The following is a 144,179-nucleotide window of genomic DNA, read 5'->3' on the forward strand; positions in this document are numbered from 1 at the left end:
TTAATGGTTCCAAGGACCCTGAAACATAAATAGGAACTATTCTCACTTTACAGATGAGGGACTCAGACACAGAATGGTTCTGTGACTCTGAGGTCACAGTGCAGCAAAGCTGTCTATCTCATCTGTCAATCTCTGCTGCCCTTTCCCACAGTATATGATCTTCTCTCACTAATTAATAACCGATATTACAACAGGCCACTATTCTAAATTTGCTCTTTCCTTTCCCCAGATGGGGTTTACCTGACTTATTTCCTCTTCTCACTCTCCATTCTGACCTTTTCTGCTTTCCTCTTTTCTTCATTGATGCTTTAAGCTGAGTACATTGTGGGGCGAGCAGAGCTAAAGGAACACTTTATACTTTACCCTGAAGGCTTTGAATGTTGTGATCATTCTTCTCTGTTTCTGCAAGGGCCTCAGAAGTCTTCTGCTGTCACGAGACTTACCCTTGAATTTAGGAGGAACACTGTTCACAATGTAAAGTAGATGGCAGGAGGGATTATTGTCTGAAAATAAGCTGTTCCAGGGAGTGACTAGGAAACAAAGCTTTTAAATTGAATAATGATATTCTGAAACTGACCCAAATTCTGTGGAGGGCCAGTCTACAGAGGGAAGCAAACCTCTTAGATTCCAGGCAGCAGGGTAAGTATTAGTGAGCAGGTACACCTAAAGACAGGATAGAAATCTCCCCTTTCTAATGCTTGGCAGAAAAGAGCTATTTATTTTTTAGTTGGAAGCTCTGTCATATGAGGAAATGTTTCTAACTTGAGCACACTTCTGAACAAAATAAAAGTTTGCTTCTTGAGATATGATCCTGGCAATCTCTCAGCTCCTTTGCCAGGTGCTGAAGTATTCTGTAGCAAAGGTGGACAGGCATCACCCCAAATTAGAAGTAGTTCTTTTGTACATTTCTAGGGAGTGCCTTTACCCAGAAATCTGTCCACTTTGAAATATATTAAGTCCTGTGACTGCTGCATGGTTACGGCCCACCAAAGAAGGCTGACCTATCCTGCTAAGTACCCTCCTCCTGTAGGGAGACCTGCTCAGGTCTCCCTACAGTACAGTCCTTTCACTTTCACTGCAAGTTCTCCCACTCATTTCTCATTTTTGTTTTTTTTACAGGGGGCAGAACCAGAGATTATCACTTGCCAGTCCTGAGCCTCAGGCACAAAAGCACTTCCTATTCTGCTGGATATTGCTTGTATGAACCATGCCTTTTGATAGTTCAGAATGACCCCATCAATAGCACAGTAACTGCTAAGAAATAAAGCAAAGAAAAGTAGTTGTGTTGCACTTTTAAAACTCTTTTTCCATTTACATGTTTACTTGTTGTGTAGAATTTTGTGAAAGATAAATTTGTGAATGTAAAGACTGAGTTCACTGCTTCCTTGGTACAAGTAACCAATGAAAAATAATATGTAATTAAAATAGTTTTGTTTGTTTCAGGATTTCTTCATTGAAAGAGCTATCAAACAAGTGTTTCAGCCAGGGCTATATTAGCACCATAATACTTCAATGTGAAGATTGAGAAATATAAGCAAATAGAAAAAAATCTATTTTTTCTGGAGACTTAAAATGAACATTGCAAAATTATTAAATGGATATGCTGATACTTCTGATTAACTGAACCATTTGGGTTCTATATCTCCTTCGTCTTTGATTTGATACTCAGACAATAAAGTACCACAGGAATACACCAGGTAACTATATATTGGATATTAGGAGATAAAATATGTAAGGCATTGATGTGAGTTACTAGCTTTTCTCAAAACAACCTGGCCATCTGTTTATATGGTGGCATTTAAATACTTAACTTTAACCTGTGTTCCAGTTCAACACTAAATTAGATTAATTTGATTGACCAAGATGTTCACTCTTAAAATTTCCACCAGTAGGATTAATACAGTCTACTAGGAAGAACATTACTATTTAAAATCACGATCAGCCTGACAGCAAAGGCCAGAAGTTCATTCTCACACATGGCTGAAAGGGAGACAAAAATAAGCAGACCTCAGGAATAATGATCACCATTTAGCTAATTAATTAAAACAACGTAAGGTAACTTAGGAATAAGAACACCCCTGAGAGATTTTTTGGTGGCTTTCAAGATCATGGATACATTACAAAGTAAAGTCATCTTTTGATGTTAGATGAGTGGAAGCAGCTTCACTGGCATATTTTTTTCTGCTGTTTTGAAGTTATCACCATGTTCTTATTTGTTCTGTCATAGCACAGTATTCTCTATTTTTATTTAACCCAAAAGCACTCATAAAACCACAGTATGTTAATATTCATGTTAAATATTAGTGAAAACATAACAAATGGTAGTAAATGATAACTGTTAGAAATTCCAGTATAAATAGGCAATACCATAGGTAGTCTGATCCAAGCAAAGCTGACATGAATTAAGCTTGCCTTTCCTACACTTTCTCACCAGTGTTGCACAGAACACAGGAGCATCATTTCAGCTCAACTCCAGTTGGAGACATTAAAATACTTTACATTTAGGCTTTAATTGACACTTTCATTGTGCTAATTATATTTTAAACTTCCATCTCAAGTTCCTGCCCCACTGTACCATCTTCATAAATAGCATATTCTGTGATACACAAGTGCAGTCATACAAGTCTCCTACTTGAAGAGATAGAGCAGGTTAATTTACATATTTATTAAACATTGTAAGTAAAAGCACAAACTGCAGTGTCACACCGCATTGTGAAGGAGGACTCCAGAAGCAGTTGGGATTACTGCCCTGGAAAACACACAGCAGTCAGTCTGCTGACAAACATGTGAATAAAGGTAGGGAAACGACACAATGGCTATTGAAGACCAAAAAAAAATTTGAGAAATACCTTCATTCAGCAGTGCAGCTGTGCTCCACAGGGGCACAGAGAACATCCTTGGTCTCTCATTCTCTGCTGGGAGCACAGGAGAAACAGCACAGTGGCTGGCCAGGAAGGACACTCATCTATCAGCTGTCACCCAGCCAGATAAGCAGTAGTGAAGGACTCCAGAGAGCACCTGGTTCAGTTCTCACTTGGAAAGAGGGTGCTGGTCTAAATTATAAAACAGAAATTCTCATTACAAAAAGGAACAAAAGCTCAAATAAGACTTTGTTGTTGAAACCATGGGACGAGACTAAAATCAGACTGGTCTCACACCTGCTAATCACAACTTCTTTCCTGTGCAAAGATTTCTGGCTGGTGATACTAAATGAGCTACTTGAAGACAGTCACATCTTGACATCACACAGACGGAGTGATAAAAATTACTGTAACATTAAAGTAGCTCAATTCTAAGTTTGCACCACTTCACCACTCAAATACTTCAGAGAAACATTTCAACATGCTGAATGACAAACAGAGGGCCTCCACTTGCCCTGAGGATCCAATCCTTTCTTGCTCTTGAGTTTTGCCAGCATATTTCTAGGGCCAGACAATCCATCTTAGATGGCTTTAACTGCAATTACTTGAGACCTCACCACTCAGGCTCTCTGCTTGTATGCGACTGCTCCAGCACAGGAGGTAGATCAAATATGTGGGAACACTTTAGCTGAGGCTGCACTCCCCTCTCAGCCCTCACCACCACCGTGGGTGGAGATCTGTTCTCCTGCTGCAACGGGAAATGCTGGACACAAGTCCCCGCTATGGGAACAAGTCCCACTGACCATGGCACAAAAGAAACTGCTGGGAGTTGCAACACCTTCTGCTATTGCAGAGACTGTCCAGCATGCTTGAGTCAGGGCTGTGGAAGACCAGCCTTGCCCAGTTATTTGCAGGGGTGATTTATCATGATAGGGCCCTGACTTGACTTTCCTGAGCCTTTGTGGGAGACCAGGGCTCCTGTATGTGAAGGGAGTGCACAAATGCAGATAGTTTTTTGTCCCTAGTCAGAAAGCAAGATGCCACAAAGCTACTCCACAGGGGTCTTTGGCAATCCTGATCTTCATAAGCTAAAAAAGGTAGTGCTTTTCTTTATTGCAAAACAGCATCAGTCAAGCTGGTCTTTACACAGTGCAGACATGATAATGGGAAATATGTAGAGGCCTTACCCTATAATTAGGGTGCTTTCAGAAGTGTCCCTGGCTTTCCAGACAGGCAAATGTAAAGCACCATGACTCATCACTAGAAGGTGTGATGGCTTTCAGAAAATTTGTAAGATTTTCTTTAAATGCTGATAGGTTCCTTCCTCCATGGGATGTCAGAATTTGAAGAGCCTGATGGGGACTGCAGTGTCAAAATGCTGAGAAGCCAGATAAAGCTATTTGTGCAATTGTCACCAGCCCTAAAGGCTATGAAGGAAATCTTTTACTCACCTAACCCCAGGGAAATAAATAGGTTAGTCAGACTGAGGCAGTAAGGAGCTGTCCAGGATCCTTTTTCTTAATAACACACTCAGGATGGGCCAATTTAGTCATGTACTTTTTAATTATTACTTTTCTATAAAAACATCCATCAGCTTATGAATAGTGTCTGCCTCATGTGTATGTTTCTTTCTGACCTCAACTTGGTCAGATGAATTTGACTTTATAATTATCTTGCCTTCCCTTGGCTGGCACGAATGAGGATATCAGCTTGATTACTACCAGCCAATTCACTTTCTGCTTTCACACAAACTTTGGTCTTTTGGAGCCAGAGCTTTTATGGAGCCAAAGGTTTCCAATCGAAGCAGTCTGTAGATAGCACTAAGACATATACTTGTGTGTAGACTTACACATAATTCAATCTGAGATATTTTAGGAGTGGAATGTCTCTATTTGTAACAAGGAAATGTAATTTTCACTAGGCCTTCAATATTATTCACTATTACAGCTTTCATAGCAGATTATCACACACCAAGAATGACAACACAATTTTACTACACCCTGTGAGCAGAAAAGGGGCAGATTTCATACTGAAAGTTGTCCGGAAATGCTGGTCTGCCAGGGTTGTATCTGTAGAGCCATGCTCTCCATAGCTTATGATTTACACACTATACTGCTGAATATACCCCATAAAATAATTTTATGGAATTTATGACATTACTTATAGACCTAGATCTCACACTTTGGTACAAGTAGAGTCTGAATTTACATTTTACTCTACTGTAGTCAAATATTCAAGACACTTCACTAAAAATTAAATGCATAAAAGCAACTGTAACTACACATATTTATACATCAAGGAGAAATTTACAATTAAAATTTCAAGGGAAAAAATCCTCTTGCTTACAGATGAAATAATGCTTAGTTATTGAGGGAAATATCCTTACGAAAGTCAAATTACTTTTGTCCAGTCGCCAAGAACAACTCCACCTAAATTTTCTCTAATTTTCTTGTTTTTCCTAAAGCTTTCTAAGTAAAATGAAAACTACAGCAATTAAAAGCTGGTGAATTCAAGCTGCTTTCAACAAAAAATAAAGTATGGATTTTTTTAAAGCACTGATACTCATTTGACACACACTGCACTGAATTCATATGAATGACCACAGGAACTCCAAAGGGGCCAGTGTGCTTTTCCTTGCATCAATAATCCACACACAAGGAAAGACTTTACAAAACAGAACACAAGAACTCCATGGGAACACTGTAATACAAACATAACCACATGACTTTGTGCTTTGAAAACATGCATTTATCTGTTATGTTTTTAAGTGCCTAATGCTAATCTGCCCATTAAAAACCAGTAGCCAACTGACCATTTATTCTTCCAGTGTGTAAAACACAACTGTCAAATACAATGTATGCTGAACAGTAGGACTTACGGTTTACTTTTTAGGATTATGATGAAGATTAATCAATATATGTAGTGCTTTAGTGCATACTAAGTATTTTTCTATGGATTTAGATACCGCAGTATTCAATGTTATAAAGAATCCTAGCTAAACAGATAACTCCTGTGTTAAAAAAAAAGTTGGCAAAATTCTCGTCTTGATTCTATTCAAGCATACAAGGATCCAGAGAAGAAAAGATATCCTGAAAGTCCTGTAAGAATGCCAAGTTCCAGGCCTCATGACTGGCTGCATTAGAGCAGTCTCAGGATTATTGCTGAGCTACAGCAGCCTCCAGAAAGTCATTCTTCAAACAAGAACAATTGAAGCACAGCAGTGTTCTGGCTCTTGCTTTCATCTCTTCCACCCAGCCCCCTTCCCATCCTTCCTCCACAATATTCCCATGCCAAACTTTGTAAGGTGGCAACACAAAACCAACAGATGTGCGGAGCACCAGCTGACAAAGGGACCAGGACATGGCTCACTCCTGTCCACTGCCACATTGACTTTAGTTCTCAAAAACTTACCTCTGCTGTTCTTGTAAATTCTTGAGAACGCAAATGAAGTAGGGACATTGTTCTTTAGGGGCTTATTTTTTTCCTTCATAAACCCCAAAGAATCCACAACATCACAATGTAAGAAAAATTGAAGTTATGGTGAAGGCACAACAGGATGAGCTGCAGCTTCTGTGGGCTTCCTGTACTCCCTTCTGTAAGTCACTACATCCCTTCTTGGCCCAAGATTTTTGCATCATCTGCTTTTCTAGAACTCTCTGTTAAAACTGTTAATTATCTTGGGACAAGATACACTGCATATTTGAAAAAGAGCTACCTTACAAGGAGCACTAATTGCCACTGTGACATTACCTACAAACAAAAACACAATCTAAATTTTACCCCATCCACTTTAAAAAAAAAATAAATTGTTCATTTCCTGGTTCTCCAGCCTGTCCATATCTATCTGTAGCACTGCAGTAGGGTGCCGTAGTAGGGGTCCAACAGGGGCTTTAACACAACCTGAAATGGGAATACACTTAGGACAGAGAGGTGCATTTCTAGGTGATGAATTTACTGTCAGGAAACTATGTAATAAAAAAGATGAAGTACACAGCTGTAAACATTAAGTAGTATTTTCAGTTGAACTGCTCTTAATCATGAAAAATGTGTGCTGGCTTTATTTTACCACCTGCATGCCCTTAAAATGATCAGGGCCAGGAGATCAAAATGCTTTTCACCTAGTTTTGGTCTCATTGTTTGCTATCTAAGAACTTCATGTCAGATGGAGAAGACTCAACTGTGAATTCCTAAACCTAGAAAAATATATTCAGATGTCTGTGCAGTCCAAGGCAGCTGTTCAACCTCTGTGTGCTAACAGAAACTTCATATCTGTGCTCTGACAGAACAGGAAGGAAGACAGAGCCAAAAAGACATTGGACTTCTGAAAAAACATCTACCAGTCTATCACCTTTGCAAACAGGGCTTCTAAAAAAATAACCCAAAGAACATAAAAGCAACAAAACATAAACAAGAAAGGCAACTGATTGGGAAAAAAAATGTAGGCCTCAGCCTGAGTGCCCAGGACTTCCTTGGGAAGGCCCTGCAATGCCAGCTGCACTTCCACAATTTGAGCACACAATAAACTGACAGAGAAAACACATTCATGATTCTGTACATCAGTTAAAATTACACTGAAGTCAAATTACGAGGGATATGAAAAGTCACAGAGATGTAGATTTGTAACAATGGCTACTAAAATTGGCATTTTTCCCTCTCCTTCAAACTGTACCTTTCAGTGCAGCCCTCTTTATGTGGATGACAACACAGAAAGAAAGAACACTTTCTTTCTGTGAATAACGAACACATCCGAGGAAAATACAACCTCATAAGAACAAAGTGTCATCCTTTCAGACCTGATGTCGAATGAATATTCAAGCAAATAAATACCTGTTATGTCCACACATTGCTGTAGTAAACTCATTTTAATATAGAAAAAACGCTGGGAAAAAAAAATCTAGACTAATTTTTCTACTAGTCTCCATTAAATGGGCTTTCTTAATTTTCACTTTGTATCCTGAAAGCCACAAAAGCCACACATGTTGTAGCTGATGTGGTGTGCAACTCTTGGCCAATCTACTTACCTTCATTCTGTAGATGTACATTCTTCTACTCCTTTTTTTTGGGATGACTGCATATTTTCACCTGAAATAATTTTAAAGACTTAATCCTGACTTTCAAAGTTCCAGCAAGGTTCATCTTGAGCATCATCAACAGAATGGGAGGAGGGGAGGGGGAAAGGCTCTCAGTGCTGACTGATAGATTTTTGATACTGCCATGCTTTCCTTTTACTAATTATGCCCAGATTGCTCATCATGCCAGATACTGTTTATGCTAGGAATTTTCTACAGCATACCTCAGGGGCAAATTGCCTGTAGTGGTGAGCTGGGAATTCTCCATAGCCTACTTTAACAAACAAACCTCCAGTATTCCTCCGCATCATATCATTCAACTTTTCTGCCAAATCTTCAGCATGAGCTAACTTCAACTAACCCCAGTGAATGGTGTTCCTTGACACACCAATTGCTCATTCCCTCTAGAGCATGGTATATGCTCTTTCTTCGAGCCCTTGATCTTGCACAAACTAAGAAAACACAGTAGTTTTAAGTCATTAGGCTGTTGATGATGAAAGCTATCTAGGCAAAAGCCTTTGTGCTGGACAGCAGCTGTTAGTCTTGAGATTTCATGTAAATTTCACAAACATTTATAGTAATTGTTAATTTCTTCTCTGCAGAAGCCAGTTATCCACCACCTCAACCTCATCTACTTCTCACAGATAGATAAGATCTTTATAAAGAAACTGGATTTTAATGCCAGCGTAATCAGGCTCTAAGACCGAAGTATTTACATTCTCTAAATTGGTGGATTGCTTTGGGCAGACAGCGTGAGAAGCTGTTCCAGTGCACACCGGCACCGTGCATTTGGGACGGGCCAGAAAATAAACTGCATCTCCATACCATACCACCTTTCTGTGACAGCACAACTGCTATCAATCATCCCCCTTCCTCTCTAAAACATTTGTGACTTGGTCTGCTGGCTGCTTGCGGAACAACTAACTCTGGTTTTGATGCTGAATACTTCTATTCAAAGTGCTGAGGCTGCAGGGTGGCCGGTGTTTTTCCAGCTCCCATGCGTGACGAAGTGCCAAGGGCAGGCGTTTGTGGTGCTGGGGTCCCATTCCTGTGTGTCCCTGCCCTGACACGGGGCGCAAGGCACGAGCCGAGGCGTGTGAGGCGTGAGGCTGGCGAGGCCGAGGGCTGTGTACACCGCAGGACCCCGGGCATCGCCGTTGCTGGGCACCGGCCCGGCGAGTCCCGCGGCGGGCCGGAGGCTGGAGCCCCTCGGGAGCCGGGCTGAGCTGACGGCGGCGGGTGCCGCCCGGCCGGGTCGAGCGGCCATCGAGGGGCGACCTCCCTCCCCCCCCCCCATTCCCGGGCCGCCGCTTTGTCCTTGCCCGGCCCGGAGCAGGCGCGCCCCCGGCCGCGGCGGGAGCGCGCCTGCGCGCACCCCGGCGGCCGGCAGACGGGAGCGAGCGCCCCCTCTCCCCTCCCCCGCTCGCCGGGAGCTCCGCCGGCGGCCGCGGGCGGGCGGGGGAGCCCGGGCGGGGCGGGGAGAGCCCGGGGGCGGCCGGGCCCCCTCCCCGCCTCCGCTCCGCTCCGCGGCGCGCGCCCGCCGCCCCCCGCCCCGGCCCCCCGGCCCGCCGCGGGAGCCCGCGCCGCAGAGCGGGGCCCGCCAGCGCCACCCGCCGGCCGCGGGGCCGCACCGCGCCTCCCCCCGTCCCCCCCTGCTCCGGCTCTCAATGTTCCACACTGCCCGGCCACAGAGCCGCCGCCGCCGCCGTAGAGCCCCCCGGCCGCCTCCGTCCCCTCCTCGGGCGCCGCGGGCCCGGCCCGGCCCCCCGCCATCCCGCCCCTCCGACCCAGCATTGGGACAGGACGCCGGCGAAGGTAAGGGAGCGGCGGGCGAGGCGGCCGCCGCGGCGGCTGGGCGAGCGCGGTGGGGGGAGGCGGGGAGGAGGCGGGGGGGCTGGTAGAGGAGCTTTGTTCTTGTTTTCGGCGCTCGCTGCCTGGCGGCGGCCGGGGACGCGGGGCCGGCCCGAGTTCACGCCTCACTTGGTGCACACGCACGGTGCGGAGCGGGGCCGGGCGAGCCGCCGCCGCCGCCCGCCGAGCCGAGGCGAGCCGAGGCGGGCTGGCGCTCCCCACAAAGCGCGGCCGGGCGGCCGCCTGGATCCAGCCCTGCCGCAGCTCCCGCCGCTCCTCCTCGGGCCCCCCCGGCCGCCGGGGCAGCCCCCTCCTTCTTTCCCCCCCCCGCCCCCCGCCTTTCCCGATCGGCGGAAAAATGTCGGTCTGCCTGGCGGAGCTGCGCGGGGAGCGGCGGCGGGGAGAGCTGTGCAGAAGGTGCAGTTTGAATTATGCTTCTTCCCCCTCCGGCAGCTCTGTGGTGGCCAAATGCAGTTCTCGCTGCTGGCCATGTAAATAACCGGGGCTGCTGCTACCCCAGTGGCTTTAAATGCATCGCGGGGCTTTTCCCCTTACCAAAAAAAGCCCTACCACCAATAAAAAAACAGACCTCCTTGCCCCCCGTGCCAGCCCTTTAAATGCTCAGAGCAAGTGTACATTTCCATCTGAAATCAACCCAAGTGTAACTGGCAGTGTATTTTCTCGGAGAGAGGGGAAGAAGGGGGAATCTGGCGTTTGGACCCAATAAAATGCTCTGCTCCAGTGTAAATATTTACAGGTTATTAGTGACTTTTTAAAAAATATTTTCAGTGAGGTCTGTTATTTACAGTGTGTCATAAGTTATTAATGTTCATTGCCTAAGTACTCTGCTAAATCTGTCTCATGCCTTAAACAAAGTCGACAATTGGCATATTGTTTAAAGTATGAAAAAAATGTGAGTGGGTTTAAAAATTGGAAATATCTATATTTTCAGAAGTGTAAATATTGCTTTGTAGCTGTCAAACTTCAGCCCTTGGGTATGAGACAAAGAAGTATGTTTTGATTAATTTCTCACTGAAACTGACTTGTCACCTATTCAAAGTTTTCTGGAACTTGGAGAACGCCAAGAGAGAGTCCTGCCTGTTGTATGAACTCTGCCTCCTTTCTTCCCCAAAAAAGTTCCGCGTGATGTCCAGTGGTAGGCAGAGGTCAGTGGAACTTGGGGAATGACAAGAGAGAGTCCTTCCTTGTGTATTAACTCTGCCTCTTTTCTTTCTCCAAAAAGTTCCCCACGATGTCCAGTGATAGGCAGAGGTCAGACGATGAAAGTCCAAGTACCAGCAGTGGTAGTTCAGATGCCGATCAGAGGGATCCGCCTGCACCTGAACCTGAAGAGCAAGAAGAGCGAAAACCCTCTGCCACCCAGCAGAAGAAGAACACCAAACTATCCAGCAAAACTACTGCTAAGCTATCTACTAGTGCAAAAAGGTAAAGGAGGGAGTGAAACATCCTGCAGTATTTTTGCACAGTAGTTGGAGTCACGGTACTTGCACTGCACTTGTCAGGGCAGAGGCTTTCTTCTTGTAAAGCTGCGTGGAAGGGAGTGAACTATCAACTTCGGTAGTTGACAGGAGCCTGCTAAGCAGTGTTTTAATTAATCCAAGTCTTGTTGGAGTAACAGTTACACAGAATGGTCCTATGTCTTTTGAAGAGTTGGTACAGAACTTGATGACTTACAGGCTGACTGGGAGGGGAGCACCTAGGTACGTTTTGTATTTGCAAAAATGTGTGAGAGAGCTTTGGTGCTTTTTTCTGAGTTAGGTTTCCATGCCTGATTGGTATAGGGTGAGTCCTCCTGGAGTATTTTATTGTGGTTGGTAGACTGATGACAGGCAATGCTGTCTAATTAAAGAAGTCATAAAACCCCAGTGGCTTCTCTGGGCCTTATGAGAGCTTTTCATGATTATGCACAGGAGAGCCTTACGCACCTTGAAGGAATGGGTTCATTCTGCCATTCTCCTGGGAGAAACTCACCTGAGTTTTCTCCCTTAGGAGCTGTGGATTTAAACCTGTGACATTCCACAGGGAGCCTCTACCTTTAATATGAGAATCTTCAGAAACCTTGTTTAGTTATATTGGTTGCACTTTCATTTGTGTATAAGTTTATTGGCAGTCTGGCTCTTAAGAATTACTCTGGTAATTAATTTTCTCAAAGATCAGCTGTGTGAAATACTCCAACTTTAAATTCTTTAATTCTAGCTGTCTTTGGAGATGAAACATAACTTTCCAGTCCATTCCCTGGAGCTGCTTTTCTTTGAAAACATTTACAAGTATCCAGTAGCAAGAAAAGTTGTAAAATAGCTGTAGTAGCTTCAAATTTTGCTTATTCAGCGTGACTATTGTAGTTCTGACTTTTATGAACACTTTAGTAATTTTGTATTGGACTTAAACTTAGTAAATTCTTTTTGAAATATGTTAAAATTGTTGCAGAGGATGGCTGCATGGTTTTGATGACTTTTGAGCTTGTTGAAACCCTTTGAAATAGGACTGGCTAAAGAGAAAAAAATTTTGCAACTACTATGTAGCACTTATAATTTTTTGTTACTTGTCTTTATTTGACAAGCCTAAGATACAGGTTTCTGACACTGAGTTTTCCCATGTTGTCTTAATTTCATTTAATCGTTGCAAGTCTAATTCCCTGCATCTCAGATAGTTCAGTAGGCTTACTGAACTTATTTGTATTAATGTAAGGACATCCAGAGCAGTTTCTGTTAGCTCACCTTTTAAGGCCTGCTATTTGCATGAAATTCACAGTATTGCTCTTATGTGTCCTTTTGTGAAGAGAACTCTTGATCTTTTTAAGGGGAGTTAACCATGTTTATTTTGAAATTGCACCTCTTATGTACCTAAATAAACTTAAATTCATGGGAAGTTTTCAGTACTCATTTTTCAGCTCTTAACTCCTTGTGAATGTTTGTAATAGAGTAAAGTTATGCACAGATTATTTCAAGTTATTGTATCATTTTTTATCACATAAATACAGCTACTGTATGAGGTTGCAGGAGGCAAGGCAGCAGAAGGTATGGAGAGAAGCAAAGTTGATCCAGAGAGATTATTCCAGTAACAGAGACAGCCTGGCAGATCTGCAAATCCACTTTTTAAACACACTGCAAAGTAATAGGTAAAATATTGTGAAAAGAGTGTGTCTGCTGCCAGCACGGTTAACTTGAGCCTCAGTCACAGGTCCTGTAGCTCTGGTTTAAAGTCATTGTCAAATCTGCCTGTGCAGGCTCCCCCCCCACCCCCGCCTCATTTGCATATTAGCTTGAAAAGAAAATCTCCCTGGTAAAAAGTGCTCGGATGTGAAAAAGAGTTACTTTTCTGAATAGTTGTGGGAAATTTCTACCCAGCTCAGCTGTAAGTGTTCTGTTTACATGCAGCGTGGAGCAGGAAAAAAGCTGCAAAGTTTCTCAGCTGTGGGATTTGGGTTATGCCTCTGAGAACAAAGAGGAAGCAGCCATGTTAGCATTACTGAAGGCAAAGCCAATCTTGCATTTAACTGCATGGTGGTAGAGGGCAGTGTAATTCCCTGATTTATTCTATAGACTATCTCAAATGCTTTGTGTCTGTTCTCATTTCACCAACAGAATCCAGAAGGAGCTAGCTGAAATAACCCTTGATCCTCCTCCTAACTGCAGGTATGTAATGGCTTCTTAAATTGTGGTCGGTGGTAGGAAATTAATGTGCTCAGGTTAACAAAAGGCAAACTTAGTGTTTACAACGGGTGACTGTTAGACAGAAATTGCATACAGCGAATTAAACAAGCATACGAAATATTTGAAACTGGAGTTTGATATTTTGTCTGCATGTTGGAGGTGTAGTCATTAGTGATTGATGTACACAGTGAAATCTATTCAGTTTGTTGTTCATAGCTGGTCAGTGCCTTTGTGAAACATTAATTATATGAATGTCAAAATATGCTGAAGCTTTCAACTTAATGTCTGCATGTAGTTTGAACTGGGTTTTTGAGTGCTGAGTTTCTGGAGTGATCTTTTCATTCTGAAGTAAAGAACTGTATGTGATTTTTATATGCTTTCTCTTAGTATGTTGTTTAACAGATAAACTGAAGTATTGCCTCTAAATTTATGTGTCTGTTGATCAAAGTTGTAGTCTCTTGATAAAGAATATTTTTAAGGAAGTTCCCAACTTGGGAGGCAACTCTGTTTGTTTTTAGAAAATGAAATTTTAAGCATGGGAGACCGAGTGATTTAGTTTTAAAGCGATGGTTTGGAATTGAAGTACTTGATCTGTAGGAAAGTTAGATAGTAGCACAGTTAGCTGATTTCTTTAAATCTTTTGGCATGTTTTACTTTTGTTTAAAGGATGCATAAAAATTCTTATTAGCTGTGAGCATCCAGTGTTCAGATTTGCAGTAAAGCTAGCTTTAAATAATGTTGCTTTCATTTGAGGCATCTCCATAAGATTTCTGACTGGAAGGTATCTTAATAACTTGTGTAACAGTGAGCCATGTACATGTTCTAAAAAAAAATGCTGGAAATGCTTTCTGATTGTGTGTTGGAATTGTTTGGCTTTTGAATGAGTTGGTGGGTGTTTTGTGAATTTGATAAAATATGAGCTGATCCTCTGTCTCACTAATCCATGAGTGCAGGGGCTAAACCAGAGCAGTGTTTTATTGAATTTGTGGTGAAGGCATCTTGTCCTGAGGACTGTGCTGTAGATTGCCTGTGGCAGTCCGATGTATTTGCATGTAGGGTCAGTGGCTCTGTTTGTTTAAGGTTTGGGGTTTGTGTTTTTGTTTTGGTTTTTTGGGTTTTTTGTTTGTTTGTTTGTTTGTTTGGGTTTTTTGTGGGAAGATGGATTTGGTTTGTTTTAAATAACTGCTTTGGATAACTTTAAATACTGGGCTCTAGTTCTGTGTTGGTCCTGCACTTTATATTTAGACCATCAAAGGGGCATGGCAGAAGAGAAAGTATTTAAATGAAATAGAACCCTGACGCTTTGCTTACAGTTGCCAGAAAGACAATTGTAGCAGTTTCGGGTACAGCAATTTACAGCTTTTAGAAAGAGAAGCTTTCACACTCTGCAGCACTATCTGATACTTGGCTCCCTGGCAAAGCTTGTTCCTTTCATATTAGCACAAGAGTATTGCAGAGCATTTTGCTTGTGAGCTGGTACAGCCAGATGCCCAGCAATGATGTTGAGTATGATGAAAACCCCCAATGTGTCTAAAATTATTCAAGTTTCTTTCCTACAGAGAGTAGGAAAAAACTGGGGTTTTTTTGCCAGTGAGGAAGTCAATGCTTCTGTTCCCAGAGGTATTTTTAGGAGGAATTTAGTGGATTTACTCAGTAACAACTTTATGATGAGTTCATTTTTACCTTTTGCAAAATTAAAAAAAAAAAATCTACAAAATAAACAAGCTTCTGTAACAGGAAATCTGGGTTTTCATGATAAACAGTTTGAACAGTTTCAGTGCCCAAAGTATTTACTGTTCCATTGAAACTGACTTGTAAGGAGGAGCCTAACAAGGAGCCTTGTTAGAAGTAAATGCAGCTGTGTGTTATGTGCAGAAACAGTTGACACTTTTACTTTCTTATAAGGTGTAGTAGCACAGATTAGGCTACAGACAAACACAGCAAGCTGATGAGACCTCTTCACTGCTCATCATGCAACAAGCAGCAGAATGCTACTTACTGCATTTCTTGTGAAAGAAAAAGAATTTGTGAAAAAAAAAACCCAAAACATTTAAAAGCCTGTGTAATTTGGGCATATTCACATGTGCTTTAAACATAAAAACCTAGTGTCTAAGTTCTCCCAAAACCAGTTTTTCATGCACAGTGTTTCTCTTCCATTCTAGAGCACAATCATCTCATTTGCAGTCCACATATTGCAAACTTCACAAGAATACAACTGGCAACTAATGCTCTTGGATGCTGATAGTCCTTCTGCTTACTCAGTTACATAAGTAATGAAAAATTAGCAATTTTTAAAATGCAGTAATGGCACATATGAAATGGTAAATGCTGCTTTAACAGGATACAGTACAAATACTAAAGTACAGATATGTTGAGCTCTCTCATATCATGTTAAACACTGATATCTGCTGCCACTTCTCACCTGCCAATGTAACTTCCCAGAGTCACCCCATGGGAGTGACCCAAGGCTGATTTATCTACTTTAAAATGACACCGACTGGCTGCACTGTGATTCTCATGCAAAAGAGATGTAGATTTCCCCAGCAGTTGTTTTTTCCTGCAGTCACATCTATTGCTGTAACATCTGCTTTATAAAAATGCCAGAGCCCCAAGAAAGCCCCGTTCCTGGGTATGCTGAGCAGTCCTGGGCTGCACACTGACTTCTGTTTTAGGCACTGGGACAGCAGAATGACAGGCACAGTAAAACTGACTAAACAGTAGTTTTTTGCTTGCTTATCTCAACAGAAAGGATTGATTTCTGATTCTGTTAATTGGACAATGAACTGATGAAAAAATCATGTTGTCATGTATCATGCTGTCATGTTTGTGAGCAGTGTATATGAGCTGCATCTCAGGGGTTCCAACTATAAAACTTAATATCTTCATGCTGATAGCTTTACTCCTTTACATGCAGTAGTACTAAATTCCGGTGATTTTGGTGTGATTTTCAAGAAAGATAAAGCATCAAAAGCAATAAAATTAAGTTTGGTCTTAGGCCACTAAAGACGTTGGAGAAAAATTAAGTGCTGCTTTCCACTCATGTTTTCTCCTGTTCAACAGAAAAGCCTGAAACAAGTCAATTACTGTCCAATGTACACCATAGCACTAGGACACATAGGTAAACCTAGGACAGGTATCTGATTCCAGTTTTTCTTGCTTTTGCCATCTTAACTCAAAGCTGTGCTACTTGATGCAGTGTGCTGTATTTAATTTCTTTTGTGCTTTTAATAGCGTAAAGCAAAGCTAAAAAGATCTTGGCCCTATTGCTCCTAGGCAGCTCAGTTTCAAACCATGGCCAAGCACTTATACATACTTCAAGGTGTGGAAGTGTGCCAGACCCCACTGTTACAAACTCTCAGGTAGATGCTGCAAAGATTTTGCATGTAGTGCATGGTAAATCTGGGCTGCAGAGATGCTCTTAAATAAGTTTGACATATCTGGAATAACTATTTTCAGCTCATAGCATAAAACTGTTTAGATAAAGGTCACTGCTCTGTAGTTAGGGTTTTGTCTGAGGCTGCTGTGGAGACCTGCCCAACTTGGAGGCTGCAGCTCAGGTGGAGCAGGGCACTGCTGTCTTCAGCTCTCATTGTATTTCCTGAATTTTAGGGCTGGCACAAGTGGGGCTGTTCCCAGGGGTACTGTGATTTATAGCAGCTTCCTTTAGCTGTTCCTGGCTGCCCTGCTGATCTACAATAACAAAAATGTGTATTCCCAGTTTTCTTTGCTCACTCTTCCTCATTTCCATTCCTAAATTAAATATTGTTCTTCTTTGTGGAAATGTTTTTGAAGTTCTATTTAATAACACTCATGTCAGCTTAGTTTATAGTTTACAGCCCATTTTACAACAAATCCACTGTAGTGTAAACTTTGCAGGAAATGAATGCAAACACCAAATTCAGTGTATCCACTCAGAGCTTAATTCATGTGGTTTAAAAAGTGGTGAGTTGAAATAGTGCATCTTTCCCAGGCAAGTGGGAGAATATAAGTCTTTTATATCCTGTGCTGTAAATTGGCTTTAATCTCTTCTCTTTACTAAAGTTAAAATCAAGATATTTGAAAGCAGGTGGTTAAAAAGAAAAAAGTAAAGTGGAAAGGCCAGGCAAAACACATGCTTTGGAGCACTGGTCAGAGAAACAACTTGCTTTCTTTGTAGCTGCTGGGAAATGGGACTTTTTGCTAAGAGAGGGCTGCTTGGATCACCCCAAAGGCTCCCTGCTCTGTCTCATCCTCTAGCCAGTGAGTGCCTGACCTTATAGGTCTTTTGGAAAGATTTTCCTTAATAGGGATTACAATATTGATTCCTATTTATTTTCAGGCCTTGTATGCTAATACATACTAATGTGATTTCTTGAGCAGTACTACAAAAGGGGGCAGTTGATGATTTTGCTGTTTGTAGCCTCTCCTAGACTTGTAAATAGGTTGATGGTTTATGAGTAGTTAATTTTGAAATTATGTATTTTAAAATAACACTCCAAAGTGTGTGGACTAAGAACAAATGGAAGGAAGATGTGTAAGGGTTTTGTTTTAATACAGGATTTTTCTGCTTGCTAAGAACTGCATTTATCCCTTTAATTACTGCCACATCTTGGGCTAATTCTATCCTGCAGAGTGTTGCCAACGCCAGGGTCTGGAGTTTGACACAAAGAAGAATGCCTGCAAAACCCTGGCAGGCGAACACTATTACTGCATTGGTTATGGACCCATGCTTCCAGATGTTTGTAACTGTTGGACTGTGCTTGTTATTCCATCAGTGTGGGAGCACTGCAGTATGTGTTTAAAGCAATGTTGTGAAGGTATTCCTCAGACCAGCAATTTAGGCTCTTTCAGTTGAGCTGTCTAAAACAATGAGAAGCAATGAAAAATTGTGCTGGTGGTGCAGGCTCATCCACGTGCAGAGGTAGTGCTGGATTTGAGCTAATGCAGCCTCGTGTTTGTGAGGAAGGTGCTGCAGCTAAGCTTGTAGAAGCATTCCTTTTGTTAACATACTCTGCAGTAAGGTTATAGGCAAATGTTTACTCTGCAAACAGTTGTGCCTGTTGAAGATGTTACTGCACAGCTGTGGTTTGCTCCAGTTCTGCCACGGACATGACTGACTACTCCAGTCAGAAAGTGAAGCAGATTCATGTGATTACTCTGTAATGCTCCCCAGGGACGGGAAAAAATAAAAAAGGAAAAAAAAATCATCCGAATTTGCTTAAATGGCTTAAATAGGTGATTCAAATGAACTCTGCTGGGTTTTTCCTGCCTCCTCTCAGAGTAAGCATTGTTCACACAAAGCTTTTTGCCACACACACCGGGATATGAATAAGCCAATCCATTCCTTTGTCTCTCAAATGCAGTAAGTTTCCGTCTCCCCTTTGTCAAAGCCAGGCATTCTGTTGCCTTTATGAAATCAGGAGGAGAAAATATATTGCATGCAGTCAAATAGCAGGCCTTTATACAGTAGCAAAAGTGTGTGCCCATCTTCACGTGTATGTTTTTTTCTTCCACTCAAGCTGTTGACTTTTGAGATCGGTGTATGTCCTCCAGTTTTGTGTTTATTGTCTTAATTTCTTTTTGGGCAAATGTCTTCATAGTATTAAATAATGAATCCCAGTGAGCAAAAAAAAATTGTCAATTTTTCTGGCTTCCACCTCTGCGGTGAAAACCCAATTGTGAGCACTAAATGGTTCCCTATAGGAGAGCAGTTGATCAAGGTGTGTAAGAGATAGTTATGTTTAAGAGTATGTCCCCAAATGCTTGTGCTGAAGCTGAACAAGCAAAATTTTTAAAAATCACCCAAACTCTACTTGATAATGTATCTTGTGGCACATTATGCTTTTTATTGTCTCTCCCTGCCCAGCACTTTGTCACCACTGAGCGCAATAAATGCATTCTACATGAAAAGAAAGCTGAAGTTTGCAGAGTGGTTTCGAGAATACAACCCACAAGATTATTTCTAATACTTCCTTCCCTATACAGAAGTTTACAGTTAAAAAAATACAATGAAGAGGGTTCATGGCTCCTCTACAAACATGCTTGAAGTAATTCTCAAATGAATATTGAAGTTCGACTTGTTAGTATTGCCCATATCTGATTTATCTAGAATTATTTCTCCTAAGCATTTTCTTCCCTTCTCCTTCTTTCTTCCTTTTTTCTAACCAGAAGGCTATAGTCCAGGTCAGAGTAGGAAAGAGTGGTGTAATTTAGCACAGCAATCAGAAGTCTGTTATTTTTGTATTTCTGTCCAGCTGTAGAAGCAACCTTTATGTTACAGAGTGGCTTTTACCTTATTTGCTGGTAAGTGACACTGCTTAAGGAAGAGGGATCATGCAAATTTAGAAAGGCATTTCAGTAAAATATTTAAGTGTTAAGTAGAGCCAGACTGCACTGTTATTTAATATACTTTCATTTAAAAAATGCACTAGTGAAAGATTGTGTAACTCCTGAACATTTTGAATTGTGAGAATATTTAAATTTTTTTTTTCAGTTGAGACTAGATGACAGATCCACTAACTGAAAATGCCTCAAGTTTTTTCCCCCTCTGCTAGTATTGACCTCCAGCAAGCTATAAACCAAGGTTTTTTATCAGCCCCCACACAGTGAATTTCTCATGCAAGTATTCTCAGTGGCATAATTAAGAGAGGGTTATGCAACACAAATCAACATATCTACTCATGGGAGTAAGTTTTCATGCCTGCAGATTTGCAGGTTTGACGCTTCTGTGGGCAGTGTCCGCAGTACTGCCCTACCTGCTCTGAAATCTGTGTGGTAGTCCAAAGATTATATAGATACTTCTCTAGTTTTCAGTAGCACTACTGTCAAAATGAAAAGAAAAATAAAATTAATGTTTGTCCATCTACTTTAAAGTTGCAGAAATAGTTCAAACACATTTTCATTCAGCTACTGGTGTTAAAAACACTGATGTCCATTATGTCCTAAGTTTTATCTGGAAACAGTAGAAAAGCCTGACCGTTTTTTAAACAATTCTTTAGGTATTGTGCAAAAATTTGTGAAAAATGCCAAGTAATGGGTCTTAGAGTTAAGGACAAATCTGCTTTTTGGATTTTTATAATGTTACAAAGGCGCTTCAGGCTCGTTGATAAAACTGACTAAAATATGCCATGTATATGTATTTCATTTTTCTTTTTACACTCAAACTGCATTTCTCACCCCTGCCAGCCTGTCATAGTTAGTTTGTGATCAATAGTATGTGTGGCAAGGTCCTAGCACTGAATGCTTCCCCTCAGACTGACTTGTCTCTGTGTAGCAGTTTCTTTACTATTATAGACTTGGGACACCGACTTGCCCCAAAAGTGCAAATAGAAGAGAATCAGCTAATCAGCATCAAACCCTTTATGTAAAATTACCTAATTCCTTTAAAACTGATGTGTGGAGGTTTCCTGGAGCTGGTGTAATTCAGGTTTGCATAGATGTGAAACATTTTGCGACAGGTAATACACAGATCATGAAAAATACCTTGAGCATATTTTCTGAGTTCAGGGCTGGGTAGGCAGGAGCAGGAATATCCAGCTGCATCTCAGACAGGGGCATGTATACCATTAAGCTATCCAGGAACTGTGCTGTTCCTTTACATTGATGCCTTACTTTGAGCCAGTAACTGCTGGTGATAAATGAATCCTAGCCTGCTTGCATTAATTTGGATAAATTTTCCTTCTGCAGAGAGTGCACTATACTGTTACCTAGTTCAGAACTGTGGCTGGAGCAGTTGTTAATTTTATAGCGCTTACAGTAAAACAGACTGGCCAGACCTTTTAGGAACTCAGATACAAGTTTAGTTGACAATGATTAAACTACCATTGTAAGCATCACTTTCAGGAACAAAGTAGGGGTAAGATTTTTTTTTTTATGAAACAGCAAAGTGACCTGTAGTTAGCAGTGAGTCACTTTAAGGTTGGAAGAATCTGTAGAGGACCATCTGACAGTCCCTAGTAATTGATGTTTTCCTTGTTGTTGGGGATACGGGCCTACAGCATATAAATACTGCATTTGGAGTTAACAGTGGGGACCAAAAGGTTGTAGCACATTGGAGGACAGGACTAGAATGCTGAGTGATGGGGACAAATGTAGGAAGTGACCTTAAAAATATTGTGTAATTTAATAATGAGAACTGCAAGGTACAGCACTTTAGTAGGCATAATTAGCTGCACAAATCTGTGGGGGGAAAAAAGGTTGGATGAGGAGCAGTTCTTCACAATAGGTGTAGCCACTTTGAGGATCATGTGCTTTGAAGGAAGACGGAAAAAAAGGAAAAGATCTTCAGATATAGAAGGAAGTTGCTGCAAAGGAAATAAGGCAATTGTTGCTATTCCAGAGCTGGTAGTTACGAAAAGCAACTTCAATTACCCTAATAAAGACCTAATATCAATGTAGGAGTAACTGGACATGAAGCCAGCCTGCAAAAGGTGGTGCATTGCCAGAGGTCTTTAAGAAGCAAAGGACTGACAGGAGCAGTTTAGATACAGTTGTTTCTACTTCAAGCAGGAAATAGACTAAGTGACCTCTTAAAGACCAGTTTGACCAAACTAGCATTTATACTGGATTTAAATTATAATGCTAAAGGAAAGCTTGTGGGGAAGTGATTTTTGCTTCATTTAAAAACTGTAATTTAGTCAGGGTTTTGTAGTATAATCATCCTGGAAGATATACAGGTTCTATGATTCCAAGCAACAGCAAGAATTATTTAAAAAGTCACTAGACGTGCACAGATTTTGTGCTGTTGTCAGTCAAAAAAAGCAAATGTCCTGTGATTTTTTTTCTGCTGATTTATTATTCTACTCAGTCCTTCTCCCCTCTCCCCCCCAAATTTGGCTTTGTTTTAATTGTTACCTAATCCTACTTTAATTGCACAAAGTTGTCACCTTCTGCTAACTAGAAATAAACTAGGCACATGTCCTCAGTTCTCCAGAAGTGTGTGGCACCTTTGTGAGAAACAAATAGCACAGTAGATCTGCAGTAGATCTTGATTTTTGATACTTCATACGCTGTGCTTGGGTTCTCTGTGTTTGTTCCACAGGCACATGAGTATCTCTAACACTGAGCTAAACAAAAGCAAGAGGCATTTTTGTCCTTACATAGGGGCAGTTTGCAGTAGCTATGCAAGCACTGATGCATCTTTCCCAGCACCCCAAATGGATCCAGCACATCAGAAGGCAGTTGTCTGTGACCATGGATCCTGTCTCAAAGCACCCTCTGGAATCAGAGCTCAGACGATTGTAGTGAAAATGTAAGCAGCCTGGCAGGTTTCCAGCTGATGAGTTAATGCTGCTATAAACTTGAGTAGTTCCTCTCTGAGGCATGCAGAAGGGTGCAGGAGCTGGGAAGGTAGCCAGCAAAGTCAGAGAACAGACGGCAAAGCTAAAGGCCAGCCTCAGGGATTCACAATGAATTGTCTTGGAGGTGAGTTCCTCCCTTGCCAGAAACCCTTCCTGTAGCTTCTGTGGCAGGGCTGGAAATCAGTAAGAAAATGAAGGCTCTTATTCAGTGCAGAGCCAGCCTGCCTTTTGGGAGCTTGTTTAACATAGCTTGAGCAAAGGTTGCTGTGCCCAGCGCTCAGGCCACCCTGTGACTGGCTTAGCAGTACAGGTGCTGCAGAAAGCCAAGGGTTCAGTCAATGCTGGCTCAGTTCGTAGAGCTTGAAGCTGCAGTGAGGTGGTTTAGTTTTGAACTCAGATTATCACTTCACTCTGAAGCCTAGACATGGAAATCGCCAAAATGGGATAGAGAGAATCAGTAGAGCATCGGCTGGTCAGATTTCACTGGACAAATTGAAACATGGGTGCTCTCCTTTCTGTAAGGGAAGGTTAGCAGCAGAAAGCTATTTTTGTTTGCTATTTGCAATTTCAGTAAAGCATTTATGCTGTAAATGCTTTGAGCAGAGTGGATTTTAGAGAGTGTGGAAAGTGTTTCAATAGATCAGTAGCTATGCAATAGGAAAGATGTTCAGCTGATGGTGGTTCTTGCTGTGAAGACTGCTATTGTGGCAGACTGGGCAGGTTCCTCCCCAAATAAACCTTTTCTGACTAGGGGTTTGCTAATACTTTAGCTGCTGTTTGTCTTTCTTCCTGGTATCCTAACATCAAAGACTTCATCCAGGTTGAAGGATTCGAGGGATGAGTGAAGTGGTGCAGGGATGGTTAGCTGACACAGAGCTCTGTGTTGTCATTGTGCATCAGTGCCTGTCCTAACTTGTTCATAGAAACCTAGGGCATATCTGTATCTACTTCATTAATATCAGTGGCAAATGCTGTAGTTGGACACTACAGATTTAGCAACATCTCCCTCTACAGACACCCCGAGGGCCCAAAGAACCAACATCCTTATGCAAATACCTGGTTTTCTGTTCAGAGCTTTGGATTTAGAAGGAAAATAATGAGTTTTGGTTCGATTTCTATAAAGCTAATGCAAAGAGAGGTCTTGAGACTAAAATCAAGTTGCACTGAATACTCTAAATCTATATCACATAGAAGTAAATCTAAGTGATCTAAGTTACACAGCACAGCCTACTGCACATTAAGCATTGCTCATGTGATATACATTCTTATGCAAAAGGTAGAAATACTATAGAACCTAAAATTCTAAAAGCATGATTAAACATTTATCTGGGAGGGTGGTCTTTACATGATAAACTATTTGAAGCACAGTCTGTGGCTGAAAAAGTGTTTCTTGTGTGGAGTAGAAATTTTGTATGATATCCATACAAGTTTTATACAGCCAGGTAGTGCCTAGCTCCACCTTTCCCTTCTTCCAGAGAGTCATGGATAGCTGGAGTAGTATGAAGAGTTGCAGTAGCAACCTGACTGCTGTGTATTTTGAGTGTGGTTTGCTTCTCCCTTTTTGTTTATAGGCCAGAATTCCAGGTGGTGTACTTAGTTATACCAGAGCAAACACACAACTTAGGTTTTTTTTTAAAAAGAAACAAGTTCCTGAAGTGAAAGGGACATCATCAGAACAAAGTGGTGATTTGTTTGATAATACAGAGTAGCACACCTTAAATAGATCCATATGTGGAGAAGTCGGTTACTTTCAAGGTTCTCTGAAAACAAATGCAGTGAAAGCATTTTACTTTCAAGTGTTTTGTTTTGTTTGTTTTTCATGGTAATACTGCAGACTAGCGTTATTTAAAGTCTTTGTTTTCTGTTAAACCTGCTTGGGGTTTTTTGTTTTAGGAATAGAAGAAGCAAAGTAATTTCTTATCAGTTAGAAGGCAAACTAACAATAGTGGCTCTCGATACAAAACAGCTATTGTAGGCTCAGCACCATGTGGTTGTCCCAGATATAAAGGTCATTCTAGCAAAATTCCTATACAGTGACCAGTGTGCCTTACTAGAAATTAGAGAAGGTGGGGTCGGGGATGGAGAAAATGGAGACAGATATGAGCTGTTCTACCCTGAGAAATGACTTTTCATCCTTCTGGATGCTGTTTATGCTGTTTGCATTGCCTCTGAATTTCTCTGCAAGCCATGCTTGATATTTTTGCTGTAGATGGCTACTGCATACTTTTCATTCAAGCAGGACTGTGAGAGAGATTTTGATAACTCTGGGTTTTTTTTTCTGATGAATGCAAGTTGATGTGCTTAAGTTTTCTTAACTCCCAGATTCTGACCTTGGAAAAATAAATATAAATAAAATCTCTTATCTGGATTGTCAGACTCAGCTGTGCTTGTATTCTCTTTTTGTTTTCAAACATGCGAGTAAGGAGACAGGAATAACTGTGAACACACCCCTCCCCACACCTGAGATAAGCTGGATACCTCCCTGTTAAAATCATCCATCTTGGCTGGGCAGCTTTCCAGTAAAGATGACACGTGCCCACCAGTGTGATAGCAGCTGGTTTCAGGAGGTGGGAAGATAAGAGTGCTGTTTGAAAAAAAATGCACCAATAGAAATATCAGTTGGGTTTTCTGCTTCTTGAAAGTGTGTGAAGAACAGGTAATTATGAGAGACTGTATTGCCCAAGGTCTTAGTCCAAGTCCATTTATGCCCAGAAGAATTCCATGTTTGTCAACTTTGAAAGAGCCATTGGCTTTTGAAGCCTGAATGGAAAAAAAAAAAGGCAACACTAAATTGTGCAGTAAGCAGTCCATGCAGTGCACTGAATGTTATTTCTGAAGGTAATTCTGTTGATCTTTTTCTGAAGTTGGTCGTTGATCACAGACCGAGGGGTCAGTTCTGGTTAGCTTTGCAGTAGATGCCATAACCAATGAATGCTTGATGAGTGTCTGAGAGATGCTGTGCTGCATCTGCTTGTGCTTTCCATATGCAGCTCTGTGTTTCCTTCAAAGTCATCTGGCAGAGTGCAAAGCACCATGAGTCATCCTGGCACTGCTGGAGTGTGTAACTACAGTCTCTTAGCTAGGTGCAAGCCAGAGCCTGGCTTTTATCCAGTTTGGATGCAGAGCAGGACGCAGGAACCCCCCATTGCGCTGTTCTGTCTTAGGTGGGTGGATAAACTGCAGTATGAAATTGCACCAGCTGCATGTGTTCCTGAGAGGCTGCAACCTCCTCCTTACTCAGGAGTAAGCATGTTCCTGGGGCACCCCAGCTCTGCTCCAGAGCCAGCAGTGCAGCACTGAGCCAGGGCACCTCTTTCTCCTGCTGAGGAGCAGTGCTGGGCTCAGTGTGCTGGTGGTGCAGCCGTGTTCTGCTTGTAGCGTGGCTCCAGTGCCTGTGCTAATGGGCACTGTGCCTCTCAGTCTGTCAGTTGTTTCTCTGAGTTTTTTCCTAGCCTCTAAACTTTTAATGGCGGAGTCTGGATCACCACTGGAATAGAAATTTGGGGAAAAAGATTTTCCTGAGGGAAGTTTGAAAGAAGCTTTACTATAAAACCTTTCTATTCTCATTTTTGGAATCTGCAGTAAGTTGTTCCTGATATTATTAATTCTTCTGGCAGATAGAGTTAATTTATGTATTAGTCTTCATGCTGCTGTATGAATTATAGATTTAATTATGGTCCAGGTGCTCAGAGCTTTGCCATTCTTCTATATGTTAAATATAAAGAGAAAATAAGTCTGAGTAATTTTTTGGCTTACTGAATAAATGTAAACACTTGGAAACTATGCCAGAGTATAAATAAATAGAGGATTTCCTTCATGGAGAATGTTATTATCTACTCCAGGGTATTCTGCTTTATGGGGAGGATTAGTGTTTTGTATTATACTGGGACACACGTTTTTACAGCTACTACTCTCTGCAGCAGAAGATTAAAAAGTTTTCCTGTAATTCCTTCTATTTCCAAATTTTCTTTTGCAATTACAGCTCATTACTAGGGGCCAAAGGTTGATTTGAGTTAACATAGCCATAACGAGAAACACTCTCTGATTCCCTGGTAGGTGTAAATAAACTGCCTACTTGTAGGCAGTTCTGAGTTACTTCCTCTTCTTCTGAGTTACTCAGTCTTTTCTGCCTGACACAGTTTTATTCACAGTCCTTGAAGGTTCTCATACTTCAAAGCTACTTAAGTGTGTTTGTTTCTTGTCCTAAACCAGTTTACCATCCTACTCTCTACTAACCTATAAGAAAATTCAATTTTTGACTGCATTTTAATTCCATGAAACTCTTTCCATAACTGTCTGTTCACAATCAGGCTGGATACGAGATCTATGAAGAAAACCTTTTTAACTGAGATTTCACAGGATATTTGAGCAAGGGGCAAGTATATGAAGTATGTTAAATAACTGGGACTAATTTCTCTTCATTCCCCTTTTGTGTCTACATTTTTAATTGCTGCCTTTCTGCTTTGTGGCCCTGAGTCAGAGAAAGCTCACCTTTCTTGCCTTTTCCAGGAAACTGTGTGTTTGTTTAAATGCTTTTCCAAAGGGAATGTGAATTGGCCTTGTTTCAGCTGCCACTGAACATCACTTGACAGAGCCTGTGGGATAATATGTCTGTGTGTCTGCTGCTGTACTGGGGACAAAAAATTAAGACTATACTTCTTTAATATATTTCACTATTAGAATATGCCATTTATGGATGCAATAGTATGAAATTTTCAGATGAGTGTCAACTAATTTATTCTTGCAGTTGTCCCCTTATGCTTCTTCTAATTTGTGGGTCAGAAAAATGCATGTCATAATTTCATTTTTCTTCTGGGCACTGCAGCTATCCTCAAGAGTCTGCTCTGCCTTAGACACAAATAACATATTTGATGCATCTCCTGAGGAAGCAGCCAAAAGTGCATGTTCTGACCTCATCTTTAAGCCTTTCCATTTCCTTTACTCATACTTAATGAAGTTACTATCACAGCCATTAAAGATAATTGTGTAAAAGTAGATTATGTAATTATTGTAGTTGTACTGGTTTTAGTATAAAGTCAGGTATTGATTCTGATTCTTTATTTTGGCTCAGTATGGCAATGCCAGTTTGCTCTGATTGTTGGATTTGGAAGTCTGTGTTGTTATTTGAGGTGGCTAGAGAGTTTTTTTTTTCTGAGGAAATCTGAAAGGTTTAGAGCACTTTGATACTTTTGTTTGAGAAAAGAAATTAATTTACATTGAAGAGATCCTGTTTTAATGTCTCAAAAGTTTTTCCTCTGTTTCTTTGATGCTTAGTACAGGGGATCATTTACAAAAGTTTCGCCAGTATCGCTCAGGTCAGTTGTGGTTCACTGGTATTGATGCTATGGAGAGCTGTGCAATTGTCTTCTAGATATCACTGGTGTGAATTGATCTACAAATGGGTTCTTACACTTTCTGTAAGCTCTCTTGATGCACTGCACCTTTTGATTGGGGAAGCTACACATGCAATTTCTTTATTTTAATACACCTCTAATGTGGTTAAGTTTAGACTAAGATCTGGAAGTAAACTCTTCATAGGGATTTTCCTGTAACAGAGCCTAAATTTAGCCTTCTTTTATATGAGCATAATTTTAGATCTTGAAGAACCTACACTTTGTGGGAGGTTAGTGAATGAATGGGCTGGGGGCTGCCTGTGTATAGGCTTTCAAGTCCTTTACTCAAGAAGGAAATGCAATTGATGTCAGCATGTTAATTTGATGGAGTACATTTATAGGAAGCTTTATATAGCTGTTGGATGTTAACTTAAAACCATGTCTTCATTTGCTACATTTGTTTGTTTGTTGTGTCCTTAGGTTATTTAATAAAACATGCAGTGAAACACTAGAAAAGCTCCTGGACTTTGTCTTCCAAACAGCTATCATTGTCAATGTTAAGGTTCTTCATGTCTTAAACAAAACAGTCATTTTTCCTTATAGCAAAAGTATGATTTTGAAGAGTTACTTACTCTTCATGCATTACCATGTATTTTTATTTTAAAACTGAATTATATCAGTTGGGCCTTTTCTGGATGTTGAAGTCAAATCAAGTCACTGTGACTTCTGGAAATAGAACTGCTACTGTACAAAATCCTTATTAGTATAAAATCCTTATTAGTATAAAAATGTTTCTCTATTAGTATAGAGAAACATTGCAAGTCAGTGCCCACACTCTTCAGATTCCCTTTGTTTCTGAAGGTCACTATGGGCTTGACTGCTGTATTTCTGTGTCTGTGGTAGATCAGTGCATACAGTGGTGCCGTGCATGAGACAAGGTTGGCTTGGCATCGCTGAATTGTCATCAGTCTGGTCTTGTTATTACTCATAAACTGTGCTTGGCTGTAAGCATACTATAGATGCTCCCTGTTTAGTGCTCAGGAACTCTTTCCTTGGAAATTGTGTGCCTTTTTAATGTGTCATGGCTCAATTATCACATTCATTTTGGCTGCCAAAATAGCCATATATATTGTCTAGCAAGTGACAGCCTGGGCCTTTATCTCTTTCTGGCTGTTTGCCAGCTGTTTAATTGCAGCCCTGTGTTTGCTGTGTGGCACATCTTATGGTGGTCTATTATACCCAGCTAAAACAATATTTTGAAAATGTTTCAAATGTAAACTAATTCTGTGAGACTGTACATCCTGTTATTTACATGATCTGCTAGGAATGTAATGTAGGTAATTTTTCCCCCTACAAATATGAACATTTGTACCTCTGATCATCTTACGAATTTCCAGGGCAGAGAGAAGGCAAGATGGGGATGGAGAAATGCTATCTCATCCCCTTGAGAGATGTAATTAAAGCTGTACTCTTGTCATGCAATTTTTCATTTGTAGTTTCCAAGACGTTTTTAAAGCCAAATATTCTCTTTGTTCTGCCTTTAGAAAAGAGCAAGCATACAGAAACTGAGCTGAGATCTTAAAAGGAACAGCAATGCCTGTGAGCCATATTTCTGACCAAATGGGTACTTTGAGTGAAGATGATGTTGGGGTTTGTGTGAATGGTGTCTCATAGAGGCAGAGAATGGTGCAGGTGCTATTTGCACACAGCACATTTGGTTTGGCAGCCACCTGCTTTCCATCGGGAAACACCTAAGGCAGGGCTGGCTCTGTGTCCTGCCACCCTACCTGAGGGATGGAGCCACTCAGTGTGAAACCAGGACATTGGAGGGCTAAGCACTCCACAGCACTTAGCTGTGCAGGGAATCCTTAGGCTGAGTTCAGTTTTGCCCGCCTCTCTTTGTACAGATATTAGTATCTTGCTCATTTTTTGCTTGAAGAGCTGTTATCTTGAGAGTTTCAGCTCCTGGATGGATTCCTATGTGGTGCAAAATGCTTTAGCCTTAAGAGCAATGAAGGTACATTAGCTAACAGTCTTGGCTGTGTAGATTTTTTGGCAGAAACTTTGCTTTTCCACTGCTTTAAGTAGAAATCAGGAATTGTTCTATTGCTTGTTTAATAGGAAGAATAACTGTTTAACAAGAAAGACATGATAAAAGTCTTGGTAGACAGCTTTTCAGTTCAGAGGAAGACAGAACAGAAGAGCACCTAAGATCCCATTTTTGTACAAAACACTAGATTTATAATTAAGTAGTAATGATTAGCTTTAAAAAAAAGAAGAAAGAACAAGTTATCCTGTAGGCAGGATTAGATCTACAGGATTTTTTTCTTAATTGGAGGGGAAAGGATCCCATCTAGCTAAAGCCATCTAGCATACTGGAAGAGGTTTGATTATTAAAATGGACTTTTTTAAAAGGATATAAAATTACTAAGAGTTCTCTTAAACCTTGTGAAAAATCCAATACTGTGTGAAGATAATATACTCAATCAAGCATGTGCATGTATGTTTTTTCTGGTTAATCTGCTAGAAAAATTGTGGGAAATAGCCCCATTTTAAAATACCTTTTTGAGAAGCTGACCTGTTACAAAGTGAGCATTCAAAGGTATTTAGGAGAGAGTTGTACATATATTGGGCAGCTGGAGTGAGAATGGTTGCGGCAGTTCTGCTGTGCTGTCACTGCATGTCTCCTCAGGAAATGCATCAAAACAGTCACTAGTATCTTTTTTTTTTTTTTTTTGTGGCAACATCTGTATAATTCCTGCAGTTTACAATGTGACCAGTCTATCCAGAATCAAAGAATGCCACTTTGCTTGAGTTTCCTTGACAAAACTCCTCATTGCTCTATTAAGCTTTTGTTTAAATACTGTATTTAGTATGTTTTGCATGTGAGTATATTATGTATCCCAAATCACTTTACTTTGTGGTGAGTCTGAAAACATCATCAGCTAAGTTTTACGGTGTACAGTTAAAGTGGGTGCTGAAAGGCAGCCTACAGAAGCCCTTCTTCTCTTCATGCTGCCTGGTTTGATAAGGCACGTGTGCCTGTGTGCCATTGACACGGAGGTGTAGATTTTTACTTGATTTGTTAAGAAGTTTTTATTTCTGAAGAGAAGTTCCAGCACTCTGCGAATAGATACCCTCTCATTGAAAAATGCTTACGTGTTAGATGTGGTCATTGCAATTAACAGTTGCTCTGGGGAAATGAAGTTTCTCTACTGTTTGAGGTCTTCAAATATTCCTGGGAGTTAGATAATTAAATCCCAGCAAGACTTGTACAAAGCCCAGCTGGCAAAAGAGTGATACCAGTTGCTCATCATGGCTGAACATTCACTATCTATTCGACAACAGATACGAAGGACATGATCAGGACAGGTCACAAGAATGCACAGCCCATACACCACTACAGGCTGATCAAGCCTGAATGTTGAACTAATGAAATATTAATCAAATGCAGAAAACTGGTGACAAGCAGGGTGAGAGCAAATACCCATGCTGTATTTGCTGTGGAATATTGAAAGGTGCGTGCAGAACTGTCACAGGCCGATGGTTCAGACTCAGTGTGTACCAGCTGCAATACTGGTGCTTCAGGGCTTTGCTTGGCTTTTCATGTCCCTAAGCTTGCTGTGCTTCCTGTTCCAAGTCCTGTTTCACATGCTGCCTTCGTTCACCATTGCTGACTTTTTGCATCCTCTTCCTCTCCCATCTCCACAGCTGTGATTTCAGTAATTGGGACTAAACACTGGCCTTTCTTCAGAAGAATATTTCTTGTATAATCATAGCTACTTTCTTTGGGGATTAAAAAAAAAAAAACAAAGCCAACAAAAGAACAGAAAAAAAATTATACATCCTTGGCAGGAACATGCAGCATGTTCAGGGTTAAAGCAGACCAGGAAAAGGGACACTTCCCTTTCTTGTCAAATTAGCTTTGGTTTCTAAGATCCATCATGCTGGAATGCAGCCCTGAAATGCCAATTTTCTTGTAAGGAGGAAGCAGAGCCAATTGACTTAAACTTTTAGTTGCATCTGCTGGCAATTTCCACCAGAAGCTAATTACAGCTCACAGCTATCACCAGCAGATGACTGACTGGTTCCACCTCACAAAAAAGAAAGTTTAAACCCACACAGGGGTTTCTTTTCATTTTTCAAGCAGATATTTTACACATACAAACAGAAATCTTCAAAATTTAGGTAAATTACTTTATCATACAAATAAAATCTCTAGGTCTTTCCAAATCTGGAGTTCATTTATTGGGCTTTGCACTGTATCCCAGTATCATATCAACACCACATGTTGCGTGCATTTTGAAATTGTGATGTGATTAACCCAGTTCACTTTCTGTGTTGTCAGTTCTGGAAATTACTTCAAGAGAACTAAAATAGCTCAGACCTTTTTGCTATGTTAATGCTGCAGGTTTGAAAATGCTCATGGGTACTGAAATATTTTCTCCTTTTGATACTGTGGTTCCACAAAAACGAATTTTGCAAGAGTGAACCTTTTCAAGAGTGATTCTTTTCAACAAAGAATGAGCATGACTTTTTCCAGCTAGCATCACTAGATGGCGTTGCCTAGTAGTCTAACAGCTGAGAGTCTGAAAATAGATGAAATTAATGTAAATCTGTAGAGTAATTAAAACATTTAGATCTTTCAGTGTGTATGTCTTAGGTATTTTTTTCCCTTTTCAATCATGCTTCTAATTGTTCAAGAGAGGGCGTTGAGCTGAAGTGTTACTTCTGCCTGTTGTAGCTCTTAAGCAAGTAGTGAGTGTGCTGTAGTTTCTGCTGTGGTTCTGCTCTTCCTTGGCTTGCTTGAACACTGCTTGAAGTCATGTGCTGAGGGGCTGAGGCTCAGTCAGAGCTTGTGCTGCTGTATCATGCACAGTTCTCTCTGTACACAATCAGCCTCTTTTAATGGTATGCTGAAATATTAGCAGAAGGACTGCTTGGAGGATGCCAGAGCAGACAAGCAACAAAAACTCTGTCAGTATTACTTTATAGAAAGCTCCTGGTATATGTTTTTCTAAAGTATGATGTGCACAGACAACATGAAAAAAACCAAAAGTGTTGTTTAGGGCTTTTATTCTGTTGGTTATTTTGTGGTTTAGACACCATGCCACATTTTTTTCTTCCTGGCTGGTTTCCTCTGTTTTGTCAGTGGTCAGTCATGCTCTGGCAGCAGCACTGACATGACACTGCTGTGCCTGCATGTGGGGCATGACCATGCCTGCACACTGTTCTCCGGTGTGCTTTTTTTTCCCAGGCATGGCTGGGGGAAACCTGCCTTTCATATGAGTAGTGTATTTAGCTGCAAGCAAAAAGATGTCAGGTAGGTGGATTTATTCAGGGAGGATGGTAAGGAGAAATGATGAATCAAGCAGCTTTGATTCGGTGCTTTCAGTTCAGCTCCATCACCTGTCTCTTTTAAACTGTAAGTGAGAATTTGGCATAACCTACTCCCTTTTCTTAGTTCACTAGCACGTTTAATTTAAAAGATCTCCTGCTTGACATTATAGTTATTTTAAAATTCTTTCTTAACCCATTGCAGATGTCTTTACTAGTCTACTAAAAATTAAAGATTTGTTGTTGACAGGAATTGGTATAACTCACTTGTTTAGTTTCTTAGTTTAAATAATATTTCTAGATAATTTCAATCAGTTTGCCTGTAATTATACATTTAGATCTAGGGAGTGTGCACACCTCTGGTTATTTTAACACTTGTATTTACAAAATAATATTTTTAAAGACTTTATGGTAGAATCTTAGTTGTAGGATAATGTTGAGGGTTTACAGTTTGGACACCTATAAAGCAGTATCACATTTCACAAAAGAATGAGGAATAAAAAAGCCAAGTTAAAGAAGCCAACAAACAGTAAGCGTGTACCAGATGCTTTTGATGAAAGTTGGTCACCAAAGCTTCTGTTTATAAGAGATTTAAAATTAGGTGCTAGACCTTATTTGAACAACTTTCTGGAAACCAGTGCAGTGTATTCCTGTACACGAAGGTAGCTCTTTGCAAAGCCTCACTTTGCAAAGCCTCACTGACAGAAATGTCAAATAAGATCTGGGAAGAGAGCGAGGTTGTTTGAGAACTTCAGCACAATGCTTAACAGCTCCTCACGCGTGCTGGGGAAGTGGTGTAAGAATACCAGGACAGGAAAACCCTTAATCTTCTTTTATCCATGTTTTTAAATCAGAATAATATGAGTAGCTATAAAGTGATCAAGTCACTTACGAGCTTATTTTTCATGGTTTTATACCAGGTAATTGACAATAAAGGTACAAAATTTGGTACAAGAGAGCACTGGTGGGAAAGGTATATATTTGAACACCCCAGTCAGTAATGTACTGAAGCATGTGCTTGTCTCCCATTGAAGGCACTGGGTTTTGAGCACATGCAGAAACACTTTCCTGAGCTGGGTCTGAGGGAGGGGAGTCAGTTAAGCAGGGCCAAACACAGAAAGAGGAGGGGAAACCAGCATGGTGACTGCAAGTGGGAAATAGCTATTGAGTTCATTATTTTACAAGGGAAAAGCTCTACCTGTAGCTCTGCCATGCACTGCTAAAATTTGTACCAGACCTCAAAACCTCATCTTCAAATACATCTGATCCCCCAGTGCCTCCACAGAGGGTGTAGCCCAGTGCCAGGTCAGTGCATTTGGAAAGCATAGGCTTTGGTGCCTGAGCAGGGTGAGGAGAGAGAAAGCAGGGGAACTAGGGCCTGCCTGCTGTCCCCTCTCTTTGCCAGCTTTCTTGTTGCAGTTTCAGAAATACGCCATTCAGGGGGATAATATTTCTGCCACACCTCCATCCCAGTCTGCAAGCAGGGAGAGGCAGAAATGTGGAGCCAGTAATTTTTTGCCCGCTTTCTTGTTGCAGTTTCAGAAATACACCATTCAGGGGGATAATATTTCTGCCACACCTCCATCCCAGTCTGCAAGCAGGGAGAGGCAGAAATGTGGAGCCAGTAATTTTGAGGAACTGCTCAGAGCATTGCTGTTTGGAAGGACTCTGTTTCATGAGCATAAAATCAAACTACACATTCAGTGCCAGTCTTTTCACCTAAATTTTACATGAGGGCTGAATGCTCATTTAATCCTGTTTATTTGGGGGCATTCAGCACATAATACTAAATGTGCTTGATTTTTTTTTTTATTTGCAGGTCACCTTTTAATGGAGCTGTAAAAGTAAGTGTAAACTGCACCTTCTTTTGTCATCAGTAAGTGCTGAAGGGTGTAATGCTCAGGGCAGGAGTGGCTCTGGGCTCACATGTGGGAGAAGGATGGGCAAGCCCTAGCACTACCCAGTAAGTAAGAGGGTTGAAAGGCATCATGGGCTCTTGTTCATTTGCACTGTCTGTTTGTACAGGCCTCCTCAACGCTACAGATCCTTCTTTTTGGTTTCTTACTTGGGATACTTCTCAGAGGCCCTGTTGTGCTAATCCTAACAAAGACGTGTCCAGAAGGACGGTTTTTGCGCTGAAGAGTTTATCTGCAATGGTTGTCCTGCTTGGTTGAAAAAGGGATCTGGATAGCTTATCTTGATGTCCTCTAGGTCAGCTATAATTGAGAAACAGAGCTCAGGCTGCTGCTCTGTTCAGGGAGGTAGCACATACCCCTTTCAGAGTGTCTTACAGAGGAACTTTGTCCTTGGTAGAAGTCAATTAAGTACACTTTGCACATATGCCAAAAATGCAGGTGTAGGCCAGATGAAGCAGTCATAGATCTCAAACCCCCTTTTCCCCTCCCTGATTTGCAGCTGTTGAATTCATTAGCAGTGCACATAAACGGGAAATGACCCAAAGGGGACTCAAATTCACAGTACATTGTGAATGCTTTGGGCTGTAATCTGGATGGGTGGTGGAATAAAAAGTCAGATCAGGAGTCAGTTCTTTCTGAGCTGCCCTCTTCTGTCACAGGAACAGGTTATAACCCTGCTGTTGCAGATCCTCCTCATTCACTCCCTTCCTTGGCAGCTCCTGTGTTTGAATAGGAAATGTCTGCCTATCTATGGTGGTGGGAGGAGATGAGAATTAGGATGTCTCACCCCAGAAGATCATCAGTCCCTTTCAGGCACCAGGCAGGAATGGGCAGTGTCTGGAGGTGGCTGCCCAGCTGCCACTGTTCTGTGTGTCTGTCTGCCGAGCCTGGGTGCTGCGTGCTGTTTCTCTAGCAGTTGTGTGATCACTGAAATCAGGATTAAGTTCTCATTTCTTAAAGAAACTGTGTGTGTTTACTTTAAATCATAACTTTTTGGAAGAAAACCCAACTGTTTAACCATAGCATTTCCAGGAAGGTGGGAAAAATGCCAAATGGAAGCAAATGTAGTTTTTACTAGTTGAGATAAGCAGACTTGAGGATCTGTGTTACACATGGCTGCCATCATTGCAGAAGTTGTCTTCCTCTGCACAGGGCTGAGCTTCCCCGTGTAAAGTCAGCAATGTAGGAAATCATATAAAGTAGATCTGATGTCTTACCTCAGTGCCAGACATGGGAATTTCTCTGTTGGCTTTTAATCAGTTGCAATAAAAAAAAAAAAAACCACTTTGACTTGTCCTCAGCACCTGAAACACATCTTTATGATTGTCAGTGATTTCATCCCAGTTGTTTTTTTTCAAATCCAAACAGTTTGGATGACTTTTGTTGAGTCTGTTCTGTGAACATGGAAGAAAGTCATGTTAAGTGCCAGAAGCTGGGAGCTGAGAAGGGCCTCAGCCCTTGTGCAGGGTGAGGTCACTGTGGTGTCAGTGAGCTCTTCCATGGAGTCATGTGCATATTTGAAAAGTATAGACCAGACTTGCAGGCAGTGGGCATCTACCAAGGGTGTGTCTTGATTTCCTACCTGCTCTGGGAGCTGCTCTCCCTGTATGAACTGGGGGGTGTGGCTGGCAGCATTAGGAGCAGGGCTGAGGCAGTGCTGCAGTGAGCTGCCCTTCCTGTGCTGCTGGCAGGAAGGCAAGGAGCACGAGGCACAGGTGAGCTGCCAGGCCTGACAGAGTGCCAAAAGGCAGATCTCCACAGAGGCATGAATACTGTAAGGGAACACCAGCTGGCCTAACTTCATCTTGGAGGCTGCCCGTCAGTACAGAGCTGTCACTGGATCCTGTGAGGAGCTGTGTTAATGCAGCAGAGTCTAACACAGCAAAGGCAAGGTGGCCAGTGCCCCTGAGAGGGACTTCCTCCACATCCTGCACTTGTGTGGAGAAGACAACAGGTTCATCCTGGAGCAGGGAGACTGGCAGAGTGTTTTCTCAGAAGGAGCTCTTCCATTGCCTTGTGTCTTCCAGTGTAAAATATATATATATATTTTTTAATTGAAAAAAAGCATTACTTAAAACAGAAAGTTCAGCTGGAGTTTGTCAGGAGGAAACACTCCAGTCTCATGCAGGTATAGAGAGGTTGGTGCAGGACATTTTACATAAGATGCTCTGCCTGTCTCCCAGTTCGGACCCACCGTGTTGTGGCTTTATTTTTTTCAGGCGCTGTGTGAATCAACTCAGGAGCAGGAGGTTGAAGCAGCAAGACAGCTGCTATCCTCTCCTTGGAGACAGGGAAGTATCAGCATGCCACCAGACCTGCTTATATTACATGGGCAAAACATGCTCAGTTCCCTACTTCTGTGTGTTTCTCATCTAAAGGTTAGAGCACAGGCTGAAAGAAGAGGGACTTTGAAGGGCAGAGCCCTCTGCCTAATTATGCATTAGGCCCCTTACAGTAGGTGGCTGTCTCCTAAGTGGTCTAACTCCTATTGTACAAACCACAAAGGAGTTAATGGTGCTCAGTTCCTGCTTTCCCTTGATGTTCACAGAGCTTGCTCCCAAGCACTGTCTGTCTCTGCCTGGAAGCCTGCTCTGTGGCCAGGGAGACACTCGCCCTGTTAGGTGTGAGACAAGGAGGGGCAGGATCATTGTTTCCAGGGAAAGTACTTTCACCAGTTTTACCTGTGAGAGCCAGGAACAAGCTTGGGTGCCTGCCAGTCCATTCTGAACCTGTGATTTGGCAAATGTGAGGTAGTAGGAGGGAGAGCGCCCAACAAAAAGAAGAGAGAAGCATACCTAAAAGATCAGTTTGTCCAGCCGTGTCCTCTGTATCCATGGGTAGTGGAGGGTCTAGCACTTCTTTTCACATGCTGGCCATGCTGCAAGGAGCAGCAGTCTACTGCAGAGGGGAAAAACAGATTGGCAGCCTTCTCCCTATTTGGCCCTTGGCAAGATGTGTACCCTCATGAGTGAGCTTGGAGAAACACTTCCCTAGCAGAAGGCTTGACAGCAATTTAAATGGCTGATCAGGACCAGAGGAACCTGCTTTTGCTTCCAGCACTGTGTGTTGAAAGGCAGCCCACCTCTCCAACAGTCTCATCCTCTTCGTGTTCTTTCTGGCAGCTTCCACCGTGGTGCCTCTGCCTTGAAACACATCTCATGATCCTGCTTTAGACCAGACAGTGGTAAAAGGCTGGTGTGGGTGGCGTGGCTTTGCTTTGCAGTTAGCTGCAGTTACTGGCCATATGTGAGAATGGCGCCTGTTTCAGCTCTTTCCTGACCCATTCTCCAGACAACTTGCTTTTCTGCATCATCCCAGGATTTCTTGAATCTCTCTTATAACCCCTGGCTTTTAGTTGGAGGCTTCAGGATTATTTTGGTTTTTACAGCTTTTCAAATTTTCCAGAAGTCCTGCTGGAATTCTTAGTTGGCTTCCAGGTCTGGCATAAAAATGAGATGAAATATCCATATTCTCCACTGTCTTCTTTTTGTTGCTGGACAGGCAGATTGTTGCTTGCCTGAGCTCTTACTTCCCTGCAGAGACCTTGGAGATGCAGGAAAAGGGCTCAGCAAGGACCTCTGTGTAGGTAGAACAGGGGGCAGAAGTGTCCACCCAGCTGCTAACAGTGACAAATGTGGGGAGAAGCACTGTCTGTATTTGTTTGCATTAGGAGGACAAGGAAACATTTACAGAGAGAGGAAGGAAAGCACAGTTCAAGTATATTTAATATTCATTTGAGTTTAAAAACCCATAAATGTTCATAATCAGATAGATAATTCAAATTTATTGAAGTATACCTTCAACAAGGAAATATTGCAAGCTAAGGGCTTTGTGATTGCTTTGTTGATGGAGGATGGACTTTGCTGAGGTTATTACAGTATCGACTTGAAGAGGATGGATTTACTAACACGGCGGGTGATCTTGTCTGGCCTCAGCCAAGAGAAAAAATGAGGGAAGTTAAGAAACTAGTGCCAGCTTGTGGCATTGGCTGAGTAATCTCAAACAGCTGTAAATTTATTGTAGCTTTAAAATTATAGAAATATATGGTAAGGAAAAGGAAGATTTCATTCAGTAGACAGGATAGTGGCAGTCAAGAGAATTAGTTTACATTTTTATTAGGCATTCTCATTAAGGGAATGGGAGAGCAGGATTTATTTGCTTCCTGACTCATAAGGCTTATTGGGGATGTTTCACTACGGAGATCCTTAAGCATCTCAAACTAATGAAAAGATCATTTCAGGGCTCTTGAACTGCTTTATAGCTTGTGATAACAGAAAGGATGTGTTTATTTCGGGAAAGATTGTTTAACTGGTAAAGAAATGTTCTTAAGCACTGGCAGAGCAATATGCCAGCAGTTGTCACATGCATATGTAACACCATAACTGAATATGGATCTAATCTGTTTACCAAGAAAGTAAATAGTAAGATTGTGGGGTTTGCCCTTGCTCAGAACAACAGTGAATTAACCTGAAGAGATTTTGTTTCTTATGCCAAAAGATTCTATTTTATATTAAGAGACTTTGGAGAGATTGTGGAGGTTCTTACAGATTTTTCTGTAAAACAAATATTAAATCTGAAGAAATTATAAATAGGTTTTTATGTAAAGCATTGGATGTCTAATTTATTTTTAGTTTTATTGCCTCTTTTTACATTGTTTATTAATTCATTGACTAAACTAATTCATTAGTTATACATTATCAATGTTAATAATTTAGTTGTTAGTTTTTAAATGTTAATTATTGTTAATTCATTAGCTACACATTAAAGTATACCTTATGGCTTAGATAAAAGCATAAATTGCCATCTTTTAATGAATTTTGAATTAAGTAAATTAATTCTTACTAGCATTTCCTAGTGTCCAAAGTGTAATACACTGTGTTGGTTTAAAGCAACTCCACTGACACCAGTGACATTAGTTGAGCCTCAAACAAGACTGAGAACAGAATTTGGTCAAAAGGACTGAATACACTTGTTAATTTTAATAATTCTCTGCATAGCCTATGCCAACAAAATATTTCCATACCAACTAAATATACCAACCATTATATACCCTGCATGCACCCTGTGAAATGCTACAGATTAAAATAGCTCTGCTGAAAGCTTTTCAACCTCCTCCATTAAACTTGGGAGGCGTATCTACCCAGAAAGCCTTTAAATAGGAAAATGTCCTCAGTTTTGGATCTTCATTGGCCTTCATTGCCTCCCTCTCTCCTGCCCTGTTTCATGTTTCTTGAATTTGCCACTAAAAGCCATTAAGAGCTCAAGAGCTAAACCTGCTCATCACATTGACATAGGTAGTGAGGAGTCCAGCTTCAGGCTGAGAAATCACCTCCTCTACCTAGATCCCTCTGGTTCCCTGAGGCTAGTCAATGTCTTTGGTAAATCTTTAGAAAAGGGGACAATAGGATTTCCTCCTGTAATGTGCTCTGCATGGAATGTTTCTAAAATTGTTCCAGTCAACATAAACTCTTAATTCTCTAGGAACAGAAGGTAATACTGTGTATTTTGCTGATCTGATTTATCATTTTAAGGCTCTATTTAGTTGACCTCCTGCTGCTGGCATTTGTTACATATCCCAGATAGTAAAACTGAGCCTGTCTGACTTTTCCATAACCACTGGAAAAAGGGTCCTCTCTGCTCCACTCCTCTCCACAAGTTCCCACTGACCCTCTGCTGACAGCTCCTCTGCACTCATGTGAATTCTCCCCACAAGTCTGGACCTGAGCACACAGCTTTTGTTTCATTTTTGGACATGCCTTTGTATGCTGCTCTTCTAAGTAAGAATCAAGATTGCATCCAGCTGCTCCAGGCTATTTAAATTTTTCTGAAAGCATGTTTGTCCTGGAACAGCCCCACTGAAAGGAACGGAGGAGTGGGACATGCCAAGTGTCTCCTTGGCAGCTCTGAACAAATCCTGCCTGATAACATGTTTCTGTTTGTTGTTCAACAGTGGAGTAAGTTTATTGAAATCTCAATGATCATAATTAGGCTTCAAAAGTTAATGTTGTGTCAGCACACAGAAAAGACATTGGATGTTGCCTTGGAGTCAAATTTCAGACTTGGTGTCGCTAGTTCCTGTGTGCGTGGTGCATCTGCCGGACAATGACATCTTTAACCTCTTCTTCAGCAGGTGTTCCCACCTAAGACTAGTAACAGCTCTAGTATAGGGCATCTTGTCCATCCTTTTGGTGCAGAACATACAGAGGCAGGCCCTCAGGTGCTGAGGGAACAATACTGACCCCTTTCCAGCCAGGCTTTACTTTCTTTAAAATCCTGCATGAGTAGCTTCATTTGATGAACAGCTCCTTGGAATGCAGTGAGTCAACTGGTAGAGTCCACTTCAGTCCACTGATAGAGTTTACTTCATCAAATAGCAAATTAGTCTCTACCTCAGCAGAGTTTATTTTTGATGTTTCTGTAATTAAAAAAAAAAACAAAAAACAAAAAAAACAAAAAACAAAAAAACAAAACAACCAACCACAGAGTTTGAGGGTTTAGTTTTTGGGCTTTGGGTCTTTCTGGCTTGTTGTTACATCACCCATGGGACCTGTTGAAGTCTGGAGATGGCATTTGACCTGGAAAATGCCTCTCAGTTACTTGAGTAGGGCACAGCCCAGAGGCCAATAACCACTGTACAGAAAGCCTTAACTTCTCAGCATCACTTGTCTTATGCCAGGCAGGGAAACAGATTGATGCAGCACTCAGCTGGCTTGTTTCCAGACTTCATTCATGCAGTCACCATGAACAAGGCCTGCTCCTGCCTCCTTCAGCTCTGGTGTGTCATACCCAGAGCAGAGTGTGGCACTCTGTGCTTGGGAATAGCAACTTTAATATTTTTCCATATTATTTGTGTGCACCACACGCTGGTGGAGTTTTCCTGCTGCTCTTTCCTCCTTACTCTGGTTGCTGGTTTCTGAAGATGGCTGCTGGAGCCTGATCATTCTTGAAGGATCCGGTCATAATTCAGTAGCTGTGCAGAAATCTCTGAGAATGTTTCTGTAGGTTTTAACTGTGTTGTGTGTGTGTGCTTTTGCCAATATGTCTTCTGTGGTTGTGTCTGTGCTTCAAGACTGGGATATCCAGCCTCAGGCATGTGAAGAACTTTATTTGTCTTTCAGGGAGAGTTGGTTTAGTTCAGATGTGCTGCTGCTGGGATAGTTTTTTGTCTTCTTCAGTAATGCAGCTATGTTTTGAATCTAAGTCCTCAGCTAAAGTAAAAGTAAAGTATTTGAGAAAACTAAATCAAAAGAAATCAAATGTTTCTGTTATGTATTTAAAAAATAGTCTGTTTACAGTTTTATTTATTGAGGTAGAGGGTGGGTGAGATAATGTCTTTACAGATGAAAACCATTCTCGCAGCTGGGGATCTGCAGAATAAATTATTAAATCTTTTGTATTTTTTTGTGAATATGTGAGTATTACCATGTATCATCTCAAGCTCTGATTTAGATACACATTGCAGAAAAGTAACTTCAGTGTCATGCATCTGAAAGAAAGCACGAGTCAGGGAAGCAGCCCTGTGCAGGGCAAGCATCATGGTCAGGGAACTGAGAGAAAGCAAGGAAACTCTCAGCATATTTGGCTGAGAACTGACTGTGAAGAAATCAGAGGATTTTTTATGTCTTGCCATTTTTAGGCTTTCTTACAAAAAATGAGGATTTGGAGTAGTAAGCTACGAAGGAATGCAGCTGTTGCTGCTGCTGCTTGGATAACTTTACAAATACCCAAGTGTAAAACAGTTGCAAATCTGAATGTATTTTTATGGCAAACAGGCTAATTGCAGTATCTCTAAAATTGTACATACTACTGTCCCCTACTGTACAGCTGCTTTAAATTTCTGGGGTTTTTTCCAGTTGAGGATGCTGGTTTTGCCTGTTTTCACATGCATTTGCTACATCCTGTAATATTTCATTCCCTGTATATTTGCCTCATTCTTCTGTTATGACACTGGCATTAGTTTGAAGTCTTTCCTAGCAAAAAGACCCTGCTATTCTCCAAAACTTTTTCTTCCTTATCAAAGTTAATGGTTGTATAACATGTAGTTCCTATTAGCAGTGAAACTATTACCATCATAATTCTCTCAAGGGATGTTAGTGGCGAACTCAGCTTGGCATATGAGCCATAGCTGTTCTCTGGTATTTTGGTATTTTGACTTGCAGGGTATAGACAGTTTGCTGTATAGGTTATAGGTACAAAATATTTGTCTTACTAACAGGTGATATCTCTGAAATTGTGAAACATTATATTAGACAGAGTGTACAGTCAGGTAGTTAAAGGGAATGTCAGGAACTTATAGGAGAGTTTAGAATTAAAGTTGTCATGTGTAACTTTGAATTTAGCATTACCAAGTTTATGAATCATATCCTCTAATATTTCCTTGTCATTTTCCTTTTTCTTTTTTATTCCTTACTATTGAAATATTTCTAAATTTAAAAGAAAGACTTTTGAGGAGAAATAAATGTTGACAGGAGGAATATAAGCACTGTTAATGGATCAAAGTATTTCAGGTAACTGCAACAGATTTGCATTGATATAGTTTTGAGATTAAGATGCAAACAGCTAGAGGCTATTTAGACTCATCATCCTCTTTAGACTTAATTTACAGTAAAAACATTATTATTTTGATATTACGCAACAGATGTAAACCAGCTAAGAAGTATTTTGCCAGTGTGGGGAGGGAAGGGTTGAAAGTGAAAGAATGGCAAGGAGGATGGTAGATTCCATCAAGTGACCTTGCAGCGGGGAATGCCAAGGCCTGGAGAATAACAGTGTGGGAAACCATATATTATGCCTACTGCTGTTTATCCTTTGTTTGAGAAGAAGAATTTCTGTGTAGAGATAACACAGGTGTTTACAGAAACTTGGAGGCCCTCTCCCAGACATGCTTGAGCTCCCTGTCTTGGGAGAGAGATCAAAACAGAGATCATAAAAAGCAGAGAGGAAAGTCACAGCATGGTGTTAACCCATGCGTGTGTGGCCCTTTGATAAATGGGTGCAAACAGCAGCCCTGATGCCCTGCCTGGGACTGGGCTGAGCCTGACGGTGCTTGTGCCCTCATTTTGGGTGTCTGCAGCCCAGTGTGGCTTTGGGATCCTCTATCCAAGTGAGGTAACAGAATATACTCTCTGCATTTCAGCTGTGTTTTTTTGGTTGTCCTCAATCAGCTGATTGTTGATTCATACAACCATATAAAAAGAGGGTCATTTGACTGGAAATTCAGGAAGAAAAAATGCTCTAGTTCTCAGTAGTTGCTGTTAGTTGTATGGCATGCTCAGAAGTAAAGTTTTGTAAATAAAACTCCTCCAGTTTGAATATGAGTCTAAGGTGAGTAATTCAAGCAAGTTGAATTCAGTGATGGTGAATGACACTTCGGTGTTGCTGTGTGTCTGATGTGTATTTTCAACAGATAGGAAGCATGTAACTGTGTCTTTTATAATTAATGTTTCTTCCTTGAATCTGAGAGATTGTCTAGGAAAAAGAATTTTGTCTTCATGGGATGAGGATTGCCTTCATTGTAAGAAGAGTAGCAGTTAGAAGGATTACTAGTGGCATATTCAAGGAAAGGGCAGAAGATCTTTTTGGAAGAGATGGGAGGCATTCAGCTGAGCCAGATGGAGAAAGAGAGGTAGAGAAAACATATGCACATTCTGGGAGAACTGCAGTCAGTCTCTGCTGGCTGAGTTTTTAGTGAAGACATCCCTTTTTTCTTGCATTCCTGAAGGGAGATTGAGAAGGCTGTGAACAGAGTGGGAAGGTGTAAAGAGCTTGAAAAATTGAAGTATAAGGAGGCTGGAAACATACAGTCTGCAGAAGTGGTACATTAATTTTGTGGACCAAACTTGTCAAAATTAGTCAAACAACAAGTAGATAAAGCTGGATGCAAGTCAGTGTTTAAAAGCTGGGATTTATTTTTCTGTTGGCTGCTTTCTGATGCCAGATAGACAGCTATGTTTAGATTATTTGTGCTTGGCATATCAAATGTACCATGTTGTTTAGATACAACCCTTAGCCATTCCTGCTTCACCTTTTTCTTTGACTCTATGATCTGCTGCTTGGAGCTGTGCCCAGAGACCATTCAGAAGCTAAAATCCAGCCTGTTTGTTAGGCAGCACTTTATTGGAAGTGCCAGCAAAATTGCCTCCTGGCTCTTATTTGGGTTTGAGAGTGGAGCCTGACCTTCAGAGCATTAGGGATTTTGAAGGCTGGGATATTTGCAAGGTGGGTCCTTGCTGCTCCATTCCTGCTGCCTGAGGAGGGTCTCCAAGAGGCATCCCAATGCCACTCTTTTTCCAGAACCTGGCAAGTTTCACCCTTTTCAGTGCTCCACAAAGTTCTCACCACATCACACTGCAGGTCTGGTCAGGATCTGTAGCTCCAGTATAATTGAGCTGAGTGGATTAGTTTATGACTGTGTAGGCAGTTGATTTTTAAGTGACTAATGTAATTCTTGTTCGTAGGAAGGCTTGGCATAAGCACTTAGTTGATCCAAGAAGCACAGAAATGCCAATCTGCAGAGTATATATAAAGGTTTCAAAAGGGAAAGAAGAACACAAAGAGGCATCATCAAAAATATATCACCATGACATGTTCCACTTCATACTGCTAATTGCTGTCTTTATACCTTGAGTGATTTAGCGCCTTGTGTAAGGCATGGATTGCTGCATCTTCCATGGCTCAGATGAGTCAGTGGTTATTGAGGTCATGCCAGGTGCTGGAGGTCTCTCCAGGGCAGATATTGAAAGGGAGGTGCAAGTTCTGAAGTGTTTGAGAGGCATGTGAAAGTGTTATAGATTGACTGATTCAGAGCATGCTAGGTGATCTATCTTTTCAAAAAGCCACACTTGTAAAATTACTGTTATAACAAATTAAATTTGTTAACATTAAAAAAAGAAGAAGACTCATGAAAGTGTTTGAGGCATTCAGGATACCTTGGAGAGCCAAGTGCCCTGAAGGAAAATGGTGTAAATCTTTTCTTTGGTTTTAAATATGCAGAAACTTAGGATGGGCTCCTGAGAGCTGCCAAGGATTGCCAAGATTGACAAGGAAAGCTTATGGAAAAAGTCAGAAATGACTGATAGATCAGTTTAGCATTGACTGTCAGCAGGAGAATAGTACCACATTTTGCAATACTTCTCTTCATAGAATATATTCTAAACAGTTTTTTACTTTTGAAAAAAAAACAGTGTTGCTGCTTTAGCATTACACTTTTGACTCCCATGTGGAAGCCCACGCGGGCCTCGAGTTCACCGCAGTCATGTAGTTTAGGAGCAGCACTGCCTTGAATGAATGGGGCTTCTTACTTCCTTTCTCCCGAAGGCACAGAGGATGTAGCATGTAGTAGAAGGGGCCAGTCATTTCCAAGTTTTGCTGCTTGGGCCATGCCAGCAACAGAGGTATTATGTCATTCTGTGCCTGCTAAAAGGGCAGCTTCATGTCACCACAGTCTTCCTGGATGGTCATCCACATGTGAACACAGCTAATTCAATGTTTGCCACTTCCTTTTTGCCACGGAGGTTTTTAGGGAACACTAGTATTTGCTTGAAAAAGTAGCTCAAATTAAGATTGTGATTTATGTGTCACATGGTTTGGGATGTTACTTCTGTAGTGTTGGTTCTTAGAAACTTGATGTTTCGAATGCTTTTGAATATCATCTACTAAGAACCTTATTTTAAGTTAGTATTTTGGAGAAGGGAGGTAAGATTATGCTTATAACAGATGACCTTCAGCCCTCAAGGAGTACAGTGTAGTGCAGGCTTATTACCTAAAATGTGTGCATCTAAATACATTTAAAACTGAGTGCTGATAAAGGTTACTTATTTTTATAGTATGTAATTGAAAATATCCTCAGGGTAGAATTTGTACAAAATGAAAGTGAAGGTATTGCTTCCAATTTTAGTCGTGACAGTCTTTCTGCAGGTGGCATTCAGCAGTCTTGGTGTTTTGCCCAAGGTGAAAACTCTTTTGTCCAAAGAAGTTTAAATAAAGCAATGCTGACATTAAACAGGACATTCCCACTGTACAGCTACCAAAAATCTGTATGTCACCCATTCCTATTGGCTCTGGGCATAGGATCTTCGGTAGTTCAGGGTCCTCTTCCCTTCCATAGCACAGTGAGAGCATGGTCAGACATTTGCTTTGCAATTAGCTGCACATACAGAGATGCTGCCAGCTGCTTTCTGTGGTGTTTCAAAGCCCTCCCAACTCTGCCAGCTGGAGGATTCGTGTGAATGGGGTCTATATTGGGGTCTATAGTCCCACTTTGTACTGAATCCATCCAGTTACTTGGTAAGTCTCCCTGTGAAATAGGTTGTATCAAATTGACAGTCTCCTGTGTCAGAAGTACTGCAGGATCAGAAATACTCAACCAATTCTTCATCTTTTTCACTACATCCTCCAAGAGGAGACATTTTAAAATCATTTCCATCCTTGTAAATAGTAGACTGGAACGCTTAATGCTCTGCAGAGTATATCTCTGCATTGCCACTAGCATTTATTTGGAGTAAAATGTTGTGGACAAAGCTGTTGCATCTAAGTAAATGTCTGACTTGGTCCACTTCTCTTTTCATCCCCCTATAAGATTTTATTTTAGGTTATCCTCAATAAGTGCAGCACTTGAGTGGCCATGTGCTTGGCAAAACACGGATAATTTACAACTGTTGTTTGTATTAATTTTTTGTCATTCTGAAGTTATTTTAAAAACACAGCCTAAAGGACTTCTTCCAGAATTCATATGTTTTCACATAAATCTGGAAATGCCCGTACATCTGCTCAGATCTCCAGAAAAGTGCATTTAGTACATCAGTTTCATGCTGAAGTGTTAACATTTTAGGTTGTTTTATTAGGAGAGAATAAAGAACTCCTGCCTTGTTGAAAATTTGTTACACAAAATAAGGATGAAGAGGTTCCAAAAGAGCTAATGCTAAGCATTGGAAACTGGATGAAGCTGTGCAGATTGGAAAGATTTCCAAGATATCTGGTAATTAGCTTCCAGTTCTTATGGAGTCCTGGCCTGTGAAAGCTGCTGCTGCTTGGTGAAGGGAGAACAGGAGTGAGATGAAGCCTAACTCTGAAAAGCTGGATCTTTGTGTTCACAAATTATCAGTGGGCTATTGAAAACTCTATGACTACCCCTTTGGAAAACTAACTCCTACCAAAAAAAAAGTCCAGTATTTCTCCCATTGCAGGATTGTCTTCTGTTCTGGCATTTGCTTGGCATGATGGGGATGTTATTTTCCACTGGGGTTTTTTTGTTCTGTTAAGGAAGATTTAAGCAAGAAAGAAAACTTGCTATTTGAGTTAGTTTTGTAAGTTGTCTCTTGGGAGCATTTGTCTACACCTGGTTATAGGATAAGGGGTGTTTGTGGGGTTTCTGAAGTTCAGATGTATAAACCTTCAAACACTGAATGGAAATTGCTGAGACCTATAGTGCTTTGGTTACTTGTCAGAGACTTGAGAGACCACTTCTGTACCCTGTTCTGCCCCTTACCTGTGCAGGTACTTTTATCAAGTCATTGCCCTGTCAAGTTTATTATTCTTTGTATAAAAGAAAATATGGATCTTGTCTTAGATATCTGCAGTAAAAGTGGTTAAGAACAAAATGATATATTTATTACTTCTTTTTTTTTTACAAATATTTTACCATCTAAACATCAGCAGTCCCAGCACACTCACTTCTAGTAAAAATGTTTATCTTTTCAGCTCTGAGTCTATTAAGTGCAATGAGCAGACAGCTTGTCTTTAAGTTAATTTTATAGCAGTGCACTACTTAAAAATTAGGCATTTGCAGCAGAGAAAAAGCTTTGTTGAGATTTGTTATCAGAAAGAAAATTATTTTCCTAGATTGCAAATGTAAGCCAATGTGTGGTTAAAGTGTTCACTAAATTATACTGACTGAAAATATGAAGGAAGTAGAGTTACATATGAATATATAATATTAGGACATGTTGGAAGAGATTATACTTAATTTGTATATAATCTGATGAATTTTGCTGCAGTAGACATTACTTCCACTGATAAATCATGCTTATATCTTCAAATAAAAACCATACACAGTGTGAGCCTTTTCTTCTTAAGATCACAGCCATTCCATGTCTGTGTTGTAGCAGTATCTAATTCCTGAATGTGGTGCAACTGGTGCAGCTGCCTGAGCTATTGGAAAGAAGGATTTAGCAGCCATTGTCTGTGCTGTCCACGTGCTTTTGATTTGCCCATGGTCTGAGCTTCTGTATCCTGCTGCAGGCAGTAAAATGCCACTTCCCAACAGCTGCCTCCAGTCTGGGCTGTGAGAGAAAATGACTTTTCTTACAATGGAGTTCCAGCGTATCTTAGTCTAGTGGTACCAGTGGTCCAAGCTCAACAGCAGAATTCCATGGGGGTCCCAAATCCCTTGTCCTAAGCAAATTCACTGCTTGTCCTAAGCAGTGGCAGCTCCCTTAGAGAGGGGTACAAAGCCCTACTCCCAGGGCTAACCCAAACAGTCTCTGCACCTTACACTACCAACTATATCCACAGAGAACATTTGCTTTGAATATTCAATTATTATTGGTAGAGGAAGCAATAGTTGGGCTGGATCTGGCTTTTCAATAAACAGATTTTACTAGGTGAGACTTGTTTCACTCACATGTTTATGACTTCACTTTCCCTTGAAAAGATTATTATTTTCACATTTTTCTTTAGCGTAGTACACTTTTGTGGAGTAAAATAAACTCATATCAGACATTGATTTATGTGTATTTGTATGCATGATGATATCTCTATTCCTTTGAATTGCTCTGCTTTTGGAACTAAAGTTGGTATTCCCAGAGTGTTTTAATGCTTTTTATCCACAAATTACATTTATATATTCTCTGTACCAAGTGTTGCTTCATCTGTCTTCAGTTCTGCATTACACAAAGCAGATTCTTGTCCTCAACTGATTTGTTTTGAGACTCTCCAAACACTCATATTTAACTGGTGTGGTGGACATTGTTGGGCTAATGTTTCAGAACCCAAATGGAGCCTGCCCTGTCCTCGTACAGGACAGGTAATGCTCATAATTTTGGGTCACTCTACAACTCACATACTAAATGAACATTGGGGAACAGTGTCAGAGAGAGGATCCTGAGCCCCAACTTTATCCCTGCTGTAGCTCTGGAGCTGCACATACAGAATATAATTCCAGCATGTGTTAAGCCAGTTCAGGTTGAGCTGCTGCAGCCCCCTCTTTTGCCCTCCTCCCCACTGCAGCAGTTCTTGTGCTGGTGCTGGCATCTGAGCCAGTCTGCAGCCAGCTGCTGCTTCCAGGAGTCTTGGCAGCAATCACTGGTTACTTCTCAACTTGATCAGCACCACAAAGCAATTAATAGCAAATAATAAATTAGATATGTAAAAATTGTCAGCAATGATAAACTTGTTCCCTGCACAGAATGCGAAGCTTGTCATAATTTTGCTCTAAGGAGGATTTAAAGCTCATAGCCAGAGTTCAGGTGTTAATTTCAGTGGAAAAAGGAAAAAAAAAGCGAGAAGCTCATTTAATCAACCTCAGTGTAGGAAATTTTGTTGGCCAGTGTGGAGACATAACTAAAGACAAACCTTCTGAACACTGACCTGTTGTGCTGAACAAGGTTCTTGAGTTTTGCCTAATCAGATTCACGCCCCTTCAAAACAGGTAACTACTTTCAATTCAGCTCGTCCGCATGGTGACCCCAAGCGTGTTTGGAAAGGAGCTGGACTGGAGAAGGTGTCTATATTGCATGCAAGGTGGAGAAAGTCTTGGTGTATGAACTGGGAAAGAACAATTATTTTTTCAGAAATACAGCCTTTTTCTAGTTACAGAGATTTGCATCAGACTTTTATGACTTCAAGGTAGGCACCTGACACAGGGAGTTGTGGCACAGCATTTTCTGGTTTGTTATGCTGTACGGTCTGATGTGGAAATGGATAGAGGCAAGAAGAAGAAAATATTTAAAGGTAATAATAAAATTACATTTGGGAGAAAGCCTGTGCTAGAAGGTTAGGAAGACTGGACCAAGAATTGACTTAGATGCTGAAAATACAGACTTCTTTTGAATGAAAATATTCAGTGCTTGCTACAGGTTAACTTTCAGGAAGTTAGTATGAAACAGGTCCAAGTACAGAACTGATATGCCTGTATTAGAGGTCATAAATCCCCAAGAAGGTGCTTCTTATTCATAGTGTTAATGTGTGGTAATGGAGGCAAGGTTATCTGACTGACTGGTTTTGTCTTTACTTCTGCGTGAGCAAGCTGGAACTTCTTTGCTGAAGTTGAAAGCTGATTTTTTTAAGAGTGGGGAGGAATGCATCTTTTAGCTCTGTTGTTCTGAAGTGGTAGAAAAGCCCAATCCTGGACATCCTGGAGATGGAGGAGGAGGTTCCACTGTGGGAGCACCAGGCATGTTGGGTGTTCATCTTCTTGACAGGTGGATACACACACATTTCAGTGAAGGTGACTTTTCAGCAATTCTCTTTCTTGGTCCTTCATGAAGTACCTGAATAAATCATGTTCTATAAATTGCACTTTATCCTTTTATGGTATTAGAATCAAATTTTTCCACAACATTAACGCCGTTCACAAGTTTAATCACAGAGTCTGCCTTTAGGCTTGAATTATCGGATGGTGGTGATTCTCTAATTCACCAGTGTGCTTTCTGTCTTGAAAAACACTGTTCGTAGATGTTCCTTTCAATTTGTGGATGAAGGTACCTTCATTAGAAAGCAAAACATAATCTGCAGAGAGGTAGAAGATTTTTTTAATACCTTGGTCACATTTTTTAATGCATTTGGAATTGCCTAGCAATTAGGTATTGGGCGTAGCTTGATAGCTGGGGATTTCATTTGAATAGCTTAGTTAACTTGCAGGCTTAGTCTGTTGAAAATTGCCCACTTCTTGTTCTTAGGCATGAGTATTTATAAGTTTACTAAATTTTTAAGGTTGTATTTTTAATTTAATTAGGTCTTTTAGTGAAATCCTTTTAACTTCTTTCTTCCTCCATCTGAAGGGTGTGCATAAGGGATGTTGGGAACAATAGGTTTTTCTCTTTGTTGACATTAAAAGTGTTATAGAAAATATTGGTAGGAAATCCTAAACTGTATTTCTCAGTGTCACTTAACTTTGTGACATGAAGATTTTGCATTGAAGAGTGGAGGTGGCTGATACCTGAATCACATGGATGCCTCAGAACAAATGAATGACTTATTAAAAATGTAATCTCCAGAGGGTAAGGTGGTGGTCTGGGATTTGGGAGTTGCATGTTGCAGTCATACTCCCCAGCACACATTTTCTGGATATATTTGTGGGCAGACACGTTAAACTAAGGCTGCACAATTTCTCAGGTACCGTGAGATTCTTTCAGTGTGAATTGCTAGAATCAGTATGGAGATTAAACATACTGAAGAACAAAATATGTGTGTATCCCAAATGAGTTTTGTTTGTGTTAGGAAGTTGAGAAGGATTCTCTCTCACAGAAGAAAAGCAAAATTTTCCATGTTTATTAAACTGAGGTTCATCAGTAATTTTGAGTGGAAGAAAAATGTGACCCTGCTAGATAAATTTCTTCAACAAAGTGATTTGGCCCTACTAGAAATTGAGTTTTATATAAACAGCAAGAAATTAGTGTTTTGACACTAGCACTACAGGTCTTTCAACACTGATGAAAGGGATCTGGTCTTTTATTTTGTGCTAAATTAAAGCTTTGTTATTATGAACACATGGCAGAGTAGCAGGAAATGTTTCCTTTTACTGACTGTCCTGCTCTGTGTTTTATTATGTAGTATGAATAATTTCTCCTTTGTAGGCATACAAGAGGGACTTCTCTGCATATTTCAAGTTAGTTCCTGCTGAACATTTGTTTTATTTTTAATTTCTTTATGCCTATGAGATTCAACTCACATTTGGTAAACGTTTTTGTGTATTGCCTGGGTACACTCCTCTGTCAAGAGCATAGACATAGAAAATCTGATGTGTTTTTTTACATGGTTTAAGTTAAGTATTTCTGTTGTAATTTAGCAAACTGTGTTCTGGTATTTAGTTACTTTTTCAAAAGAAAAATTACAGGAATTCTTTCCCCATAATTGGCTTACGTTGTCCTGGAAGATGGAAAGGACCTGCACAGACTTCTAACTGCAGCAAGAAAGGTCCTAGGAACTAGCAGGAATACAAGGAGGAAGATAATCTAAAGCTATTGTAGCAATGAACCAATTTAATGGGGCTTTAGGCAGTGGAAAAACTGTCAGCTTTCCAAAATACATTGCTTGGGTTTTCTACACATTACAGCTTTGATGGAATTAACAAATGATTTGTTACTTAGCTTCCTTTGGTAACAACAGCATATATTCTTCTACTAATGGCAAGTTTAGCACTGGAGGGTCTAGTGGTGTAAAACACATCTTGCCCTTCAGGGTGATTAAGAGCAGACCTGCACTGGCTGAGGTCCCCTGATGGTACAGTGTGACCTGAACCAAACACAGCCACGTGGTTACATTTCTAAGCTAGAGCAAGCAGCTAAAGTTCCTGCCCTACTCTGGCTGCAGGAGGGGAAATGACATCTGATTAAGGATAAAGCTAATAATCCATTGATGGTTTTTGAATATGTATGGTTTAGCCAAATTAGTTTAGGCTGGGTCAGCACTTTGCTTGGAGTAGCCACGCTGGTCTTGAGGAGCTCTCAAATTGCACTTGCTTTTCATTGAACCATGTCCTTGGGTACAAGTCTTGCACTGTTTTATAAGCAGTTGAATTATCAGGGGATCCATGAGGTAAAAATAGTTTTTTTGGTTTTTTTTTTTTTAATGCTAATTTCTAGGTTTCAATCATAAGGACATGATAGACTTTAGGGAAGTGACACAAGGAAAGATTTGTACACTGAACTAGAGCCTTATATCCTCAATTCCACAGAGCCTCTGTGGATCTGCTAGAAGCAGTAAATAACCTTTTCCAGCAAACAAATGTAGCAGGTAGTACAGTGGCAGGTAAAATAAAAACAGTTATAGCTATATAAAGAACAGAATAGACTGAAACTTTTTCTTTGTAAAAAATTGTACATAACATCTAAACCTTAGTAATAGTAAGTACCTTATCAAAATGTATTTTCTGCACAGTTTTTATACATTGCTGTAGACAGCCCTCATGTGTCCAACCTTAGAAAAATGCTGTAATCCTAAAATTAGGGCTATATTTGTAGCTCCTGCCAGTGAAACTAGAATACTTTCTGTGTGTATAGGATGGGGAAACATTTTCTGTGTAGTACCCAGATTCTTTAAGTTGAAGTGCTTAGGCACTGGTACTGATAATATGAATGCTGAGAATAAGCACTCCAGAGAGCTTTGTAAATAAGGCATTGAAAAATAAATAAAATAGAAATTGTTATCCATGCTTGTCATAGGTCACAGAACTGAAAGCCACACACAAACATATGCCTTTTAATTAATGTTCATTTCCTTTCTTGCAAAACCACAAGAGTGCCTCCACACTTGGAAAAGAGAATTAAGAAAACAAAAAGGATAATGGACAAATTTTCTTCAAAATATTGAAAATATCAAAGCAAGAAAATATTTTGAGCATTTTCTATTCCCATGCTTAACATTAAAACATAACTACTAGTAAGTGATTTGTGCTCTCTCCAGGCCTCACTGAGCAACTCAGACAGCTTGCACCAGATAGAGATCCTTTGGTTGCTTGTGAGATTATTTTTTGTTCTTTAATTACCAACAGCATGACAGTGTGTATCTGTAGCTAGATAAAAAGGTAGTGTGCTACTAGATAGGGTTGTCTATCTCTATTTTCACTCACTTTCTCACTGCATGGAGGAGTGTGGAGGATTTTCTCAAGTGCTGAGCTTAGTGGCTTGAGTTAGGAGCCAGGCTCCCCATGCTATTGGGGAAAGGTAGGTGTCACCAGAGGGAGATGGAACACGTTGGTGTTAGGGAGTATTTTGATACTCCAGATGCTGCAGTCGCTCTTCTCTCTACCCTGGTTGTCTGGGTAGCCTGAGGGGCAAACATCAGCATCCACACTAGATATCCTCTATGGTAAATATGAATCTCCACCTCTGTGATAAGTTGAAGTTACCTGAGCCGGGGGCATTTTTCTTCTACTGGAAATGAGTTCATCAGGCTCAGAAGTTGAGATGGTGAAGCAGGCAGACTCCCTACAGATTGGATCTGCATATTTACCTGAATTGTATATGCTGGTGGGATCTGTCACAGCCCCTTTAGTATCTCGTGGTGTTGCACTGAACTAGCTAATTCAACAGCTTTAGCTGAGACAGTGGTGTCCAAAACACAGACTTTTGTGCTGGTAACATCCTCAGTGCCTTTCCTCCAGCAGGATTTGTAAAAGTCAATTTCCAAAGCTATGTTGAAGATTTTGCAGAACTTCACTATACTGTAGCATTATGAAGTGGATTTCTCAAGCACAAGGTTATGGAACATGCTTGAGGGCATTTTTCTTTCTTTACTTAGTACCTTCAGTTGAAATAAGAAAAATCAAAAGAGATCTCTTATCCCTCTCTTAAAGCACTGTCTTCACTTACACTGCTGTAAAAATTACACAGTGACAGAGTTGTGGCTGAGCAGTCTTCCAAGAGTTTTACTTTGGCTGAATCTCATTTTGAAATAAATGTTTGGGAAGGATGGAGGGAGGTTTTTCCTTACCTTCCTTTCCTAATTCTCACCCTAGGTGCCCCATTTGGTTTGTTAGCTGCTGTCTTTGTAATAATGAGTAGAGGTCTTTTCCAGCCTTTACAGTTCTATGATTCTGCCTGCTTGGGTATCACACCTAAGGGTGGAGCCTTTGAAAGGAGAATGTGAGAAAATATTCCACACTTAAACCTGTGCCATGTAGGCACCCCCAGTGGTTGTTGTGGTTTTTTTGAGGTGTAGACCAGTACCTTTAGTTCTATGATACCAATGACATTTCTTATAAGACTTCTAGAGTCTTGACAGACTTCACTGTTTGAAGCTTCCCAAAAACAAGGACACCCACCCCTCAGTTGTATGCCATTGCAGACCCATATTCTGTATAATAATAAAGCCTAACACAGAGTTAACATCAAATTTAGCCAAATTACATTTTCCTTCATCCTTTTTCTTCTCTGTTAGCACAGTCTCAGTACTATAAAGTTGCATTCTGTCACCAAATTTAGAACCTTGTGTTTTAGAGGAGGGCTGGTGACAGCAGTGCATTAAGTAAATGCAGAAAGCAAAATGCTACCAGCATCATGTGGGTCGGAAATTTCTTGTCCTAGTTTCTTGTCCTGTATTTAGTTCCATATGGGCAGCTTCAATGCATTTTGATTTAACGAATTGTAACAAAAGCTGAACTTGGATTTCTGTAACCACTGCATTGGGATTGGTTACAGAACTTCTTGCTTCAGAACTTCTTGCTTAGAGGTTACAGAACTAACAGGCTTTTTGCTGGTGTGGATGCCACTGCAGCCACATGAATGTGCTTAGCACTGTTCTGGAAAAGCTCTCCTTCATCTTCAGGAAACTTGGGAGCCAGGGTTCAGCAGAGTTAGGTTTGACAGACCTGGTGTGATCCCGTTGGCCCCTCAAATTTAACCTCATGTCTTTTCAAATTCACCATCTGAAGTCACACTTCTAAATTAAATCTGTTCTGTGCACTAACTTGGCTACAGCATGGTCATAAATCTTTTGTCTTATCTGAATCAGGTATATATCCCTCAGTGAAGTGGCGTAATGAATATTTGCCTAGGAAGCAGATGCAGCCAGTTAACTCTAATTTATTTTTTAAAAGTAATCCATCTTTAATGTATGAAGTAAACCCCCCTAATTTTGCAAATAATATTTTGTCATTTCAATTAAATTGCTTTGTTATTTTGTCTGAGATTTTTTTAGCCCATATTGTAAAAAAGAATAATCAAGTGGATTTTTTATTGAGCATGAAGTATTGGTGCCTTTACTGAATTTGTGATGTTCTGAAGTAATTCAGGAGGACAGCAGGCTGTTAGCAATGGGCTGCACTTGTATGCTCTGTAGCCAAAACACTGAAGTTGTCCTTCAGACCTGTTGCTCCATCAAGATTTTGTGTTTTGTGGCTACCAGCTCATGGATGCCCTAGCTCTGACTTGGTAAGTGATTACCAGATAGTTTGACCCTGGACTGGTGCTGCACTTAATCATGACTGATTCATTGTGCTGAAACATGTCACTGATTTGATAAATCCATTTCATTAATTTGATTGAATTTCATCCAGCTGTTGGAGGTGTATCAAAGAAAGGTACCTGACATGCAGGGCAAGAGCACTAACCTCTGCATTAAACTATAAAGCAGTCATTAGGACATCTTATGCTGAAATTGATTTGCTCCACAGAAATTTGGTTTTCAAGCCCAATACTAATTAGCTGTAAGCTTGATGAATGTCAAGAATTAATTGAAACATTTCAGTGGCCTGTGTGGTTTTTAAATGTCATCATTATTGCCCCAATATTTTCAGTTCCTACACTAATTGTTTTTTAGAAAGCATGAATAAAATTCTCTTCTGGAGTGACTGAAGGTACAAATGGGTCATTGCATTACCAAAAATGAACCTGTTTGCTTCTAGATTTCCCTTTTTTTTTTCCTTAAAATGTATCTAGTATTTTCCTTCCACTTTTATACATGCATTTCAAATAGTAAGTAGGATTTTAGACTCAAACTTTATTTTTGACAGCACTTGTTTGTTGTTTTTTTTCCCTAGAAAATGCTCTTTTTTTTTTTCCCCAGGAGAATGCTCTGGAGGCCAGCATTCTCTTGTTACCTACTTTCATTTTGGCAACAGGAAAATAGTTACAGCTTCATAATTTTTTTTTTTTTGCTTTTAATTAAATAGGGTGTCATCCAAATTCCATGATTATTTTGTCCTGTTTATGAAAGAACTGCAACATTTGGTACATGAAATGTCTGGAAGATAAAAAGCATCTTGGAAATTTATGAATTGAAAGAGAATTCATAATCAAAATTATAATTTTTTCTCAAATATCATCTTAATGTAAAAATAGCTAAATTTTGTGGGGGTGGATTTCAGACCCATAGTGCAGACTGCTCATATTCCTTGTCTCTTATGAGTGTCTCCATGTTTGACTACATAGTAAGGATGAATGTCCAACATGTTGTGTTACAGACTGCAAACATATGTATGACAAATACGTGGGCTGACATGACATAGGAAGAGCCTTTTATTTCTAGGGATTTCCTCTGTGTGTCGAGGAGTTCCAGAAACCACAAATTCCCAGGCTCCAGTGTGGTGCCGTGCCCTGTCACTCACTTCATGTGCAATTCACGTGTGACAGTCCTCAGGGCCTGTTCCACAGAGGGACAAGCATGGGGCTGCTTCAGCATGTCTGGGAAATGGAGGAGGTGCCTGGGGAACTGCCCCGGTGGGGAAAACTGAAAGGATCTTTTACAGTGCTGTGTCATTGGCTTATCTGCATAGATGTGATCAAGCCACTGTGTCTGCATGAGTTCAGTGCTGTTGCTCTCCATAGCAGTCAGTTCAATAAGTTTGGCTCTCAGCAGGGTGGATTCAGGACGTTTTGTGGAAGGTTAGGTTAATTTTTATGCAGGCTTGCTAAAGATTTGATTTTTTTTGGTGGTTGTTCCTTTTGGGGGCGAGGGGGAAGGGAGGGGTTTATTGTTTGGTTAGGGTTTTTTGTGAGGAGGTTAGATGGTTACTGTGTGATAATAGCATTAGTGACAGCTCAGAAGTTGAGAAAATGATGGATCATTATCCATTGTTTCAAACCTTTAATAATTAATTATGCAGTAACCCTTCCCCTAGTGAGAAATGCATTCTTAAAATAACATTTTTTTGGCTCGTTGTCTCATTGCCGATTGCCCAGAGGCATAGCACAAATATATCCTGAAGAAACAGTTATTTGGAATGACTGCTGCAAGAAGCCCCATTCCACATTACTTGATTCTCTCACTCTTCCCTAGTTTTGCTGCCGAAGGGCATAACATTTCACTCTAGCCTATGAAACAAGTAGCATTAAATGTGTATCAATATATTTGAAAGCCACATTTTTTATGAAGGTGTGATCTGTTAAATGCTTGGAGAAGACAAATTTGGTCAAGATGTAAAACTCCTTTTGTGTACAAATATGATGGCATTGAAAGGGTGATGTAGAAACTCAGAGCAATGACATATTCAAAAAAATAGATCTGGGGATATGTTTTGGACAGTGAAAAACCAGTAGTGCATGGTCATTCTATTTCATTGCTGTCTCTCCAAAGGGACAGCAGAGTACCCAGCTTTTGTGCCAGTTTAAAACACCTAGCCCACTGAAATTAGCTGGAAATTGAGCACGTGTTAAAAATAATCAAATGGTTTTTATCCAATAAAATGAATGCTGAAGGAAATCCATAAAATGCCTCTCTCAAAGGTACATCTGACTCTTTCTTTCCCTCTCTTCTTTTTTCTTTACACAGTGCCGGTCCTAAAGGAGATAACATTTATGAATGGAGATCTACTATACTTGGACCTCCAGGTTCTGTATATGAAGGAGGCGTTTTCTTCCTGGATATCACATTTTCATCTGACTATCCATTCAAGCCACCAAAGGTAAGGGTAAGGTTTTTATTGTGCTTATAATTTTTTCACGTGAGAATACAGCTTGCAGCCAAGTGACTGCACATTGCTTTCTGAGTAGCAAATTTGTTTAAGGTCTCTTGAAAACTACAACATCCAAAATCTTGGCTTGCAGTCTCAGAAAAATCCCATCTAATTTACTTCTTGATTACCACAGTCAGTACTGATTTCCAAACTTCACCAAGTGATAAATGAGATGTTAATTCTGATCAACAGGTAAGATTCAAGAAATTTTAGTTCTAGTAGAAGACAACAGAAGACTTTTTTATGTTTCCTTCTTCTCATTCTAGCTACTAAAATATATGTTTAATAACCTTTCCTGTTATGAGCCAGATTCTATATTAAATATTACCAGTAATTAAAAAAAAAAAAGAAAAAGCTAAAATAAGTTCACATAGAAAACTGGAATGTTATATTGTGACTTTAAATTGGGTAAATTAGTGTGATGAATTTCCATTATTTTAAAATGTCTATTTACTACTGCTAAAATCAGCAGTCTTGTTTGATAATGTTTTTGAGCAAAAGCTCTTTTTATTAAATTAAACTAATCTGAAATTAAAATGTCACTTCCTTGCTCAGAAATAGGATGGACACCTAATAAATTGTAATTTACTAATGGATATGAAAGCATTTAAAGGTCATTTCCTTTTCCCCTCCCTTAATGTCAAATTGCCAACTCTTGACCAGATCACTAGAAAGACTGCAAAACTCTCACAACTAAATACATTTTACCATACAACATTCTACGACTTACATCTTTGGGGGCTATAACTATGTTACTATAAATCTAATACCTTTTTTCATTCCGAGAATGATTACAACATAAAGAGTATACACTCTGTATTTCATACTTCTCTTTAACCTACAGCATTTAATATGTTCTGAATTAAGAATGTCATACTGAAGTAATGCACAGTTTTAGACAAATTCCTTAATCAAATATTGTAGATTTCTTAGAGCATGATAGTTTATAAATTTTCAGGATACACTGTGGATTCCACTCCATCAGTATGAAAAAGAAAAATTTCCATATGTTCTTGTGCTTTGTGTGATTAAAGCAGTTACATATTTCTCACTTCTTATTTGTGCAGAATGTTCACATGCTCTATCAATATTAATCTGAAATAGTTTAAGGATGGATTTAGTTAGTGTAATTGCATTGTTTTGGCTGTATATTATATTCTGCCTAATGAAGGGTAAGGACAAAGATTTCATTGTTAATTTAACACGACTAACTTTCATGGTCTGTATTTAGGCTTTTGAAAGAAAGAAAAATATTAACTAACACTGCACATGCAGACAAATTCTGTGTAATTCTTCAGCTTCAGAAATCGCAGTAAAGTTACATTTGTGATTAGAATGTTCCTGATATGTGGTATGTTTATTAAATAGCTATCATACTATAAAATAGGTCCTTATTTTTGTGGGTACTATACAGAGAGCCTGTGTAAAAGCAGTTTATGCCCCTAATCTCATCATAGTAGGTTTCTTAAAGGCTACAGAAAATAGTCAGTCTTCTGTTAAACAATTGTGGTTTGGAAGCCAAGCAGAGAGGAGCTGCATCTGCAGAAGCTCTGCAGAACTGGGAGTCCCACGGGCTGCTCAGAGCCAAGGGACACCATCCCTGGGCAGCACTGAATGACTCTCTCTGTCTCTTGTGCTGTAATTTCAGGTTACTTTCCGCACCAGAATTTATCACTGCAACATCAACAGTCAGGGAGTCATCTGTCTGGATATCCTGAAAGACAACTGGAGCCCTGCTTTGACTATTTCAAAGGTTCTGCTGTCTATTTGTTCACTTCTGACAGACTGCAACCCAGGTAAGGAGATTATAGTTCACTGAAAGACTCTCAGTCGTTTGACTTAGTTGCCATGGTATGTAATTTGTATATTTGATTGCATGCAGATCAAATAGAATTTAATATTTTTTTAATTTGCGATGAAGCACTCCATATTGGATGTGGTCCCACTTTTAATGGTGTTTTTCACTCCTGTGACATAACAGAAAATAAATAGCACTAAGTCCTTTTTTTTCCAAGATATGATGGAGAAAATAAGCTGATGTCGTTGAAGGTCTGTACTGAAGGAGCTCCAACAAATGAGTGTTCAATCCAGGAAAGGAGCAACATTCTCCTGAGTTATAAATCCTGCATGCCAGAAGAGGCTACAGGAAGTCTCTTAAGACAGACAGCAGTTGAAAGGCTTAATCTTCCAAATGTGAGGGAGGTGATGTTCAGAGTGAACTCTTCCTTTTTCAAAGACTTCTTTGATCCTGTGGGGAGGGGAGGAGCTCCACTGGAAGCAGTACAGATTCTCAGTAGCAACTGTGTGACCAGTGTCATTAGGCAATGGATGCTAATTGCCTGCGGTCAGGGCAGGAACTGAGCAACAGTGCTAAGGGACCGTTCATTTACACAAAGTGGTCACAGTTAGGCAGAAATGGATCAGCCTCTTAGGTACAAAGGCTCGATGGCTCCTGAAGGGCTCCCCTAATGCTCTAACTCACACTAGTCCTGTGCACCTCCCTGACAGGAGGGTGCCAGGCAGCACTGCTGAATGTGTCCTGCAGGCAAAGGGATGAAAGCAGAGCACCTGCCTGAGGCAAGATTCATTCATATGCAGATAACCATAATAGATGTTTCCTGTTTTCTTTTTCTGTTTGTTGTGCTTTGTTCATGTGTACTTTCTTGGAAATGTTTTATATTATAAGATCTCCACTATATTTCTGGTCTAAACTATATTTTGCAATGGATGCTGTGCTTTAAAATATGTTTTTACTCGGGGATTTTTGTTACTTGTGGGATGGATTCTGATGCATTTTCTCCTGCCTTTTGCAGCTGACCCTCTGGTTGGAAGCATAGCCACTCAATACCTGACCAACAGAGCAGAACATGACAGGATAGCCAGACAGTGGACCAAGAGATACGCAACATAAATGACAACCTACTTGTGCAGTGTGAAGGTGCAGAAGGCAACTTTGCAGTGTGCAACAAATCTTTATAGCCTTTACAATACGGACTTCTGTGTATATGTTATACTGATTCTACTCTGCTTTTATCCTTTTGAAGACTGGGATACTGCCCCTCAGAAAGGTAAATGCTATCAAGAGTAGAAGTTTGTAGCTGTAGATTAGTTATGTTTAAAATGCCTACTTGCAAGTCTTGCTTCTTTGGGATATCAAAATGTATTTTGTGATGTACTAAGGATACTGTTCCTGAAGTCAACCAAATATTATAGTGCATTTTAGCCTAATTCATTATCTGTATGAAGTTATTAAAGGTAGCTGTAGATTACTAGGAATTATGTCATTTGTATTAAACCCAGATCTATTTCCAATATGTGGTACATGCTGTTGTGAAAACTGTTTTAACTTTTACCTTTGTCAGTTTGTAATGAAAGGATTTCCTTTTTCCCTTTGTAGCTCAGAGAGCACCCAGTGTATCATCTCAAACACAATAAACATGTTCCCCAAGGAGTAGTTTCTTTGTTTTCCTATTTTAAATTAATATTTTAATAAATTTAGTTATAGTAACAAGGCAAGGCCAATGTATCACAGATCCCTGTGGATAATTTCTAAATTAATATACATGAGCAAAGGCTTGTTATTAAATGTTTAATGCACACCTGTGGATTGTTTAAGTTTTCCCTGTTTTGTTTTTAACAGAACAAGTGAAATTTCTGAAATTTTCTGAAATTTAATACTTTTCAGCTCTTTCTCAAGTTGAAATGATCACATTTCATACGCTTACTCCAGAAGTTAACATAGCTGGTTGCTTCAGGGCCAGTCCTGCTCTCAGAACAGGCTGGCTCAGTCTTGCTACAAAGGTTTTTGCAGGAGGATGGCCAAGTTAGAGATAGTCTGGTGCTTTTTTTCTGGGTAAAGCAAGTTGGACTTGCTGACCTAGAGAACTGAGTTATCCATTGAAAAAGGTCTTCCAAAGCATGACTGAACACTGTATCATCTACCCAGAAAAGAGAGGAGTACAATTAATTTAATCAGATTTATATGACATAAAAACAGTTGTGGGGGAAATAACCTTTCTTAGTAAAAATGAAATCTGTAAAAGTGTTTTAGACTACCTTTTCCCTCCTTCACTTCCTGCCTTGGAAATTTTGTAACATCTGTAAGTACAAAAATACAGCTTTATAGTACATACAGTTTAAAAGGTAGAGTCACTAATAGTTTTATAATTTAAGCTTTTATAGTTTGCCAGTCACAGTACTGATTATAAAAACAAAAGACACTTGATTCCTTTAAATGATTTTTAAAATTACAATTAAGTTTTACAGTCTCCCTTACTACCTGGTGTTTTTGGAGATAATGTAGCACTTCCATCAATAAGATGCTCTGCGCATTTAATATATGAAAGCTGAATGTTAAGTTTAAATATTAAATCAATACAAAAAATAATAAATATTTAGATCTAAAATTAACCATTACTATACAGGTCCCTGGGTTTTGTATCACATAACCTTTGACCGTGAATTGTCCACCCTACTTTAAATATTTCTACAGATGCCTGAAGATGGCTTGAAGAACTGTGTATCCCAAATATCTCAACCTAGAAGCCAATCTCTCTTGGTAGCTACAAGATAGCTTTAGAGTTCAGGTTAAAAAGTGCAAAAGGGAATGAGAAACAGGATCTGGCAGGTGAATATGCCTAAGTCAGGTAACAGACTAATGCCAGGAGATGAAGTGCTGGAAATCACTGCTGAAGGTGACCAGAATTTCTTGTCATGTCATTGGATGTGTGAGAAATAGCACAGATTGGCAAAGAAACAAGGGGCTATCACATCCGGGCTGCACGTCAAAGTCTGCTCCCTGCTGACCATTAGTGCACTCGTGGGCCACAGGGTGCTCGTACACCACTCCAGTGACCTTCCAGTGGAGAGCAAACTATGGAGTTCATGCACTAACTGTGTTGCCTACAGAATTTACAGATATTTATATCATAAAATATTCTGCTATAAAAATACAGGTTTTAATTTTAATGTATTTTGGGTTTGTATCGTACTTACAACTTTAGATACCTAGGTGTACAAATGGGATGCCTTGTTAGTGTTGCCCCATCTTGCCTTCCTTGCAATTGGATCCTTTACACTGAATTCCCATCCTCTTTTTTTTTTTTTTTGTTGGTTTGTTATGATTCTGTTCTTTTTTAATGTAGATTTTTTTTGTGTGTAAATTTTATATTTACTGAAGTAAAGGTTGTTTTTGTGTAAACATTTAAACTTTAAAAGAAAAAGAAAAGAAGCTAATTTTGTTTCTCAAGTTCTCTCTGCTAAACCATGCAGTAGAAAGAAATTTGTATTGTTAAATAAATCAATTAGTTGTTAAATGAGAATTTGTGTCTGTTTTCATGGGAAGGGAAGAAACCCCTGCTGGAAATATATCCAAAGCACTGGTTGTGAAGAGCATTGGGTGTTTCAAACTATTTCCTTCCTGGCTGTGCTGGGGTGAATGCTACGATGCTACAGAAGAATGGTACTGAGCCTCTTTTACAGTTTTAAGAAGACAGAAGAGAAAATTATCACCAATCACTGGGCTCTCTATTTGGGAAACAGTGAACTGAAATGACATTTTTGTGTAAAGCTGAAGATACTGCATGTGCCCTCTTCTTCTCCATTTTGGCTGGGCTTTTCTTTTTCTGTTGTCTTTGGGATTTGAATGGGGAATGCATGCATCTGGCTAGGAAACTGCCCAAACTGGGCTCTGTGATAATCTGGCATAAAGAGATCTGGTGTGGAAACCAGCAGTCCCAGCCTGTGACATTGCTGAGGAATAGAGAGGGGCAAACACCTCTTCAGCTGAGCTGGTGGCTAAATTCAGAGCAAATGAGAAGGAATGGTAAATGTAAGTGTTTCAAAAATAAAGATACTGCATACAATGGGGAGGCTAATAAATATCAGCATTGTTATTTCTGTACTACCGTGTTCTGGGTGTCCCAGTGATGCGTGGTGTGCCTGATATAGAGACAGTCTTGCTGATCAATGCTGAGTAGTGATCAGTCCAAGTCTATAGCCAGGATGGGAAGGGAGTCATAGAAAGCAAGACCACAGGGCAGGCCAAGCCATGGGCTAGGCTTGCACAGCCTTTTAAGGAAAGCAACTGCACCAGATCTGGTTCATGCTCTGCTCCCTCCCTACCCTTTGGGGGAAAAGGAAACTCTTTCAGGCTTTGTGGTACACCAGTTCCTGCTCTGTACCAGCTTATTTTTGGCCATTGGTATTGCAGAAAATGAGACCAGGCTTCTTCCATTCTTCATCTCCATGTGTGAGAACCAGATTTGTGGCTTCTCAGAGGTGTTCTTGCCTGCACCATGACAGGAAAGCTGCAGGGCTGTGGCTGAAGGGCTTTGCAGTGGCTGGGTGCAGTCCTGAGCTGTGGGGCAGCCCTGGCTGCATGGCTTCCCCAGGGCCCTGCCTGAGTCCCCACAGTGCTGGAGGGAAGAAAGCTGCAGACCACAGCAGCTTCTGCATAGAGCTCCTGGCCTTCTGCCTGCGTGGGCTGAAGCAGCAAAGGAAGGACTCCTGACTCCAGGCTGAAGAGTGAATTCCAACTGGCCTGCATTTCCTTCAGCAAAAATCATCAATGGATATTTATGTGAAAGAAGGAAGGCTTGTGCAGGAATCGTGGACTAAAGCAGTAGCAAGGGACAGTGACAGTAGCGTGACTAAAATGCAATTTGATTCACCCATAAACCAGCATTGTATTTTGGCAGCCTGTGCTATAGCCAGGGAAACAGATGCATTTGAGAACTTGGCACTGCTTTATGTACAGCACCCCTTCAAACTTCTCCTTGGTGGCACCACTTGCATTTGTTTTGCACAGTAACTTCCAAGGCTGAACCCCCACTCCCTTTCCTTCACTAACCAGTCCTGACTGAAGGTGGCTGCAGACAGGTTCCAGGACAGCAGGAGGGTTTATGTAATAGAGCACTGGTTCCAAAGGGAGAAGCAGGGCTGCCTGTACTGCTGCCTGACCTTGCAATGAGAGTTGGACACATTCAAATGTTCCACTTAGATGAGAGAGCAGATCATGTACTTGGAAAATAGTGGCTGGAACATTTGCAGCACACCAGTGCTTTTGCTTTTTTAATCCTTAAAAAGGGAAGCCTGCTTCAGCTTCTCTCTCCCCATCTCTCTGCATGCATGTCTCTGGAGGGCAGCTATGACTTCCTCTGTTGCTGGGTAGAATAGATGGCATCCAACATACTAGCAACAATTTGGGGATCCTTAAAAATAAAAACTGTCAGGAATAGATAGAAGAGACACAGTATGAAATATATATATATCTTCTCCCTTCATGGGGATCACAGGCTCTGCATCTAGAGGGATCTAAGATGTGGTGGGACCACATGCATGAATATAAATGCATAGAGTCATCTCATTGCTGTCGCTATCGCTCTTCCACAGCTGAGGGGTAAATGGCCCTATCTATTTATATAGTGTTTCCAAGTATTGGGAAGGATTTTTAAACTTTGTGGTCCAAGGTTTATACCTCATTTAACCATTCTAAATTATTACCATAACATCCTTTGGCAGTTCATGCTACAGATATGTATTGGCTATGGGGAAAAAAGCAATTTGTTACGTAATTATGTCATGTAGCCTGGTATGTGAGCGCTTCATTTTATGTCTTCCAGTTTTTTACTGTGGAAAAATAATGAATAATTGCATCTCTTCTCATGGATCCCATTGATGATTTTATATCATCATTATTATCAGCTCCTAGTAACCTTTTTTTTTTCCAGGCTGGAAAGTCCTAATTTATTTAATATCTGCTTATATGGAAGATGCTCTGAAGAACCTGGTAACCCTTGTCTGTACATTTTGTAATTCCGCTCTAGCTAATTTAAAGGAATGACAGCTCCATGCTGCATGCAAAATATGAACTCAAAGTTCATCTGGAACAATGCTTTCTGGTTTGATCTGTTTGCCTACTAGTTCAGAATGCTTTGCCTCTTTGACCTTTATTGCTTAGCTAATGCCTTCATTAAACTGCTCAGAGAGGCTGGGATCTCTTTTTTGAGCAATAGCTAATTTAACCTTTCATGCAGATCTAACAAATGTCTTTCCCAATATCTACTGCTTTATATTTATCAACACCAAATTAATATGTGATTTTATCTCCCACTTCTCAGAAACATTAAATCCTTCATGACTCTTGGCAGTAAATTTTAGCTAGTCTGCTTTGAATATTGACTCTGTGTGTATGCTGCATGCACCAGGGGTGGGAGGTAACAGCAAAAGTAATAGCAAAGTGCAGTGGACAGGTCTGACTGCCAAGAAGTGATGGGTCCCTGAGGACAAATTATCATTTGGCTTCTGAATGGCACAAATGAAAGCAGCTGCCAACCGTTTTCATCAGTCTGGGCTTTGTCTCCCTCTACAGAACAAATGTCAGGTCATTATTTAGAGAGGAGATGAGCGTGGGTAAATTTCCAGAGTGCTGAATGAGCTGTCATCCTGGAGATTAGTTTTCTGAATATCATATAGGTAGACAGGGTGAATCACAAATCTTGTGGGAGACCATTCCTCTGAACACAGCCATTGGATGTATGTCTGAAGGGTACAGTTGGGTTGGAAATCTGCAGCCTAGCATGTGTTCACAGTGCCAGGCAGCAATAGTGGGGCTGCAAATGTAGAAGTGATAAATGGGAGGGGAAGGAAGCTACTGTTGAAGTACAGCAGAGTGTGATGGCATTTATTACACTCAGGAAGGCAGCTTCATACAAGTGCAGAAGTCTAGGGTTGTGTTTATATATTCCAGTGTTTTAAATGTGTGTACTTTTCTGAAAATTTTTACCAAGCCGAGAGTCTTGACTACATGCTAAATAAAGGTTACCAGTACTTAGAGGTCCTAATTTATAGGCAGTGGACTTAAAGTGACAGACAATTTTTAAATTGTATTCAGTTTCTGAGGAGAAATATTAATACACCCTATGCTATTCTGCCCCTGCCTAGGTTTCCCTGTCAACTGGGAAGCAAAATGTGCTGCCATTTCACTGGAATGATCAGTTATCACAGTAAAGTGACATTTTTATTCTATTCACTATTACATGTTGCTCTTTTCAAATAGCTTTTTTTCCCCATCAGTATGGATTTGATGAAAAACTAAAAACATTAAGGTATCAATTAAGCTTCATTCATTGATTCAGTGGATATTTTACAGTAAAAATGACCTGAATTACCTTTCTTAAACGAAAAACATTAGTGTCTGGACCCAGTCATAAAGAAAAACTAAAGTTAGGACAAAACAAGTCCAGTTCTGCCTTGTTTAGTCCACCTAATTTCCTACCTTTCCACGTGGGGAAAAAACAAACAAGTAAATACCGAGCCAGGGGAACAGTCAAACCCCGTGAGGAGTTTTCCCTCGAGTCGCCTTTCCCAGCCGCAGTTGTAGGGGCGGCTCGGGCGCCGCCAGGTGGCGCTGCCGCACCGGCTACGGCCTGCGCCGGGGCCGGCCGGGCCGGCGGCGTTCGGCCGCGGGGTGACGGGGCCCGCGGTGCGCTCCCGGGACGCGGGAGCTGCGTGCCGGGCTCTCCGCGCCCGGCAGAGCAGCGGGGGAGGCTGCGAGCCCGCACCGGCAACCTGGATACAGAAGGGCGAGACCCCGCGGCTTCCCCTGCCCGTGGGGATGGAGCCTGCGCGAGAGATTTCTGCCTGTTCTGCTCAGCTGCCACCGCGCGTTGCACGCTCAGGACAGACAGTTCGCTTTAAAATGTAGTTTTACCCCACGTTTGCTAAAAATTAGAAGCTGCAATAGATTAAGTGAGGTAGCTGCTCCTAGCCCCATACTGCTGAAGTTCATTAAGCTGCTTAAGCTCCACAAAGTTAAATAGCACTTACGTAAATCCAGCAGCCCTAGGGGAGCACGAGGCATTGGTGCACTGGCCGGTGCCTGTCAGCTTGCTCATTCTCTCGAGTGTCTCTTTCTTCTCAGACAGATGGACTATATATTTAGAATAGTGGTGTTGCTGCACTTAGATGCCACTGCTTCCAAATAGGCTGTTAAAGAAAATAAACACACGAGTTAAGAAGAGATATTTCAACTATCTTTCAAAGTTAAGTCTCCGTAGATGGATAAATTTAGTGCAGATGGAATAAAATATCATGTTCCGTTTCTATTTTGTTTATGAGATTAAATATTAGACTCCTAGCATCAGTAAGTTATTTTCCCTCTTTTTATAGACCACATTCATTCATATGTCCCACTCTAAAGGCAGGCCTTGCTGTCCATGGTTTTCTTTCAGTAACAAAGGACTCTGATGGTGCTGCTTCTTTCCACCTTTGCAGTCCCTTCTGCTGCTCGGGCTCAGAGCTCATCCAAACCTGTGGCATTTGTAGGGGCACTACTGCTCTGCAGGCCAGCAAGGCTTTTCCAAGACTGTGACACGTATTTGGCCACATGAAGGGTAACCTCGGCTAAACACTGTAAATCAGGTAAAGCTCACAGAGGTGACTTGTGTCTCTCTCAGCTTTCAGCTCCAGTGATACACTTGCCTACTCAGCCATAGTGCCTAATGCTGTTCCTGTTTACCCCTCCAGCAGCAGCTCCCCACTGTAACAAATGAGGTGTGCTGGTCTGGCACTCTCTGTTTAAAAATGACGTATGGTTAAGTATTTTAAATCTACCAAATTGCTAATGATTTTCAAAGGCTTTAATTGAGTGATTATAGCAGCCATTGATTTTTCAGGCTTCAGCCTACGCTATAATTCAGACACTCCGCAAAGGAAGTCATGCACAATCGGATTTAGCCATCATTCACAGTGAGGCCTGTGCAATTAACATTGCAAACGTCAGGTATTGTGTTTGCCTTATTAACTTATATTAGGAACCTGTACTGAAGCTGTGAAATAGCAGTTGTCTTAAGAAGCTTCCTGTGGTAACAGTTTTTATTAAAGACATTTACATAGCCATAAACTGCAAAGGAGGATGTTTGATGCAAATTGATGAGATTTATGTTTGAATGTGTTGTACCATCCACAAATATGCTGGAAATCCTACAAAAGTACTGCTGCATCCATAGACTGCATTGGGAGGAACCAGTACTGCCTGGCTGTGGGCTTTTTAAGCATTTAGCAATTTTGACAGTCAGCAGCAGTTCTTGGAAAGCTGGTTAAAAATTATCAGGTTTTTTGCAATCAGGCCAGAATCTGGGTTGGAAGTTGGGCACAGGGCAGTATGTGGGAGGTCTCATGACACTATACCTCCACCCTAGGCACTGCATGATCTGTCTGCCCCATCCATCACAGTGATGCTCCCTAGAGACGGTGGCTACTACATGAGGAACCTTCTTACTCACTCCCTTGGGTTATTGGACCTTCTACCTGCTGTTAAGTCTGGCTGGACTTCAGGAACCATCAAACTCCCAGTTAGAAGGGGAACTACAAGGAAAGGATGAACATTTCACAACCCAACTCAATTTTTTTTTGTATAATGGCAGTCACTCAGAACTAAGAAACATTTGCCATGCAGTAACATGAAAACACTCACAAAATGATGTCACAGTCGAGATGGCCATCATACACAGATCACCACACAACTTCAGAAGGCTTCAAGCATCTGCCCATACAGAGTGACACCACACCATTTCAGAAAGCTGCAAGCTCCTGGTCTTTCTTGTTCTTCAGCACAACCTTTATACCACTCATGGTTCATGCAGTGCACCTGTGTGCCCTCTGTTCCCTCTGGTGGTTGGTCAGTGCACCTGGGCACTCCATGGCTCATTGCCTTCAATACTGTTCACCTGACCTACACAGCTGTAGCCTGTTAGGGATGAGGCTCGGCCTCAGCCCCAATCCCAATTACCACAAGCTGTGTACCTACAAAATGAGAATCTAATGAAAAGGTTATTTGAGAAGCATTTAACAAGCTGCTCCTTGGTATTCAAGCCCCAGCTCTTTAGAGGGAGGGGATGAGGTCTTAGCAGTGTCCTGGGATGCAGACATCTGTGAAACATGAAGCCTTGGAGACAGGAAAGTTTAAAATTCCTCAAGGTTACTACCTGCTCTCATCTGCCAGAACTGACTTTTACTGTGAGGATCTGACTGTCTCTTGGAATCTCAGACTAAAGATTTTTTTTCATTGCAGTCAACTGAGGGAGCTGAATTAGCTCTTTTCACGTCTTGTCCCCCTGTTATTTTCACCCTTAAATTTACAGTGGTTCCTGCTTTTGTTGTTGTACAATTGACTCAGATATTCCCAGCCATTTTTAGTGATGCATTGGGAAAGAGGCTTGGGGAGCTGCTTCTGCTGGTTTAAGACCAACTAATTTACTGTAGCAAGTGCCAAGCAGGCTGCAAGCACCAGATGAGTAAACCTTCCTCATAGCATATGCATCAGTACAATAGAGTTTTCTCCCAAGGCCATCCTTCCAAGCCTCACTAATGTTTTCTTTACCACCCACTTTAAAATTTTGAAAGAGTTAATTTCCTTCAATTTATTATTATGAAATTTAAATGTGAAGGTAGCACTTCAGTCCTAAATTAATATAAGGTTAACACTCACAGTGGCTGAGTGATGGGGAAGCAGAAGTGGCTCTGGCTGGCATGCAGAATGTCCCTGGAGGCCATCACATTGGCAAGAATTATTGCCTGAAGGGCAATTACATTGGCAAGCATCAGCTGGAGCACCGTGCACCCTACTTTCTCACCTCATCATGCCAATTCATGCCGCCAGCTTTGTTCTGACACCCATCCTCTATCACAGGAGCAGGTGGCAAGGAGCCAGCTACACTCAGCATGGGAGTCTGTGCTCCTCAGAGAGCCCATAACTGAGGGCCAGCTCAGCCTCCACTGTGGCTACATAAATCCAACACAATGCAAAGGGCAGAAATGAAGCCCAAGTGAATAAAACCCAAAAGCTTGGACTAGCCTAAGGGACTTTTCTGGTAAACAAGAGGAGTAAGACAGTGGGAGAAAAGAAAATAAAACACATTCTGGAGCTAGACCTGACTGGTGGCAAATTGACAGATGGACAGGCCTACTCATCCTCCTCCTAGGGAAAGGGGTGGTCATTCAACTGTGGACAGGAAGGGGCAGATCCTGGCTTCCATCCGCCGCCTTCTGAGATAGCCATTTTCCCACTGGGCTTTCACTGGTCTCTTCCCAATTAGGGTTAGGGATGGGGTTGGGAACAAGACAAAGCCTGGCCCTAGGCTGGAGAACTATAGGATGGAGGCCACCAAGGGAGAGGCCATGCTGCCCAAAAACTGGTCTCTGCATGAGCTTATCCTCTGGTCCTTGGCCAGGTGTCTCAGGCTCAGCCTGAGCCCCAGACAAGGACTAGGGTTAGGGATAAAGGTGATTGTTGAACTGTTGGGTTATTGCACTTTTTGTTTAATAAATTAAGAAATTATGGGAAGACTGGAAGTCTAATATTTAGTGGCCACAGAAAGTACCTGTAAATGAAAAAGAGAAAGACCACAGCTCTACTTGTTGCAGACAAAATGTTACTTTTGCAGAGCTACCCTGTAATAGTGCCCAAAATATGTTTTCATTTTGCTCCAGAAACCAAGGCATATTTTGAAAAATAAAATAAATAAAAATCAATACCACAGTTTAGTCACCATCCCTAAATGTTTACATACCACTTATTGGCACTTTGCTTGCCCTATACATCTTTTTTAAATGCCTTCAGCATTAAGAAATGAATGCTATTTTTATTGAGGAACTCCACCTTAGCTGAAAATATGGAGACAAAAAAAGTGGTAAGAACAGAAAAAGTAAGTATTTGATTTTACACATATGTGCAGTGAATAGCCCAGATTTTTTCCATGAAAGATTCGAACATCACCATCTAAATTTTTCTCTTGGCCCTACACCAGTTGCACCAAACCCAACAGATACTGCACTGCTGCAGATGTGGGGGATTTGAGCCTACACTAAATGAAAAAGCAGTCATTTAACATATGTCAGGCATCACATTGTTGAATCATGATAGGAAGCCCTGCCAGCCCCATTCTGCCCCACACATTCAGTGGCTACTACCGTGCACTGAGGACTAAGGACTGTACCTACTGAGATCTGCAATTTCCAGCCCTCTAGCAGCTGACAAATGAATGACAAGCCAACCCAACTTGTTAAACCAGCAAACAAGGAACATAGGGAAAAAAAATATGTCATTTTGTGCAGCTGCCTTACATTTCATCAGCTCAGTGTGGGGTCAGGTGTGTGCTTGAGCTGGGTGAGATGGGTGAGACTGAATAGCTGTGAGCAGGGGCAGAGACAGGGAGTGTGGGAAGATGTCTGCCCTTCTCAGCAAAATGAGCTGCCCTCTTCCTGCAGAGTGCTTAACCGCTTGCTTAAATATAAATCCCTCCTAAACTGGGGTCTGTAAGCTTTTCAAGATGGGGGAGACCCTGTCTTCAGATTTGAAGGTGCTTTGCTCCTGTCCAACAACTGCAGTTCTTCCTTTCCTTTCACATTGCTTTCTAGTGATATCCAGTTGCATTCAATTGCAAATAACCTTGGAAATCTGGCACAGGTAGATCTTCCTGATTAGTTATCAGGAATGTCATATTAAACATTACATTATCTCCACTCCTTTAACAAATAAGTCCATTATCTCCTGTTGGTGTCTGGTCAATTTTCCTCTCAACTGAATGCTTCCGTTTCACGATGGAGAGGCACTTGCTAGAGCAGGCATTTCTAAGACCTTATTTATTACCTGTCTGTGGTGCTTTAGCTCCCTCATTTAGACTACATGACTTATAAATGGACTTAAGATACATAGTGAAATAAGTTGTCTTTCTGTTCAAACACAAGTCCTGATTTATTTCATCGTTTCTATATTCATAATGTTTATTTGTTCTTATTTAGACAGAGTGATGTCAGCAGGGCTTACTACTAGCAAGAGAAATGTGCATTTTTCTTTCCAGTCTTTCGTAGACATATAAAAATACAGCTGTATTTTTTTTCTCTAGGCTGTGAGTTGTATATTTTTTCACAGCATCAAATATTGCCTTTTTTTAATACCTGTAGCCTAGAAAAAAAAACTAGCAGCATGGTCTCTCTACCTATTTTAACTCCATATATGTGTCTATTACCTAAATTGGATTTGAATGTGTACCTGCAGCACATGTAGAGGCGTGATTTCTCACTCTTGTTCACTGCGGGTTGGAAAGTATATTCAGTGTCCATTCCCCTCACTCATCACTTCTAGCTTTTGGATAGTGAGTTCCAGTGGACAGCAATCAGTAATACACACTGCAGCTACCCTTGCTTCACACTTCACCTTTTCTTTCCTATTTGTCAGGGGACCACAGTGCCAGGCACTCCAGCCCCCAGCACACAGTGTCAGTTACTGTAGTGACAGACACAGAGACACTCAACAGCAGGATATGAGAAAGAAGGTTTCCTCTGAATACATAATTACAAATCAGTTAGGCTTCTCACAAAAAAATTTTTGCTCAGGACCTGTGTGTTTAATTTGGGAAGAATAGTGCTGTAGGAGCTGAGGAGGTGGGAAGGGAAACACACAGAAATCAGCAACTATTCTTAATAGAACTGTGCAAATACAAGTCGGTGTGGTTTCAGATTTTGGGAAGATTTGAAGATTAAGTCATTGGATAAGAAACATGAAATAATGAAGTAGCACTTGGGCCCTTGCCTAGAATTTTGAGTACAGTCTTTCCCAATGTTCACATTAATATGTATTTTTTTCTCAGTTCTGAATAATCTAACTCCAAATGATTGAATTTTATGTGGTGTCCTGTTCCAGCCTATTTTTTCAGATGCATTCACACCAGCTAATTTGGGGAATGATCTGGTCAGTTTAGGCTTTTGAACTCAAACGTCCATGTTCCTGAGTATGTCATTTACTCCAGAGTCAATTCATTTCTAATTAGCACAAATCAGGACATGACCTTTGGAAAATACTGCTGAATCACAATGCATTTAACACAGTATCTAGCACTGAGATGTGATTTGTTGAGAATCCTGTTATAAATATTCTTTTGCACAAGAGAAGCATGGCTAAGAAGAAAACCTTAACTAATCCTGTTTTATGCCACATGCCAGATTAAATGTATCAATTGCTATCATACAGGATCCAGATGTAAACATACTGTCAGCTTTAAACGGTATTCTAATGTTATAAAAATATAAACCCTATGGCTGAAATGTTTATTATGGTTTCTCTTTCCCATGTTGGATTAACACATCAACAGCTGTGAAAGAATGTTTCCAACCATGCTACAAGATCTTATTATTAAAATACTGTCCATAAATAATGTCCAACAAAAGAAAATTTTAAGTCTTGAACTCTCTGCCTCTGCTGCACACACATGAATAAATACCAGGCTTAACATTTCAGAATTTATTTTCATCCCAAAGCAGAAATAGGAATTGATATTTCAGAAGTCATGGAATAGAAAAAAAAATCACAAACTTTGCAAATACCACAGGGAATTTTATTGGGCAGTGGGCTGAGAAAAGACCAGGATTTTTCATTTTGGAGTTTCCATTTGCATGTGCGCCTTCCAGGGCACCACCATCAGCATCCGAGCAGCCAGAACAAAGTGGATAGTGGCTTCACCTGATCAAAACCACAGAAGGGATTTTAAATAATTTCTATGAAAGATAATATTAATGAACACCATGTGTTCTTGCAAAAATTTGGTTACATCAAACCTGTATTTCTTCAATGAGGAAAAAAAGAACTTTTCTTCAGAAAGATAGAGCAGGGAACAGTTCATAGTGTAGGGATGGCTAGAGGAAAAAGGATTTGCAAATTTTGTGAACAATGTAAAATTAGATCCATAAACCCCATAGCTCTATGAATTTTTTCAGTGAATGCATAAGTACACTTTGTAGGATGTTGCCCTTCACCACTGTTTTGTTCTCATCCACACCTATGTGAAACTAGAATCACTTCCCCCAAGCTGTTCTGCTTTTGACATTTTCATTTTTCTGTGCATGAATTTCTGATTTCCTCTCTTTGTGTTTTTTATTTATCTATTTCTTTACTCCCATTTATAGAGTCCCTCTTTCAGTCCTCCTTCAATTGCACTGGAGATTTATACACCCTGCTATTTCAGTGGGGAAAAGAGATGTCCTTCTCCTATTCTATTCTATTCTATTCTATTCTATTCTATTCTATTCTATTCATGTTGAATTTATAGCTACACTTTGGAGTAGGATGCTTTTCATGATTCTTTTTAGCCAAAAAGGAAAATATAATTAAACCAGGAAGAAGTGGCAGGCCCTGATCTGCTGTGCATTTGAGGGAACATTAAACTTTGCTGAGGAAAAAGACCCTCCTCATCTCTACCAAATCAAACATGCAAGAGTCTTCTTCCCATATAGGCTTTCCATGTCCACCCCACATCTTCACTCATCAGATGAGGGCTTGTGCTACAGTCACAGCCTCTGATCTGTTCCCTGCTTGGTAAAGCAAAGGTAGCCCTGGTAGAGCCCCAGCAAACTTCTTCAGGACGTCTGTGCTCTCTCTGTGCATGAAGTCCCCTGGGGAAATCCACGAGCACACCTCATACTTCCATTGAGCATTTACCAAGTTGCTGCTGCCTACAAGGCAGTTAATAGCACTCTTACCCACTTGGTGCTCTTTTGTAGGATCCCCTTTTCATGGTGCAGCTCCCATTTCCAATATAAGTTATTTCAGCTTTTGTGTACAGCTGTTTGGGAAGGGTGCATTTTTTAAAACTATATGTATGAATAAAATCTGGTACAGTTGCATTCTGAGCCCTAGAGAAGACAAATACCCTAATTATAAGAAAATCTTCTAGCTCATCTTTGCTATGTTTGGCTGTCTGAACAGATGTTACTCCAAAGGATTGAAAATGCTCTCACATTTCACTTCAGATTCAGGATTTCAGTATCTCCAGCTATGCCATTGATGGCAAATCTCAAAGCATCCTGGGTTCCAGAAGAACCCTTTGCAGATAAGGCCTTGTGCCATTCAGTGACCTACTTCCCTGACTCCTCTCAGTCCATGATGGCAGCCCCGTGGCTGCCATGGTTGTTTGTATCTGTGTGAAAGTCCTGTCCTAACTTAGAAGAAAAAGGATACCACATGCAAAGAGAAACTATTAACAGTAACATCTGTGAAAATGAGGCCGTTTTTGACTCTATGCATATATGTCACCATTCCTTTTCATTTTAATAAGCAGAGTATTTCTTACCTACTAAATATTTGGGGCCGGGTCATAGTGGCAATTATTGACAGACATTAGTGTACTGTCAAGAGAAACCATGTACCAACATAGCTAGTACACAACTACAGACTTCGGGGAAAAAAAAAAGAACATCTTAAAGCCAGAAGTTGCTGACTTTGAATTGGCTATTTGGACTAAATTGAAAAATAAACACAGAAATGCCCCTCCCAAAGATCTGTCTGGAGATTTGCTTCTGGATAACACAATCCAGAAGATTGTGTAGACCTCCAAGTCCTGTTCCCTTGCCATCCCTGTTTACAACTCATCCTGCAAAGGGAAAATTGTAACTCCACTTAGTCATGTGTAGGGTCTCCTCCCCCACACCAGCTTCACTGTCCCTCAGCCTTTTTTAAAGACAGAAAGAGGAAAAAGCCTGCTCTCAGCTTACCCCTCCTCTTCCTTGGCAGTACCCGAGTGAGACACAAAGAGCTGCCCCAGACCCCTGTCGTGGCAGCAGCATACTGGTGTGCAGGGCTGCCCTCACACCTCAGGCACTGGGCAGCACACAAAGCACCCAGGCCAGGGGCAAGATGGATGTGCCAAACCCAGGCTGGGTTGGGCTCTGGATACCCACAAAGTGCTCAGCCTTCTGGGAGGCTCCCAGTGCCCAAAGTGGTGCAGGGCTGCTCTCGTGCTGCCTTTGTTCTGGCAGCAAAACCCTTGTTTTGTGTGCTGGTTGGGCTGCTTGAGCAGTTTCATTCTAGAAACCAGGGAATTGAAATTAATCCTGCTGCTTCATGGGTTTATATTACTTGCCTGCATTTGCATATTTTCCTATGTGTACCTCCCTATAAGCAGACAGAGTGTGACTTTCTTTTAAAATTGGTTTGTTGTAGATAATAATTTTTAGTAGATGATAATTTGAATAGACTCATAGATATTTAGAACAGTCAGGGCTGGAAGGGGCCTCCAGAGCTGGTCCAATCCCATCAGTGGGTCAATCTGGGTCAGACAGAGCCAGTTGACAGCCCACCCAGCTGGGCTTCAAGTATTTCCAGAAATGGGGATGCCTCAACTTCTCTGGGTAACCTGTTCCTGTGTTTGGCCATCCTCACAAGATGATTTTCTCTTATGCTTAAAGGGAATTTCATGTGTTCAAGTATTTCAAATAGTGTTCCTGAAACACGTTGCTTTCAGTCATCAGCAGAGTGCCAGGTGGAAAGGGACACACACCCTGAAAAGCACAGCTGTGATTCACTCAGTGATACTGAGTGAAATACAGAAGCTTTACTATTGAGACCTTTCCAAATTGAATGTGGTACATTCATTCAAAAGTGCTTTCTGTACATAGGTCAAGAGGAGGATATTTTCTTTACTCTGTTTTCTATCCTTTATACAATTCCCAATGCTCCCAGCAGCTCAAAATGATCTTTAGGTTAGATACTGTTTCTGCTTGTTATCAGGCCATTACCTTGTCATTCTGTCATAGTGGCAGCTGAATAACTTCAACATGCCTGGTACAGTGCTATAGATATGAAGATATTTTAAAACATTCCACAAGTTCACTACTTGCATGACATTCTGTTTTTGTTTTTTTTTTTTTTTTTTTTCCACTACAGATTTCATAACAATATGAGAAAAAACACACATTATTTCTGTCAACCAAACTGGCAGAAATTACCTGGTCTACCATAAAATACAAGTACAGGTCTCAGCTAGTTCAAAGGTCCTTAATTTTCCTTTTAGATAAATCTTACACTATTTTATCTCTTTCCTGATTATCACCAACAACCCTGCAGATGGATCAGACCCACTAATTCCACCAGAGAGGCTGTGCCACTGCTGTGTCCAGCCACAGCTGTCCTAACGCACAGAGTCAAGAGCATCTGATTACTTTGTTTCACTAGGCAGGATAATAAAGCTTTCCTGAGCAGCAGTGTTTACAGCAAGTGAACTATGCGAAATCTCTCCCCTCAACTGCTATTACACAGCTTGCAACCTTTCGTTCAGGAGATTAAGTTTGCATCTCTTCAAATTATCTCTTTGTAATTGGAAAACTTTCGTTTTGACAGAGACAATGTGGCAGCCTCCCTGCGAGCCTCGCTACAAGCCAGTGCTGAGTGCCATCTGGAGAACTGATGCCGAAGTCAAGCAACAACATCCTGTCATATTTTATCTGGAACTTTGGAACAGAACAACTAATAACATCTTAAGCTTCATTTGTCTGGCTCTCTCATGCTCTTGGCAGAGGTCATAACCAATGGTGGCTTTGCTGATTTGCTGCATCAAAACTAATTAGGTTACAGTGCTCACTGACAGAGCCTCTCATAATGGCATAAAAATCTCAGGCTTTAACTTTACTCATGATGTCAAGGAAAAGTTTCACCCTCATAAAACTTGCACCTGTATTATCTTCTCAGACATATTTTTAACTTCCATTAACAGAGCTTATTCAGCTTGAAAGACTCCTATATTTCACTTATCGACTCCTATATTTCACTTTTCCCTCTTTAAAAATGCTTCTGATGAGAAGTGGGGCTCATGGCATGAAAGCTCGGGCCTGACATTGCAGATGCAGAATTGCAAGCACAGCCTCTTTGCCTTTTACATTCTTTACAGCAGCAAGAATGCCCCAGTCTGACTAGATGGTGTTTGTATGTCAGTGCACTGAGAATGACTCCTGCTTCCTCTGAAGAAAGCCTGGTAAGATGACCTTTTTACCGAGTTTATAGGAAATCTATTCTTTTACCAGACACTTTCAGTTTGCCTTATTGAATGAGTCAGTTCCAAAAATCTGAGTAAAATTAAGATTACCGTTGCACAAGGTTAAAGTTAGGGCAATGCTCAGGGTAAAAGTCAGGGCGCATCTTAACGGCTCTTAGTTCAAGAGAGAAACCAGCAGGAAAGAAGATTTCTGTCTGCACTGAGGGAAAAGAGAGAAGTAAGGTTTAACAGTTTCCTTCTTAAATGTTGTAAAACATGTCAGCAGGGGGCTGTGGCAGTAAGAGGAATTGTGCTTTCTCACAGCAGGGAAGTGGCACTTCACTAGACTGGCTACATTGATTATCAAGATGAGGCCGTCTTAAAGAGCAAGCACAGCACTTAAATGTATTATAATGTGTGGAAAAATCATTATTAAAAAAGACAGCACTGTGTATTTGCTCTAAGACTTTCCACCTGCTACTGCTTGCAGAGGCTACAGTAGTAGGAAGAGCCCATGCAACTGTCTTTTTTACTTGTCTGATAAAAATATCAGCTGAATACTAGGGAGAGCTGACAATTTTGCACTGCCTGGATTTTGCTGGACATTAGTGCCAGATCCTCTGTATTTGAGAAAGACATTAGAAGTGTATAAGAATGAGGGTTAAATAAGGATTTATTTATATATTTCTCTGTTTAAAGTGATTATCATGCTGTTACTTAATATTCGTGCACTTGCTATTTATTTATTTATTTACTTATTCCTTATGCCTATTTTTTTCTTCATGTGGAAACACCACAAAACCCTTGAACTTCTAGTACTCTTAATTTCCTTTTACTTGAGAAAAAGGTTCTGAATTACATGAAATTAATAATTGCAGTTTAGAGCATTTTAGATAGCACTGCACCTTTAGACCTGTCTGATTCATCTTAATAGAGAATGCTCTGGGTCTATGAAATCTTCATATTCTTTCTGTCCTATTTAATGTATTTCATAAATTATAAAAAAAAAAGTATGGAAAATTGTTAAGCAACATACATTCCAGTCTCATAAAATGTAACATATGCTGTTCACCCCCAGGAGCATTTCCAGTTGGGAGCTGTGTCTTTATGAACATGGATGTACATCAATGGTTGTGACCAACCATGTGAATGAGTGCTATATGATAATGAACAGATGCAAAGAAATCAGATGTGGAATACTGTGTACATATTAGGATACCTGATTAACTGAACAGACAGGATATTTAACACGGAAAAATCAGTACACGATTAATGATGTGGATGGATTGCTTTCAGACAGGAGACTAATGCAGGCAAAACATGTAGGTTGACAATGCAGTGCTTGCCATCTGAGTGAAGAGATATTTGAGGATATTTAGATCTCCGACACTCTATACACCTAAATACACTCATTGCTTTACCACCTTTATCTCATATGCCTTGTGATAACAAAGTTAATTGTATGCATAAATATGTGCAGGACTACAGCCACATAATGGAGAGAAAGTAGTCAGCATAACATACACAACTCCAGTGAAGAAGTAGAAATTAAAGGAAGGAAAATTAAGACTGAAAATCAAGAGAGCTCTTGTCATGGAAATGTCAGGTTGTGAACTGTTTTCCATGGTTGATGGGTAAAGTTTCGTTGTTTGGTTTTTAAAACCAAAACAAAGCAACCAATTTCTTGATAAAAACAAAAGAGCAACCAACACACCCTAAATAGGTCAGGCATTCACCAACTGTAACCTCTACATCCACGTGTGTGTCTCCACACTGATATTTTGCACAATCAGAACAAAAGCAATACCTTATCATATGTGCTTGGTAGGATCTACAGGTACAGATCATTTAGTCCTTTGGGAATATACAAAGTGTTGTGTCGCCACAGGACAGTACAGCAGCTGGCACTGGTGATTAGGGAACTTAGCATGAACTGGCAATCCTCACCGTCTCTAGTGTGAAGTTTTTTATTTACTATTATTTGATTTAGAAACTTAAAATTCCAAGACTGCTCTTTTGGGACAGAAGAAATGAGCTGAGAGACTGCACTGTGGGCTAATAAATATGGCCTTATTTGCATACATGCAGTAACATCACTGAGGACTTGGGGGAAGAAAAAAACCCAAGTGGTTGTTTTATATTTATTTTGTGGATTTTTTAAAATGAAGTTTTAAACCAGGATGATATAATATGAACCAAAATATATACAGCTTAGATTTCAAAAATATGCTTTCAGAAGAAAGGCGTACTTCATTTCTTTTTTTTCTTAAACCACTCAGCTGAAATACAAGCTTTAAATCTGCTTACCTCAGGGAAAAGGGTGTTGTCTAAATTTTTTTACCACATTAGAGGGGTTTGTTGTGACAACACATAACAGAGGCTGAGTGAGACTACTGCCCATTACTCAAGCCTGCCTCCAGTGCAGGAGTGCTGTGAGGACCATGTGTTACAACTGCTTTGTCCTATGAGGTAACTTAAGGAGGGACATAATCCAGCCATAAATTCACAACATGAATTCCCTGCTGTAGAGTAGCACTGCTGGATATAAATGTGCCACAGTCAATCTGTGCAAAGGCATAAAAACATGTTGGAGAAGTAGGAACAGGACTGAGGCACAGTGAGATCGTGTTGCCCCTCATCTCTGCTGCTGTGTGGGCACCAGGGTTTTCCCTCTGCCTGTGTGCCTGGGGCCACACCATAGCACATCCCACCCAGAGCTGCCCTCTGCTCTCCAGTGGGCAGAAATGACCATGGCCCTCTGAAAGACTAAAGGTCTGGAAACTGTGAGGCTCCTACTCCAATTTTCTTTTCCCTTGAGCTCTCACGTTACACGGAAACAACTCTTCCCATCATTAATGTAGTACATGCTAATGATGTGTGCCAAAACTTGCCTCTTTCAGTAATGGCTTTTTATCTCCCAGGTGCAGCAAATCTGTAGAAAAGCTGAACTCTTCATATCATTGTCCTTCATGGTGGCAGGATTCAGTTCTAACATACATCTTCAAATTAAAAACCCCAAACATTAAGAAGCTGACAATGGTTACAATTTTGACGCTACTAATCAAATCCAGAGAGTAGTTGCTGTTGCTGACAGAAAGGCACAGGACAATAAAAATGGAACTGAGAAATGTTCTCATGTGAGATGTGACTTAGACCTCAGCCTTTGGGGATGGAAATCATCAGGTTCTCTGCATGACAGCTGCAGTCACCTTCTGTTTCTTATTTTGCTAAGTTGTTTTTCTGCAGTTGGAGATGGGTGCTAAAGAGACATTGCCAGTATCTAGCCTTTCTGCCAAAAGTGGAACTGTCACCAGCGTTGTGCAAACTTGATTTGGCCTCTGAGCATGCTAAATCATGTTTGTTCTACATTGATAACATTCAGCTTATTTAACTGCCTTCAAAAGTCTGTCTAGATTGCATTCTGTTGAGGGATATCTCTATGTGTGAGAGTGATAGGAAATCAATAGTCAACAATGCAGGGTTCAGTGCTGAAGAGAGGCCCTTGTTCCCCCAGAATTCATTACATGCTCAGACAGCCTAGGTTAATATTGGAGTTTCATGCTTCTTATAGGACTTAGTTGTGACTGCAGTGAGTTTTCTAAACTCATTCAGTTGCCACCACTACAAAATGAAGAACATTATAACCTAGAAAACATACAAATAATCTCCTTAAATAAAACACATTTTGTTTGAATATGTGTTATTCTATAGTCTGTTAACCTGGCTTAGCACCTTGTAGGCTGTGTTCAGAGTCTGGTATTTTCCCATGCTCAGCAAGAACGAGTATTTTTTTCAGCTAGTAAGTTAGTATGTTTCAGAGATATGTTCTGTTAAACAAAGGACTGTGTTCCCACACTGGTAAGGAGAGGCAGTTCAGATTGCTAACAGTGCCAGAAAGGTAGAGAAATATCTGCTGCATATCTTCTAAAGAGATCTGCAATAAGCATTATCTAAGTCAGCCCAACTCTATTGCTTGAAGGGAATGTGATGTCTCCATCTATTTTTATGTTCGAGAGTGCTGAAGCCTGTGAGACTTATTTGACTAAGTAAGATCCTGTAGCTGCAGTAGGAGACCCAGTCATTTTGTGAAGGGAGGTTTTATTTAGCTCCTGGCATTTCCAATAAAGACCCAATTGTTTCAAAACCTCCATCTTTGGAGGAGATTTCTTCCTCTGTATATCAGCTGCCAGCAAGCTCCTAGGCCTGTGAAGAGGCAGAGTTCAGTCAGTCTGTTCACAATATGGAAAGTCATTGGCAAGGCAGCGAGGATTCTGTTGAGAGAGCACAGCACCCTCTCTGCCCATAGAATCAACCGTCGCTCTTATCAGGGGCAAGCATTAGTTCCTATATTTTTGCAGTGCAATGTGCGTTTTCAAAGGTCTTTTTCTGAGAAACTGGAGGGTAAAAGAAAAGTCTTTTTCTCTTTGTCTCTGCTTTCTGATTTAAAAAGTAACTTGCACCCTTTTTGAACCTTTGGCTTCTTTTTAGCTGCTCTCCATCTCTGTAAATAGTTGACAAGGTCCAGAAACAAAGGCCATTGTGAAACTTGTTGCTGTTCTTTCTGCCTGCATGAGAGGAGGCAGGAGAGAAAGGCAGCTCTGAAGTTGTCACGGTTTCTCTTTTAATTTTTTGTTGCACTGAAGAAGATTCAGAAGACTAAACAAATAAATCCTAGGGGAACATATAGGTAAATCCATACTAGACCCACTTAAATACCCTTTATGTTGATAAATGAAGCTTCAGTCTGCTGCTAAAGCTTTATCTGCAATTGCCTTCATTCCCCTGTGTGTCCCTCTAACACAAGAGCTGACAAAAATATGCTAGAAAGCCACATATTTTGCCTTCAAAAGGCAAGTGTAAATGTCACCATAGCAACACAGAAAAGTAGAATGCTACTTTTTTAAAGTGCTAGTGGGGAAATGAGGAAGAGATAAACAGAGGGAAAATTAGGGGTTTACAGAACACTCAAAAAGAGACAGTTCTAGGATGACTAAATGAACAATTTCTGTTCATTTAGTTCAGGTGCCATGAGACACCTGAAGCTACTTGCAGAAAAGTTTGAAACACAAGCAACTCCAATGAACTAGGTAATATATCTAAAAAAAAGTCAGAATTGTTTCATCTCCTGTGCCTTATATGACAAAAAATCTGATTAACCAGGGGTCAAACAGACCTTGGGCTTACCCAGGTCTATTACTGGAAAAAGAAACTGCTTACTAACAGGATCTTTCATTTTTATAAGCAGCTTGGGACATCCCACAGCACTGTCAAAATTTGAAAGTTTCCACTGAAACTGCTAGACATTAGATATTATAAATAAATCCAGGAGAGCAGATGTTAGCATATCTGTCTCACACTAGACCCTTTGGTTGAGAAGCTTTTTCTTCTGCTTGTATCTTCTCTGGTGATGTAAAAGATGTCCTATTATGCTGTCCCAAGGATAGGTTTTCAGTGGTTTTATCAGTGAACTGAATAAAAATTGTTTCAGTAAGAAAAAGGAAAATTGAGAAGAAGCCATTAAAGAAAAATACTTGTAACTGTGTTAAAAATACTCCACAACAATTTTGTTTTCATCTCATAAGAAAAAGCTGTGCTTATTTCCGAACCACTGTTGAAGGTATTTTACTTAAAATGTTTTGTGTACCTCTGTTTGTGTAGGTGGTGAATCTGGGTGCTGCAGACTTGAGAAGCTGCTGTCAACAAACCCAAGGAGACAAAAAAGAGCCCAGGGCCTTTGGTGATTGGCAGATTCAGTCACTTAAATGCTGAGTCCAAAGCTGAAGCCTGAGCAGAGTCTGTGTCACAGAACTATGTGAATGCCATCAGAAACTTTCTTCGTTTTAGCTAGTTGTTTCAGCTAAATCAGCCATCTGAGGACAATTCATTTCCAGGACTTTATATAACATGTAAAGTACTGTGAGGGGATATTTTTAATGTATTTGCAGTTTGCTCTAGTATCATAGAGCAGGGAGAATGTCTTAGCTTGGTTTTTTCCATTCCTTTAGCCCGTAGTAGATACATATAAATACCATTCAAGAGGGAACAGAAGGTTGCATTTTCATTTGGAGTTGACAAGTGGTACATTATTTCCCAATTTATGAATGTGAAAAGCTATATAGAAATAGAAAAATTTCTGGCTGCCAGTTAAAAAACTAAAATGTTATTGCTAAACGCCTTAAAAAAAGTGAAAGAAATATCTATATAAAGAAATCTTTCAGGCAGCCTTTGCACCTGCCAGCATTTCTGTCTTTCTGGTGGATTTCTGCAGGTCATCTGAATGACCCACAAGAATCTTTCTAGACCTTCCTCTTCTTGTCATCTACAAAGGCTCATCTCCCCTTAAGTAACAGATACCATAAATGTAGGGAAAGGAACTTGCTAGCAGCCACAGTACTGCAGGTATTTTGGCTAGAGCAACTCACCATTTCTTGCCTCACTCTGCAACTATTGGCTTATGGTAAGGATGGCTGGAAATCACAAAACTAAGATTGAAACAAAACTAATACAATGAAACTTAAGCACAAAAAGTCATAGCACAGTGTTCTTAGTCCCTTTCATAAACATGTTGGTGGTTGTAGCACTACACATTGGGTAAGAAGTCAGGAGCTCTGTTCACCTAGCAGGAAAGAGCTGTTACCCAGTTCCCTATAAAGTCAAGAATTTACTGACCCATCCTATTTTCCTTATAAAAACAAATTGATTTTTCACCAGCAGCAAAATAGCTTGAGGCAATTAATCTTTACTTAATTATTTTCTAGTGTGGAGAGCTGCCAATTTGCAAACCTATCCTGTATCCTAATCACAAAATAGGCATTAGTATCACATCCACTAGCTGTGTTTCTAACCACAGAACCCTTCAGAGTGCCTTATTTGCCATGTTCAGTGGTACTGGATGCAAACAAGCTGTGGTTTTCTGGGGAACAGGCAGACTTAGTGACAGGCACTGCAGCTCTAAGCTGGTTTTTGGAGCACAACACAGCCCTGGAAAGCCTTTTCCATGTAAGTCACCTTATCCCAACAATGTTGCTGGGTTCCCAAGTAAATCACAAATTATTTCCTGTACACATAAATAAGCTGTAACCAGTGTTCCCTTTCTCATCAGGACATTCCCCATCCTGAAATGTAGTTATTTCCAGTGAGAAACCTTGCTCACACTTGTAATGCTTGCCAGCCCCTTTGGGTAAGTGCAGATCTGGATCATCTGGGGCATTGTGCCTGCTCAGGAAAGTCAGTCATGATGCCTCACAGCCTCAGGGGAGGCTTTCTGACTACTTTCACAGGTAGAAAACACAAAAAATTAACCGAGGGGGAGTGAAAAACAAAACAATCCTCTGCTGCTTCCTCTGCCCTAGCCTCAGATTGTGACACTTGACTTCCATTTTAATATTGGGAAGGCTGTGGATACATTTTTTACTATGAACTATTTATTTCCCCAGACTTTACCGTATTGAACTTGCAATCACAAATTTCAACTGGGGTTTGCATAATTTTATTCTTAATTCTGAGTCCAGTGAGGGGAAGTAGATTATTTTAAAAGACCTTTATGAAAAAGAAAGGGTTTCTTTTAAGAGCACTGGAAATGGAATCACAGGAGTCTAAGGATATTTGAGAATGTCACCTTCGTTTCACAATATACAGCTATGTGCTGAGGGGTGTCTATGGCAAGTAGGTAAACACAGAAAACAAACTGTACGTGAACATATCTGTATGCATGTTTGTTTAAGGCTTTGGAAATACGACCATGTCAAGAGAATGTGTCTCTTCAAGAAGTTTAAAAATGTCTCTAAAACTACTAAGAAAATGGATCTTTGAACCAAAATTGTGAGGCTGAAGCAGAGAAAGGAAAGCAAGATTGTATTGTACAGCCCCCTATGGAGGGGGATATTCCCAGGCAATGTAAAGTAAACACATTTTAATGCTGCTCATTACTTTGTGGCACATGAGTGCTCTGGTCACTCCAGCAGACTGTGCTGTCATGTACTCCCATACTCCTCATTGCCACATGGTCCCACAGTCCATCTGGAGTACCAGCACAGCACAGGGTGACGCAAAACCATTGGGAGCCTGGTACAAAGCAGAGAGACAGAGCACTGAAAAAACCACAGCAGTGTTTGCAGCAGGTCCTGCAGCCCCCAAACAGCCTCACTGGGCAGAAGAAGTGACTGAAAATCCACTCCTGCTCCATTAGCTACATATCAAAGCAATCTTAATTGCTTTCTCTTGTAGAGATACCAAATATCTTTGCAAGCAGCATGTTCAGACTGTTACATGCAAATGTACATGTGATACCTTATGAAATATGCAAATATGATGTGCTGGGCTATGATCTGATCTGCTTGTGTATTTGAAAGCCTTTCCCATGCTTTGGTTCGTGTACTGAAAATTTCTGACAGTTTGTTTAAGGTAAACAGAGCCAATCTGTCAGCATGATTCATTACCAGCACATCTGATAAGTATGACTTAACTTGCAGTAGTCTTGTATGTTTTTAAGGCACTTGCCTGCTTTGCAGTTAGCAAATTACCATGAGGCAAAGCAAACACAAAAGGAGATAACAAAAGGAATGATGGATTCGATCACATTACAGAGGAAGTGAGATGATGAAGAGATTGCTTTACCGAGCTCAGACACCTGGAAAGCAGAGTGTGTGTCTCAGCTGCTCAGAAGTAGTGTGATGCAGAAGCCTCATGCTGTGCACAGGCATGGCAACAAGAGGCTGTCATCACATACTGTCCCACATTCCCTTTTATATGTATTTCCCTGATTAAGTTTCTGTTGTGACAGCTTTTGAACAGTAACACCTTTCTCTTTTTTGCCTCTGAATTTTCTCCCTCAAAAGGTGCAAATTATGGTTTTACTGTAGCCTGCTAGAGGTGCAAATAAGCACAACACAGCCAAATTGGGACAAACTTGAAGTAGTAAAGTATCAGGGCTGAATCCTGGTGAAAGCTAATATGTATCTATTGATACACTGGGGCTAAATGGTGGGAAATACGTGTGTGAATGTCTTCATGTAGTGTGAAATTCCATATTTGCACAGCTTGGGATATTGGTAAAACCAATGAAAGGGAGACACAAGCAATGTAAGGATGGTTAAATCCTGGGAGCAAAGCAAATTTTGGATGCAATTGCTACAAGAAAGTTATATTTATGTCCTTTCTTCACTTGGCTAGGGCCAAGTGTGCCTTGCAGAGTAAAAGGTGTAACTCTCATTACATGCTTCTGAACTTATTTTGACTTCTCATTCTTAGTACTACAGAAATTCTGTGCCTGACTCAAGCAGCCACTCAAGTACCACTTGTACCTGCTGTTGTACAGAACAGAAACCACTTCCTCGACCACAGCTTATCACTAGCTGTTTATCACAAGCACACATGAAGCTCTCATTATTGTATTGCAACTTCTTGGTGTTGAGTGCAGAAAAAGAGAAACAGAACCACATTTGCTTCTGTATTTTCTTTTCTTTCTATTCATGGAAATAAGCTAAAAGAAATTTATGAGTTTGTATGGCTTTGTTTCTATATCTTTACATTATCAAAACTAAATTAGTAAGGGTCAGAATTCAATAAGAACACATGTTTTCTGATCTGCACTGTATGTCCTATTTTCACTTGCATAAAGACAGAAAAAATCATCCTTCGGGATAAAACTCTTGATGTTTAACTGCAAGTGAGAAGAAGCGGTTTTTTTTAACTGAAAGGAGCACCTCTTTCAATTCCACACCAAGAACAGCAAAAGTCTCTTCTGCTACAGAATTAAAAAATCCTATTTCACCCATAACTTGAAAAAGCAGAGCCATTTCTAATGTGCCTGCTGGCAGAGATGAAGACACCCTGGTTGAGAAGGGAACTTAATCAGCCAATTAATGCTTTTCAGATCATTGAAATATGTATTTTACCTTGATTGTTTTTAAAGTTTATCAGGATGTGAACCCTTTTGGGTTCGGTTAACCTCATGTTTGTATGCCTGAACACAGATACATTCCCACTTTCCTTTTTTGGTTAGTCTAACAAAAGATACTGGCTCTGCCTGCAAACAATCCCTGCTCCTCCTAAATTAGCAACTGTCCTGGCTGCTCCCATTACCGCTTCAGGAGTCTTATTACAGAGCTATAAAGTTCTTTATAAAGTTCTTTCTTTGGCATCAGGGTGCCTTTTTTTATTACACCAAGTGGGAAGCCCACAGGGCTTCGGCTGAGCTACTTGTGTGCAGGAGATTGCTAAGCTTCCAGTGTAACCACTCCGGGAGTCCTTGCAAGTAACAAGTGCTTGAAGCTTAGCCAAATAAAGATGTGAGTGAAGGAAGAAAAATCCATGGTGTATTTTAAGAGTTTCTTCCCATTTTTAGTGTATACGTGATATAGAAGATATAGTGGGCTTTCTTTCAAAAGAAGGATGTGCTTTTGCCACTTAACAGTCACAAATATAACTCAGCCATAATATATTGCTTTTTACTTCCGTCATTTAATTCAGCCTTTTGCAACAGTTCTGCATATTTCTGTATCCAGTCATTTCAGTGAGATATGAGCTTTTGTGGTTAACTGGATCTTTTAGATATTTCTAAGATTCTTTTTCTTTTACAAAATGCTGAATGGAAAAACAAACATCATTCTTGTTTGAATTCAAGTTTTAAAATCTAAACAATATAAAGTAAATTAAATTAAAAGTTAGCATTTTAACACTGTATATTCAATGGTATAAATTTAACATTATTTTAGCGGTAGTGAAGATGGAAGAATAACTCCCTCTGCAGTAACATGCATTTATACTTTTGTGAGGCAGCCAAATGAACAATTTGCAGTTGAAAGCCTCAAACATCACAAATATTTTGAATTAACAAAGTATTCATTCTGACTGATTGTTATTCTTTTCCCTTGCTTAATAAAGTTTAGCTCATCACTTCATGGAGATTAGATACAACTGAGAGAAAATGGTGGTTTTGCTCAGGACACATTTCTGTGAGCAGAAAAGTCCCAGCTGGCATGATTTCATAGACTAAAGTGCAAATTCTGCTGGGTCCCTTGCCTTGGAAACTGTTATTGAGTCTTTCTCTCTTGTTCATTTTAAGTCTGTCTTGAGTAAGCAACTTCTGCAGCCTGACACACATTTTCAGTGCCACCAGGTCACAGAGCATCACATAATACATTTTGACACATGCAGGTGTAACGTGATGCACATCACAAGAAATAAAACAAAGCAGAGGCATATAATTTTTCTTCTCCTGTAATATCCACAGGTGGTTGAATTTTTCCTCATCTATGCCCCAATTCTTGTTAAAGGACTAGAGTAGCTGAGGGCAGCCCTGAGCAATGGCAGAATGTAGGACATCCTGGGTGACTGCTGTGTTTTCACACTGTCCCACATGTTTAACTGGGTGCCACCCAGCTGTTTGCATTGTGTTAGACTGAAGTTCCATCAGGGGAGTTTTCCTCCTTTGTGCTTGGCAGAGAGGTCAGACAGACCATGTCCACACTGATTTTCAGCTCCCCTCTGCAGACAGCTGTGGCTGCAGAAAGGCCAAGCGGGCGTTGCCACAGCCAGCAGCTGACAGACAAGGATGCACTAAACCTTTGGGCTGCCCGTGGCTCTGCTGGAGGTGTCCTGAGGGGTGCTGGGATGCGGGGGGAGCCATGCGACTGGCACCACTCAGTTGCTCTCCAGTCTATGCTGCCTGAAGCAATAAAGATGTAGTCTCAGCACTGTGTGTCACTTCCTGACGTGGCAAAAGCAGTAGGAGTGTGCTCAGATGAAAAGACTTCTAAACACTTTTCTTCCTTCAGGTACCAAGTATTAAATATGAGAGCCAAAGGTAAGGACTGCCAGATAGATACGCTGTATATTCTTCTCTTTAGTACAAAACATGAGGCAAAAAAATATCTTTGTCAGCATTTGAAACTGATTACTGACTTCACAGGTGTTGGCAATGCAAAACAAATCATCTTGTAAAGGGTGAATTTGCTATATATGTTTCTTATTGAACACACTACCATCTGGGGGAGAAGAAGGAGCCTTTTATTTTTATTTGCAGGTGGATAGTGCAACTAACAGCATGACCAGTAGCCAAATGGTTTACTGTCTTTTCCTTTTTCTATTTGAGCACTGAGATACAAAGCTGAATTTATCAGCAAGTGGGGCCAACAATTTTTGGTTTTAATCAGATAGTTGCAGTGGGGAAGCAGTCCCTGCCACAACGCCTCCTCTCATCCTCTCCAGTAATCTCAGCAGTCCCTACATAACTAGATAGCTAGTTTTTCTAACTACTTCACTCAAATAGATTTTTGATATTTTTATCAAAAATATTAATCACTTGATCTTGTTGCCCTTTGTACATTTGGCAAAAAAAAGTTCACATATATGCACGTGTAAGTGTAAGCAAGCACTATGCCTGTGTGTTTGCTAGTCCTGAACAACAGGCATTGTCCTGAAGTAAATGGAGCCTCAGTCCTTCCCTCAGATTTAATCAGCTCCACCGCAGGTATTTGAGTCACAGGGACAGAGATGGGATGCCCCTCTCTTGAGAGCTCAGATAACCAAGCCTCTGGCTCACCTCTCCTGCTTGTTGGTTGGTGGTGCCCAGCTTATGCACACACGTGGGCTCGCCTGTCTGGGCTCAGTGAGATTATTAAACCGCCACTTCTGAATTGCTCAGTGTTGGCTGGTTTTCATACACACGTTTGTATGTACTTGTGAAATAAGCTCTAGAATGGTTAGGATAAACTTTAGTCTCTAGTCTGCTGTTGATTTGAGCTAGGTAAACAGTTTTACTCTACATGATTAAACATTTCAAAGAGGTTGCATGTGAAGAAAAAAATTCATAGAATCATTAGGGTTGGAAAAGACCTCTAAGATCATTGAGTCCAGACATTATACATTTTGAAGATAACTTTTATAAGAAATGCAAACCAGCCCAAACAATTTCACTGAAGAAAGAGAATTAGCTAACAGAAATGCAATAATCAGTATGAAAGCCAAACATAGAATCAGCAGACACTGAAAAACTTACCTGGCCATGTATTAAACTTTGGAAACAAATTTTGGAAATACACAGGATAAGATCAATTCCGGTAGAAAGAATTTTTCTTTTCCCACAGGAAGTAACACCAGCCTGCAAATCACTTCTCTACTCTCAGAGATGTTTCCCATATGGGTCTGAAGACATATTCATTTCCATATGTCCTGAGATAATTTCTCAGCCTCTCATCCTGTAGTAATCCAGGATATCAGACACAATACAGCCAAATGTTAGATGGGATGTTTGTACATTTCTGTCTTGTGAAATTCAAGGGAGCTTTTATCTAAATATTAAAATGTATTCCTTTGCTCCCAAAGCAGTTCCATTTAATTTAGCATACCAACTTCTTTCTGGATTGAAATATTTTCTATGTTACTTAAGGAATCATTTCAAGCCTCACAAATGAAATATTTTGAAATATGTACTTTCAAAAGTGTATGAACCTCTAGAATTTTAGTGGAAAATTAACTATCTTAAATAATCTTAGAATATTCTTCTGGATAAATATGTTTTGAGTGATGAAAAATGAACACAAATGCTACAAATTTCAGTCATATGGAAGATAACCTTCATAAGATGTTGAAAGAAATCAATGCCTGTCAAATTTTAAATTAAGCACCCAATTCACTGTGCTTGATTTACAGAGCTAAGATGTGCAGGTCCAGTTCATAAAATTTAAAAAGACATTTTTTATTTTTTTTCCTAAAAGAGATGCTGGGTGGATATCAGAATTTTTAACTGATAACAGATTTGAGCTATTCCTGGGAGTCTGTTTCAGGAAAAGAATTTTATATTTTGATGGACAATTTCACATCTGTTGAGATAAAACAATAAAAATATCACACATCCAGCTCTAAAAGTTTGTCCAATAAAAACCACAAAGATGGGATGGAGGTCAAACATTCTTAGGATATGGGTGTTCCTCTTAATCTGAGACCTCTTGATAGACATATGAGAGCATGAGTTATCAGAGGATAGTGGGGAAAGGGACATTTAAACAAATGGAGATTAATGATTGTTTTGATCTCAGTTTCCCACTAGGCAGCTGTAGAAATCTATTGGACAGCATATGGTGGAAAAAGATTAATTTGAATTTTTAACATTCAAAATTAAAGCAAACTCAAAGACAAGAATTAACATTATACACATTTAAAGTATAGGTGGTTTTCCATTCTGAAATCTGGAGCAAACTCCTACTTTCACCAGAGCTCTTCTTAAGAATCTAAGAATCATCTTCATCTTGTAAGACATTCACAGCCATAAAGAAATCACCACAAAACCTAATAATTAAATGGAAATTAAAACCAAACCATGATAAAATTCTCCACTAATCAAGGAGTGACCTTCTCACCAGTCTGTGCTCTTTTAGAAGGAATCAGAGCATGACCAAATATTTCCTGGAACCTTTGCATGCTCTATATGCTGTTCTATAGTTTGAGAGGAGTCAGTCATGTCCAGTGCCTTTTATTTAGCTAGTCATTGAGAAAATGAGACAAGCTACTCCAAAATCAATTCCATTTTTCAGTCACTGATCCATTTACTCATTTTTCTGCTCCTGAATGTTTAACAACATAAGAGATACCTTTTACAACATAAGTTTTTTAAAAGAGGGATGCTGCAAGTGTACTCGCACAAGTGCAGATTCCTCTCCAAGCACAGAAAAGTCTCAGGGGCAAAAATGGCAAAGATTTCTCCTGTATATAGATGCACCTGGTTTCTTTACAGGTTCTGAGGCAGTTCTGTTGGTGGCTTTGAAGCTGCCATTGTGCCTCCTGTCTGATTGAGCTAGGGATGGTTGTTGGGGCTCCTTTAGCCTAGTTAAAATTGCTGTTAGTGTATCCCAGATTCACTAAAACTTAAACACTTTGGAAAAGAAGATATGGTTCGATTTGCCTTCAAGAAATCTATCTTGTTCGAAGAAATTAATAAACTAAAGGATTTCAGGAGCTGGCCCACAGAAGCCAGAGGTGATACAGACACACTTTGCACCCAGAGGGAATCACATCAACAAAGAAAGTTAAGCCAGGTTCATGTTCAAATTCTGTGTGATTCCCTTTGGGTCAGAGATGTGGTATGTGATATATACCCTGTCCAAACTGTGCTGTGCAGAAGAGTTAGGGTGCTTGGGGCTCACCCATAGTGAGTACTAGTGGTACCTCTGCAATTCCAGGGTCTCAGTCTCATCAAGAGCGTGGTAAAGGCTAAAGGAAAGGAGCAGTTCAGATTTAGAAAAGACAGCTGGACTTTTCCAAAACCTCAGGAAATGTTTGCTTGAGATTTCTTTATTAAGCTTTGAGTTGCAATACCAGAGTTGCTGTTCAAAAAGAAGCTCAACACATTCATTATGCCATTGTACACTGTGCTGATAAATATGCAGAAAAATGCTATCTGTTTAATCTGTGTGGGCATTCAAATCTTCTGTAATACTTGTGAGAAATACTGGGCTGAATAATATTTTGCAGTGCAGGAAAATAAAGTAATTCTCACAGCAGCTGTTGCAATCTTCATAGTAAAAGCAGGAGAGTTTGTGCAGGTGCTCCAGTCTTAGGAGCCATAGAGGCAGATGTATCAGAGGAAATACCAATACATGGTTTTGCATATTTTCTTCTCACTTAATCACAGCTACAGTAGCATCAGTTTTCTGTCCATCACCCTTTTCTTCCCCACTGTTTCCTGTAGTGCATCAACACCACCCAGCTTCTCCCTTTCATTAGCTGACAACACTGTACAGAAAAAATAGCATCATTTAAATACATCCACATCTTTCCAAAAAGTGAATTTTGCTAATTAATCTTTATTCCCATAAATAGGACACCAGCAGTTCCTCTGTCTTCTGCACTGGGTTCATATCTCAGCTAAAGAAATATGTTGCATATACTTGTTGATTGCCAGAGCAAGGAGGACAGAAGCAGCTTGCTCTTGCTGAAAGAGAAAAGAAAAAAATCTCCTCAAAAGTGCATAGGTGGCATTTGTTTCACAGGTCTGGGCAGAAGTGTCAATATCAAGAACCTCCAAATGGTGATGTCAGTTGGTTTGGAAATGTGCATATGAATGACTATTAATTTCTTCAACATAGGAAGTTAATAGATGTATTATTATCTTCCTGTAAACAGACAGGGGGCAACTAAATAATCAGCAAAATATCATTGTCTAGTGGAGCAAGACTCAATTGATTCTTCTTATCTACAGTAAATGATAACTCATGAAAATTACCTATTGTCACATACATTCGGCTCTCTTATGCTGATACAGCTTCTCATGATTTCCCATTTGAAAGCATCTTACAAAAAATTTATTTCAAGAGAAGATATTTGAGGAAGGTGATCTAAGTTAACTCAAATGTCCAGGAGAGGGAGGAATTGTTAAACAAGATGTGTATGTTGGAGTTCAAAACAAGAGAACAGTAGGAGAGTAGGAAGTGGGGTAGGAAGAGCAGAACAAGAAGGATCAGGAGAAGGAGGGAGGATAGCTGATCCTTGCCAGTGGATAGAAATGATTGTCATGCTCTCCTCTTGGCCCAAGTTGCCATTGCACTCCTGTGATGACTTCTCACACACTGTGTCTCACTGACATTTAACACACTTACAGGAAAATGTTATCAGAAAAACATTTCTGTGTCCATTTTCTCTTATGAGGTGAATTTGCAAAACAGATGACACAATCTTTAACACAAATGCTTGCCACCACATTAAATAGAAAAGTCAGTTTTTAGTTTATTTTTCCCCTTTTAAATAACAGAGGTCTGTTCTACTGCACCTGAGAAAAGACAGATCACACAGCAGGAATGTCTGAAGTGGTTGTTCTGTTTCATGCAGATTTGTTCTTTAGTCTGAGATTATTCCAGCAAAGCTCTGTCTTCTGCATAGGTGAAGTTTTGCCTTATGGTAAGGATTTCTTCTGCCAGCCTTAAACCTCTTCCTAAGTTTTACAGACAGGAAGAGAAGGTGGAGATACAGGGAAGGGCTTCATGGGAGACAAGTGGTTAGGGGCCCATGCTCCTCTGCTCTCTATCAGTGCCTTCTAAAGACACAGTTTTATGGCCAGATGTGCTGCTATTTTCCATGAAGCAAGAGAAGACACATATGAGAGATGAAGCCACCATCTGCCAGGGAGGGACACATTCCACTACCAGTCTGATACAGCAGAGCACCTTACTTGGATGACTTTTACAATGGTCTATTAACCACTTTGTCATACAAGTGTACCATTAAAAGGACTGCAGCATGTCTGCAAAAAAATCTTTGAGTATTTCCTTCACAGTTCAGCATCACCTCTCTTTGTGAGGTTCGTTTTCAAGAAGTCATTATTTTCTTCGTTCATTCATTGATCTTGTCCAAAGACTGAGACTGACTGTAATTACTGGTATATGATATCTTCTTGACAAATTGTGTTTACAGGAATATTGCCAGTGCTTGCTGTCATGGCACCTCATGAGCTGTCTTAGGGGCTGCTTGAAGATGTTAATATAGACTGGAGAGCTCAATGATCACTGTAAAAGTTTGTAAAAATACTCATGCCACTAGAGTTCCTGGGGGTGGTAAGAAGTATATTGAAAAAAGAAACACCTAGGTCACCTGCATTCACCTGAAATTGGTTTGCTTATTCGCTCGATTGAATTAAAGGATTATTGAAAGTGAAATTCAGCATAGAATATAGGCCTGGAAAACCATTAACTGTGAAGTAGTCACAGAGAAAATAATGTCATTGTCCTTGATCCCACTCCTGGCTCATGCTCTTCTCACTAGGGCAGTCCCCAGATCTCCCAGACAGGGAAGCATTAATGCAGCAGAGGTTGATGGGTTGGAAAGCACTCTTTCCATGTCTGTCTCCACTGGATAAACTTGCCCAATACCACTATTTTTTCCTAAGAATGCCTAAACTTCTTCTATTTCCTGTGTTGAAATTAATTCTCAAATAAAATTGCTCATAATAAGTATTTCTTAGCTTTTTTTTTTTCTTATATGTTACTCTACTGCTTAGCACTAAATCTAGGGGAGAGAGCAGAGGCCACACCTAACTGTTACACCATTACATGAAATGACTGCCAGAAATCAGGGCTTCCTGTAAAAAGATTAAGAAGCGTGCCAGTTTTTCAACTGTTTGAATCCATATGTTTTGTCTGTGGTATGTTGGCTAGTCAATGATTGAAGAATCAAAAAATTAGTTATCTTTGGAAGATGGTCCATTAAAAAGGGGTTTTAGTTAATAAAAAAAAGATTTTACTTCTCTTGCATTCTTTTAAAATATTTTCTTAAATAAGAATCCTGTAATTACGTAAGTTAACATAATAAAATGTAGTGGAATAAAAAGCCTTAAAGGCTCACAGCTAAAATCTAAAGTCATAGACTGTATCTATTTATATTTCAGAAATGACTAACAGTTCAGTTCATGTCTTTACCAGCTGTAGTTGTGCAGCTGAATGGGGAAAAAAACAGATGTTCACAATATGAAAACTTCCTCTCATAGTTCATGAACTCACAAATGTATATGGTAGGAAAGTTGTCTGTTTCTATCACAAATGGAAAACATAACCATCAAATACAGCTTGAGATCCAGGCCAGAATGTTTTTACAGCAGAACTGTTCTAGGGGCTCTTCCCAGGACACAGGCAAATCCCAAGATATAGGATAATATATTTTCATTGACATTGAAGCTGGTATGATTTTCATTTAAAAATCTGTGTGTGTAAATGCCAGTTTCTCATAAACACATCATTAAAATATCTTTGAAAGGGTTTTTAAAAAAGTTGGATTATGCAATCTTTACTATTATGGTTCAGAGGCAAAAAAAAAGGAATTGGAATTAAAATAACTGCCCTTCCAAATGTTCTCATACACTGCCTTTTGGATACTGTGGTCACTTGTGTGTAATAGTGACCTGAGTATTCACAAAAGTGGGCTGCTAACAATATCTAAATAATATCAGCTCAGATGGTTACTCTTCCTACACATGCTGCTTACTCTTCGAATTTGAAAGTAAAATAACCCCAAAATACAGAGATTGTGTCTGTTCTCATGTACTTGCACAGAAACTTTTCCAACAATAACATTTTGCTGATTCCACCACAGCGATACCAGGGACTTTCCTGGGTGGGAGCTGTGGATCTCCTGCCCCAGCTGCCCTTGGCCAGACACTTTCTTCTCTGTTACTTCCAGCACCATCAAAATATGGCTCTGTCATCACAGGGGTGCCACAGGTAGACCATTGCTTCTGATGGGGTGGAGATGTTTCCCAGGGCCCTGCACCCTCTTCACAGCAGGCTAATCTCTGTTCTCCTGCCAGACTCTCCAGACAAGCCTCTGCTAGGTTTTTCATGCCACAGATACTAGATCCTAATAAAATATCCTACACTTGAGTTACCCCTTTCCACTTTAGGTGGATATGGGCCTACTTTTCTATTTCCTTTAACACATTTACCTCAGTGCCAGTTCTGGGTCACTTCTTTCTTCAGTTCCCCTGGTTCCCCTGTTATTACAGACCAATTGAATATTTTCCCCAAATATGAAACTTGTAATGCTTTACTTAAATGTTTCCTCACACTATAAGGGTCTGATTTTATTTCCAATTCCCAACTTTCTAGCTTTCCTGCCCTGAAGACTTTGCTGCAGGCTGCAATCACATGATAGCAATGATTGCATATCCTACAAATCCTTGACTGAAGACTGAAGAATGTAGAGACAGCTAAGCTCCCACTGGACCTGAAAGGCGATTCAAGTTCTTTCCATACTTCTGCGAGTTTAGTTTTTTGAGAAAGTTCTCACACTGCAATAAATCTTCTATACTTCTATAGGCTAGATACATTTCCATCCCTCCAAATGAGTTAGATTAAAAATGGACTTCACAATTTATCACCTGGTATGACAGATTTACACTGGTAGGAAACAAGAATAAACTTAAAAATAAATGCACAAAACAAGAAAGCAGTTTTCAACCCAAACTAACATCTGCTATGGTTTCATCTTATTAAAGGAAAATGAGAAATCCAGGTTTTAAACATGTTTCGCACATGCACAAAGCACTGCCTTTAGATCCATTTTGGTATGGAGCAACAGAAGTTCTGGTCCATTATTGCCTATCTGACCTGTCTTGTCTATTGTATACTTAGTATTTGTCTCCAAAATTTTTCTAATCAGGTAATTGCTAGTTTATCCTGCAGCAAATATAGCCTTGAAAGGACAGTAATTACATCATTATCATGCACAGTGTGCTATAAAAGAGCTTTACAAAATGAATAGGCAGTGTTTCAACCAAAGAATCTATGAAAGTTCCTTTATTTACAGAGAAAAATACCCATAAGTTTTAATGTTTATTTGCTCTCTGGCAGCCTAAAGAAAATTTAAGTGGGTGTCAGTTTAAAAGAACCACAGGAGACAGGACATTGGTTTCCCTACACAGATGTCCCTTAATCCCTGCAGTTTTTCTGTGGGAACTGGAGAAACAGGGTCTTGCTCTCCACCCACATTATATTAGCAATTTTCAGAATAAGAAATTTTTCAAAATAAAGAAACAAATGCCTAAACCAAACCAAAACTCCAACAAATGCCTAGTGAAGCACACAATGAAACCTTCCAAGTTGGGAGGCATAGACTTGTGTTCACTTATAAAATCATTCCCTGTCTAATCTCAAAATGAATGCCCCTTCATCTCCTTCTTAAATTGAAGCTGAAACTTTAATGTAGAGGAGAAAAACCTTCATAAATTTATGGTTAGAGAGAGTAATACTTGACTTGACTTCATAAAGAGCTATTTGAATTTACTTTATTTGTACATTGCACACAGAGTAAAAACCCTTATACTGACTGACTTCGTTTATATGCATTATAAAGCAGGTGATACTGCTTGATTTGTTAAACAAATATTCTCTTTAAAAGGTTTTCTTATTTAAACAGCTTAGGAATTTATTATATTGTCATTCAAATTTTAATGTTTGTGAGGCTTGTCTGTTTATTTTAAAAGCTATTTTTAACATCAGTCTTTTACTATTTGTGGCTAGTACTGAAATTTTCAGAAGAATATGTGAGTAAATTATCAAGTTGTGAGTTGAAGTACACTCATCTACATGCACATGAGTATTTATGATTTCACATCTGAGGAAAACAAAAAAAGAGGAGAAACATTTTTCAAAGAAAACAAAAATAGAGCATTTTCTTTACTGTGTGAATTAAAAATTAAAAATATATTTTAAAAGAGGCAATTAAAACATAATATTTATGGAGTATGAAAACATAATAGCAGAAGCAAAAAAGCTAGCAAGCTGGGAAATGTTAAAAGGGGCAGAAACAAGAATAATCTCTCTTGACAGATTACCCAAAGTAGGCAGGAAAACTTAGTAAAAATTATTCAGGAAAGGCAGAGCTTGACAAATCATTCTGTAACAACATAGATGTAACACGATTTGCTCAGACAGTTGATGTACTTTTCCTATTGACAGGTATTTGTTTAGACTTGTCTAATAAAATCATCTGACATTTATTGATACAGTGTAGTGTTAACTTTTCATTTGGGACTAATGCAGAAAGTTTTTATGCAGTCATTTCAGGGAGTTGCAGCCATCCTGCCCAGAACTAAATATGCACATCAATGAACTGGAAAAATGACAGTAAATAAAATTTGCAGATGACAATAGGCAGCATAGTTAGGCGGGGAAAGTTGAAGCAAAGTGTATTCAGAGTTAAATGCAAAATATGTCTAGGGACTAGGAATGCAAACCCCAGTCCAGAATAATAAACTAAATCTTGGAAAGCAGTGACGCTCAAGAAGAATGTATATTTTAAAAAAGTTCTTGAATTAGAGAGGCAATGAATTCAGTTTGTTCACTGCAAAGAGGTGACTTGAATACCATGCACAAATATCTGCCACATGAAAGGAAGAAATGCATATTGCAGATTCTTTAACCTTGTGGAAAATCCATGAGAAGAATAAGTACCTGGAAGCTGAAGCTGGGGAAATTTAAATGAGCCAAACTAGAGCAACCTTAGATGAACATTAGATGTTATTAAATGAACAACTAGAATGAGCTGCTTTTGAAGGTCATGTACTTATGGTCACACTTTTCCTTCAAATAAAGAACTGATGATCTGCAGCAGGATAGACTCTAATTTAATTCAAGCCAGACATTAATAATTGTCAGAACACTGGGTTAACAGGTGTTTAGCAGGTCAGGAGACAGCAGTATCTGATGATCCTTTCTGCTTTAAACTCCATGAATACATGCACAAAGTTGAACACAGTGGCTTGCTTTTTAAAGTCCCCTTTCCAGTAATTTTTAGCTGCTTTATCTTGAAGTATTTTCCACAGTGATATAGTAGTATGCAGATACTACCTGAACATATAATTAATCTGTAGGTGCCAAAAAAATTCTTGCATATTTCAAGATCCAAACATCATTAAAAGATCTTTAGAGAAGGAATGGTACCAGAAATGTGACATGTAATCTTTAATTCTGAATTTCTCTGGCTTGTCACACACATAGAAACAGGTCTGGAAGGTAACACACTCTCTGGCTTGTCACACCTCTGAAACTCTCATGGATCCATTCTAGACTCATGTTATCTGCATTTATATATTACTTTCAAAAGGAGAAAAAAGTATTTGTGAACTTGAATAAAATAATTACTGCATTCAACTTTTCAGATGTTGCAATTCATGTTCTTACAAAATGACATGGCTTATGTGTACACTTCCGTGTGGGTGATAGAAATGGGACAAAAGAGGTGCTGCAGCCTCTCCCCAGCACCACAAAAAAATCTATTTTCTTCCCTCTGGGTAACACTGCTTTTGGACTCCTGGTGGCAACTTCACCTGTTCTCACTTTGTCTGAAATACCCACGAGGATTCACAGGTTTCTCTTTTACATGAGCTTTGAATTCCTGATCAGAGGGTCAGGGTTCTTTGTTAATCTATTCTGTCTGCATTTCTATACAGGTTGACTCATGCTTTCCTATTTTAATTCAGTGTTCTATCATGACCATCTGCTCCAAAATATGAAAGAGACAAAGTAACTCAAAAAACAATGTTAAATACAAAAGGAGAGATTGCCCTAAAATTTTTCTGTAATACTCCTAATGACATAATAAAGTAGAAATTTAAGGCAACTGTGATTTATTATATCAAACCAACCATTTTCAGGATAATGCCTTAACATACCTGTTAACTGGCAATAAAATATGAGCTGACATATTATCTAGTAGCAATTGATTCAAATCTATTTTAAAGTGCAGCTTACTGCTTTGCTATACTAGCCTGGCTATGCCTTGTCTGTACTGGGGCTTTGCCTGTGCTGAGGTTTTCTGTTCCTCAGCTGCACATCACTGTAACACATTTAGCAGCATCCTTGTGTTACGGGGAAGTCTCAGGGGGCTGGGCCTGTCTGGGGTCATTGATTTCCTCAGGGCCAGGATCTCACTCAGTGTTAACAAGAGCTTCACATCTGCCATTATTGTTGAACATGGTTGCTGATGTGCAGGTTTCCTTGTCTCATTACTTGACAGACTGGGGCAGACTCTGATGCCAGCAGCCAGGATTTCACAGGAAGTTCTCAGTACCAAGCACTGCCTGAGTGAAGAACAAATCTGGCCATGGAGTTGGGATGCATGTGCAATTTGTAAACCAAAAATTGAATTTAATGGATTACCTTTCCTTATCACTTCAAAATCAGAACAGCAAGGTGATAAATAAAACAGCTAGTTAATAAATAAAACAGGTCATAGTGTCATTCATAAGCCACATATATATGTATGTCAGAATTTACCTGCACAATTCTCAGGTAACTTGAATTCAATTCCATTACTCCCAAACTTATTTGCAAAACTAAACTGTTGTTGACAAAAGAAAATAGAAAAGCTTTTGCTTCATTTTAACTTATTCCTTACATCTGATTCTGTTCTTCACTTAGATATCTTGCACATTGTTTTTAGCACAATTACTGAAATTCTGTATTTATTGAGAATTGTCCTTTCATTTCAGTGGCTGTTTATATATGCTGGCATGGGAAAGATAATGGAGAACAAGATAGTTCTGGCTCCCAGTGAAGCACTTAGTAGAATTTTTCTCCAGCCCATTCCTTTGAAGAAAAGGTTTTGGGCTGTTCTTCACCAGAAAGAATGACAGTCTTCTTGGGTTAGGATACTGTGTGTGCAGCTCTAATGGATGGTTGGGTTACCTCTCAGCTCATCGTTTCATAAATTGATATATGCATATATACATGTATGCATGCACATGTATATGTATATATAATGATATGCAAGTCTACACTTACTGTTAGTGTATGATGGTAACGGGTCATCAGCCTCACAATTGTACCAAAAGTTCCTGCTACAAAATCTCAGTCTCAGTCATTGTCTCTGTTTTGGAGAAATGGTTGAGAGACGTCTGTATTTGTTTGGCTTTTCTGTTGTTTTCTGTAACTGCAAACTTAACAACGCATGCAGGATAGAACAGTTGGGGTTCTGAGCTCAGGAGCTGAGCTCTATTGGTTTCACACTGTATTCACATGCAGTCCTCTTCCTACAACGGACATTCATTTTATTCATCCTACACATCCTCTAAAAAAAGATTTGTTCTCTTCATAGGCACTGGAAAAACTATCACTAGGGAATTCCTAATCATGTAACAGAATCAGATATCCAAATTATAAAAAAGGAAAGACCATTTGAGAATAGTCATATCTCTGATTTCCAGGAAGCCTGACAAGTATTTCTGTTCAGGATGGAAAAAGATCAAAATGTCATTTACATGACTGATGTTAAATCTTCTATCTTGTAGTCTTGTAAATGAATTTCTGCCTCACAGGCAGTTCATGTCATGAAAACGTTTTACATTCAACTGGAAGAATTGCAGTTTAACTTCAAAGTTGCCACCTGCCTCAGGTATTAATTTGTCAGGTCCACACTGGAACTGTAGAAATGTCAGGAGAATTGTCTCAGGATAGAGCTGTCATGCCCCACAAATTATTCCATCTTGTCAGCAGTCTCTACTGCAGATACTGAATCAAAATTTCCCATAATTCAAGTAAACCCAGATACCTGAAAATCACTGAAGAATGTTTAGCTTGCTTAAGCAAGACTTCTGGGTAGTATTACAAAATGAGGAGCTATTAAGTTGTACTACTGCCAGCTTGCTCTATTGCTTTTAAATTGGTTTTGGATGCACAGATAGCTACAGAGCTAGGGTATGTTCTTCAAACAGATAGTTATTTAATCTCTTTTAAATTAAAAAGAAGGCTGTGAAGTTGGTTTTATTTTTGAATCACTGTGGTAATGAATGCTTGCAAAGAGATAAAGGCTCCAGTAATACAAGCATAAGTAATGCCCAAATGATTTAATTCACTGACTTTACAATGTTCCTGCTGGTTACAGAACCATTTAGCATTAATAGCGTCATTGCTGTTAGGGACTGCTGAGAAATGCAATAAAACACCTTACATTTTATGCCAGTTTCAGGCGTCTGTGATTCAAAATCAGTGAAAAGGATTCCCCCATTTTCTCCCTCTATTTTTGAAATACCAAGGATCAGATGAAGTGCAGAGCAGATTAAACAAAGCAAACCGAGGTAAACCTGATGGATACCTGGCATCTGGGGGCAATCTGCTGGTTATTGCTGGATTCACCCTTCATGAGCTTAAGGTAGCATTGTCTTTATTTGGCAAGAACTATTTCACAAAGACAAAGCCTTTACAAACAAAACTCATTGACTCAAGTAACATATGGGTGATCTTTTGATCACAAGAGAAACTTGATTTTGTTTACCGTATTTTGCTACTGAAATAATATTCCTGATAAAAATGCATGCAGAGAACTGATATTAAAAACTGTGAAGTAGTGGTTTATTCTCAGTATTTACTGAAAAGTTTTCTTCTTGGAATTTGGTGACTTAACACTTCAAATATGTCTTTACCTTAAAAATAATGGCAGAGGAGCTGCAACTAACTTTAAATCATATATAATCTCTAAAAGCTGTGATTAAGCTTATTATGTTTGTTTATAGCAGCACTGCTTCAAATTTAATTTGATCAATCTTTGCATTTTACAATTTATATTTAACATTTAAGAACATGAACCCTTTTTTATAAACACTTTCCCAACTTAAATTGAAAACGGAAAAAATGTATTGGTATTTCTGATTATTGCTATACAGTTTCTCCATAACAGCTTGATATTATGTGTGAAATAATTCTGAAATATTTGTGGGCTAAATATCTCTGAAAACATACATTAAATAGGAAACTGGTGCTTTCACCATTATTGGAGTAAAATATTCTTGTTAAATGTTTCCAATAAATCAGTCAATGAGGCGGTTATTTAATTTCTATGATCTAATGTCTTCTGCTACTTTTAATTAAAAATGTACCTAATCATGTAAACATTATTACAAGCAAAACATTTTCTAGTTATGAGTTTTTAAGTGTCAGCAAACACATCTGGAACTTTGTTTAATAGATGACAGAAGTGTCCAAATTTGCCAAGAACAAAAATATAGACAGCAAATTTCAGGAGAAGTACAGGGTCTTGTGTTTACTTGGAGCAGTCTGTAGAGGTGATAGTAACAAATTGAAGTCTTCATTAATATAGCAAGGTAACTGCTTTCAGAGAATGCCAGATATTCTGGAATTCCAAGTGACCTAATTTCTACGTTCTTGGCATTTTCTATTAAAAAGAGTGCATAACAAAACCAGCTGTATAAGATAGCATTAAATGACTACGTCTGCAGAGAATTGAGCAGGTATTACTCAGTCCTGAGAGACCTTTACTGATGACAACAAGTCAGAAGACTATGCTGACTTCCCACAAGGTTGACTAGCCACTGCAGCTTCTGCTCAGGACCATAGACATACTGAAATGTGTTAATATGGAAGTGTGCTCCAGTGGGATATTAAAAACCCAAACTCAGGGAAAGAACTGGGTTTTGTCACAGCTGTTGTGCATCAGAGCCCCAGCTACCTGCTGTTTTCTGGAGCCAGGGCAGCAGCTGGGTACTTTTTGGGGCTGGCTCACAGTACGTCTGAAGCAAGATGTTGAATCCACAGCAAGCCATTCATTGGGGTACAGAGATACCTCAACTAGCAGGAAAATGGGCTGTAGAGGTGGATGAAATGGTGACTTGGAGAAGCCAACATGGAACTGCATTTATTTTTCTATGTTGTAGTCTTTTAGGTGTTAAAAAAGTTGTATTTGCTGCTAAAAGGAAAACTGGATCTTTGTTGGATGCTGCCCTTAACCTGGCTGCTGGTCCCACTGGGGCCAATGAGGACCTTGCCATAGTTTCTTTGCTGTAGGGATGAGCTCTGTGAAGTTGAGAGGGAAAACAGAGGCTGCCAGTTATCAAGGATCAGCAGCACAGTTAGATCAAAGTGATTATCTGGCTGGGCTTTGCCTGGAAGGACCACCCCACCATAAAAGGAAGCACAGATCAATCACACTCAGCATCTGTATTTGAGAGGAAGTGCCTGAATTAAGCTTGGCATTTCTCTAAGGCTTCTGTACAACTAATAGATGAGAGAGACATGTCTGGAGTGTGATTAAGCTATTTCAGTAAATTAGCTAATCCAGATCTAAGCAACTCTAATGTTCAGCCAAATTGCATTCATGTAGGTCATGAAGAAGTCAGGATTTAAAAATATATGTAAAATAAGGTTCCTAAGTATCTTTTCAACATTTTTTCATGTTCTTTTTACAAATTCTCATTTAAGTAATTGTTTACATGTGATTTCCTTTATCAGCTAAGGGTAACAGCTTTGATACCACTGAAAATTTGCCAGAAGATGACTCAGTTAAGGTCTATTAGTAATTTGAGAAATATTTTGAATGGACTATTCAACAGATGATTACTCCATTGCTGTATTCATTGTCAGTCTTTCTTTCATGCTCCTGAACAGAAGGCCTTATGTTGTTAGGTAATGTTCATTTTGTAAAGCTTCCTTGAAGCTTGCTGAATTCTTTCTCCTCAGATTGGAGGGGTAGTAAGAATAACAATTGATTACACCTAGCAGAAATAATAGAATTTTCATTTAGATATTGTTTAGATTGCATTGTGACAGACTGCACAATAGTATCTCTGTGCAAATGATGTTCAATATTTAACTAGAAACTGTTAAGAAATTTCAAATTTGGGTTGTAAAACTCAGTGTTTTGGGAGCAACTTCTAAAATACCTTTTGATAACCTACAATTTTAGTCCTGGATTAATAATGCATCAGCACTGTTTTCAAGTGAAAAAACAGAGCTTTGTTCAAAGTACTGATAGGCAGCACGGTATGGGGAATGTTGTCAGACTTAAGGCACGCAACTTTATCATACAGAGAGTAAACCTATGTTGTTACTGCTCCGCACAGGAATGTCATAATGGGAACCTCTGTTTAGAGAAAGGCATCTTAAGGGCACCAAAAAAGCTTTGTACACCAGCTTCAAAGTAAAGCTGCATTTAATTTAAAGTTCTGCTTGGTTTTCTAGAAGGGCTTTTAATCTGTTTCTATGGGATATTTTCCTAATACACTGCAAAGTGTTTTCTGCCTACACTAAGTTTATTTGTGTTCAGTATAAGGACTGCAATGAAAAGATTACAAAGTATTGGGTTCTGCAGGCAAACAGTGAAACAAATTTGCGGGTTCATATAGATAGCTGGAGAATGACATCGCTTTTTCAGTGTAAAATTTCCACTCCGCTGCAGTTCCTGAGGAGTGATCTTTTGACTCGGTGATGACAGCTCTGGTCCTCATGCCTGTCTGTAACAGGAGCCACCAATGTGCTCTGGCCAAATAATCCCTATTGTGCCATGGAGGGAAGCCAACAGCTCAATCCCCATCTGGAATTGATTTGGGATTCAGATGATGGTTTGTGCTTTTGGGTCCATGTTTGAGCTGTGGATCTCCCTGCTGGATCTTCTTTGGCTTTCAGGTCTCTCTAGTTCAAATGCACTGGTTTCAAAATTAACATCATTTGCCCTAGAGATGCCAGTGAATCCCCATGAGCTGCATGAGCAATATGCAAATAATTTTAATATTTTTATAGGATTGTTGTGGGATTTTTTTTTCCTGGGGCACAATTCTTACTGTCATATACCAGAATGCAGCCTTAGATATAGTATGATAAGTTTTCAGTGAAAGTGTTCAGAAACCATGGACATACTATTTGCTGAAATGAAATTTTGTTTCAGCAGGGAGTTAAAGAAGGCTGTGAACTATCTACTCTGAAATTAAGCTGTAGGGTGACAGTTTTATACATAACAAAACTCTTTTACTAGAGGAACATGAACTTTACTCCAAATCTACAGACCAAGTATCACATTTTCATTGTGAATGGGGGTTGTTGAGGGAACAGGGGACCTAAGGAAACAAAACTCTCATTAAGTTACTTCTCTTGTTGACCTTTTGCAAAATTAAACGATGATGCTAAATCTAATCTGCTTCAACAACAAGAAATCAGAAATACAGACAGCACTGCATTCCTTATGAATTTAATAATAAGTACTACAGTATTTATAAGTTTACACTTGTGTAAATATATGCTCAACTGCTGACTTCTAATTTTATATGCAACTATATTTAGCTATCAGCTTCATGGAAATAAAAGACAACTTCACGTGAACAGGAAAACCAACATCATAGGGGTGTTTTATGTCATTCTACAAGTGCTCTCCTGGACATTAGCTTATGAGCATCTGACTGTATGTATTCTTAATTAGTAATTATGCTTTCAGTGTTTTCAGCTGATAATATATGGATTTTCCAGAAAATTTACTTGAGTAAATGGCCATATTTAGCAGTCTTATCCTCTCAAATTCTTTTTCAAGCCATGGGAATTATTTCTTGCTGTGCTAAGGCAGCAGGGTTTTCTCTTAATTCTTATCATTCCATTAAGTAAACCTGCTGAGCAAATAGCTGTTATTATAATAGTGTATATTTTCTGCTGCTCCATTGGAGTGAAAATAAAGTTGATATTTGACCAATATGTTATAGCATTTATCCAGCATCTTGAGGTAATCCAACCCCTATTCAGGTGGTTTGTTTTTGCCTATAAATACCAAAAAAAAGGGGAAAAAGTGACCATATCAGCAAGAAATTCTTGTTAGACAGGAATTAACCACACAGACTGTGACTTAGTAGTCAGCACAATTGTCCTCCAAAGGAGAGTTTCTTACTCTCAGAGTTTCATTTTGTTGGATATTTCTCTTCTTTTTAAAATATATTTTATATATTCTAACTTTGCTAATCACTCCATGATTTTTAGGCAAGATTTTCAAAGGAGTCAGATAAACGTATGTACTCAAATCACACTGATTTTTGCACTATATGAGTGAGGATTTTCCTCACTGAAATTTTCATTCTTCTCATTAAATCAGCAAGAAATTCTGACTTATTGGCCTAAGAGCTAGCCAGAATGAACCTGGCTTTTTCACCTCAATATCCAGACACTACAGAAGAAAGAGGAAGAAAATACAGTGGAATAGACACTGTGGTCTTCCACTGCAGAGTCAATGAAGTGCAGAATGAAATTCCCTGTCAGCATTCCTCACTGAGGACTAAGCTCTGTAAGAGATCCTGCTACCACAGGGGCTGTTTCCCTATATAATTTCAGCTGCTAAGAAGGATTAACTTTTTTAATGACAGCATTTGCTCCAGCTTTTCAATACAAGGCCATGGATGTCAATCCCTCTTCTGTCTTCATTCAGATAGTGTCCTATAAAAAGGAAAAGACTGCTGTCCTTTGATTCAGAATTTCCTTTGTAATGAGCCCTTTAGGAATCCAAAGATGATCAGTATGGTGCTCTTTAGAGGACAAGCAAAAGTTAAAACAAAAAGCAAGGCCTTGGGATTATTTAAATCCTCATTAACTTTAATAAAGGCTTTGGGTTTAGATGTCTGAGGTATAAAGTTTTGGATTTATATCTTAAGAGACGAGAGAGGAAGAGAAAAAAGCAGAACTGTAAGAATTCTACATTAATAAATGGACAACATTTCAAAACAAAGTTAAAAAAAGATGTTAATTTCAGAACAAAACATGGACAAATGTCAGAAATGCAAGAGGAATTGCTTTCACATAGCATAGACAGAGGATAAACAAATTTTTTTCAGAGTCTAAGTTAATGGCCACTTTCTTAAAGTATCCAACATTTCAGTTTTCACATGACAGTGAGAACTGGTTGAGCTTACCTAGCTGCTGTTTTTAAGACAGAAATAGAGGCTGAAAATACATTTTATGTTTTCACCTCCAACGAGTTATTTTGGCTTTTCTCATTCTTGCTTTATATCTGTTTGGATCAGAGAACATTTTCTGTTCAGACCAGCATAAAGGACCGACAAATACTCTATGAGCTGAAACCCTCAGATTCTTGATGAAAAACTTGTATTAGTTTTTCATAGATCAATATTAAAGTAATGAATTTATGTTCAGGGAATAAGTAAAAATAAATCTGAGTAAAAGAAGTATTTGTTTTGATAATCATGAGAGAAATAGAGAAATTTAGTTGTTTCTTTTATACATCTTGGCTCTGGTCTTTGCTCAATGATCAAGGTAGTTCCCTCAGATAAGACTGTGTTGAGATGTAAAGTCCCTTTTCATGTTTTAATCATGTGCTATTCTTGCATACCTTTTCTTTCTTTCTTTCTTTCTTTTTTTTTTAAGTGCTTCAGTTTGCTCACTCTTTATAGTTACTACATTCAGATATGGGAAGAAACTGTAGCTACATCCTTTTGTTCCTTTACAAGGACTTCAAGGCCTTTCTCAAAACAGAATGTAGCTTATATTTTTCCAGTTAACATTTTCTTTATTTAACATGAGACTTCCTGTTACAAAAGATTGACTTGTATAAGGAAACACCGAAGTAAATGTTCAGCTCATTAGGAGATCAGTTTCTAGAGCTACGTTGATTCTGCTGAAGTTTACCATCCCTTGGGAGATTACTGACTAATCCATAAGAAATGAAAAATAATAGAATAGATAAGATAAACAGAAAGCTGCATATAGAAATAAAGAGAGCAATTTTTATACTCCTCTCCATTTGTCAGCCTTACTATGTTATCCAAACAAAACAAATGTCTAGGATTTGGGTTGTGTTTTCAAAACCTCTTTGCGTCTATCCCTCAGCAGTGCACATAGCTGGACACACCACTATAATCATGAATGTGTGTTAGCAGTTGGTACTGGAACATGAATACAGACAGTACTGTAACATGGTACTGTAACATGTGAACCTAGTTTCTCAAGGAAAAATTGAACATAGAAATCTGACCCAGACACTGATGATGTCTCTGGCCTTTCAAAAAGTTTTTCAATTTCGTTGGTTGTTGGGTTGGTTGCTACTCTTTCTCCCTAGCAAAAAGTGTGATGGAATCTTTTTGACCACCATATGTGGGAATTGTATATTTTCTTTATATTGACTGAATGCAGTCAAAAAGTTTGGTGAAGGCCTATTCACAGCAAAACCTCAGTGCTTAAGTTTGGTGGATGCAGTCTTATTTGCCTTTCAGCATTACAGGAAAAATGTTCTGAATGACACTGGAGACTGCAGAGGCTGTGAAGGCCATCAGTAGCAGCAGGGACTTGGCCAAATTGCCCAGTCATGCAGCCCCATATGCTTGAGCCCTTGCAATGCCCTCAACTACAAATCAAAAATCTACAAGTGATTTCACCTGGTTCCCATTGGTTGTTGCTGGAAAATCAAACTCCAAACTTCTGTCACAATCCTGTGCATAATGTAAAACTTAAGAAGACCAAATCAATGTGCTTAATAAGATCAGAAGTCGTCATCATGTGGATTGTGGAGAGAAATGTTTCACAGGGGGTCTTGCAGACCAGAGTGATTTAGCAGCAGACCAGACTTCCCAAGGCAGAAGAGTGAAAGCGGGCCCTAAGTAGTGGTTTCAAATGCTTTTCTTTCTGCATCTTAGTTGACATTTCCATTCAGAAATATTTGCATTAGGCAAGGAATCTGAGATCAACTGATGTTTTTTAACATGTCAAAATCAGAGACAGTCTGCAGAGATTTGTGAACTCTTTGTTCTATGAGAGTAAAAACTAGGGGGAAAAAAGCTTCTTGTAAATGTTCTGTTGAAAAGCTAATATTTAAACTTTTTTAAAATTCATTTGTTTTCAGTATAAAATGTTTACACAGCTTGTAGGAAATCCATTTTTGGGACATAACTGTCTCTTCCTATAATTCTTTTATCTTATTTTTTCCTCTTCCCAAGCAGCGACCAATAAAACACAAGAATGCCTATAAAAATAGCTGTTAGAATCAGTAGAATAATTTATTTACATATATAAGATGTTTCATGCAAGGATTTCTTTTTTCTAGAACATTTGTGGCATGCCTTCTTCCTCTCAGTGGCAGGAAGTTGTCTGATCTAATTCAGGAAGATCATCAGTTAACAATTTTTAAGAGTGGCATTGTTTTCACATAGACAGCATTGAAACCATATGGTCTTTCCTTTTTCTTGTCTTGTGCTTTCATCCAACAGATATTTATGTTTAAAAGTACTGGAAAGCATTTAGCTTTTGAATCTATCCCTACCTTCTGGCTCTCTGCCTAATTTCCAAGTTTTTCATCAATGAAATCAGTGTTGTAGCACGAAAGTATTTTTCTCTTTCTCATATCTACCTTCCAAGGTAGGTGTTCAGTACTAATGATAGAGCAAGCTGAGGACTTGCTGAAAAGAAGCAGATTTGTCTTAAAGTTTTTAAGCCCTTTTAAGTGAGCTGATACGTTGGAAAATACTTTCAAAAGCACACATGATTTTTTAGGAATTATGCAAAAAAAGTAGCTACAAATGTTGGATGGTAAAATATCTTAATTTTTTTTTAATTATTCCAAACCTGAAACAATTGAAGATATCTTTTCTGAACAAGCAGATGATTGAGTCTATCTAACTCAGCAGGGTACTTCAGTATGTGCCCATACCTAAGTACAGCTCATCTGAAGAAAGAGAGTTACATTGGTCTTGTTTACTTGCAAATCTGGTATGTAATCAGTGTTTTCTGAGGCTGGAATGTGACTGATGGCCCAGCCTGTCTTCTCTGAGCCAGCAGTTCCTTGTGTGATATGTCCCAGGGGACATGATTATTTGCACTTTGTGCCATAGGTGGATGAGGTAGATCCCTGTGCCCTAAAGAGAAGTTAATCAGCTCCACACTGTTTACCGGTGTGCAGGTTAAAAAGAGTTCAAGTTGTGGGCAGTAAATGAGCACATTCAGGAAAGTTTGAGTTGAATGATGATCTCCTTTGTGCAGATGAATGCTTGTCTGTACATTCTTCCATCTGCCTCTGATAATCGTGGGCATGCATCCTTAGGGATGTAAGAAGGGGCAATCATGCAAGAATAAGTTTGTGTGTGCCTTCTTACATTGTTTATTACATTTGCCTTGTCAAAATGTACACAATAATCCTCACTGGTGTCCTGCAGGATTAAGTTCCTTCCCTACCATTTATTTCCTTGTCTTCAGCAGCTTTAATTTCCCTAAATTTCTGAACATGGGTTACAGACACTCTTGTGGATGTTGATTGCTAAATTTTGGCCTCAAATCCAGCGAATTCAGTATGCAATGATGCATTCCAGATCTAAAGAGGCTGTGGGCCACCCAGCAGAAAGGGGGAGAGTTTGCAGGGGAAGTAAGACACATCAGACAAACAAAGAAATAAAACCTGGCAAAGGAATTATTCAGTGATTGAGCTAAGTGCTGTATGCAATGAATGACTCTAGCTAAATAAAAAGTCACAGAGAAGGAAGAGCATGTGTGGAGACAGTTATTTATGATTATTTCTCATTTTAAAGAGGTTCAGAAAGTTACATTTGTTCACCTTCTGTCTGCACAGCTCTAGCATGACCTTTTAAGATGTTTACCCATCACAAGTTACGTACTATGTTTTTATTTACATTTTAAATTGTAGATGCTTTTTCTAACAACAGGCAAAGCTATTTTTTCCTATGACAGACAGCAACATTCATCCAGAGGAAGCTCAGTTCAGATACAGTGTTTTAGTTGTCACCACCATGCCATGTACCTGGCATTTATGGTTGAACTCAATGATCTTAAGGGTCCTTTCCAACCTAAATGATTCTGTGATTCCATGATAGGCCCTGCCAATAGATTTTGAGCAGCTCCCCGGGACTTGTATTGTGAAACAGGATCATTGCACTAGAGCTGCCACTTCTTTGGGAAGACACTCCAGACTTAGCCTATCTGATGTTGAAACTGGCTATTTTTTGTTGCAAATGCAAAATTTGGGTATTTAAATAAAGTGAAGAGGATAAAAATTAATTCACATATTTGGAAGCATTATGTGTTGATCCCCAGAGAAAGATCAAAAAATCAAGCTCTAGACAAACATTTTTTTTTCAAAGATCTTGCTTCAAAGGAAATAAACATATTGATGATGGAATAAAAAAGTTAACTAGACTAGCATACCACTAAGCTATAAGATATACATATAGGTAAAGCTAAGAAAAAAGAAAAGTTGCAAGTAAACCTTAGCTGCACTGAAGAAGTTAACCACGAAGACCAGGAGGGCATTTACATCTGCAAGCAGAAAGCTCAGCATAGGCCTGAGGTGAACCACCTCATTAACCACCTGTCTTTATTGAGATTAGATCTGAGATGTGATAGACTTATGTGTTAGTTCTGAGATTACCTCAGTCACTGAGGCCTTGTTCCCTGTGGTCAGTTTTAACTCCATGGGTAAAAATTACCTGTGCATATGACCATTTCTTTGATTCTTTTTTCTTCAAAATCTCTTTCTTGAACAACTGAGGATAAAACCTCTCACATTTTCATGTAAAGATCCAGAAAATGCTATTTTTCCCCTTGGGTTGTCTTTATATTTACATTGCTATTGGGGCTGGAAGCAGTGTTTTGTTTGCACAGCAACTTGCACATAGGGATATTGGCTCGCCTCTTGTTTTGTCACAAGAAGTGAATCAGTAACTGTTCCTTGTCCCCCAGTCTGCTGCAAGGCAGGAGCTGTGCATGGTTGTCAGATGTGCATCCTGCATGGCTGTCAAGTGAAGCAGCTCATGATGGGAACTCTCCCACCCAACTGCTCCTCCCCTCTACTGCTCCCAGCACTGCTCAGGCCCAATGCTCTGTCAGCTGCCATGGGAACAAAGCTAATAGAAAAGAGGGGGAGAAGGGCCACATTGCAGGCAGAACAGGAATGGGCTCTGGTTCATCAAGAGCTTGCACAATGACTGGGTTTCAATGACAGAGTATGGGTATAGATTGCATAAATACTGCCCTTCTATATATTTCTTTCATGTCTGGCTCCTGTCAGGTGATTTGAAGTGTCTAAATCTTGATTCTACTGAGAACATAACAGAGACTCCATGAGGATAGGAATGTGAAGGTTCAAGGGGTCCCCTTCTGGAGCTTTCTCAGAGGGCTGCCAGAGCTTCTCTGTAGAACCAAATGGCCTGAAACCGGCTGTGCGATGCCAGTTAAAGATGCCACCTTGCAATACAGAGCCAAAACATTTCCACAATAAGGAGAAAAATAAATAAATTGCTAACAATTTGGGAAGCTTTTTGAAACTCCTTCCATATAAAGCTGTTTTGCAATCTGTCATCAATCTGCAGTAACCCAGTGAAGAAAAACAGAGCTATGGTATCAGTTTGAATCACAGGTCCAGTTGCAAAAAGCTGCTAAAAACATACAAAGCCAAATTTGGAAGATCTCAGTTTCATATTCCTGGAAAAGGATACATTGGCAGAGACATGAGCAGAATTTTTAATTTATACAAAGAGACTTGTCTAAAACATGTTTATATTCCATATTTGACCATGCTTTGGAGCTTGAATTATCATATCTTTTTTGCCTGAGCAGGAAGATTTGCTTTCACAGTATGAGAACTTTTATTCTGTCACTGGAATGGTTAAATTTAGGAGTATTTCTGATCAATCCTCCTCTGAAACTATAAAGAATTTCACAAAGTAAATACTGGGAAACTCTCATTACTAGTGACTAAAACCGCCAAAACATTTAAAAGCCCATCTTGGAGCCTGTTGTTATGAACACTTTCCAAAGATTACCTTAAGTGCTTTAAAAGACACTTTGTATAGTCATTTCATGTAGCCATTGTCGGTCTAGTTTTGTCTTCTCAGATTGTTTTCTCTTTTTTATGAACATGTTTATTTCTGTTTCCAGGATCCCCAGATAGACCTCTTTCTGCCTACAGGACATTCCACTCCCCCTGCTTTTTTTGGTGTTTATTGGTTCTCTTTCTTGGGGGAGGGGAGGGGAGTTAGGTGGGCCTCAAGGGGTTTTGGGTGGGTTTTGTTTTATTTTGTCGCTGGAGTTTACAAAAACAGGGGCCCAAAGGAAACAGGCCTTTTTGCCACATAAAATAAATTACAAGAAATAAAATTCATTTTCTAGCCAGCTCCAATCATTTCAGTGGCAGAAGAGAATCAGGATTTCTCTACCTTTTCTCTTTTTCCCAGAAATACCTTAATCTGCTTCACAGTGCCTTTGAACCACTGCTAGTTAAGAGCTCAGCATGGTCAGAAATGCACAGATCAGCACAGATCAGCACAGATCAGCACAGATCAGCAGGGGAGTAGAGCACAACACTTCTATGGTGTTACACGGGATCCTGTGGAACCTTTGGCTACTGTCTGAAATCCACCTGGTGATAGTGATCTGTGCTTGAAGGTACCTGTCATCTTCTTAGCTAGGAGTCTTATGCCAGGCTTCTGTAAGTAAGAGTGTAAATTCATGGACTCTGCTTTTGTTGTAAAAGACCCAGCATTAAAACTTGAGCTTGTATAAAATGCTGTGTTTACTTGCTCATCATGTATGCAGGAAATACATTAAGACCGCCTTCTCTTATTTGTAAAGCATTTCAACTGTGTTTCCAGGTAAGTTAAAAGTTGAACAACAACCTAATATATTCCTACTTATGTTGTCTTCCAAAATACTGGCACAATAGACTTGACAAAGAGAGAGTTAAATTTTGGTTAACTGTTACACATCTGTATCTATTATTCAGATTTTTTTCCTGAAGATTTGAGGGATTCTAAGGAAATACAGAAATAAAACTAGAGAGACTTTCAGACAGATGACTAAACTGAGACTATCCTTTATAACAGTTATCTGTTATTAGAGAAGCATACAAACCCTGAATGTTTTGATGATGTGTTTTAATTTATTTTACGTAAACAAACAAACTAAAATAGGAAAGCATTGTGGAATTCTGAGATCTAGCAAGTTTCAGAAGAGGGAATGTCAGTATTTATGCTCAGATATTACACCTCCAGTAGTACACTGCTGATATTTCATTGCCCTTGGAGTACAGGTCCCATGGATTCTATTTCATCATCAGATTTTGGAAAAGATATTCTTTGTAGGATCTGTAGTTACATAAGCTGTAATATCAGTCATTCATTTTGCATGAAGATATTTGAGATTAGGGATTCCTTCATTTTCCAGAGGTTTGTCTCAACAGAGCTTCAGAATAAGAAGTAAAAATACTCACAAAAGTGGGGAGACTCAAAACACTTGGCATTTGTACAAGAGCTAAGTATGTTTTTAAGAAAATAAAGGCAGATTATTTTTATTCTGGATTCAGATTAAAATGAGGCATGCCATAGGGAACTTTCATAGAGTCATATTCAGTGGGAACACATCATGTAGAAGATGTGGTGTTCTCATTAACACATTGAGCTTCACACCCAAGTAGTGCTGATAGACATTAAATCTTAAACATTAGCATCTGGAGAACCACAATGGCAACCAAAAGAGCAATACAACTAGGGTTTAGATGTTTTGTTTAGACAGACAATATGTGTGCTTTCTTTCATTTAGTCATTTTAAAGTGTCATCACAATAACAGAAAAATGTTTCTATAAAGAATGAGACAAACCAGATTTCTGATTACTCTTGGTTTGTTGGAACTGGACAAGAGACAACTGGATTTGTTAGACATTTATGCAGCTTGTATTTCAGATTCAAAATGGATAGCTCCACCTCCTGCTCAGCTTATAATTAAAAGATTAAGTTAATATTTTATCATCAAAGAATTTTCAAGAGGCTTTTACATGTTTTAACAATTTTTTTGGTCAGAAAGTTTTGAGAGCTCTCTGGCAGACTTCAAACCAATTAATGTTTTAGGAAAGTTCTCACAAGACAGCATTGGTCAATGTTTCTTGTTTACATGCGATATCATAAAGATGAGGAGTTGGACAAGTTTTTCATTGAGCTATTTCTATGGATACCCAAAATTGTAACAAAGAATTATAATAGTCAAAAATTTGGCAGGAATATAAATTCTTATGCTTGAGAGAATTGTGTTGCAGAGCTGTAATGGGGAAAATGTTTTTGGCCAGCTGCAAGTTTGGGCTGTAAGTTTTCCTGTACATTTTCCAAAAGCAAATACTATTGTAATATTGAAGTTAACATTATTTTGTTTAATTATTCATATTCATTATTATTGTAACATTTTGTAAGAACTAGGAATAATTATAAGGAGACAGAAGATAGTTCCACTGGAGTGCAAGACTCTTTAATCTTCAGAGTGTCATTACCAGCTCTGGCTCTTTGTAAATGGAAACCAGCGGAAGTGAAGAAGCAGAATTCATATGTATTGGATTTCTTCCCAGTTCCTAATTTTTCATTTCTGTTGAAATGTGGGAACTGCTCTCAATCCAATTCCCATGGCATTTAAAGAACTGACTTAAATACAGATGTATTTTTTACTACATATTAAGAAGAACATGCATACATAGAAAAAGATGACCCACAGGAGATGAAAAACTCTGTGCCTTCTTGAGATCAGAATATAAATCTTGGAGGGCTCAAGCTGGTCTGCCTGCAAGTGCTCTCCACATACTGAATCCCTGGGAGGATAACGTTGGACACTACTGGAGCTTTATCTAAAGACTAAGAAACTCCATACCTAAACTTGAAGAATCAGTAAAACTAATGAGATGAGGATATCTGTCTGTAAGAGAGCCAGAGAACAGAGAAAGGGCAAGAGTGCACATTTTGCCCTTCCACATAGGTTCTTGCTATGGTTTAAGCCTGTGGTATACTTCTGTCACCCAGTGATTTTCTGGATGCAGAAGCAGGAAGAATACTTTGTAATGATCACATTGCACCTTCAGTGTTGCTCTCCAAGTTATGTGTACATCCTTCCTTGGTTTTATTTGGTTGGAAGTATAGTGGCAACAGTGCTTTCAGCATTAGAAAGCTTTAAATGGCTGATATATACTAGGGTACAAATCTTCCTGTCATCACAGACACCTGTGAATTGCCATGCTAGAATTAGCAAAATAAAGCTAATATAGAGTTCTAGTCAAATACCACTTAAGAAAGTATTCACATCTTCTAAAAATGAAAATTCAAAACTTATAAAACTTCTCCTTGATCAGTTGTGAGGAAATCAGAAACTTTATTTTGATATTTTTAAAAACCTTTGAGAATTTCCTCTATATTCAATTGGCCAAAGAGCCAGGAAACAGTATTCTTCATCCTGTGAAGCAGATCAGGGTTAAGTGAGTACTCCAAATTTATGATCTTTGCTGCATTTGTCACTGCGTGAGTAAAACAACGTGAGGGATATGGTGTAGATCTGATAAATACTAGGGACCCAATCAGCTTAAACTGATTGTATTATTGCTGTAATTTTTAAATATTTTTTCTAAGTAAGCAACAGCAAATGGAGTATGAGACAAGGATCCCAAAATCACAACTTCAATCTGGAACTAAGGATGATAGAGTTAAAAGCAGTTTCTTCAGTGTTCCTAAAATGGGGAGGCAGTTTCTCTGAGCTGTGCTCTTCTTTACCAGAGGTATTTATCATGAGAATCAGAGAGCAAAGTGAACATATGATAACTAATGAGCTGCAAAATACAGCATGCCAAGTAGAAGAAAGCAGAAAAGAAGCTGTGTGAAGATCAGACTGCTTTTCTGGAACACTTCCTGCTGTCTCAGTTATCTCTTAGTTTTACACTGGTATATTAGTTGTGACTGCACAAGTCAAAGTGTCTGGCAACTCTCATGCCGAGAGAATTATAAGTGACAGTATAGAAAAGAAAGAGATACTAATTCTGTTATTTTCCTATTTTGTACCTTTTATGCTTAATACTAAAAGCAGCAGCAGAAGTACTATGAAATATTTCCTTCATACAAGAAATGTTCAAAATAGCAGTGAAATACAGATAGGCCTGAACATTAAGTCCTTGACAGTGACAAGAGTGACAGTGACAGAGACAGTGGCAAGGTCTCCTGTTCCACTCCATGAGTTTTACCCTGCTCTGAAGGGATGGATGGATGTGCCAGGAAAGCTCCTTAGAATGTAACTGTGGCCTTGAGCAATGAGCTCACTTGTTTGGAAAGCAACTGGTTTTTACAAAGCAGCACTGGGCAGAGTGAGAGACCTTGCTCTTGGGTTGACAGTAGTCTACCTGATTCATAGATACTCTGTGCTGTAATGGTATCTGTCAGTGGCAGTGGAGGAATACCTGGTTTTCCAAGCAATTTATTGTAATAGAAATAACCTGTTTCTTGTGACTACTCACCACCCTCCCATCTGCTAAACATTTGGAAAAGGCACTTTCCATCCAAATTGGATCAGATACTAACTGCACTAGCACAATTCAAGTGCTAAAGCCAGCTATTCCTGCTAGGCAAAATTTGTCTCAGACAAAGCTTAAAATCTTCTTCCGCTGATGACATTTAACATGCTTTGTTTGTTCCAGCAAAATAGGTTCCACGTAATAAAACAAGATTTTACAAAGACTAATTTTCTACTGTTCAAACCCCACAGGTCTGATTTCTTGAAGCTAAGCAAATTGTGAAGCTGTAAGCAATTTCAGTGACATACCAATAAAAACATTAATGATAATAGCTGGAAGTATTTACAGGATTACAAAAAATGCATTTTAGCCCGAAATTTTACCATGCTTTCTACTGTCTCAGTGTACTTTATCCTCTGAGACTCATTTGCTGCAGTCCAGGCTTTATGGTAACTCACTAATTTTAAGTGTAAGTTTTGCAGAATGCAGACTGTGCCCACCCACCTCTCTACACCCCCTAGTAAAACTGTTTTTCTTTTAAATGCCACTTTACATGAGTAAACATCAGTTCATGAACTTGTGGGTCTCTGTCTATTTTACTTCCAAGCTTCTTAAGCTTCCCCTGATGATGCAAAGAATGGCAAATAGACTCTGTCCTGGTTTGATGAAACAGCAGAGCTGCCTTTTTTTTTTCTGCACCAAATAATGAGATCTATCTATAGGATGCATATTCTGATATTCCTCAGGGTGAGAATCCCAGCTTTTAAAACACTTGAGGACTTTTAGGTACTTTTATAAAGACACAGCAATTGTTCTTGTGATAATGTTGTACAATGAATGAGTCTTAGAGCCCCTCCTTTTGCTAAGGATGAATATTTGCCTCTTCTTTTTCACCCTTGTATTTTCTAGCTAAATATCTTTCTTTTTAATAAAACTTCATAGAAAATGATGTCCTGCTATGTACCACTCATATGCATTTTAGTATTTTTTCAAGTATGGATCCAAATAAACTTTCATGGTTAAGTTGATGCTGGGACTTAAAAAAACAACCATGTCTTTTATTCTAGGATGGAATTGATATATTTTTGCTCTTTCATTGAGTTTTAATACAAAATATAAGATTTAAACATTTATATCTGATGCTCTTTATATCCTAATGGGGATGTAACTCACTGAAGGTATCTATTTTCTAGTAATGACTAACATGTATAAATATTTATATAATTTTTCGTAGGTCAGCACCACTAGTGATCAAAGTGCAATGATTTTGTTGTTGATTTTGTTATTTTGTTTGTTTCTTTTTGGTTGTTGGTGGTGTTTTTTTTCCATACAGCTTCTTAGTGCTAGAGTAAAATGATGAGGTTTGGAATCAGCTTGGGAGGTTTCCTTGTTTTTATCAATACTTGGCACTGCAGGCTTTCTGTGGCAAGCAGTTTTCTTTTCACTCCACTCTTATTTCCTTCCTTGCTGTCTTAGAGCATATGTCTTTACCAATGCCTAATTCCACAAGACTTCCTTAATATATCCAAAGGCACTGACCAGGGAGAATGTGCTTTGCTACTAAATATTCACAAATGCAAAAAATGAAAGTCTCATATTTTTACTTTTTCAGACTTGCAGGATTCACATTGATTTAGTGTAAAATTTTAAAATTTACTAACTTTTAACTTTTTGCCTACTATTCTTTTGAACACAGAACTTTAGTTATTTGGCAAAATAAGTTCAGGATTCTTAAAATTAATTTAGACATTTGCTCATTTCATTTAACAGTATCTAATTATTCAACAGTAACCATTTTAGAATTGTTTGAGCTGTGCTTTTTTTTCTGAGAAAATTTATATTTGTATTTTTAATTATTCATTATATTCTTAAATTTTACAAGGTAAATAAGTTTTAGTTTATCTTCTTTAATTATATTTAAAAGATCCCATAAAGCCTGAAATTACATGCAAAGATTCATGTATATTAGTTTCAAGGGAATGCAAGAAGGTGGAGATATAAAAGTAACTTTTCAATAGTTCAGAGATAGGAGCCAGAACTCTTGGTAGCTTATGTCACCCAGGAAGGAACAGGATAAGAAGTATTTGTAAGCAGCATCACGTCTTTGTTAAGAGTTCTGTGATAAGAAATGGCACTAAGAAGGGCTCTTGGGTTCCATTCAAGGCCCCATCTAGTAACCCACAGCCGTCTGAAGAGTGCTGGGGGTGGGAGATGCTAGGAGCTGAGTGCTGAGGAGGCTCAGAGGCCATTTGAACTGCCTCCTATGATTTCTTTGGAGAACTACTCCAGTGCACTGTTAGCCACAGTGGTTTATTCCTTGCTTCTTCTGGTTTTGACTATGTATTTTTTCCGTCACTCACATGAAAGAAACTCTTCATGTGGAAAGGAAGAAGAGAGGTAGGTACATGGTTTCAGAATGACACAGATATACTGTGATAAAGATAGGCATTGTCAAATCCACTAGCTACACATCTCCCTATTTCTGTCATTTCTTAGAACAACTGTTTGACAGATCACTACACTTCTTAATTTATGGAGAACACAAAATGAGTGGGATAAGCGCATGGGTATTATTCTTAAATCAAATTAAGGATTTAGCTGGAGCATATGTGCCTGAAAATACTCAGCGAAGGTGAGCAGAATAAGGTTAAATATATTAAGAATATTTTTCATTTAACGGAGGTGTAAAAATTTAGACTTGATTATTGCATCATAAAAAATGTGTTAGGAGCTATACAGTATTTCTTCCATGTAATTTTTATGTAAGAATAAGACCATAGAAAATATGACTTACTGCGGAAGAAAAATATTAAGGACATGTGGCTAGACATCACAGTGGAAAATAAATGGTTATTTCATATTTCTGTACTGAATTAAATGTAAGAAGGAAAAGGCTTATCTTCTAAGGTAGTCTCTTATTCCATTGCATAGTGTGATATGTTTAACATGGTAGTTAATTTCTTTGACCTGTTTGCACACTGGCGTAAAAATTCATTGCTTTAAAGGGCCTAGAATTTCTTTTCAGCCTTCAGATGATAATCTTATGACATAACATGACCATATTGTTGCAAGGTAATAACTTAGTTGAATAAGTATTCTTGTGTGTGTGGTCTATTTATTGTCAGTTCACCATTGTTTTAAATGGATTTAGTAAACTGTAGCAAAAAAGCTGTTACTTTTTTTTTTTTTATTAAGCTGTTAAACAGACCATGCAGCAAGTTTTTACGCAGTTTAAAATCCAGCCTGTATTGCAGTAGATGCAATTTGTGCCAGACTAAAAGTTCACATTCAGACAAGTTCATGCACTTCACATCATACAAGCTAAAAGGCTGCCAGAGAGCACACTCCAGTGTGTTTCAGGGTTGCCTCAGAAGAGATCATCCTAAGAATCCATCCACAGTGTGCCAAAGGAAAAACCGCAGCCTAAAGCAAATTTTTCACATTTACTCTAAATCACCATCACAAAGAGACTTCTTTCAAACAGGAGATGAAATGTTTTTACCCCAAATTACCAATTTGAGTTGAACATAGCATTTTCCATATTCATTTTGATTGCTTTCAATAAAGGAAAGCAGAACACCAAAACCATCCAATCTTGAAACATCTTGCTGCAAAATTTTAAAGCAAAGTGTTTCTACAATCAAAAAAGCTTTTATTGTAGGAATTGAATTTCTATGTATAAATAGATATCTCCTGTTAGCTTTTTGAAATGTATCAATATGAAACAAAGTATTCCATTTAGACATGAGGGAAGTATTTTTCTATATGTAAAATTGAATTTACAGGAATCCAAGCCTGTCTTAATAGTAATCTTTTTCCAATTCAGACAATCAAGAATATATTCAATTATTCATAGGGCTGTGATTCTGTTTACAACTGTTTCTTGTGTTATTTGGAAGAAAGATGTAAAAATCTAACTGCAGAACAATACAATACCATAGAAAGAACAGTTATTAAAAGGAAAAGAAGGTTGGTGTGATGAAGGAAACAGACCAGAGAATGCTCCATTGTCTGATACACCAGCCAGTGTTACTGAACAGCCTGAGAGAAACCACGTGGCTTATGGAAGAGCCCATTATCTAATTTACAGACAAAACACAAGAGATGAGTCATTTATAGAGGAGGAAAGATCAGACCAAGTCCCTCACTTTTCCCTCTTGTGCTCTGTTCACCAGGTGTAACCCCTCCACGTGCAGATCTCCATCCTGTAGCTCCAGTACTGGGAGACTATTGGCTATGATACAAGTTAGACTAGTGACCAACAAAAATTTGCTTTCAAGCTGGTTGGATTTACAGCTGAAACAGCTGTATGCAAGGAAAAAAGGTGCCCCATGCAGCAATTTTGCATGGCAAGCAGTTTGATGCAGGGCCAGGAGGAAGGGCATGTGGGACCTTTTGGGAAGCTTTCATGGCGAGCAATAGCATCTCCAGTCCCTGGGTGAGCAGTAGTCAGAAAAGACATCATCAAAAAGTGAGGAGTAGCATGTCTTCCTTTTTCCTTCTCCCAGTCCTAGTGGGTTCCCACAAACACACACATCCCAGGTGGTGAAAGAATAAAATACAGCAAAGATGTCAGCCTGACAGGTTGTTACCACTATCCCCCATTAGAGCAGGGTTTGCAGTCCCCATAGGGCTCCCTGCGCATTTGGGATTTCTTTGACTCCGGCTACAACCCGCTGTGATTCTCATCCTGAAATGCTCTTCTCCAGGTAAAAGCAGAGACTGGGGCTACCCAACATGAGATCACTCTTCAAAAAAAGGAGTAGTGGAGCAGGGCCAGGACCTAGCTGCCTATGTAATACTGACTAAGGTAGTGTCAGCATTTATACTTTCTTTCAATTATGACACAAAGAAATATCCTTTCATAGCTTATCCAGCTGGAAAAATTAAGAAAAAACAATAGCATGACATTTTCTAATCAGATATTTTTCCCACTTTTCAGAAGACAGTGTCCATCTGTTTTAGCATCTGCTCAGTGCAGTTCTAAATTCTCCTAAAACCAACAAGCAAGAGAAATGGTTTCACTGCCTTCAAAACGTCAAGATCTAAGAATTTCTTGAGGGAAAAAAAGTTGCATATGTCATGGTTATAGCTGCAAAATATGTCTCTGACCCCTGCTCTCTGCCCATTTATATAGAATATACAATCTCCATTTATTGCAGCAGGTTTGAGAAAGTACTTGACTGAAAACTTTGATTACAAACAGAAATTATTTTTTTAAAGTGCAAATTTTTTCCCTGCTGTTTTAAGCCACTGACCTTTTGTTGTCATTTCTACAGAGCCCTTACAGTATAATGAGGTATCCAACTATGTCCTTGAAGTATCACTTATTTCATGAAACATTTGGGTTTTATAAGTAATAAAACAATGTACACATGCTTTGTTTCCACACATCTCACTGTCTAACCAGAAAACATGGGAAAAAATCTGAAAAACCTGCCTAAAACAATCAAAATTTTAATTTTTCCTGTAATTTCTACTAAAACTTCCTGGAGGATGAGATTAGGATCACATTTTCACCCACACATATGCTCCTTTTGCAGAGTCAGTGATCCAGGACACTTCACAAAAATAATCTGGTATCAGAACTTACAAAAAAATTCAAGCTGGAATGGACCATTGGAGGTAATTCAACAGTTTTGCTTCAGTTGTCAACTCACAGGATATATTCATAAAGTAATTTTATCTTGGTGATTATAACCTGAGAGCATATTGGATATATGTCTGCCAGGCATGTGAACACTTCTGAGAGTTAAATTTCTAAATTCACTTTTTTCCCCACACACAGTTTAGCCTGTTTTGTCAGATTGAAATTATACATAAGTTTTGATACAACAAAACATAATGCCACAATTTTCAGTTCAGGCAAAAGAGAAGTTGAAAAGAATGCACTGAAAAAAAATTTACTCAAAATTTGGATTTTTTTGCACTTTTTCAGACTGTTCAACTATATACTGACTTCTAGAAAGTCTTATAAGTATTTCATCCTATATTTCATAGTCTTCTTCCTATGTGTGCTGACCTTTCTTCTGCCTTGCATATTATAGATTACAAATGTGACCCTCCAGCTTGTGTTTCTGTTGCTCTGTGTTGTTAGTCTGATATTACCTGCTTAAAAGAGGAAGAGTGATGCAGGCATAGCTTTTCTGAGAACATCATCCAGTGTGACAGATATTATTAATATGAGATAACCTAACTGCAAACTATCAAAAGAACTGGAGGACCTTTTCCCTGTGGAAGCCAGATGAGATTCCCCATAAAGCAGACAATAATATATCTACAAAAGACTACTTAGGCTCAAAACATGTAGCAAACGTATTTCTAATCAGAATGATCCCCCCAACCATGTTACCCAGGGACTTCAGGCTAGAAGGAGATAATATTCCATTGGCCTTGTTAACACTCCCCATTTTATTGAATTCCAACTGCCCATGTTGAACATATAGCAGCAAAAAAGGCTTCAGTTTTGCTTCTGTTTTTATCACTGGGTGAAAACAAGGTCTGCAAATAAGGAAAAGATGTTCACCTACATGTACTGACATCTACATTAGTTAGCAATGAAATCTGCTTTATCCCACATATTTCTGTTCCTTCATTCCTTTATCCCACAGTCAGAGCAGTTGCTGGTTCTGATTAGCATTTGTACGTTTCCAATGGAAATTGGTAGATCTTTAAAGAAAGGTGGTTAGAAATAACAGATGACAGTGACTGGTGACTGATACATGAATTGTGTTAACACAGCTGTCCTGCAGACAAATGTCAGGGTGGAGAGGAAAGCAGGGTGAGAAGCATCATGATGCTTTAAGAAGAGATGAAATACAGTGAAATGAAATATAGATGACACACATATCAAAACCAATATGTCTAAATGGCTGACCTTATTTAGACAAGGAATGACATTTACATGGCAAAAGCAATGAAATTTAAATTATTACCTTTAAATGGCAGTAATTAAAGAGTATGAGGCTACAGCAGTTTTCTGCAGAAATAAATAGATATATGAGATCATGTGTTAGTGATGGAAAAGCCTCCATTCAGCACATAATTCTCAGCAGATTTTCTTTATTTGAAAGGAGTGTTACAGCATTATCATCAGAGTGACTAAAATGAAATGAATTAAAATGTCATCTGGAATTAAGTAAATCCTTTCATTATTATTCAGTCTATCAAAGGAATCCTTACATAACAAGGGGGAAAGCCCCACAATTTATCTGATAAAATCAGCATGATCAGTGATTTCAACCTGAAATGTTTATTGTTTTCAGTAAATTGCTTAACATTAGTTGTATTAAGGCTTCCTACTTATTTATTTTTAGCTCAATGGACAGTTTCATTGAATCAATAGGGTTATACTTGCTTTAGAAAGTCTAGAAGAACTGGTCTATATGTAGATTATGGTGAGAAATACTGGTAACAAAACTAGAAATTTTAGTGTCAATATAGTTACAATTATATGAAATACTTATTTACTGTGATATAGTCAGTGAATATTGGTGAATATAGACATGCATCCTTTCCTTTTAACATGTTTGTGACAATATAAATATGAATAAACACTCTTTGATAGGTCAAATTCTACAGTCACAGGAGCAGTTATATTTATTTCCTTGTACCCTTCATTAGTTTTTAGGAGCACTTTGAAAGCCATTGCTGTGAGTTTCTGAAGCTGGCCAAGTGTTTGCATGTGGAGGGAACTTGAGGCAGTGATGTCCCACATGACATTGCAGTTGTCCATGCAGGACACAGAGCACTGCAAGCGCAGTGACAGTGAATTGCTTAGGTGCTTGAACTGATGAACTGGCTCAAAGCTTTCCTTGTTAGGAAAACTGCTTTTAAATGAAATCATTTGTCTCCAACATGTTTAATTTTGTAACAGGAAGGAATGAAAAAAATGGGGAAAAATGTTTGAATTTTTCCTTAACACTCCTGCTACTAATAAGAATGAATCAGGGAAACTCCAATCAGGATGCCAGTTTTGTTTATCCTGTAGCACTGTGTTCTGTTCTTTGTAGGATCTAGGAACTGATGCTTATCCCAAGTATGCAATCCTATATATTCTGGATGAGTTGTTTAAAGAGATCTTATATACAGGAGAAATATTTGCCTAAGCCTAAGCATAGATGAAGTATAATGAACAATCTGTTAAATGTTAATGTAATTTATCCTTTCCTAATTTACAAACATGACATATTGCATGTATTTAGTGTTAATCTCTTTTAGACACTCATTTGTTTTGACCTATGTCCATAATATACTATGTACCTTGAGAAATTTATCTTGTCACTTTGAAACAAGATTACAATTAATATGACACACATGAGTTTAAATTACTACTCCAACTAGAGATGTGTGAGTAATGAATTAGCCACTGTCTTGAACTGTTGGCAGACAATTTAAATTGCCTGACTTTGATGCATGATCTGGAATCGCTAAATATGTACATGGTCTTAAGTCAACATGTTTTTTATATCTGTGACTGAGCAGTACTCTTTAAACACTTTTTTCTAAGGGAAAATAGCTAAATAAAAGTTAGCTTGCGACTGTATAGTCAGATGTCTGACTGCAAACAATTCTTCCACAGATTTGTTTTGTCGCACCACATTTGGTTTGTGATTGTAAGGTCAAACCTAAAAAGTTAAGTGGTTGCCTATAGGAAGCAGGACTGTAATTGTGATATCATTAGAAATACTGAATTGTGGATAATACTTTATATTTGTACTTGTCACTTGTCTGGTTTTTGACAAGAGGAGGCAGTTTTGATGGGCTTCCTGTGGTCCTTGTGTTTTTTATCCTGTTATCCAATTTTCTGCTGCACTGCTTTCCTTCTGTCACACTGACTGCTAGCCAGCCTTGCGTCCTTTACTGGAAGGGCATACAAAGCTTTTCGCTATAGTGGACAGAAATAAAAGGAGACGCAATAGTAGGGATGAATTTTGATAAGTACCTTATGTCCCCTGTCCAGGCTAAGTCATACATGATCTATATAGCACCTGAAGGTCTTTCAAATCTTATAGAAAAAATAATGATTATGGAATATGTATATATATCATTTTTAAAATAAAATAAATCCTGAAAAGAGAGAAAACAATCTATGATTTCAAAGGCTCTTTGTGGATGACAGGAAAACATTTAAGTTTAGTGACCCTGTATTCTTTGAAAAAAACAAATACATCAAACACCAACCAATCCATAAACCACAATCAAAGTCCTAGTGTAAAGGTAAATGAATACTACCCTAAAAACTCTACTTTTTAAACAGTTTATAATATTCAATAATCTTGGGATATGAATCTCCACTAACTTTTCTTTTTTTTTTTTTTTTTATTAGAGTTTGGCATGACCAAAATTGAATGTATACATGGTTTATACTCTGTATGCTGGTTTATACTCTTTTATATGCTTGTTTAATCTGCTCCAGGTATATCTTCTGCAAAACTAATCTAGTCTCTGCTAATAGTTACATTTGCTCCTATTCCTTGAAAGCAAGTGTAATCATTGTGTGGGGTTTGAATTATTGAATAAATCCCTGGCTTTTTGTTACATCTGATGTTAGATTTATCTGTCTGAGTGTTTTAAAACCCCATGTCCATAAATTTCAGGACACAAGCGTAACGTTGCAGGCAAGGGTCTATATAGTATATAGCAACAGCATAACATCAAGGCTATGTCCAAATTGACAAAACCAGGAGTGCTTTAGGTCTCTACACCCAGGTTCTTGATGCATTTGGATTCCATCATCCAAAGGTTGGTAGATATTTGCAACACCTAACCTGCCTCTCACCATGCCCCAACCTCTTTGCCAGGGTTCTGCAAAGCAGAAGACAGGGAAGTGGCAGTCCCAGTCTGGACAATCAGGAGCCAGGGACTGGTGGCCCCAAGCTCAGGACTGCTATGTCTCATTGCGTATATGCCTAGTAGCCTACTCTAGGTCTTCAGACAGCTCTCAGCTACTTTGTTTTCCTTCTTTTTTTGCATGGCTGAGGTAGAAATACTCTTTTTAACAGATGTTACTACATCACTTGCCCAATAATATGGCTCCTGGCACTGGTGAGAAAAAAGAGATTAAATGGGAAGAAGAAGTGTTCTGTTACTTGTCAGAGACATAACTGCATTACTGAAAAAAAGTACATCTTCAAGGCCTGGCTAAATGGGGCTTTGAGCAACCTGGTCTAGTGGAAGGTGTCCCTAGCCATGGCAGGAGGGTTTGGGACTAGATCACTCTTTAAAGTCTCTTCCAACACAAACCATTCCAGTATTCTGTGGTTCTATGATCTAATATGGTCCCATGATCATTGACAGCTTTAGAAAACACCATTCTTATTTGTTATATTTTCAGCACTGGGAATTTTTGCCTTATGTAGAACATTTTTTGTAGATCTTATCTATTGTTCTTGCTAGACTCAATACCAGTGTCTACTATAAAGGAAGAAATAATTGCCTTAAATATCTATGAAGATTTGCTAACACAATTTTTGGGGAATGAGGCAGTCTCCCAAAGAAACATCTGAATCCTTGTTAGTCACTTTTTAAACTATTTTGAATAATGTAATAAGTCATGAGATTCTAGATAATCCCTCTACTTTAGTCATGCACTGGACTATGATTTAGTAGCTCTCTTTTTATAACTTTTTTGTAAGAGTTTTTTTATATGCCATATGGGGTGTAGGATGTAGCTGGAACAGATCGGTGTTCATTAATCAGTAATTCGTACTTCATAAAGAGCAGAATTAGTATTAAAAGTAACAAATTCTCTAACATTCTTGGTCAGGGACATCAAGCAATTATAAACATAATGATTGCTGTCTCTACAGGGTTTCTTCCACAGCCACCTCCTTCGCTCCCACAGAATAGTGAGTGCTTGCAGTTTTATGTTTGGAAATAAGTGTCTGCAACATTTGCACTAGGTTATTAAGAGGGAAAGGTGAAGTAACAAACTTAGTCACACACTGAGCAAATCTGGGATGAGACCACAGGAATTATGTGATATCATAAGAAACCTGAAAGTTAAAGCTATTATCAAGCCTTGAAAAGTCATGAAAGAGGAAGTCAGTGTAATGCTCAAATGTTTGGTAGGTCAGAGAGGAAGAAACATTACTGTAAAGAAATTTGTAGGATTTTTTTTACGTACTGTAGCCACCTCTAAGATGCACTACCCAATACATTAGCAGGATGTGTATATCTATATATACTTTTCTGGTTTTATTTTATGCTACCAACAATCTTAATAAATCCTACTTTTCATAAGAACACTTTAGCTTAATAAATGGATGATACGTCATAGCTATTATGCACAGGATCACGATCAGCAGAGCAGGCACTGAAGAGTCCTCTGTAAGGTGTGACAGATGCCCAGAAAGTACCTTCAGGTACAAAAGAAGCTTCTGAATTCTTAATTACTTATGTGATTAAGTCTTTTGGATTGGATTTATTTTAAATTTAATACAGCAGGATTTTATTGATGTAAACAGGTCAATAGTGATGGTACATATCTCTGCTACTTTTATTCTGTTCTCTCTTACATACTGATGTGGTTTTTAGACATGAGAAACTAGAACTTTCTAGAAAATTTATTTATTTATTTATTTATTTACTAAATAAGGTGTACTTGTATGTGTGTGTGTGTTCTTGGGTGTATGTGGAATATCATAAATCAAATCACTGGAAAACCTGGAAACATTAAGTTATTGTTCTTGTTCTTAGTGTGCTGCAGAAAATGTGGCCATGTCCATCAAATTTTCCCGTTCAAGTACAGACTAGATGGATAAAAATCAAAACACAGGCAAGCAGCTATTCCTTTCAAAACTTTACCTACATTTGGATTGTGTTTTTCTGTTTTAATATTTCTTTTTCTCAGGTAGTTTTTATAAGCTCCCATGGTTTAGTGCTGATGATTCAAATGTGACCGTGATGCGAATCTGAACTTCATGGATTATCTTTCATATTGCAACTCCAGATGTCTTGTGGTTTTTGTGTTACAGTAGAATGATGCAAAGTACTGAATGTTGTCACCTATGATGTAAAGTAAAACGTTTTGTGTCTGGATTTGAACAACCCACTACAGAAAGAATGTGGTTGTGGTTTTTTGGTTTGGTTTGGTTGGTTTTTTTCACCCAGTGACTCTAACCTTGTAATTTCAGTAACTTTGTAACTCTGAGCTCTCTGGACCAACCATAGAAATAAAGTCTCAAGTTTCCTTAGTAATTAGTGATTGGCAGAGACAATTCCTCTTCTAAGCAACAATTAGGGCATTAGCTGAACAAAGAGCTTCATCTGGCAATTAGTATTCCTGTGGTGAACAGGGAGAGAATTAGTCAGAGATACAAGAGGCTCAGGCTGCAAGAGCTGAAGCAAAAGGCTCGGTGTGCAAGCTTTCTGATGCACCAATGCCTTTTTGCCTCCCAGTTTGAGAATCTCTTGCATTTATTTTTCACAATAGTTTAATACTCTTGTGTTAAAAGAATACATTATGGTTCAAACATTCATCTCTGCTTCAAAAGATAGGCAACAGCTACTGGAAACAGCAGGGCTCTCTGCTGTGTTTTTAGTCCTGAGGCTGATCAATAAACTCCAGTGACACAAGGGAGGAAGGGGTAACACACTCACACACTGCTCAGCCCCAGGAATGCAGAAAGGATGAATAGAAAGCTAAATGTTTCTTTAAGGAATGAGACCCAAGCACAGATGGCACTCTGTATTCATGGAAGGCTCCCACATGGTGCAAAGAATTAGAGCCTGCAGGGCCTCATAAAAATAGCAGAATTACCTATACTTAAAATCTTCAGCCTGATTCACTCTCAGCTACATTGCTGTAAGATAGTAGGAGTAAAGGTATTAAAGTCATTGGATTAATGCAGTGTAACGTTGTCCCTAGAGCTGAACCTCTCACCCACTGTGGGAAATGCTTATCCAAAGGGCTTGTAGTGACTGTGTCATGAATAAACCAGCCAAAAAAACTAAAACTCCATCTTTAACCATGATGAACCAGATCATGGGTTCTATATGGGGCCATGATACCCCTGTTGAGGTGGAAATAATCCAGAAATCCAGTTTACTGGAGCATCTGGAGTTCTCACAGTGATTGGAGTTTGGTCTTGTATTAGTGATTTGTAAACCACCATCTCTATAATTCTTTTCTTTAGCTTAGAAATAGCATGAAGTAAGGAGAAAGAAAAAAAAAAAAAAAGCCTGTTTTCTCTGTCTAGTAATATCCAGACGCCTAACACACCTACAAGAGGAAAATAAACTGATGTCATGCTCAGCCTTCTAAGCTGCAAATCAGAAGAATAAAGTTTCAAATATTCCAGAAGTTCACAATACCTGGAATAGATTAAAATATTGCTGCTGAAGTGACTTGGCTAATTTCAGGAATCTGCACCCTAAATGGCCATCTGCTGGAATCTGCTGGACATTTGTAGTGTATATAAATAATGCATGCCACATATAGACAAACATTTGTATTAACTTTGGCCAATTAAATCTTTCCACGGTTTCTATATTGCTAAATTCACTTGTGCTACATACATGAGTGCCAAATCAGATCTAAGACAAAAACAAAATAATCCCTTGATTTTGATTCAAAACAAAGGCACAGTTTCTGTCTTTGATGTTCTCTAGTAGATCACTTGGCAAATGTAATTTCTCTACAATTTATGTGCTGTTGGTGTGCTAGTTCTGAATTCTCCCTAGTAATGGGAAAAACTGGTTATGTCAGTATCATGTTTGCTGATGTTGTAAAATGAACTTTTAGCTGAATTTCAGGTCCCATGGAAATTCTGTCAATTGGACACAATTGTATACTTAAAGTAATCTGGGGAGACAAAACCTCTTGGTTTAACTGCTGCACACCCAGATGTGCCAGACTGCACTGGAGGCAGCAGACAGGGGAGAAGTGAAATCTGACAGTGTCTCTAGCCCAGGCAGGCCCTAGGATTTGTATATGTTCCTGTCTGAACAGAGTTTCCCTTTCTTGAGTTTTTACTGAGGAAAAAGCAAATTGAAGGGCACTCTATTTGTCCCATGCCCTTCATGTCTTCCCAGTCTCAATTTTCTCAACCATAAGTGATTTATGTTGTGGCTTTCGGCTAACGGAGGCTCTCTACTCTGGGATGCCCATTGAGCTGTGCTTCATGAGGCTGTGAATCAGGAAGGGCTTTCAGAAGTCACAACTTGATGTAAACCCACCAAAACCAAATTCCGGGTAGAAAGGTGTGCTGATGAGGTCCTATCTGTGTCAAATATTTGGGTTTGAAACAGAACTGACTTTGGAGGGAAGGAAACATCATCAGAGAGTCATGACCCACCATAACTCTAATCAGATATGTAATGGCTGGAATTGGGATAAAATTAGAGACAGAGGAAGAGGAATGGCATGTTATCTGAATAGCAATGGGATTGTTGTTCTTTATGAATAATGGCATGTGTTCCAATTACCATGTCAAACAGAGGCAGTATTCTCTCTGTAGAGCTCCAGAGCATTATATGTGCAAGCTTTCTGCCTGCCTAGCCTATCAGCCCTGAGAAAAGTGCCCTGGCAGAGCCAGGAGACCTCGAGCCAAGAGACCTCTGACAGCCTAGCAAGGCAACCTGCAGAGTTCCAGTGCCACTACTGACTGCAGCTGTTGCTGCTTGGAAGGACACTTAAGTACAATACATTACTTTCCAGACTGATTTTCCACAGGTGCTACAGTTTCCTAGGTGGATGCTAGGTTGTTTGATGGAAACACTTCCAAGAGCAACATAAAGTGTAAGAGGTATGACTGGTCTGGTCCTAGATGTATAGCTCAAATACAGGACCCAACTTCAGTGAGGATGGATTAAGCATTGATGAATTTGGAGATCACAGAAGTGATGATCTTACAAATATACATGCTTATTAGGCACTATAGAGCCAGCACATAAACTAAGTTGGAGTAATTAAATAAGAGGAAGGCAAAGGGGTGAAAGAAAACACCATCTGCTAACTCTCAATCAGTCACTTATAAGCAAACTGGAATATAATGAAGGCCATTGCATTCTGATCATGAATAGATCCGTCTGCTTGGCTTGTGTTATTCTTCCTCAAAAATAGTGCATATGTTTTGAAACAGTTTGGTAAACACATGAAAAAGGGACGAAAAAGAAAGCTAAAAATTCTCTGCTGAACTGTATGAACTGAAGCAACTTGGATGATTCATGGCATTTTAAAAATATTTATTTTACAGACAGTCTTAACATTTACAGTACCTATAGCTTGGTTTAAAGGTAAGAGCTTGATTATGCAGTCAGCAGTTTCATGTTACCATAAGATCATTTCATTTGACAGAAAGAATCCAGATCAACACTAATTCATGACCTGACGTTCTCAGTTATTCATAGCCATCAACTGATTCTATTAGCTGGCTGCTAAACATAGGGTCCTCATGGAATCTCCTCTAGGATTGAAATAGCAATTGTTTTTAAGTCTGTGAAATTTTTAACATGAATGGTGACTTTCTAGGCTATTAATGCAGAAGAGTGACATAAAATGTCATAGCCACCTGTTGTGTCAACTATTAGCAGCCAATAATATATGTTAACGCAAGGCAAATATTCTTTAATTTATATATATAGATATTTGTATATATGTATATATACATACACGTGTATATATATGCGTATGTAGGTACATATACATATACATATACATATACATATACATATACTGAAAAGATAATTTTATTAGATGCAAATAATTCAATTATTGCAAAAAGTAAAATTCATTTCAGTATTGTCATTGTCGTGGGTATTCAAATTCTGCTCATGAAGAACTTAAGCAGGTGAATGACTTTATATGAGAAGGAAAATGCCACAATACACAGGACAAAAATATGTAAAATGATTTTGTACTTAAGTCTTTTTTTTGAAAGTCATTATATTGAGACATGAAATAACTGATACAATATTTTAAGAACACTTTCCAGCACAGGCGTGGTAAAGATTCAGGCCTAGTGATGTTAGCTCGATTTAATTATGAAATCAAGAAAGAATTTTGGGAATCTCTGCAGAAGCTGTGAGGTTGGTCACTGTTAATAATATTTAAAATTCAGCATCCCAATTTGAATGGATTTTTTCAAAAAGACAGCTTATCACTTGTTATTTTAAAACAGGAATGCTTTTGGAAGTTGATTTTGCCATCCACTTAAGATAGTACTGTGCCTGTTCTGATGCCAGGATATGGTATCATGAATAGCAGTGTGGGATCTGCGTCAGATTCCTTATTGTTTCTTTGGCTTTGAAGTTATCAGCAATCAAGTTTGTGCTCAGGAAGACGATGGAAGCACTCCTTTGCAAGGAAGGCAAACTTCTTCACCTGCAGAAGGCACAAGCACACCTGCCAATGCAATGGAGCTGCACAGTATGCAGGGGACAAACTGCACCTGAAACACTTCTGGGGAAATGTCCACTCTGTTCCACCCCAAATATTTTCCTGCCCAGAATTTTGGGGGAAAGGCAGTGTGTTCCTTAAAAGCAGAATTGAGCAAAATAAACCTAAGAGGACATCTATTTTATTTTAAAACCATGTTCCTGATGCCACTACTTTCATTTTTTACAGCAACGAAGAACTACATTTTAGCTGAGAGAAGGAAACAGTGCATTTACACCAGACATTAATTAGGATTTCAATGTACTTGAAACTAATTTTAAGAAGCATTTATATATGTAATATGTTTTTCTGCTTGCAATTGCTCTCTGGCCTAATTTCAGTTAATGACCTTTAATTGTGAAAAGTAAACTGAGGGTACATAGACATAATTGTGCTTGAGATAGGCTAGTAATATTCTGTAGAGAGAATGTTTGCATCTTTTCCAGGTCTTAGCATGTTTTTACAGTTATGCTCCCAGAGATTACAAAGTTGTTTAAGTGCAATTCAAATTGGTTTCAAGACAGTTCAGGCTGGAGGACTGCAGCACAATGCTTGGGCTGGCAGTATTTGAGCCCAGAAAACCAGGATAGCTCAAGCTCACACATGAAGCAGAAACGTACACTGTTCTTTGGGTACTCATGTAAGATTTGGAGACTCTGAGACACAGAAAAGTAAAAGTCACTCCAGATTGCTGAAAGGAATGATTTTTTCCAGCAGCTAATTCTTGTTACTGAGGGAAAGTTAATTGCTCCCTCTACACTCACAGTTGCCCAGCTATGACCAGGTAACACTTTTCCATGGATGGGGCTCCCTGAGGACTTTTCCCAGAGTTCCATGCTTATTTGCCTTGCAATCTCCACAAAAATAAACAGAAACTGCTGTGTGGCTGTTTAAATGTGAGTCTTGAGGAACTGCTTTCTAATCTTCACAGTACAATAAGGGAATGTCAGTGCTACAGGAAGATAAATGTGCTGTGGCTGAGTTTCCCTCGTTTTAGCATAAAACCTGTTTTTTCCCTTGTACTTAACTTGTATCACACAATCATCAGGGACAAATGGATGCTGTGGGCACCACTTCCACAGCTAAACTCTTGAATATCTTACAACTTAATACAGAAAATTCATGTTTGCTGTGATTTTATTGTCTCAATGCAGTTATTTAGACTTAGCTGAACACTGTATTGAATTATCTCTTGCAAAAATAACCCCCATTTGTCTATCTGACATCCAGAAACTTGAAGAGGTTACTTGCTCCCTAATGTCAGAGTCAATTACTTTTTAAAAGACAATTTTACTAGTTGGTACTTTTCTAACTGATCATAGCTACCCTCTCCTTGGAGGCAGCCTCCCTAGGTCAGCTCTGAAGTTCAGGGTTGGGGAGCATATGCACCTTATCTGCTAAAAATAAATAAATGGCATCTCCACACAAGATTTACCTGGTGATTTACATAAAGGCTGTGATAGGAGGTTTATATCTGCCCTTATTTAATCACTAAACTTTTGTCAAGATCCCGTTCCTATTAAAATTTTAAAAGCCAGGAGGGAGAAGTATGTTTTAGCATCATGAAACACATTATTCCTTGCATTTAATTTCAAAGCAAAGCAAACATGGGCCCTGTCACACATTTATTGCAGGGAGATAGTGTACAATAAATGGCATGAAATTAAATTTGGGAGTGAAAACTGTCCTAAAAACCAGTGGAAATCACACGGATCCAGCAAGGCTAGTAAAGAAATAGGCACAATTCCAAACCACTCCCAGGTCTCTAACATCATCATTTTGAGGCCTGTGCCAAGCTATTTCAGACCCTACACAGTCCAAGACTAAATGTTTACACAGGAACATTTGGAAAGATAAAACCCAAGTAACATGACTATGTAAACTACGTGAATCCCTTTCTACTCTGTTTAAAATCATTTATTCTGAATCAGAGAATTCACACATTGGGATTTAAGGCAACACAACTGACCTCAAATTCCACCTTCAGATGAATCTTTTTGTGTGGAAATAAGCCATGATTTATAACTGATACATGAAAGGCTGCCTTTTGACTCCCTTGGCTGTTTGCCTGAAAGCCTGAAAGCAGATGAAAAGGTGTCAAAATTAATGAGTTAAAAAGTGTCCTGCCTATTTTTAGAAATGGGTAAGATTTACTCCTCCTGGTATTACAGATACAACATTACTGTCACTGTACTGATTGTTTGCAAGGTCATTCTAATGCTCTGTGTCACAGACTATTTTTTAAATAGAATTTGCTTTTAAAAATTATTCTGGCTATCTGCCTAAAAGTAATGTACTTAAATTTATCAGAAGAGGATATTTCCAGAAAGCATGCACTGCTATTAAATTATTTCATATCTCTAACATGTAATCATTTTACAAGCCAACTTCATCTCCAGTCAGCTTTCAGAGAAATGGGAGAATCCACTGAAAATAGCAACACTATTCACTGTTGCATGAGAGACTGTGGTTGAATGGAGTGACCTGTTGTGATCTCTAAACTCAGGGGAACAGGAACTCATAACAGGATATGTAACCAAAGATTGACCTGTTAATTAAGTCTGGAAACTTTTGAAATACATAGTGATTTAATTTATGCTTTGTATGATAAGGATGTGCATTTTATTGAAAATAAACGCAAAAAAGTGTTAAGTTAAAAAAAACAAAATCTAGCTGAATAGAATTTACATTGCTTCACTCATAGCTTGCACATATTATCAATAGTCATATTGAGTACTTTATGCCTTTAGAAAGTAGGTAACTTATTTTAAGAACTCCTCTTCATGTCATTCATATTTTTAATATGCCATAACACACTGCAGAATTCCTCTTTTATAGGACTCCTACATAGTCACATGGGGGAAGGATTCAGACACATAGCATGAATATGAGTCTGCACTGTTTGGTGACATACAGAACCACACTGCTCTTTGGTAGAACTGCATCTCAGGTGATATTTCTGAGGGAGCTTTGTGATATCATGAAAACAATAGTGACATTATAGAATTATTTCAAATTTCAGTGTGTATTCTTCCATCTGGTAAATCACAAAATCAAGTGTGAAGTATTTCTACATGAAAAAGATGTGATCTCACTATTAATGTCAAGAGACAGTTCCCTGTTGATGTTCTTGGCATGTTGGCCTTATACTAACAAAAGGGCAAAAGGTAAAAACTTGCATTAATTATTACCATTTTTTAATCAACTAAACCAATATTTTTTCTGTTTATTTTGGTTTTGTCTTCCATTTTCCCAAGCCTAAGTTTATAACACAATAATTAGAGAGAAACATTTTCTCTGCATTATCATTTGACAGTACTTGGTCTTTACTTTGTTTTAGCTTTTCCCTTTTTTATAATGAGATGTCTCCTATGATTTTTCTTAAACATTTTTTTTCGATAGTGACAAAAACAACAGAAGTGTTTAACATCAGAGTAAGATCTGACTGCCACAAAACCTCAGAAGGTTTATAAATTGTTAACATTATTGCAAATGCCTGGGAAAAAATAACCCTCTTCTGAAGCTCCTAGTCCTAGGACATTCTTATAAGTGCAAATAGAAGTGTTAACTTTGGTGCAAGTTGATCAAGCACACTGGCTGCCACAAAGTTTACCTCAGTAAAGGGATAGGCAGACATATTTAAAAGGGATTTGACAGGGTGAAAATAAGGAAATAAATTCCATTAAAAGATAAAGAAAAATACTTCGAGAAATATGGTACTAAAAATCCTCTGTGTGACTGGCTTTATAAATCACATAATTTAATTAGCACCATTTTATGAGCAATGAGAAGGATACTACACACTTACTGGCTGCAATATTTACTTGTCCCAAAGCACCTGCAGATGCACTTTTCAGATACCTCACTTTAAGGCACTTTGTGCACTTGTGCTGAATTTTGTGCTCTCTCCTTCTTTGGCCTGGGAAGAGACTGTTCTATTTATTGGAAATTTTTCTGAATAAAAAAAGCCTCATCTACATTTAAAGGTTTCAGGTCACCAAAGTCAGATTTAATCTCTGTTTTGTCATAAGTTTTAGGTTCACACTTCTTAAAAAATTCTGTTGTTAATGGCTATTATAAAAGCCATACTGATTTTAATGGCAGACACAAATAATGGCTACTGTTCTTAAAATTTCTTGCTGTGTGTGAAATTTCATTAAAATTGTCTTTACAGTAGGTTTTTGGTGAAAAAAAATAACCTGCATATAAAAATACACAATACATAATTTCAATTCTAGGCACTGCCAAAGCACAGAGAAGAGAAGCAGATTTTGGCAAAAGCCACAGAGTGACCATTTCTGTTAAACACAACTGTAAGCAATCATTGAAGCCAGTTGGCAGCTAAATGAGCAGTTTAAATTTATCCATAACATAAATCCATAATGTACTCTTGACAAAACTGAAATAATATGCTTAACATCAATATATAATCATGTTTAGTTCACATGAATGAGACTTTCCTTGTTTTCCTTGTTTCCATCAGCAGAAACAGAAACAGATACTTTAAATTTCTTCAATCAAAATATATAAACAAGAAATGTTAACATTAGTCTAGAAAGTGAATCTTGTAAAGAAAAAAGTAATCAAAAAATTTTAAATTATGCTTCTGCCTAAAATAGATCCCTGTGAGAAAAGAATCAACTAAACATCCTTTTTTTCAACTGACTCCCAAGGGACTTCCATCAAAATCATTGTTGGACATAACTTGCTATATGGGAACTTACCCAGGAGTTATTTCTGTGATGACTGTAAGAAAAACTTGTGAATGTTTCTGGGAACATGATAGTTGAAGTCAAAAATAAAATTATTATTTTTTGGGTGGTTGTTTGTTATCAGCTGTGAGTTTCTTTCTGAATACAGCTCAGAGTGAAAGAGCTGACTAAAGGAATGTTCTTGGATCAAACTGGTATTTTCTCTATTCTGTATTTAATTTTAATTTTCTGTTTGTATGAGAAAACTTGTCTGCGGTATATAGCTGAATCCATTCTTAAAATACAGAATTGAATAGCCATTGATAAGTCACATGGTTACAGAATAGAAACAGATATGAAAGGTAAAATCATATGACAGAAAGCAGTCAGAAGAAAACATTATATTAATATTATTTCATGAAATCTATCTGCTTCCTCGGGAAATGCTTTTACTTTGGATACCAGGGAGGTTGGACAGGGCAGTATCTTTTGGAAAAGTGTTGCCTATTAATAATAGTGCTGGAATTAACATATAAACTTATAGCTAACGGTCCAGTTTGAAGGTCTACAATATTTTGATTTTTTTCCAGTTATTATCACAACCTTTGCATTTTTCCTTCAAGTGTATGTTAATGCATATGAAAGATGGAAACTCATTGCCTGTATCTCTTTGTACCTTTGTTTGCCCTGTATTGCAGTACTTATCTACAGCACACGGGATAAAGCCAGCCAGACACTGGAGAAAAATACAGATTTGATGCGTTCACGCTGTAGTATTAAAGCAGAGGTTGAAAATTGCATCTTGTTCCCTTTTATTCATTTAATCCCTGTAAAATTCAGTTCCATACCTACTGAAGTATTTTGTTCATTT

General features: G+C 39.2%; 1 protein-coding gene and 2 long non-coding RNA genes across 10 annotated transcripts; 2 read left to right on the forward strand and 1 right to left on the reverse strand.

Moving 5' to 3' along the window:
* The first annotated feature begins 9,222 nt into the window (after positions 1–9,222).
* UBE2E3 (ubiquitin conjugating enzyme E2 E3) lies at positions 9,223–65,244 on the forward strand. 7 transcript variants are annotated; one of them, XM_068196021.1, is made up of 6 exons: positions 9,223–9,745; positions 11,025–11,227; positions 13,387–13,437; positions 35,223–35,247; positions 44,792–44,944; positions 45,781–46,366. In XM_068196021.1, the coding sequence occupies exons 2-6, from the start codon at positions 11,034–11,036 to the stop codon at positions 45,943–45,945; spliced, it is 588 nt and encodes a 195-aa protein (XP_068052122.1). In that variant the 5' UTR covers positions 9,223–9,745; positions 11,025–11,033; the 3' UTR covers positions 45,946–46,366. The 7 variants fall into 7 exon arrangements, with proteins under 7 accessions (XP_068052122.1, XP_068052120.1, XP_068052121.1 ...); XM_068196019.1 differs by lacking the exons at positions 35,223–35,247; positions 44,792–44,944; positions 45,781–46,366 and adding exons at positions 59,746–59,878; positions 61,578–61,725; positions 62,743–65,244 and having other exon boundaries at positions 9,473–9,745; XM_068196020.1 differs by lacking the exons at positions 9,223–9,745; positions 35,223–35,247; positions 44,792–44,944; positions 45,781–46,366 and adding exons at positions 10,053–10,198; positions 59,746–59,878; positions 61,578–61,725; positions 62,743–65,244.
* LOC137477219 (uncharacterized) lies at positions 63,746–69,804 on the reverse strand. Its single transcript, XR_011000883.1, has 2 exons — positions 69,758–69,804; positions 63,746–65,680 (listed from the first exon to the last, which is right to left on the reverse strand). It is a non-coding gene; the product is annotated as an uncharacterized lncRNA (long non-coding RNA).
* A 10,675-nt stretch (positions 69,805–80,479) lies between these two features.
* On the forward strand, positions 80,480–100,506 carry LOC137477619 (uncharacterized). 2 transcript variants are annotated; one of them, XR_011001096.1, is made up of 3 exons: positions 80,480–80,730; positions 98,137–98,276; positions 100,336–100,506. It is a non-coding gene; the product is annotated as an uncharacterized lncRNA (long non-coding RNA). The 2 variants fall into 2 exon arrangements; XR_011001097.1 differs by lacking the exon at positions 80,480–80,730 and adding an exon at positions 80,892–80,968.
* The last annotated feature ends 43,673 nt before the right edge of the window (positions 100,507–144,179 follow it).

Source organism: Anomalospiza imberbis, chromosome 7 (assembly GCF_031753505.1).
Source record: "Anomalospiza imberbis isolate Cuckoo-Finch-1a 21T00152 chromosome 7, ASM3175350v1, whole genome shotgun sequence".
Classification (NCBI taxonomy): domain Eukaryota; kingdom Metazoa; phylum Chordata; class Aves; order Passeriformes; family Viduidae; genus Anomalospiza; species Anomalospiza imberbis.

What these genes read in the sequence shown, in the direction of transcription:
- UBE2E3 (XM_068196019.1), top strand. Translation starts at nt 11,034, where the DNA reads ATGTCCAGTGATAGGCAGAGGTCAGACGATGAAAGTCCAAGTACCAGC. An exon ending in GATCCTCCTCCTAACTGCAG is followed by an intron (nt 13,438 to 59,745) that starts GTATGTAATGGC and finishes TTCTTTACACAG; the next exon opens with TGCCGGTCCTAAAGGAGATA. An exon ending in ATCCATTCAAGCCACCAAAG is followed by an intron (nt 59,879 to 61,577) that starts GTAAGGGTAAGG and finishes CTGTAATTTCAG; the next exon opens with GTTACTTTCCGCACCAGAAT.